This window comes from Urocitellus parryii, chromosome X (assembly GCF_045843805.1).
Source record: "Urocitellus parryii isolate mUroPar1 chromosome X, mUroPar1.hap1, whole genome shotgun sequence".
Taxonomy (NCBI): Eukaryota; Metazoa; Chordata; class Mammalia; order Rodentia; family Sciuridae; genus Urocitellus; species Urocitellus parryii.
In genome coordinates, this window is record NC_135547.1 from 34,826,659 (window position 1) to 34,970,837 (window position 144,179).

At 37.5% G+C, this 144,179-nt stretch overlaps 1 protein-coding gene and 1 pseudogene across 1 annotated transcript; both read left to right on the forward strand.

Annotated features, from left to right (window-relative positions):
* The first annotated feature begins 51,988 nt into the window (after positions 1 to 51,988).
* Il13ra2 (interleukin 13 receptor subunit alpha 2) lies at positions 51,989 to 98,880 on the forward strand. The gene is made up of 10 exons (XM_077793614.1): positions 51,989 to 52,056; positions 55,222 to 55,348; positions 57,670 to 57,821; positions 59,332 to 59,485; positions 60,178 to 60,298; positions 63,326 to 63,510; positions 64,414 to 64,559; positions 66,098 to 66,245; positions 72,457 to 72,572; positions 98,653 to 98,880. Exons 2-10 carry the CDS (start codon positions 55,255 to 55,257, stop codon positions 98,878 to 98,880), a joined length of 1,344 nt encoding a protein of 447 aa, XP_077649740.1. The 5' UTR covers positions 51,989 to 52,056; positions 55,222 to 55,254.
* On the forward strand, positions 69,869 to 70,648 carry LOC144250816 (peptidyl-prolyl cis-trans isomerase FKBP3 pseudogene; annotated as a pseudogene).
* Positions 98,881 to 144,179: the final 45,299 nt, after the last annotated feature.

Consider the following 144,179-nt stretch of genomic DNA (forward strand, 5'->3'; position numbering starts at 1 on the left):
TTTTAGTGTGATAGATCCTACAATCTGCTGGATCAACCCTGGATCTGGATTAGGAGTAATAGAACAGAGATCACCCAAATAGCAAGAATAGCATAGGAAGATGCAGAAAAAGAAAAACCAATAGGGAACCAGAAGACCTGGAGATGATCCAATCAAATTTCAGCAAACAAATTTTTCTATTTATACCTTATATTCTTGTTGAGCCTATTTCCACCTCCACCATCCTACCATTGCTCTTTCCTTCCCTTTATGCCAGCCTGATCTTTCTTCTTATAGGACCTTGCCCTTCGCTGGTTTTTGTTTGTTTGTACTGGGGATTGAATCCAGGGGTACTAAACCACAGAGCCACATCCCCAGCCCTTTTAATTTTTTATTTTGAGACAGTGTCTCACTAAGTTGCTCAGGGCCTCACCAACATGCTGAGGCTGGCTTTGAATTCAAAATCCTTCTGCCTCAGCCTCCCAAGCTGCTTGGATTACTGGCATGTACTATCAGCCTGGGTCCACAGGCATTTGTATTTTACTGCAAGCTTTGTAGGCCCAAAGAATGAATTCCTAATGGCTTAATGGAATTTGCATCATCATTTCTACAAGGGCGTTCTTTGTGCCCCACCTCAGTACTTCTTATTTTCATGTCTGCCTTCCTTCCAAACCTCCTCTGCCAGCTACCCCAGTCTGACCTGACTTTGTTGATGGTCGTTTCTCAGAAGATATTAGCACTTTCAGCAGGATAGTCAAAGTGAAGTGTGGTGGACATATGGGGAGAGGTATAATATCTAAGTGTACACCCACACATGTACAGATTCAGGGATAGGTGTGCAAAATTTTTTGAGAACTATAATTTCAATCTCAGAGGAATGAAGACTTCCAATCAATACAAACAACATAAGACCCTTCTCAGAAGGGACAGCTGCTTTACCACTGCATTCAGTAAAGGAGGATTTTAGTCTATTTAAGGAAATTCTTTTTGTATCCATGATCACCTAATTGCTAGCTTATTCTCAGATTCTTTTCCAGTGAAATATGATTATCAGATATGTGATACAGGCTTGAAAATTAGCTTTTTTAGTTACGCAAAAACTGACTGTTCAGCGAATGTCTTTATCTTACTCTATGTATATTCCCTTTGAATTGGCTTTTCTCTGCTATTGCAAGGGAACAGTGTTTATTTCAGGGGCAGATACTTCTGCTTTATTGCTTTTAAGAATTACAAGAAGCAGCCAAGATGCCTTTGGAAAATATGGGAGGAGAACACATCGAGGTTTAATTCTTTTTAAGGACACCCTCATCTTAAAGATGTTCTGGAGAAAAAGGAGAGTCTTAGAGAAAGTACAGACCTTGTCAGGCCATGAGAAAATCATCTGCTTTAGCATGAGGTTATTCTGTGATCCCTTTGGAAAAGAACAATTTGAATGAATGAAAATGCAGATGTGTCTATAATAAATTGGAAGATATGCAAGCACAATGATTTGTATTGTGAGACTTCTCTCCAACAGCAGAAGTATGAGTATATCCCCCAGCCTTTTTGTAAATTGGTTCAGTACACGCACAGACATTGTGGGCTCTCTGTGTTTCTTTTCCAAAAATCAACTGCAGACTGATGACTACCTACCAATCTCTGTTCTCCCCTTTTCCTTGGCATACAGTTAGACTACATTTCCCAGTTTCCCTTGTATTTAGGTTAGGCCATTTGACTAAGTTCTTTCCAATGATGTGATACCAGAAGTTACATGTGTTAATTCCAGGACGTGCCCATAGAACCTCTACACATAAACTTCCAGACTTCATTTGCTGCCCCATGGGAAGGAGTGCTGACAACCAAAGCAAGGTTGGAAACTACATGTTAAAAATAGAATGGTGGGGGGGGGGGCTGTGGCTGTGGCGGTGGCTCAGAGGTAGAGCACTTGCCTACCATGCGTGAGGCACTGGGTTTGATCCTCAGCACCACATAAATAAAATAAAGATATTGTGTCCACCTATAACTAAAAATAAATATTAAAAAATAAAATAAAAACAGAATGGTGGGGGCTGAGGTTGTGGCTCACTGGTAGAGTGTTTGCCTAGCACGTGTGAGGTGCAGGGTTCGATTCTCAGCACCACATAAAAATAAAATAAAGGTATTGTGTTCACTACAACTAAAAAAAAAAAAAATTAAAAAAAAAAAACCCGAGCAAGCAAGCAAGCAAGCAAACAAACAAACAAACAAAAAACCCCAACAGAATAGCAGGGCTAGGGCTGGGTCTAAAGGGCAGAGCATTTGTCTAGCACATGTGAGGCATCCTAAGCACTTCATACAAAAATAAGCAAATAAAATAAAGGCATGCTGTTCATTTGCAACTACAAAACTTTTTTAAAAAACCCAAAACCATAATGGTTATCAATGATCACAATACTCATGTGGACTGCTAATAGAACTAACCTTCTGTTTTATCTGAACTACTACATGTTGAGGTTTATGAGTTAAGGAAGTTTAGTCTATACTACCACATTCCTTGAAAGCACTATACCCCCAATAATATGTAGCAAAATGCTTAGCATAGAGTAGGTGCTCAAAAATAGTTAATTAATGAGCCATTCCACTTACTCATTCATGGAAGAGCTCCTAGAATGTAAAATTTCTGTGGAATGCTAAACTACAGAATGTTTCTATTTACACATATTTTTATTCATTTACTTTTTTGTGTGGTATTGGGGATTGAACCCAGGAGTCCTCTACCACTGAGCTACATCCCAGCCCTTTTTATTTTATTTTTAAAATTTTGAGACAGGGTCTTGCTGAGTTGAGGAGGCTGGCCTCAAACTTATAATCCTCCTGCCTCAGGCTCCTGGGTAACTGGGATTACAGGTGTAAGCTACCATTCTCTGCTTCATTTAAAATTTTAACTAATATTCATGTACCAAACATCTGCTGTGTTTTTACAAAAAGAAATTCTGATAAGGTAGATTATATTACTTCCATTTAACACATAAGAGAAACTGAAGCTCAGAGAGTTAAGCCACCTTCCTAAGACCACACAGTTTCTAAATAGCTAGATCAGGATTCAAATTCAAATAGGATTCAAATTCAAGCCTGTCTGACCTTAACACTTTCTTTTTTTTAATATTTATTTTTTAGTTATAGGTGGACACAATATTTTTATTTTATTTTTTAAATATTTTTTTAGTTGTTGATGGACTTTATTTTATTTATTTTCATATGGTGCTGAGAATCCAACCCAGTGCCTCATACATGCTAGGCAAATGCTCTACCACTGAGCCACAACCCCAGCCCTTTATTTTATTTTTATGTGGTGCTGAGGATCGAACCCAGTGCCTCATGCATGCAAGGCAAACATTCAACCACTAAGCCACAATCCCAGCCCCTTAACACCTTCTTTTCTTTTATTTTTTGTTGTAGATGCTCACAATTCCATTATTTTGTTCATTTAGTTTTTTTATGTGGTGTTGGGGATCGAACCCAGTGCCTCATGCATGCGAGGCAAGCGCTCTACCACTGAGCCACAACACCAGCCCCAACTTTAACATTTTCTGATACAGAATGCCTTTTTTCTTAATATTTATTTTTTATTTGTAGGTGGACACAATATCTTTTTCCCTAAAAACAATATCTTTTTTTTTATTTTTATGTGGTGTTGAGTATTGAACCCAGTGCCTCATGCATGCTAGGAGAGCATTCTACCACTGAGCCACAACCCCAGCCCCCCACCCCTGAATGCCTCTTTTAAGATATATTTGATTTAAGGTATCATGCTTGTTTACATTTGTAATCTTTTGTGATTCATAGTGAAGTGTAATTACTTGGAACTCAGTAAATCCCCCAGTAAAGTCACACATAAGCTAAACTTAGTCAACTATTAGAAGCATTTCATTCATCTAATCATCAACTTATGACCTTCTCTTATACTCTAAGTCATCTCTAAAAATGAGTAAATAGAGTAAAGCTTAGCTAGAAGTCTTGGGGATTGAATTTGAGACATCATATTAGATGATGTTCCAGTTAGGGATGAGAAAGCAATGGAAACAAGTTTTGTATTTTTTTTCTTTCCCCCCCTTCTTTTCTCCCTCCCTCCCTTCCTTCCTCCTTTCCTTCCATTCCTCTTCCTTCCTCTCCTCCACTTCTCCTCCTCCTCTTCTTGTTCTTCTTTTTCTTGTTTGTTTTGGTGCTAGGGATGGAAGCCAGGGCCTTACACCTGCTAAGCAGATACTCTACCACTAAGCTACACTCTCAGTCCAGTCCTTACTTTTTAGGGAAATCTTTCAAAATTTAGAAATTTATATTCTGACAAAAGAAGAGACTGGTGTAGTGATATTCAAAACTAGAAATATGTACTCTAGGGGTTGTTTTAGATTGGCATTGAGGTTGTGAGTAGAAATATAAGAATGCCTATTTATATTACTTTTATAAAAATAATTTATCTATGTTTTACTACACATAAAAACAAAAATTATATAAACAACTACACAGGCACAAACACATTTATATTATATATAAACAAAGTTACCATCACATGACCTGTTTGATGATACAGGGTCACCTGGAAAGTCATATAATTTTTCTGGAGTATCTCAGGGCAAAAGTCTAGAGGAAACTGTACACTACAGACTGTAATCTCAGCGATTCTGGAGGCTGAGGCTAGGAGGATCACAAGTTTGAGGTCAGCCTCAGCAATTTAGTGAGGACCTAAGCAACTTAGCAAGACTTCGCCTCAAAATTAAAATAAAATAAAATAAAATAAAAAGGGTTGAGGATATGGCTCAGTGGTAAATCTCCCCCCAAAATCTAGAGGAAAGTACAAGGACACATTTATTAGTTTATGTTCACCTTATTGCAAGATATTGCAGTTTACATGTTCCCAGTTCGATTTCCCTGTTGCATTATCTAGTTACAAATAAACTAACACTCAGAAAATGGTTCTAAAAAATTCATGCAAAGAATATTGAAGGTATTACTAGTAGTTAGCACAAGTGGACAACAAATTGACAGCATTCTTGGTCAGACACATCATTAGGATAAATACAAAACAAATCCAAACCATGATGATCCAATTATTCTTATAAAAACATCTTCAAATTTTAAAATTAAGGGCTGGGGTTGTGGCTCAGTGGCAGAGTGTATGCCTCGCACATGTGAGGCACTGGGTTCAATCTTCAGCACCATATGAAAATAAAATAAACAAAATAAAGATTTTGTGTCCATGTATAACTAAAACCAATTTTTTTAAATTTAAAAATTAACAAGAAGACCGTCACATATAAAATTTGTATCCTGTATAATAACAGTAAGCTTCACCCTAGATATTTTATGCCTTAAAATATTAGCTCATTATGAGCCTGCATGTATGTAATTTCTAAATCAACATACATCTATTGAGGGGAAATGTTCAAAATAAGAAAACACAGTGGGGTGTATCAATGATAAACTTTGGAGACCACTATCTTAACATAACCCTTTATCCTACAATATTATAATATATATTTATTTATATGTCCCTCCTCTGTAGTAGACACTAATTTCCTTGAGGGCAGAGAAACTGCCCTTATGTTTGTACCTAAAGAACATAGCTTTGGGGTTTGTAGTGGTTGTTACTCAGTTAATATATGCTAAGTGAAAATATAAATTCAAGTCAGCAAGGAATAAGATATCCTGAATTCTATTACAAAGGGGACAATTTTTGGTTATATGTTCTTGAAAAATGCACTTTTATTTTTCTCATCTAGAAAAAGCGGTGAACAGTTCCTGCTCTAGTTAATCCAGTGGCTTCTTGTGTAAAAAATAAAAAATAAATATAAAATTTAAAGCCATGTATAGCTCTGATTCATTTGTATTATTTTTCAAATGTAAACTACTCTTGAAGCTTAATATCATGAAAAACGAAGGAAAAAAAAGACAGTGATAGTTAGGAATTGGACATTAAAATAAATGTCTTTTGGCATGGTTACCTTTAGAATTGCTGACACTTTCCTCCAATTGTTTGAGCAAATAAATTGTTAGAATGAATATACCATAAAGGGTACAGAATTTTTTTTTGAAAGGGAGATGTAGAAATTTCCAAATGCCTCTGTGAGTTCAAGTGGTGTCAGCATTCTCTTTGTTCTTGTTTTAGTGCATTCTACTTTAAAAGAACTCATTTAAAGATAAGAATTAAAGTGGAAAACACAAAGGGGAAATCAGAGGGGCAGCTACCCTGTTCTGTGTGAGACCTCATTTCCTGAAAATGTGGAAGCATATGGTCACAGGGCAGTTCAAATCTAATACTTCATTTCTATTTTAAGTAAAGTAAATGACTACCTGTTTTTCCTTTTAGTTTCAGGAATGCACTCTAGCAGTTTAATCAAGCCAAACAAAGCCAGAAAGATGTGGTGCTGAGGGGAAAAGGGGATTGGTATTCAAACTTCAGGTTTTAGTAGATGGAGAATCTTAAGAACAGGAATGAGGTTTATGTGAAGAGAGGCTGACCTAGCCTACCTGATCAAATTTAGGGTTCATGAGAGACCCAGGTGAGATATTTTCTGATTATGCCCTAATATTACCTCTCATTTCTTTTCCTGAACATTTTGTATTGTCCCTTCAGTTCTCCATGAACCACCTGCTCTCCTACCACTTCACAAAACAGCCCATTTTATTCTCACTTTCTTTCTACTATACTCTTTTTTCACCCTCTATTGCTTTTTTTTTAAAAAAATTATGTATAGTTTTTTCAGACTTTGGTGGACCTTTATTTTTATTTACTTATTTTTATGTGGTGCTGAGGATTGAACCCAGTGCCTCACACATGCTAGGCAAGAGCTCTACCACTGAGCAACAACCCCAGCTCCCCTCCTGAGCTTCTTGCATGTGTACCCTTGTTTAAGTGTTTATAAATACATATGTGGACATCTATATCAATATATACAAATCCATGTAAATGATGATCAAGTATAGCTCATAAGCACTGAATCAATGTCTTGGCAACTTTTTTTTGTTGTTGTTACAGGAAATTGAACCCAGGTGTGCTTAACCACTAAGCCACATTCCCAGCCCTTTTTATTTTTTATTTAGAGACAGGGTCTCACTGAATTGCTTAGGTCCTCACTGAGTTGCTGAGCCTGGCTTTGAATTTATGATCCTCCTGCTTCAGCCTCCAGAGCTGCTGGGATTATAGGCATGTGCCACCCTGCCCGGCTGGGCAACATTTCTGAATAAATGAAAGCAACATCTGATAAGAACTTGTAATTAAATTAATTATACTTGCTATTTCTGTTTTCCACTTAATGATTTAATTGATGATTGCTGGCTTCACTAGTTTATCAAAATAGAACATGTCCAATGAAACTCACTATTCTGTGTAATTATTATGCACTAATTAAAAAAAAAGAACAAGGCAGGGTAGTGCACACCTTAATCCCAGTGACTTTCGAGGCTGATACAGGAGGATCACAAGTTTAAGGCCAGTCTCAGCAATTTAGCCAGACCCTAAGCAACTTAGTGATACCCTGTCTCAAAATAAAAAGAGCTGGTCACATCAATGTTTATAGCTGCACAATTCACAATAGCTAAACTGTGGAAGCAATCTAGATGCCCTTCAGTGGATGAATGGATAAAAAAAATTTGGTATATATACACAATGGAAGATTACTCAGCATTAAAAGAGAATAAAATCATGGCATTTGCAGGTAAATGGATGAGTTGGAGAATATCACATTAAACAAAGTAGCCAGTCCCAAAAAACAAAGGCCAAATGTTCTGTCTGATAAGTGGATGCTGATCCATAATTGGGATGGGGGAAGTGGGGAGAATGGAGGAAATTTGATTGGACAAAGGGTAGGGAAGGGGTGGGGAAGGGGAAATGGGGGTAGGAAAGATGGTGGAATGAGATGGACATCATTACCTTATGTATGACTGCACATATTGTGTGACTCTACATTGTGTACAACCAGAGAAATGAAAAGTTGTGTTCCATTTGTGTACAATAAATCAAAAAGCTTTTTGCTGTCATGTATGACTGATTAGAACTAAAAAATAAATTAAAAAAATTGGGAGTTCATAACCCACTTCAATCTAATGTATGAAACATGATATGTCAAGAGCTTTGTAATGTTGTGAACAACCAATAAAAAAAAATAAAAAAATTAAAACAAAACAAAACAAAAAAATAATCAAAAGGGCTGAGGATATGGCTCAGTGGCAAAATGCCCATTGGTTCAATCTCTAGTACAAAAAAAAAAAAAAAAAAAAAACATAAAAAAACAAGTATTCTTTCATAGTGATTGTTCAATTCATTCATTCATTTAGAACATATTTATTGAACACTTATATCTATGGCACTGTTTTAGGTACTGAAGATTCACCAGTGAACAAAATAACCCCAAATATCAGCCTCATAGAACTTAAAATCTAGAAGAGTGAGGTAATAAATGATAAACAAGCAAATAAATTAATATTGGATATTAGAAGGAAACATGTGCTTTGAAAAAATAGAAATAGTACATGTTTTTTTAAATGACTAGTAGCAAAAAGATGAAAGATAACAATTGCTGGTGAGGATGTGGAGAAAAGGGAACTCTCTGGCACAATGTTGGTAGAAAAGTAAATTAGGACGGCCATTATGGAAAACTACCATTTGATCTAGAATTTCCATTTGATCCAGCTATATCACTAATGGTCATATATTTAAAGGAAATTAAATCAGTATTTTGAAGAGGCATCTGCATGTCCATGTTTACTGCAGCGCTATTCACAGTAGTGAAGAAATAAAACAACCTAAGTAAGTGTCCATCAACTGATGAATGGATAAAGAGAATGTGGTACATAATATGCAATGGAAGACTGCTCAATATTAAAAAAGAAGGAACATCTGTCATTTGCAGCAACACGCATAGAACTAGAGGATATCATGCTGAGTGAAATAAGCCAGGCATAGAAAGAAGAGTACTACATGTTCTCACTTATATGTGAAACTTAAAAAATTTGAACTCTTAGAAGCAGAGTAAAATGGTGGTTATCAGAAGGTAGTGAGATGTTGGCCAGAGTATACAAATTTTCAGTTAGAAAATTGATAAGTATGTGAGATAGTGCATGTTAATTAGCTCAATTTAACCAATACATAATACATATGCATTCAGAAGAGTATATAAATATGCAATAATTTATACACAATAAATATTTACCATTTTGCTAGGCTCAGTGGTGCATGTCTGTAATCCCAGCAGCTTGGGAGGCTGAGAGAGCAGGATCATGAGTTCAAAGCCAGCCTTGGCAAAGGTGGGGTGCTAAGCAACTCAATGAGACCCTGTCTCTAAATAAAATAGAAAGTAAGGCTGGCGATGGGGCTCAGTGGTCAAGTGCCCCTGAATTCAATACCTGGAACTCTCCCTGCCAAAAATCTTACCATTTTATTGGTTAAATTAAATTAAAAAGAATAGCCAGGCACCATGATACAGGTCTGTAATTCCAGGGATTCAAGAGGCGAGGCTGGGATATCATAAGTTCAAAGCCAGCCTTAGCAACGTAGAGAGGCCCTAAGCAACTGAGCGAGACCCTGTCTCAAAATTTTAAAAATAAAAATAAATAGGGCTGAGGTGTATCCCAGTAGTAAAAGGCCCTGGGTTCAACCCCTAGTACCAAAATATAAAAATAAAAATTACGGGGCTGGGGATATAGCTCAGTTGGTAGAGTGCTTGCCTTGCATGCACAAGGCCCTGGGTTCAATCCCCAGCACCACACACAAAAATCCACTCACTCACTCACTCAATCAAAAAGAATAGTAGGTGTACTGCCGGGAATGGGGGTGGTACAGATTGCAATTCTAAATAGAGTGGCAACAAGGTAGATCTTTTGAAGAGACAATTGAGAACCTAAAGGAGCAAGTGAGATCCTGATTTAGATTAACTTCTTTCTTTCTTTTTTTTGTACTGGGGATTGAACCCAGGAGCGCTTTATGTAACACTGAGCTACATCCCCAACCCTATTTTGAGACAGTCTCACTAACTTGCTGAAGCTGGCCTTGAACTTAAAATCCTCCTGCCTCAGCCTTCCCAAATCACTGGGATTGCAGGTGTGTGTACCACTGAAACTGGCCTCTAAACTGATCTTTTACGGACCCTTCAAGCTCATTACAATAGTGATATCTATTCTGTCCATGTTATGGTTAGTCCCCATGTCAGCATTAAATCCAGCCAGCACCATTTCCTTTCCTTGTGAGAATGTCATTCAGCAATGGAAGACAGAAGCCCTAGAGAGTCATTAGATCTTGTGTTAGTGAGCAGTATGTTATAAAGACAGTCTTTGTACCTTCATAAATTCCAAAAGTTCAAATTTCAAATTTATAACATATGACAAGGAAGCCATAAAAATACACCTTGGAATGCCCTAGCAATTCTCCAAAGAACTTAACTTTACAAGCTGAAGTGGATTGGAAATTAGGACGAGGATCTAGTGCTGAGCCAAAATATTTCTCTGGTGACATAAGACTTGGAGAGCCAAGAACCGCATCACCCACTCCAGCTTTCTGGCTTCCTCCCAGGAGTCTAAACATTTGTTTCCTGAGAAATACCACTTGAATAATTTCTTGGCCTCCAGACAGGATACCACAAACTAAAACTGCATTGCCCTTGTTTTCTTTTGTGAGTGGGAGCCAGGACTTTTTAATTTGTATTGTTTTTACACTGTGGTAACGAACTATATTTTGGATAAATCTGAGCAATATTTCTTTATACTATTCTAAAAGATAATGTTAAGGAAGGAGCAGAAACTGTAGACTCCATCAAAATTATAAATACCAAGTTTAGAGTACAAAACACAGGAAGAGAAAATCAAATGCAGGCAGATCTCACCAGAATCCTGAAGTAAGACATTTATCTAAAGAAACAGACACAGAATATAAGAGATGCCCTCTGAGGGGAACATTGAAGGAACTGTATTCATTGACCCAGAAGAGAAGCCTGAGTTACACTTTAATTCTTGTCCTAAAATGTACCAATGACTCAGATGCAAGAGAGGGTCAATAAACATTTTCATTATTCTTAGATGATTAAATGGACTTAAGAAGGGCCATGAAAGATTTTGGTTACACTTGAAGAGGAATCTTGATTGCGAAATATTGGAAATGGTTCTTGAGGAAAGTTGTGGAATCTTTTCCTCTAGAGAGGTTCATAAATAGGCGAGTCTAATCTGTCCATGGTGATTTGAGTGTAGCAGCAAGACCTAGTGACCGTAAGGTTTCTTCTGTATGACTTTGTGCACCAGCACTTTTGGAACCACATTTTCCTTATTTAAACTGTAGTACAACTGGTCTTCTTTGCACTTCAAATATTGGTTAAGTGATATGTGTGTGTGTGTGTGTGTGTGTGTGTGTGTGTGTGTGTGTATATATATATATATATATATATATATATATATATATCACTTAACCAATATATAACCAGTATATACATATATAAGTGTGTGGGTGTGGGTGTGTGCGTATCTCTATATATTTGTTGTTTGTTTTTTGGTGGTGCTGGGGACTGAACCCAGGGCCTTGTGCATGCGAGGCAAGCACTCTACCAACTGAGCTGTATCGCTAGCCTGGTTAAGTGATATATTTTTTAAAAAGGATATCTTCTATAAAAACTATAATCTTTAGTTGTCTCCTCTCACTTCCAAACATAATATTATGGAAGTCTGAATAATATGATTAGTATATATTTTTATTGTCTGAGTAATTATCATCTCATCTATGATAATTAGTATCAATATTACCCAGTTTCTTTGAAAGGAAGGAATACAATGTGAGCTATGCCAGTCCACACAAGTTATATTACCTAAAATGTTTTACAAAACAGTATTTATTTGACTATTTTCTTTTCCACAGATACCATCGGAAATTTTACAGATTAAAGTTTCTTTGCCTGTAAGTCGATTTGCTTTTAACCCATATTGCTCTCTTTACATAGGGCTGGTAAAGATAATTCACAAGAAGTAGCTGGATCCCACGCACATTTGAAAAGGTAAGTTTTAATTTTTAAAAAATTTATAATAAATTGTATAAACTAAATGTACTTATAATAATAAAGTAAAATCTATCTAAAGGTATTTTGTGGAGCGTAATGAGAGTTGAATTTGACACTTAAGGTCATCTAGCTTACTTTACTGTTGATGAAAGTCATTGCCTAAGCTAATAGTAGCATTAAGGCCAGAACTCAGGTCCCTAATTCACAATATAGAGTTCTTTAAATGCGTATCATTATATCTTGCTCCATTTTCATGGTTATTTGTCTGGTAAAGTAGCATGAGTTTGTATATGTCTGTTAGAACTAAAAATCCAGTAGTCCACGGACAGTCATATGGAAGTGAGAGATGATTCAGAAGAGGGACACAAGAAGTGTACCATCTCCAAGGGAGACTAATGCGGGAGATATTTCCTATGACTTTAAAGAGGACCCTTTCCTTTTGGAATTCTAGAATATAAGCAGGGAGAAGGAGAAAGGAAAGATACTGATTTACCATGCATGGAAATAGAAACAAATGCTTGGTATAATGAGAATTTGCATCTTATTAAATATAATATCATAGACAATAGTTAGGAAATTATACGTGGCCTATATTGGCCATCAAACCATATTAAAAAGAATGTTCACGACTATTGAATTCTTTTCTAAAATGTTCATATTAAACAGCATCTATGCAGCTAGAGAACGGGTCTATGTGGTAAAGCATTTGGGCAACAAAGCAAATGAGATTTGTTAAGCAATGTGACAGCCTAAAGGGCTTATGATAATGTGAAAGGCTTATGTCATGGATACATTAGATGAAGAAAAAAGCAGATGACCCAAATTTACACATTATCATTGATTTTTTCCTGAAGAAAATCCATGTTTTCTGGGCCCATCTCAAATTCTGCTTCTTTTCTGATAACTCTAGCCCTCTCTACTTTCTTCTCTCATAGTTTTCCTCCCTCTGACCCATCCTTTCCACCAAATATGCACTAAAAGAACTCAAATACATATTTCTTATCCTCAAGAATCTCACAGTGCAGTTCCATTTCAGAAGGTAGAGAGATAAACAGACAATTATGATGCAGTCTACTAAATGGAAGAAAGCATTTTTTAAAAAAACTGGGCATTAAATGCAGGAGCACTCTACCATGGAGCTATGTTTATTTTTTTTTTTAAGTTTTGAGACAGGATTTGCTAAGTTGCCCAGCCTGGCCTCAGACTTGAGATCCTCCTGCCTCAGCCTACAAAATTGCTGGGATCACATGCATGATCCAGGTGAGGAAAGCATTTTTCCATGAGTCTTTAGAAACTCAGGGTATGGGTTTCAGAAAAGTGTTGAGTGGAGTTTTGAATGACAAATATGAAAATCTCTTTATCTTCTCCTTTGATTATTAAAAGTATTTTCTAACTAGACTTTTTGTCAACATGCTTGTCCTATATTTTGAGGGAGGTTCTACTTCAAAGGTAATGAAGCTTCATAAGAAATTCAAATAATATTTAGGGAAAGGCAAAGTGTTTAGTGTGACTTTATTGAGACATTAAAGGATCTGAGTAAAGATAAGCAGAGGCTTAATTATAAGGAATCTTGGATACCATGTAGAAATTGAAAAGTAGTTGAATATGTTTTAAGCAGAAGACTAACCCAGCCCAACTTGCATTTTGATCTTATGGTTGCTAAGTGGAGATTGCATTGGATTTGGAAAAAAAATGACAATGTAATACTAATTGAAGAGTGCAAAGAATATTTAAGTCTCTATAAACACCTTGACAGCAGGCAGAAGTCAAGTTAATATGTGTGACTAATTTTACTTAAAAGTTTTGTGGGATTTTCTCTACTACTCTGTTTTCCTAATTTGTTGTTTCAAACCTTCAGAAGAAAGTAGAAATGATCACTGTTTTTCTTCACTGGCTTCCTTAAACTTCTTTATTTCGTCTTCTGTATTCCTGAGTTTCTGCAACCCATTCTGGCATATGGAATTGATGAAGCAAGGAAGGGATCTGTTATTTGATGTTTGGGGACTTTGAATTATCTACGGATGTCTATCTTGAAATACTCCCTGCTTTGTTTTCTCCAGAGGAGGAACCTCATGTTTCAACGGTGGGACTTGAGGAATTTCTGTGAAGTATTTACAGAAAATGTTTCATTTGCTAAGGGGAAAAAAAAATCCAAGAGGCTTCTGCACAGTTGCCAAGTGTGGCCATGAGGTCTTGTGGTGATTTGGCAATTCCCTATCTCCCTCCCTTTTGATATTTCATCATTGTGTTTCATCTCTCTTCTGAGAATTATTATTTCACCCTAACATGCATTCCTGTGTTCATACAGTTATTCATTATACATCCCTAACATATACCAGTCCTAGTCACTGTGTTGTGCAAAATCCTTGAGATGAGAATTAGTCATGGTATGCAAATATGAAAGAATAACACAGACCTGCTTCTTCCCCACATAGCCCTCTTGAGTACTTTATGTGAGTATCAGTGGGGTTTTTTTTCAGAGCAAAAAATCCCTGCTTTGGGAGCTTGATACAAAGAAGGGATGCCAGTATTGGGATTTACCCCACCTATAAAGGGGTAAATCCTGGCAAATTAATGGACAGATCAATTTTATTTCATTCACCCTGCTGCTCACCCTTCCAATCAAAGCTTCCAATTACATAATTCACATATAGGCTTACTATGTTCCAGGCACATAGCAGGTGTTTTCACATATTATTTCACTTAATTCTTACTATAACCTTGTAAAGCAAGCGCTATATTGTCTATCCTTGTTTTAAAGATGAGGAAACTGAGGCATAGAAAACTTTCTCTGGGTTCATATTGTTAGTAAATGATGGAGCTGAGATTCAAGCCCAGGCAGATTGGCTCTAGATTTAAGGTACCATGGGATAAAACAGGTTGATTAATTTAGTGTGTACCTCTGTATTTCTGTCAGTTTTTCCATGTCTTCTAAATTTGGGCCACATGTGTGTGCTAGAAAGCAGCAAAGAACCAAGGAAAATAGTTTGCAGCTCTGCTCTCAACAGTTTGTTTAGTTTTTTTGTTTGTTTGTTTCTTTGGGGTGCTGGGGATGGAACTCAGTGCTTCACACATGCTACGCAAGCATGCTATGCAAGCACTCTACCACCCAGCCATAACCCCATCCCCCTAATATATTTTTGCTTGTTTATGTGTTTATGATCTATCTCCATTACGAAAATGTAGGCTCAATGAGTGCAGGAATGTGTTCATTGCTATTTCTCAATTATCTAGCACAGAATTCAATAACTATTTATTGAAAAAAAATAACTGACTGACCAACTCAATAAACGAATGAAGCACTAAATGGCAATAACTAGGGAGAGAGTAGATCTTAGTCTGAGCAAAGAACTAAAACATTTCTTCAAAGACACACTGCCAATGCAAAATAGTTCATGAGATCATCCTAATATTAACTGTAAGCAATTTTGCTGTTCTCTTTTCTGGTGATAATACCACTTCAATTCAGTGTTAATAGACAGTGAGTGTGATTCCTAAAATCTGTGATTTTGTTCTAAATTCCATGGAAAGATTTGTAGATGAAATGGTTTCAAAATGCTGTTTAGTAATCCATTAAAGCATTTTTAAAACACACATGCCATTATTCAAATGACAACTTGAAAAAATTAATATGCATTTTTGATTTTTATTTTTCCTGAAAATTATGGTGTGTGCTGGCTGTTAGGAATTTTCTGCTCGTTGTTCAGACTCCAGCTGAGTCTTTTTTTTTTTTTTAAGATACATCATTGCCATTTATTTATTTATTTAAAGAGAGAGAGAGATGAGATGAGAGAGAGACAGAGAGAGAATTTTTTAATATTTATTTTTTAGTTTTCAGCGGACACAACATCTTTGTTGGTATGTGGTGCTGAGGATCGAACCTGGACGGCACGCATGCCAGGCGAGAGCGCTACCGCTTGAGCCACATCCCCAGCCCTGCAGCTGAGTCTTAACTTCCTAATTTTATTAAGACTTAATCCAAGTATCCACATGAGTACACTCTGGTTTCCTGTTAATAGTTGATTAAAAAGTTCATCATGTGTTTGTTCCTGTCTCAGGATTACCAAAGAGAAACCAAGAAAGATCACTATTTGTTGGTAAAATTTTATACAATTTTTTCTCAGAACTCTTTTCATTGAAAATCTACTGCCATTTAGTGCCATTTAGACACTAGAGGGGATCAATGGTAAAAGGTGGTTTTGTAATTCTATATTCTTGGAAAAAAAATTTAGGTAACAAAGGCTTATCATATCTGGCAATATTGAAGGATAGCCTAGTCTATTTTAATGAATTTATATAGAAAAAGGTTCTATCATATTCTGTGGATTATTTTCAAATGGTTCAAATAAATTAAAGAATATTTAATACTAAAATGGCAGTGTGATATATGGAAATGGATTTTTATATAGACTTTGTCATTAACTAACTTGATTAGATCTCTCCTTTTAGGACCTTCAGTTCCTTGTCTGTCAAAGAGGGAGTTAAAGATTTTAGATTTGTTTCAGTCTTAACTAGTTTAAGACTCTGTGAAGATGAAAACTTCTTGATTTTTTTGAATGGAGGAATAGCAGTTCTCATTTCATGATAGATTAATAAATAAAATTTGTTATTTTAGTAATTTTGAATCTAGATAATGGATGTATGTAATTTTGTGGGAGAAGTTATACCCTTGTGTTTGAATTTTTGACAATAGCAAATTTAGAAATATGATTGATTAATAAATTCTCTGATAGATAATTTACTACATTCAAACTGATCTTCTGAAATCTATTTTATGTCTATAATGATTTCCTTCCTAAATGTGAGACCTTGGGAAAGTTATTTAACTTGGCCAACCCTGAGTTTTCTCGAGTGTAAAATAGGAATGTCAATACAGTAGTCCTTACATTGTCTGAGGTTTGTCTTTCCATGATTTAAGTTACCCATTATCAACTGTGGGTGAGAAGAAGGGTGAGAACAGCACAATAAGAATATATAACTTTAGGGCTGGGGATATAGCTCAGTTGGTAGAATGCTTGCCTCACATCCATAAGGCCCTGGGTTCAATCCCCATCACCACAAAACAAAAACAAAACATAGCTTTAATTATAACACATCACAGTAATTATTCAATTTTATTTAATTATTGTTAATCTCTTGGTATGCCTAATTTATAAATTAAACTTTATCATAGATATGTATATATAGACAAAAGCATATATACAGGGTTCAGTACTATCTATGATTTCAGGTATCGACTGGGGGTACTTGTATGTATCCCCTGCTGATAAGAGGAGACTACTATAGTAGTATTTACATAACAGGGTTGTTGTGAGGACTAAAACCTGAGTAATTATTGAACATACTGTCTGACATTAGTTTAGACTAACAGTATAGTCTATTATGTAATTTTTATTGTTTTCCTTTATTTACATTATTAGAATAAAAGTATGTGTATAAGAACTAAAAAAATGGAAATAGGGTTGTATTCAACGAATATCTTGCATTATTGAACATTTGTTGTACTCCAGGAACTAGATTTATAGAGACAAATAAGGCACTATTCCCTTAACTAATGGAATTAATACCAAGGTGAGAGACACATGAAAGTTTAGTCAGTGTTGAGCTTAAAGGAGTGATAGGCCAGGTGCGGTGGCACACACCTGTAATCCCAGTGTTTCAGGAGGCGGAGGGAGAAGGATTGTGAGTTCAAAACCAGCCTCAGCAAAGTGGGGGGTGGGTGCAAAGAAACTCAGTGAGACCCTGTCTCTAAATAAAATACAAATTGGGGCTGGGGATGTGGCTCAGTGGTTGAGTGCCCCTGAGTTCAATCCCTGTAACCTCCCCAAAAAATAGTGACAGTAAGCAATTACTGTTTGTTAGTATTTAAAGGAAAATCAAAGCAAAAAGTAGAAGACAAACCTCCGTGTTATGGTTTATATATAAAGTACACCCCAAAAGCTCATGTGATACAGTACTTGAATTTTCAGAGGTGAAATGATTTGATTATGAGAGATGTGACCTAATCAGTAGACTTATCCACTGATATGGATTAACTGGGTGGCAACTGTAAGCAGGTAGGGTATGGTTGGAGGAAGCAGATCACTGGGGGCATGCCTTTGGGGTTTATATTTTGTCCCTGGTGAGTGGAGCTTTTCTCTTTTTCTGGTTCTATGTTCCTGAGTTACTTTCCTCTGCCATGCCCTTCTGCCTCTCCTGGGACCCAGAGCTATGCAGTCTGCCCACCACAGACTAAGCCTCTGAAACCATGAGCCAAAATAAACTTTTTCTCCTCTATGTTGTTCTTAACAAGTATTTGGTCCTCAACAAAAAGCTAAGTGAAACACTCCCCTAACTATCACTGGGTTTGAAACATCATTAGCACATATTCCCCTTTAGGTTTAGTGTATCTTTTAATTTTTGGATTCTATGTGTTAATATCCTTGTGAAGAACACTTTGATATCCATTAGTGCTTTAATGAAGATTTTATTCTATATTGGGTACAGGGTAAGTTGCTATGATCATGAGACTTCAGACTGAAGCAACAGGCTAAAAGGCAGACAGGCAGCACTGGTGCAGGTCACCCAAGGCCCAGGATCCTTCTGCATTGTTTTTCTGCCCATCTCCTAGTATGTTGACCTGGTGGTCCAATAAGGTGCCCACTTTCACAGCTGGGTTATAGCTTGCTGATTGAGTAGGAGGAGGGAAAGAAAAGTACATGTCACTTTTTGCCTATCATTGTCCAAGTTTTAGTCTTATCTTCGAACCAAACTGCAGTGAAATCTGAAAAATGCAGTCTCAGGCTGGGGTTGTGGCTCAGCAGTAGAACGCTCGTCTAGCACATGCAAAGCCCTGGGTTCAAACCACAACACCACATAAAAATAAATAAATTAATTAAAGATATTGTATCCAACAACAACTAAAAATATTTAAAAATAGAAAAAGAAAAATGCAGTCTCTAACAGGGAGACTGTGCCCACAGCTAAAACTCATGAATTTCTATCTAAAAGAAAAAAAAAAATAGGAGAATAGATACTAGGAAATAATTAGCAGACTCAGCCACAGTTTTCCAGACAAATTTATCTTGATTAACTTCCTAAAAGATATAGGCCTTTGCAGAAGGTGAGCAATATGACTGATAAAGGCTGACTGCTCTAGGGTGTTTTCTGACACCCACCAATTCTCTAAATCTCAGATTCTCTGATATCAACTGGGTGTCCAACAACTCAATTCAATTTTGATGTTAGCTATACTTAGTTAATAAAAACCCCAGAGATAAGAGGCTCAATCCCACAAGACTGCACCTACCTCAGATGCCAATAGCAAGTCCCAGTGTTTCTGCCCAATTGGCTGTGATTTGGCTGTTCCCATACCCACCCCCCACCCCCAGGTTTAATAGTTTACTAGAATAACTCCAAGAACTCAGGAAAACACTTTACTTAGCACTACCAGTTTATCCTAAAGGATACAACAAATGAAAGAGTTGTGTAGGGCAAGGTATAGGATAGAGCAATATGGAGCTTCCACATCCTCTCTAGGCTCATGCCATTGTTCCAGCACTTAGATGTGTTTGCCAACCTGGAGCTCTCTGAGTGAACTCTCATTTAGTTTTTTGTTTTGGTTTGTTTTTAGGTTTAAAAAAATTTCCTAAAATAATATTTGTATACATTTATGGGGTACAGTATGATAATTCAGTGCATGTATTCAATACATAATGGTCAAATCAAGGTAATTAGGTTTTCCATCTTCTCTAATAATTATCATTTCTCTTTGTTGAGAAACTTTGAACTCTTAGTTGTTATTAATTATATCATAAATTATTTTTAACTATAGTTACTCTACTGTACTATATAGGACACAAGAACTAATTTCTTCCATTTTTTGGTTGTCTGTTATCTAACCTCTCTCTGTTCCCCCTCCCCACTCCCTTCACTAGGTTCTAGTGACCACTATTCTACTCTTTTCTATGAGATCAAGTTTTCAGCTTCCACAAATGAGTGAGAATATTCCAGACTTGTATTTCTATGCCTGGCTTTTTTCACTGAACATATCCTTCATCAGTTCCATCCAAGTAGCTACAAATGACAGGATTTCATTATTTTTATGGTGGAATAGTATTCCTTTAGGTAGATTTTCTTTATCCATTCATTAGTTCATGAGCACTTAGATTGTTTCCATTTATTGGCTATTGTGAATTAGTGCTACAATGAACATTGGAGTGCAGATGTCTCTTCAACATAATGACTTCATTTCTATTGGATATAGACCTAGTAATGGGATTGTTGAGTTATATCATCATTTTATTTTTAATTCCTTGAGGAACCTCCATACTGTTTTCCATAATGGCTATACTAATTTACACTCCCACTAATGGTATGCAACACTTCTCTTTCCTCCTCATCTTCATGTGAGAAATAGAAAGTCTGATGGTCTATTTTCAAAATATAGTATTTAGCATTAATTGGGATATACTATCCAATCATAGCCATTTTAACTATAGACCTTCTGTTTACCCTCCCCAATTTTCAAATTAGCTAGTCTTGTAGATTGTAGCCCTGAGCTCTTTCTATCAGAGCAAGGGGCAATGCTGTGTTACAGATAAAAAAAAGTGGACTGCCTACCCAAGTGTGTTTGCTTGCCAGGTTTGATAGTACACCCTCTGCAGAAGTAGTTTGCCTTACCGAGCTACTTCTGAGTTCATGTTTAATTCCTTGAAGCATCCCAGTATTTCATTCAGCAACATTCATCTTTCATTTTTTGGGGTGGGGGTGGCGGTACCAGGGATTGAACTCAGGGGTACTTGACCCCTGAGCCACATCCCCAACCCTATTTTGTACTTTATTTAGAGACAGGGTCTCACTGAGTTGCTTAGGACCTTGCTTTTGCTGAGGCTGGCTTTGAAATCACAATCTTTCCTGTCTTAGCCTCTGGAACCTCTGGGATTACAAGCATAGACCACCATCTTTCATCTTTTTTATAATAGTCATTCTAGCTGAAATGAGATGATATCTCATTGTATTTTTGATTTGCATTTTTCTGATGAATAGTGACATGGAGCATTTTTTCATATATTTATTGGCCATCTGTAGTTCTTTGAGAAATAAATGTTCGGATCACTTGCCCATTTTAAAATTGGATTATTATTATTTTTTTAATTGAGCTGTTTTAGTTCCTTATGTTTTCTGGATATTGATCCTTTGTTGGATGGTTAGTTTGTAAATATTTTCTTCCATTCCGAAGGTTGTCTTCACTCCCCATTGTTTCCTTTGCTGTGCAGAAGCTCCTCTATTTGATATCCCATTCATTTTTGCTTTTATTGCTGTGCTTTTAGGGTCTTATTCAAAAACAAATTTGTCTACACCAAAGTCTTGGAGTATTTCATTTAGGATTTTCATGGAGACTCCATGATGTAGACTTGATTGATTAAATCATTGGCTAATGTTGATGACCTCCATCTCCAGCCCCTGTCCTTCCCTGGAGGTCAGGGGTGAGGCTGAAAGTTCCAATCCTCTGGTTGAAACCTGTGGCTACTGGCCTCCAGCCTCCAAGAGTTGCCTCAGTATGTTCAAGGGACTCCTGATGAATAACAAAAAGCATTCCTATCACTCCAGAAATTTCAAGAGTTTTAGGCACTCTGTGCAGAGAGCCAAGGCAAACGCCAAATGTATTTTTTAGTATTATATAACTTGATATATCAGGAACAAGGGTAGTCCACCAAGCCCTCTCTGCCTGAAGATGCTTGCTCTTTTCACTATGTCACAGGAAAATAGGGAGCTGAAACTGCACACCTCGGTTCTTGTGTTCCTACAAAAGAAAATTTAAAGTCAGACACCAAAAGCCATGTATGAAGAAGACGGAGAGAAAAAAAAAAGGCATGCAAGAGAATTCTATTATAAATGAAAGTAAAGAGAAAGTAAAGAAAAAGCAAAGAGAGGCTTAAGCAGAGAGGGGGTCATCTCTGTGCAAAGAACAACAAAGGAGACAACACTGTCTCCAAGTTTATTACTGTTTGATGTTTACCAGGAAAACTGGGGACCACCTTCTGTACTCTTTGCCAATCAGGTGTTCAGCTCCTCCTTCATATAGGGTGGTAGAGTTTTTGACCTTAGTTGGTCTTCTCCAGAACTGTCATGGTGGCCATCCTATTTAGGAGGGCTTCATCTACAAGTCAATTCCATGGTACTGTGAGCACTGGGGTCAATGGCTGGTTAGAAATTACCTTAGTGTGCCTGCACTACTAAAGGAATTTTCCTTGCCAGAAAATGGAGACACCTAGAGCCATAGTTCTTAGCTTCACATCAACCTCAATGGACCCTGTCGAGAGTTAGTCCCATTAATTCTTTTCTCTAAATGTGATTTCCAGCTAGTTGGAATCCCTTGCTTTGTTTATTTTCTACAGATTAATTGGATTTCTCATCCACTCTGAGGATATTTTAAAGACCTTAAAGCTGGGCACTGTGGCGCATATTTGTAATCCCAGGGGCTTAGGAGGCTGAGGCAGGAAGATCATGAGTTCAAAGCCAGCCTCAGCAAAAATGAGGCACTAAGCAACTCAGTGAGACCCTGTCTCTAAATAAAATACAAAATAGGGCTGGGGATGTTGCTCAGTGGTTAAGTGTCCATGAGTTCAATCCCTGGTACCACCCACCCAAAAAAGAAGCCCCTAAAATAACTTAAGGAACACTTTGCAACCTTATCATGCATTTCACTGCTTATTGCTAGCCACTGCCTAACAACTGCACAGGTAGAATTGGTTATTCTCGCCTCTGAGCTCCCTTAGGTGCCAATGATTCCCTCTGTTATAGAGTATTCTTCTCAACTCTACTGTAAATATTCAATACCTTGTAGTTTCTATCCCTCTTCCTAGGGAACAACATGAGCAACATGAGACAACTTCTAATTCATCTTTGTACTCTGGCATCTCTCTTGGTGTTGACTTGTAAATGTCCACTGGAAAATAATCTGACTCTGCTGACCTCTGTGGACTGTATTCAAGCCTGTTTGATGCTAATTCCTTATTTATTTATTCATTTGCAGTACTAGTGATTGAACCCAGGGGCATCCTACCCCTGAACTATATCCCAAGCCCTTTCTGTGTTTTATTTTGTTTGTTTGTTTTAATTATAAGGTAGGGTTTCACTAAGTTGCCAAGCCTGGCCTTTAACTTGTGATTTTCCAGCTTCAGCCTCCCAAGTAGCTGGCAGGAGCCATTGTGCCTGGCTTTTAATAATGTTTGAATTTTTATTTACTTATGTGATGCTGGAGATAGAACCCAGGGCCTCTTGAAAGTTGAGCAAGTGCTTTACCACTGAGCTACACCCCTGGCCTGTTTGGTGTTAATTCATATTCCAGATAAGCATCTGGAGACTGTACCCTAATGTTGCTAACTGTATCTCCCTGGCTTCTGTGGGTTTCTTGGGAATCTCAGCTGTTGTCTCCAGATGTTGTCTGTGCTAGTCTGGAGAAGACTTTAGAAATTATAAATTGGCTTCAGCAAAAATAAAACTAGATTTGGGAGAAAGCAGGCAGCCTTTATGCCCTCCATCTCACAAGATATTTTTTTTTCAGGACTCTTCTGTATAATATATACCACTACCAAATAACTTTTCAAGTCAATTTTCCAGGGACATTATGATTTAAGGCTCTTGGAAGCTGGGTGCAGTGGTTCAAACCTGTAATTTCAGTTACTCGGGAGGCTGAAGCAAGAGGATTGCAAGTTGGAGGCCAGCCTCAGCAACTTAGCAGGAGGCTCTATGTAACTTAGTGAGACCCTGACTCAAAATAAAAAAATAAAAAGGGCTGGGGATGTAGCTCAGAGGTACAATGCCTCTGGATTTAATCTCCCGTACTACAAAACAAAACAAAACACCCTTGGAATCTTTAAAGTAGACATTTACATGAATGCTTCAAAACTCCTATCAAATTTAAAATTTTGTTAAAAATCATGTGTGTACATATATACATACATATACACTAAATAATCAATGGTTGTTTATTTTTCTTGTTTTTATCTATGTAATACTCTTTAATCCTACAAAGGAAATAATGATACCTGTAGGGTATCCAGTTGAAGTTCAGGTTCTGTGTTTCCCTAATGACATCAAGAACAAGAACCAGTCCTGAGGAACACACCTGTGATCCCAGAGGCTCAAGAGGCTGAGGCAGGTGGATCACAAGTTCAAAGCCAGCCTCAGCAACTTATTAAGGCCCTAAGCAACTTGGTGAGACCCTGTCTCTAAATAAAAAATAAAAAGGATTGGAATTATGGCTCGGTGGTTAAGTCCCTCTGGGTTCATTCCCTGGTACAGAAGAAGGAGAAGGAGAAGGAGAAGAACTGAGCAAGATAAGCACAACTAAGAGACAGAGCATAGATTTATTGAAAGTAAAAAAGACAGCAACACTCTGTAAAGCAGAGTGGGGAAAAGGAGGGGCCCTCAAGGGCCCAAGTATATCTTTTATATGCTGAGCTGTGATTGAAGACCTAGCTGCATTTGTTCCCATTGGTTAATTTATTTTCACCTAACTAGAATATAGTTTCCATTGGTTACTTAATTTTCATCTGATTAGAATACAAAATTTATGGCACACTTGTCATGGTGTTAAGCCAAGCCCTTGTGTGTGGGGGACTCTCATGGTAATAGGACTTATCTTTTTTGTGTGGTGCTGAGGATTGAACCCAGCCCAGGGCCGTGTTCATGGAAGGCAAACACTCAACCAACTGAGCTATATCCCTGGCCCATAGGGCTTATCTTAAACAGAAATATGATGACTCATCTACATTTTGTACTCCAGCTGGCCTTATTCTTGGATACTGCCTCCACCATCTTGCTATCCCTAAACTCCTACTTCAATAACAGTTTGAGGAATTACATACTGTGGTCCCCGCTCCCTTATCTTGGGTTCCACATCTATGGATTCAAACAAACATGGATAGAAAATATATTTTTTAAATTTAATTTTGGGTCTGTGCTGCACATATACAGACTTATTTTTCTTATCATTTTTCCTTATACAGCACAGTGTAAGAACTATTTGCATAGATTTATATTGCACTAGGAATTATAAGCAATCTAGAGATGATCTAAAGTATAAGGGAGGATATACATAGATTTTATACAAATATTATGCTATTTTATGTAAGGGATTTGAGCACCTTCGATTTTGGTATGAGGGATGTCCTAGAACCAGTCTCCATGGATACAAAGAAACAACTATATTGACTCTGCTGATTTCCTCATTTGAATAACAGTTCAGAAATACTTATTTCCTGTTCTGATGGTCAACAGAGTACTTAGTGTTACAGAGCTTTTACACAATGAAAGAGATATCATGACCCCTGATAGTCAATGATTTTAGCTATTGAGAGGTCAGAAAATTTTGGCAGTGGATTGACTTTGTAAAAAAAGCACAAAACTAGGTGTCAAATCTAGGTGACCTGGATTTTATGTCTTCTGAATTTTGACTTTTGGAGAATAACTTAACCTATGGAAACATTTTTTTGGTGGGTAGGGGTACCAGGGATTGAACTCAGAGGCACTTGGCTACTGAACCACATCCCCAGCCCTATTTTGTATTTTATTTAGAGACAGGGTCTCACTGAGTTGCTTAGTGCCTTGCTGTTGCTGAGGCTGACTTTGAACTTGCGATCCTCCTGCCTCAGCCTCCCTAGCCGCTGGGATTACAGGCATGCGCCAGCACCCAGCTTTTTTTTTCGAATGATACTAAGGTCTTGTACTTGGTAGGCAAGTGATCTACCACTTAGCTATTTTGAGACTTGAGTTATGCTCATTTGTAAAAATGAAATAGTATCTACTTGGTTATATGAGGGGGATAATGGATAAAATAGTTTAGATGTCCTTGCTAGAGAAGCCATGGAAGGTACTTATTTACCCCAGCCCTACCCTAGTTGCATTTAATGATGTCTGACTAGGAAGTATCAGTGCCAATCTGATCCATTCTTCGTAAACAGAAATCTGAAAATGGCCTAGTGTGTGCTCTGCCTTTGGATTTGATTTAAGCCCATGGGAACCTTCATGAGCATCACGCTTTAACTCTGATCCATTGACCCACCATTTTTTTTAATTGACTCTGATCTGAAATTGGGGCTTAGGTTTAAATCTTTTTGCCTAGTTTCTGCTGGCCCCTTTCCAGGAATTGCTGACTACTTTCAGAACAATTTGTATCATCTTGCCCAGTTTTCCCAAAAGAATGACTTGGCCCTAATTATCCTGGAGAATTTCCTTTCCCTGAGGCTTTTATATATCTCTTCACTGTGTCCCTTGGGTGACACTGACCCTGTTGTGCATCAAATTTAGGTTTATACTCTCTCCCAATTTTGCGGTAGACCAGCCTCCAGCTAAGGAGGGGCTTTCCCAACTAGTCTTGCCCAGCCTCTTTTCTCTGCCTCATTCATGTTTACTCCTAGAGCTTTTTCTTAGGAGTTACAACATGCCCATTGTCTCCAGCAGAGATTAAAGAATGACAAGGACCAAGTATAGAAGGATCATTGGCAATTCCAAAGCTAAGAGTTTATTTTTGTTGATTCCACTAGAAAGCATTCAAATAGGACTTTTAGGAAATCAAGATGAATTGTCTTTTTAGTGTATTTCTCTCACCAAGGAACAAAGTTTAGCTTATACTTTCACTGAGTTAACAAATCAATAAGAGACTATCTAGGGTTGGGATTGTGGCTCAGTGGTAGAGCGCTTGCCTAGCACGGGCCGGACTTGGGTTCGATCCTCAAGCACCACATAAAAAGAGAAAATAAAGGCATTGTGTTGTGTCCATCTACACCTAAACAATAAATATTTTTTAAAAAAGAGAAGAGACTATCTAATGAACTTTAACAACTGAGATATGGTGCATAATTAAATTGTATTTTATTAACTAAATTGAACTTACGGCTTGCATATCTACAAACAAAGGCACTGTATCTTTCCAAGATATTATGCTTGTATTATTTTGAATTGTAACTCTCTAATATTATGGATATAATAAGAATACCTTGAAACTGGATCCATAGCATTGAAAGTTAAGTTATAGTATGATAAAATATTTGCAAGTGATAGAAGATTCAGGGAAAACAAGAAGCTTGAAAAAAATTTCCTGGAGTTTTTCTTGTTTGTTTTTAATAAAGAAGACCAATGAGTTCATTGGAATTGCAATTTCAGGAAAAGGAAAAAACATTTTGAATCTAGATCTCCCTTTTCTTATTATGGTGTCAGCAAATTCTGATAATAAAATCCTCTATGTAGGTCTGATAAATACTTTCTGACAAAAAAAAATGATTACAAAAGAACCAAAGTAGCTGATATCTGAAAAGCAAATGCTAAATTCCCTAAACAATTAGTTTCTTCCTGTGTTTCCAAGTTCAATTCAGGGAGAAGCATTAACTATAGAAATGAATACAAATGAAAAGACAGGGTAAGAAATATTTTAGGGGTAAAACATAAAGTTCATAATGGAGAAAAGAATGTATACATTCCCCTTCTTCATTCAGACTTCTTTCTTTTTACTTGTTGTTTATGTATTTAATGTAAAATACATCTTTAGAATCTGAAAGACTCTGTTAGGTCTGAACCTGTGTTCTAAAGCAAAGGAGATGATTTTTATCCTTTGGAATATTAGGTGGTATGGAAACTGGATCTAATCTTGTCATTCTTATTTTGGAATGAATAACTGACATTTCATCTATTCTAGAAAAGCATCCAAAAGTTCTCTGAGAGCTGGGCACAGTGGCGCATGCCTGTATTCCCAGCAGCTCGAGAGGTTGAGACAGGAGGATAAAAGCCAGCCTCAGCAAAAGCGAGGTGCTAAGCAACTCAGTGAGACCCTGTCTCTAAATAAAATACAAAATAGGGTTGCAAATGTAGTTCAGTGGTTGAGTGCCCTGGAGATCAATTCCTTGTACCCCACCCCCAAAGTACTCTGAGTTCTTATGGCTCTGCATAGTTATTGGGCTTGGAGATTAAATTGGGGCAGGAAAAAAAAAATTTATGGAGACTTGAAGGATGAAGGACAATTTGGTGTTGGCTTGAGTCTCTTCATTTTATCAGGGCTGAAATAAAATCTTGTCAGGTTATGTAAAGAAAGATTTGATAAACTTTCAATGGAAAAAGGAATGTATATGTGACACTGAATTTTAACACCAAGGATTTGGGAAAATCAGAAGAAATTTAGACATTATCTAGTTCTTCTGGCTCATTTTACATATGAGAAAACTGACCATTTCTTTTTTTGGTTCCAGGAATTTATTTTATTTAGAGACAGGTTCTCACTGTGTTGCTTAGCACCTCGCCATTGCTGAGGCTGGCTTTGAACTCATGATCCTCCTGTCTCAGCTTCCCAAGCCACTGGGATTACAGGCATGCACCACTGCGCCCAGCAAAACTGACCATTTCTTAGGGAAAGTACAGAGGCAACTTTTGTTTGGGAACAGAAGGTTAGAATGGATGACTTCTGAGATTTCACTCAAAAATTTTTACGATTATAATTATTTTATGTGGTGGTGTTAGAGATTAGAACCCAGGTCCTTGAGCATGCTAAGTGTCCACTCTACCACTGAGCTACATTGCCCATCCCTACAATATAAATAAATAATTTTTCAAACAGAATCCGTGGGAGCCAGAGCCTAGAGGAGAATTTAGGTTTGGGAACTTGTCTATTTAGGACTCTTTTTGTACTTAAAGATATTTGAAACTTAAAATGATGATGCCTTTGGGTAGTATATTCTGAAGAAAACATAAATCTGCCACTCATATACTTACCTTTGGATTATCTTTTAGTTCCCAGTGTGGTGAGTCATATAGTAAAATAACATTGGCATACTAAGAGGCCATATCAGGAACTAATTAAAAGAGAAAGAAAGTCAGTCAGATGAACTTTATATTTTCCTCTGAATTTTTTGCAAATATAACCTTGAATGCTGATCTGCTTTAAATGCAAATTTTTTCATGACAGTTGCTACTTTTCCTGGATAAAGCAGAGCTCCTCCTACATAAAATCAAAGCTTAAGTTCTAGGGTCATTTAAAACCCATTCAGCAAAGAAGCTGTTTGTTGAGTTAGACTTTAGTGCTTGCTATTGCAGAAGAATTTGATTACAACAGGACACATTATTCACATAGAGTAAGTCTGAAACTTTAAATTGGGGGAGGAATTTTGGGGTGAGAGGTAATTTGTTTTGAATAATTATTTTGTTTTCTTTATCTTTGCTTTATAGGTTCATGAATCTTTTTTGTGACAAAAATTCTTTGATTTGATATAAAAATATTTTGGGGAAATATTGCCCTTTTGCATTAAGCTATTTTAATGGTTGCTAGATCATCATGTATAGACAGCATTATTGCTTTAATTTTTATTTTCTGATTAGTCTTTCTTTTCTATGAAAAGTATACTTTTTGTAAGCAAGTCTGGTCCATTTTAGATGGTAAGGTTAGTTGCATTTTACAGTTCTCTGATATTATTTTCTGTGTGATTTTTTCCCCCTATAAATGGGAATGTTCCACTTTGTAATAACTTTTCTCTCTTAAGCCTAGAGATAACCACAGAGCTCTTCTAAAATAAATGATTTCATTTATCTTTGCATGATGTTTTGATTTAACTTACAGAACATACATGTCCTCTATATGCATGATTTCATTTGTTTATATATTATGATTATGTATATAGTAGGGTTATTAAAGTAAGAGTTCCGATTTTCACTGCTTTTACTCTGAAATGTTCTAGCACCTTATACCTTTGATACTTGTTTCCCTCTGAAAGAACACATAGTTAACACTTGAATATGAACATCGCTTTTATACACTACACTCACTTTGGATGCTTCCAGATTAGTTTTCTTCTATTAATATGTAAGAAGGTACATGAAACAAAGACATCATCACCAAGGACTTACTGCCTATTTTTGATTGAAATATTATTTAACTATAGAATGTTATAAAGAGTTCCAGACAAGTAACATGGATGATTTATTATTATTATTTTTATTTTAAGTGGGAAAAGTACTAAACTCAGGACCAAGAGATCTGTTTGCCAGGTCTCCTCCATATAGCTCTGCTAGCTTGGAACAGACACCCCACTCTTCCCTATCTTACTTTCTTCAGCTGTAAAAGAAGCCTGAGTCCTGACTGTGCCTAATGTTATGAAAGACAATAAAACTGTTAGAAATGACTAAATAGTGGGAACAAACAAAGGAGAGGCGAAACACATACAGGATTGATTTATTTCTTTTTGATGCTAAAATCTTACCTTTTGACCAAAAGATGATTTGGGGGTTAGTTTTTGAAAAATCAGAGGAATATATCACCTGTTGCAACTTGGAGGAGCTGAGCGGGGATGGGTAGCTTGTTCCTCCTGATGTATTTTTCAGGGTCTTCAAGAAATTCATTAGGAGGTGGCTCCTGGCTATGGAAGCAGGAGGCACCTACCAAAGACATTCTATGTGCTTCTTTAGCTGTATGATGGCAAGTGTTACTGCTTTCATTCTATTGATAAGAAAATTGAGAGTTAGAAAGTATCTTGCCCAGATCTATGTGGCTCTTTCCATCATTCCATGCAGCTTCTACAGTCACTCTGAGGTAATCATGAGAAGATAAGCTCTGTGGAATTATGTTTCAAATCTGTGTGTGGGTTCAAGATTTATGCTGGAGAGAAGGCTTGGTCCTTGTCCCCATGCCAATCCACAGTTTTGAGAAAAAGGAAAAAGAAGTTTTATTGCTTTGCTAGCAAAGGAGAAACAAGTTTTATTGCTTTGCTAGCAAAGAAGAAACAACAGGGGACTCCTGTTTCAGAGGCTGGGATTCAGCCCATCCTGGAAAACAGAGGGCTTTTTAAAAAGCTATTCAAGGGCTACATTCCAGGTGTGCCTGGCAGGGGGTCCCAGGTGTGCCTGGATGGTGTGTTAGGATTCACTTGTTGTGGAGGACAGATTAGGTAATCTTGTTCCCCGCCCCCAGGTTAGGGAGGGGGAAAGGGAAGAGAGAAAAAGAAAAACAGGTCACTTGAAAATAAGCAGCAAGGGCTGTATTCAAAAGTGGACCTCTGTTAAAAAATTAAGAGTTGAATGGTACATAGTGAGCAAAATATATGATCCCTGAACTCATGGAGTATAGTCTATTGGAGCAGAACTTAATCAGATAATCTCATGGTAAGTCTCTAAAGGGAAGGTAGTCAGTGCTTTGAAAGCATGTGACAAGGCCTCACTACACAGGTGGCAGCTCATCTGAGGTCTGAAGAATGAGTCACTGTTAATCAAGTCATCCTTCTACATGCCCCTACTCAGATTCTTCTTTTTTGTTGTTGTTTTGTGCTGGTGGTGGGGTGTCTTTTGGCAGTGCTGGGGAATTGAACCTAGGGCCTTGTTAGGCATATTGACACTGAGCCACATGCCCAGCCCCCTCTGTTTTCTTTTTAAGCCGCCTACTTACTGCTCCCATTTATTCTCAGGAAGTGGGCTCATCTCCTATTTTGCATAGAAAATAAAAGCCACCAGGTGTGCCTGAACCTTTTGTTCTTCCACCTTGTGTTTTACAAATACCTCTGGATTTGCACCTTCACCCATGTTTTTGTCCTATCTCAGAGGAAAACGTATCCCTCCACCAGTCCAAGTTTAATCTCTGTTTCTGAACCCATGCCCTCTTCTGGTTTTCTCAAGTATCTTTTTCATAATTACTCCCTTACTCTTCAAAATATTGTACCTCTTCCTCTGAGTTCTTTTCTCAGCAAAGAAAGAGGGGGGGGAGAGAGAGAGAGAGAGAGAGAGAGAGAGAGAGAGAGAGAGAGAGACACCTTTTCTTGACCTTGACTGTACAACAAACTCCTTTACAACCCATATAACCAAGGTTCTATAGAAAAAGAGTCCAAGGAACCTCACAGAAGAAATATGAATGGTCAACAAATATATGAAAAAATGCTCAACATCACTAGCAATTAGAGCAATGCAAATTAAAACTACACTGAGATTTAATCTCACTCCAGTCAGAATGGCATTTATTAAGAATACAAGTAGCAATAAGTGTTGGTGAGGATGTGGGGGAAAAGGTACAATCATATATTGCTGCTGGGACTGCAAAGTAGTACAACCACTCCTTAGAAAACTTGTAATGGAACCGTCATTTGACCCAGTTATTCCACTCCTCAGCATAAACTTAAAGGACTTAAAATCAGCACACTATAGTGACACAGCCAATCAATGTTCAGAGCAGCTCAATTCACCGTAGTTAAGCTATGGAAGCAATGGAGGTGCTCTTCAATAGATGAACGGATAAAGAAAATGTGGTACCTATACACATGGAATTTTACTCAGCCATAAAGAAGAATGAGAATATGGCATTTGCCGGTAAATAGATGGAACTGGAGATTATCATGCTATGTGTGAAATAAGTCAATCCCAAAAGAAACCAAAGGTTGAATGTTCTCTCTGATATGTGAATGATAACATACAATAGATGTGTTGCAGGGTGAGAAGTGAAGATTCACTGCATTGAATAGGGGGAATGGAAATAGGAAAGACAGTAGAATGAATTGGACATAACTTTCCTATGTTCATATATGAATACACGACCAGTGAAACTCCACATCAGGCACAACCACAAGAATGGGAAGTTAGACTCTATATGTATGATGTGTCAAAATAGATTCTACTGTCATGTATATCTAAAAAGAACAAATAAAAAAAGGGGTCCATGGGGCTGGGGATGTGGTTCAGTGGTAGAGCACTTGCCTGGTATGCACGAGACCCTGGGTTTGATGCCAGTGCTGCCAAAGGAACAGAAAACTGGTCTATAATGCAACCAACGGCCTTTACTGAGGCCACCAATTACTTCTTATTTTCAAAGGCAACAGACACATTTCAATTTTTGTCTTACTTTCCCCCAGGCACTCTCCCCACTGTTTCACATTGCCAAGTACTCAGCTTTTTTTAAAATTTTCTAAAAATTTTTTCGTAGTTGTAGATGGACAGAATGGCTTTATTTTATTTATTTATTTATTTATTTTGATGTGGTGCTGAGGATCAAACCCAGGGCCTCATGCATGCTAGGCAAGCGCTCTACCACTGAGCCACAACCCCAGTCCAGTATTCAGCTATTTAATATTCTCTCCTTGAAATGTTTTGCTGTATTAGTCTTCATGATACCAGCCTGTCCTGCCTTTCTGCTTTTCTGGTCACTAGTTTCATTCCTGAGTAAATTCAACTGCCCAAACATCTCTGCAGCTCTCCAGTTGTCTTCTCCATTTTTTAAATTGATCACTAAGGCCTGTTTTACCTTCTTACAATGTATATGTACTTTTTATTTATTTATTTTTGATGGTACAGAAGACTGAGTCTAGGGGAGCTCTACCATTGAGCTACATCTCCAGCCATTTTTATTTTTTATTTTGAGAGAAGGCCTTGCCAAATTGTTGAGGCTAGCCTTAAACGTGCAATCCTCCTGGCTCAGAACTTGCTATCCTCTGCCTCAACCTCCTAAGTTGCTAGGATTTTGGGTGTGGTCCACTGCTCCCCACTGTGTTCCATCTTTTAAAAAAAGCATTATTGTTCTCATAGTATGGGCCTTCATCTTCTCTATCCTGAACTGTTGAAAAAGCCTCCTAATTTGTTTCTCTCTTTTTGCCCCTCTCAGATCTGTTCTCCTAAGGGTGGCAAAAGCCATATTCCTAAAATTTGCATGTTTTAAACTGAGCTATTAGACATAATCCTCAGATTTAAAACACCATCAGTATCTATTTTGTATTTTCTTTTATAAATTTTTTTGGTTGTCAATTGACCTTTGTTTTATTTGTTTGTTTGTTTATTTATTTATATGTGGTGCTGAGGATCAAACCCAGTGCCTCACACATGCTAGGCAAGCACTCTACCACTGAGCCACAACCCCAGCCCTTCAGTACCTTTTTATAACCCTCGTGATAAAGTCCAAAATCTTTTAACATGGCTCAGAAACCATTCCTTCCTATGTACATCTCACACTGTGGCCAAGACAAATGACTTGTAGATCCCTGAATGAGTTAAGCTTTATCAGTTCTCTGTATTTGCTCAGTTAATTCTCACTGAGGAAAAAAGCCTTCCCTCATCACCTTCTTTGACAAATACCACGTCCTCATCTTTGAGATAGCATAGGTCCTGCTTTTCATAAGGACTCTTAGTGACCACAACGCCCAAGACCAAGAGTACCTGTCCTCTGTGCTTCTAATTGCTTGCCTCCTTCCTGGAATTTAACCACATCTTATAATTGACATTAGTGTCAATCTAGTCCACAACTTGGGTCTGGCAGAAATTCCACACAATGTTCTTTAAACTATCTTCTATTCAATGTTCTTCCAGGAAAAGTAAGATATACAATTTTAGTCAACATTGGAGCAGCCTGTTGGGTTATACAAATATTTGAGGCCTTAGGCAACCCCAAAATACCAAGGAGTCCCTTTTGGTTTTGATCATTAATCTTCTGTCAACTTCCTAATATACTCTTTCATATGCCATTTTGTCTTAACCTACTAATGGTCCTTTCATATTTGCTGCTCCTCTTCCTGTGCTATGCTTGGGGGCACTGGATCATTACTAAGATGGGGTTCCCTGTGGCTAGGGCGCAGAACATCCACTGAGCTTTTGAAGCCTTTGAACTTCCTCTCCCTTTCCTATGTTCATATGTGAATACATGACCAGTGTAATTCCACATCATGCTCAAACACAAGAATAGGAAGTTACACTTCATGTATACATGACGTGTTAAAATACATTCTACTGTCATGTATAACTAAAAACAACAAATAAAAGAAGTGGGGAGATCCATTTGATTCAGTGGTAGAGTATTTGCCTGGCATGCATGAGACCCTGGGTTTGATCCCTAGTGCTGTCAAAGGAACAGAAAACTGGTCTACACATATAACTGCCTTTACTGGGGTCACCAATTACTTCTTATTTTCAAATGCAACCGACACATGTCAACTTTTGTCTTATAAACTCTTATTTTGGGTCATCAAACGTTGAGCTTTTCCCTATTTTCCCTGTCACCTCTAACCTTACCAGACCCCTCAATTCTTTTTGTCTGAAGTATGTGTCCCTTCCTTTCCTTTCAGTACTCTAGGAGGAATTTTATCTGTTCTCTTGAGACACTCACTGACATTCCTAAGCATCATCTCTCCCATGAGCTTGAGTTTGTGAATTTTTGCTTTTGGTCCTGGCAACAGGGGAGAAGGGATCCCATTATGTAAGGAATAATAAAATGGCTCAGCAATCTTTTTGAAATTAGGAGAAAAAGAGAAAAAACTTAGAGCAAAACACAAAGCTTAGCTCAAAATGTTTCCTTATACTTGTTTTTTGAGATTGTCCTCTTTACTAAGTGGTGAGTACCTTTTATTTTATTTATTTATTTGGTACTAGAAATTGAACCCAGGGTAGCTTCACTTCTGAGCCATATCCCTAGCCCTTTTTATTTTGAGACAGGGTCTCACTAAATTGCTTAAGGTCTCACTAAGTTGCTGATGCTGGCCTCAAACTCGTGATCCTCCTACCTCAGGCTCCCAAGCAGCTGGGATTACAGGTATGCACTATTGTACCGATTGATGAATGCCTTTTAAAATATTGGTTTGATTCCCTAAGATTTCAGTAGAGGGTACAGAGGAGACTCACACAATCCAGTCTGGAGGAGCTAGCACAGAGAATATGTAGAAGGAAACACCACCTGAACAAAATCTCAATGACCAGAAGTGACCTCAATGATTAGGCTGTGTAAAGCTTTGATTGGTATCAAGGCTTAGGACTTAAACAGGGTCCCACTTTTTGAGACTTATAAGGAAGAGATGAGTGTGAAAGTGTTAATGGGTACAGAGAGTGGGAAGCATTGAGTGCCATACAAAAGGGTTTGCATGATATTTTATAAGAGATAATACAGCATGGAGGTTAAAGTCACAGAGTCTTAAAAGACACCATTTGGCTTTGAATCTTGGCTTGCTCATTTGTAGTCTCTCTGTGCTTCAGTGACTTATAGGTAAAATGTGATACCAGTATATATATATATATATATATATATATATATATATATATATATATATATATATATAGAGAGAGAGAGAGAGAGAGAGAGAGAGAGAGAAAAGATTAAGTGATTTAATACCATGGGGTGTTAGAGAGTCACTGGCATTCTTTGAGCACATTTAATTGTGAGTTGTCATTATAAATTATTCTCTAGAGGAATGGGAAGCCAGTGACTACATTTGGACATATTTGAGTTTTTAAAGGTTATGCCAGCTACAGTGGATGAAATGGTTGGGCCCTGTTTATGGTAAGGTGGAAAATGCATCTGGAGGTTATTGTAGTTAATCCATCAAGAGATGTTGGTGAGTGGAGCACAGTGTAATCCCAGAGACCCTGGAGGCTGAGGCAGGAGAATCACAAGTTCAAAGCCAGCCTCAGCAAGTTAGTGAGACCCTAAACAACTTAGTGAGATACTGTCTCAAAATGAAAAAGCAAAAGGGTTGAGGATGTGGCTCAGTGGTTAAGTGCACCTGGGTTCAATCCCTGATACCCACCCACCTACCTCCCCCCCCCAAAAAAAAGAGGAAGAGATGGTGATGGCTAGGATAAAAGTAGTGGCAGTAAAGATGGAATGCTTAATCAAAAGGAATGGATGTTAGGCTAATAACTACAAGATTTAATAAATAATTGTCAACTCTACTATGAAGGAAAGTTTCCTGGTGGCAATATATTATAATGTTTAAAAACACAGGCTAGGGGCTGGGATTGTGGCTCAGCGGTAGAGCACTCGCCTAGCATGGGTGGGACCCGGGTTCGATCCTCATCCTCAGCACCACATAAAATTAAAGGCATTGTGTTGTGTCCATCTACACCTAAAAAATAAATATTAAAAAAACCACACAGGCTATAGAATCAGACTGTGTTTGAATCCTGTTTTTTTCCTTTCACTACTTGTGTCATCTTGGGCCAGTTACTTGTCTGTGTCTCAGTTTCTTGTGTAAAATGGAGATAATAACTTGAGTAGGTGTTAACTGTTCCAAAGGGAAAAACAAGAGATAAGAATACTCCAAGTAGCTGAAGAACAGCATGTACATGAGCCCTATGGTCAGAGTACAGAACAGAAACAGGACAGCTTCTAAGAAGCAGCTGAAGAATAGGTGCTATAATATTTATAGCCTTCAGGACCAAGCCAAGGATTTTGATCTTTATCCTATGATAAGGAAGCCATAATCGATTTTTACCATGGAAATTGCATAATTAGATTTGCACTTTAAACACCAAGATATACACTCTGCCTGCAGCGTGGAAATAGATGAAGTGGGGTTGGAGTAAATTCAGGGAGATGTATTAAGATGCTGTTGTAGGGGGCTGGGGTTGTGGCTCAGCAGTAGAGCGCTAGCCTAACATGTGCGAGACGCTGGGTTCAATCCTCAGCGCCACATAAAAATAAATTTTTTTAAAAAAAGCTACTGTAGTGCTGGGGCTGTAGCTCAGTGGAGGAGTGCTTGCCTAGCATGTGTGAGACACTGGGTTTCATCCTTAGCACCACGTAAAAATAAATAAATAAAATAAAAGCATGCTGTTCATCTACACCTACAAAAAACATTTTTTTTTTTGTTTTTAAAAAGAAGCTATTATAATAGTCCAGGCAATTATGAAATGATGGTGGAGACTCGGGTTAGAATTGAGGAGAAATTGGACATAAGTAGTTTCAAGGGATATTTGACAAATGGACAGGACTTTATTACGGATCGGATATGAAGGATGTAGATGTCGAGGGAGACTCTGGCTTTTGGCTTATACTGGTGCATGGATGCTGCAAGAGCACTTATTTTCCGATGGAAGGTCATAATTTTTAAAAAATTGTTCTTATTAATTATACATGATAGTAGAATGTATTTGGACATATTATATATATATGGTGTGTAACTTCTCATTCTTCTGGTTGTACATGATGTAGGATTATATTGGTCATGTAATCATATGCACATAGGATAGTAATGTCCTATTCATTCTACTGTCTTTCCTATTCCCATCTCCCCTCTCTTCCCTTCATTCCCCTTTGTCAAATCCAAAGTAGTTCTATTCTTCCTTACCCACTCCCTTATTGTGAGTTGGCATCTGCATAACAAAGAATACATTTGGCCTTTGATTTTGGGGGGATTGGTTTATTTCACTTAGCATGATAGTCTCTAGTTCCACCTATTTACCACAAATGCCATAATATCATTCTTTTTACGGCTGAGTAATATTCCATTGTGTATATATACCACATTTTCTTTATCCATTCATCTGTCAAAGGGTACCTAGGTTGGTTCCATAGTTTAGCTATTGTGAATTGAGCTGCTATGAACATTGATGTGGCTATATCACTGTAATATGCTGATTTAAAGTCCTTTGGGTATAAAATTAGGAGTGGGATAACTGGGTCAAATGGTGGTTCCATTCCAAGTTTTCTAAGGAATCTCCATACTGCTTTCCAGAGTGATTGCACCAATTTGCAGTCCCACCAGCAATATATGAGTGTACCTTTTCCCCCACATCTTCACCAACATTTATTGTTATTTATATTCTTAACAGTTTCCATTCTGACTGGAGTAAGATGAAATCTCAATATAGCTTTAATTTGCATTTCTCTAATTGCTAGATATGTTGAATATTTTTATATGCTTGTTGACCATTCTTGTTTCTTCTTCTGCGAAGTATCTGGTTCCTTTGCACATTTGATTGAGTTGTTTACTTTTTTTGTATTAAGTTTTTTGAGTTCTTTATATATTGTGTAGATTAATGCTCTATCTGAGGTGCAGGTGGCAAAGATTTCTCCTATTCTGTAGGCTCTCTCTTCACATTCTTGATTATTTACTTTGCTGTGAAGAAGCTTTTAAGTTTGATTCCATCACATTTGTTGATTCTTGATTTTACTTCTTGGGCTTTAGGAGTCTTGTTAAGGAAGTCAGGTCCTAAGCCAACATGATGAAGATTTGGGCCCACTTTTTCTTCTATTAGGCATAGGGTCTCTGGTCTAATTCCTAGGTCCTTGATCTACTTTGAGTTGAGTTTTGTGTAGGGTCAGAGTTAGGGGTTTCATTTCATTTTGCTACATACAGATTCCAGTTTTCTCAGCACCATTTGTTGAAGAGGCTCTCTTTTATCCAATGTATGTTTTTGGTGTCTTTGTCTAGTATGAGATAACTGTATTTATGTGGATTGGTCTCTGTGTCTTCTATTCTGTAGAAGGTCATGATTTTGGTATTTGGCATTTTGCATTTGAGGTATGATTGAGATTTCCAATTAAAATGTTGAGAAAACAAAGGAATATATAAGTCTGGCACTGAGGATAGTAGTTCAGGTGAGAGACAAACATTGGAAAGTCATTGGCACACAGATGATAGTGTAAACTATATGATGGATAAAATCACCTAGGGGGAATGTAGAATCAGAAGAGATGAACATCTTGGACCAAACTTCAGAAGAGTCTGTAATTCACTATTAGGTAAGTAAAGAATGAGTCTGAAAATTAAATGAAAAGAACGGCCAGAGAGGTAGAAGGAAAACCAAGGGAAGAGTGTTTCAAGAAGGGTAATAGAAAATAGGTGGGTGCTGTGAGAGATTACACAAGATTGGAATGGAAAATCTGATTGGATTCATCACTGTGGAGGTCATTAGTTATACTGGTGAGAACTGTTTCATGAGAGTCATGGATTCTGCTTAGATGAGGGAATGGAGTGATGAAGAACAAGAGGGAATCTTTAATAAAAATAGCAAGGACAACTCTTTCTGAAAATTTGGCTCTCAAGAAGATGGGAGCACTGGGACAATCGTTGAAGGTAAATATGTGGGTAAGGTAGTTTGTTTTTATTTTTAAGATTGGGGAGAAATGAGCACATTTCAATGTTAAGGGGAGGTCTCCTGAGATATGTATATTCATACATGCATTTTATGTATGTTGAAAATACAGAAAAGAAGAAGAAAAACAGTGTAAGATCCCTGCAAATGTGACCAGGGTTAGAATTCAAAATACATATGAGGATATAGATAATAGAAAATATACCTCCTTTATTATAGCAAGAGGGAAGAAAGAGTGGATGTGGGAAGTTTCTTGCTTCAAATCAGAAAGATAAGGGAATTTCCATCTATTAATTTCAGTTTGTTTTTAAAATGAGAGGCAAGGTCATGCACTGAGTTGGGGGAGAAGGAATGAGAAGTTAAAAGAGGGGGAGAGGTTTGTCATTTTCAGGAATGGGATGAATTTCCAGTCTCAACAACTTAGTGAGGCTCTACGCAACTTAACAAGACCCTGTCTCAAAATAAAAAAGGTCTGGGGATGTGGTTCAGTGGTTAAGCACCCCTGGGTTGAATCCCTGGTACCCCCCCCCCCGCCAAAAAAAAAGTTTGAAAAGTATATGAATTTAAGTAGAGCTATGTAATAGGGCTTTTGAGTAGTACTGTAGGCTTATTTAAAATGGAATGTTATGAATTTAGCACAGAATTAATGTCTTGTGATATTTATTTTTCTTTTATTTTTTGGTGGTGCTGGGGACTGAATCCCAAGCCTTGTGCATGCTAGGCAAGCACTCTACCAACTGAGACATATCCCTAGCCCTTGTGATAATTCTTTTACGAGCAATCACCTGGTGAGGTACTGGCATAAAGAAAGTCTAAGAGATTCATGCAGGGTGGGGATTTTTTTTTTAGGAAGTTATGATATAAAACAGGCAGAAGAGCTGGGTGTGATGGTGCATGCCTATAAACCCAGCAATTCTGGAGGCTGAGGCAGGAGGATTGCAAGTTTGAGGCCAGCCTCAGCAACTTATCGAGGCGCTATGTAACTTTGGGAGACCCTGTCTCAAACTAAAACATAAAAAGGGCTGGGAATGTGCCTCAGTGCTTAAGCATCTCTGAGTTCAATTCCCCGTACCAAAATACAAAACAAAACAAAACAAAAATAGGCAAAGAGGCAAATTCAGTAATGTAGTTTGGGTTGAATAGAGAAGGGAAGAAGGCAAAATCTGGTTGATGGGTTTTAAAAACAAGAGACAAGTCTGTGAATTGAAAGTTTCGCAAACCAGGAAGATGTTCATAATGGCAATATTTGCAAAACAGAAGCCAGGAGGAAAGGAAGTTGTGGGAACATCATTTACCTTCCTTGGCTCTGTGTCTGCATCTGCAAATAAGCCATGGCAATAGATGATGAAGGCCAAGTACATGTTTGGATTTGTAAATTTGTATATATATCTCATTATCTTTGGGTGGTAAGTATCAAGAAAACTAGTGGGGGTAAAATTGTGGAGTATGGGTCACTGTGGCGCACACCTGCAATCCCAGTAGCTTGGGAGGCTGAGGCAGGAGGATCATGAGTTCAAAGCCAGCCTCAGCAACTTAGTGAGGCTCTGTCTGTAAATAAAATACAAAAAAGACTGGGGATGTGGCTCAGTGGGGAAGTGCCCCTGAGTTCGATCTCTGGTACCAAAAAGGAAAAAAAAAAAAAAAAGAGTGGAGTGGTTCTAGATGGTAGGAGGTACTAGTCATTCTGAGAACCCTGTGGATACTCAGTCAAAGGGAGCCAAAGCCCTGCTTTATAGCTGTGATACTGCAAACACTTCTCTTCTCCCTTGGCATGATTATCTTGTTCATCCAGCAGAGGTCAAACTAATTCTGGAAGCTTCTTTAGCACTTTTGGAAGAACAGTGTTCACTGTTGACACAATTAGCATTGATTTAGTGCAAGAAAACTTGAACTCCAGGGCATTCTGATAATAACCAAAACATGTGGGGTGAGCTGTCAACCACTGGAAAAGGTGGATACAGCATAGGATTCAAACTGTTTCAGTATAATATCACAATGTCATTCAGAAAACTGTGGCAATAGCTGTTGATGGTAGAAGTGCTGCGATGCTGGTGAGCAGCTCATAGTAGCAGAACCACCAGAAGGTTCTCCAGGACAAAGATACCCTTTTTTTTTTTTTTTTTTTTTTAACAACAGTAAGCACTTTAAAGGCCTCAGAGGAGGATATTGAAGTGATATCACATTGTATTTTGTCCCCTTGGCCTTTTGTGGTTATAATATTTACAAATAGGGTGGTTCGATATGTTTTATTTCCCAGGTACTTGGTCAGAGCTTTAGCCAAGGAGGTGCTGTAGAGGCTATTAATGTGACCTTGTGCAGATAGGCTATAGGAGCTTTAGACTCAAAGGTTATGTAGATGCTGGGGGGGCGGGGGCTGAGGCAGAAGGACTGCAAGTTCAAAGTCGGCCTCAGCAAGTTAGCGAGGCCCTAAGCAACTTAGCAAGACCTTGTCTCTAAATAAAATATAAGAAGGGCTGGGGATGTGGCTCAGTGGTTAATCACCCCTGGGCTTAATCCCTGGTACTAAAAAGAGAGAGAGAAAAAAAAAGATCATGTAGAAAAAGACAAGTTGGACCACAGAAGTGTATTCTTGTATTAGAAACTGGGGGGCAAAAGGATAAGAACTTTTAAAAGATTTTGGCACACAATGCTAAATACTCCTCCAATTAGTTTTAAGTGACAGGTTCTGTTTTGATGAGAGAGCAGGTTATTTTTTTCTCACTTAACTGCCTGGGGACACGCTGCATGAAGAGCTTGCAGTTTACTGCACAAGGTCAACAGGGGCCATGTGCTGCTCTGAACTTGTTGTTCTGCCATGCCTAGGGTGTTTCCCTCATCTGCTTGATCAAAGGTGGCTCAGTACCAAGACTACATTCTAACAAGTAGGATGGAAAAAAGGGGAAAATGGGAAGGGGAGAAAAGATCCATTCTCTAGACCAAACTCACGAGATGAGTGATAACACTTTCATTTGTCTATCTTAGGCTAGAACTTATTCATATGCCATGTGTATCCAAAAGGACACTCAGAAACCTGGTGATCATTTTATGTGGCTATATGCCCAGCTAAAACCTGGCAGTTCTATTACTACTGGAGGAGAGGAGAATAAATACCAGGGGGCAGCTAGTAATTTTAGTTATGCCATCTCCCAAAGTGATTGCATCAGTTTACATTTCTACCAGTCACCTGACAGCAGACACACACTTTATAATATCTTTTTTTCGGTCTGCCCTGTCAGAGAACATTGGGTTTTGCCTGTTTTCCTATCTGCAGCATTGGATTCAAAATGCAAAGTTAGGAAATGCCTGAGAAATGAAGATCTGTACGAATGCCTGTGACCACATCGGCACTAATACAGTAAGCAAAGGTGAAGTTAGGCCCAGATTATAAAAATAGACTCTGAGGCTCCATTTTGCTAAGACTCTAAAGTCTCTTTAGGAAGCATTGTCTGACTAGACTCAAAAACAGCTATCAAAACCAGTGAGAAAAGAGCTGGGGCTGTAGCTCAGAGGTAGAGCAATTACCTTGCACATGTGAGGTGCTGGGTTCAATCCTCAGCACCACATAAAAATAAATAAATAAAGTTATTGTACCAACTGCAATTAATTTTTTTTAAACAAAACCAGTGAGAAAGTGGGTTGACGTTTTAAGAAGTTATAAAGCATCGAGCCTCTCCAAGCAGGAAATCCATTTCTATGACAGATGATAAGTCTGCTGAAAAACAGTGAAGCTCTGCCCACATATGAATAGAAAAGAACTTTTTCATAATCACTTTAAGAAAGTAAGCTTATGAGCCTGGGCGTGGTGGCACACACCTGTAATCCCAACTGCTCTGGAGGCTGAGGCAGGAAGATCATGAGTTCAAAGCCAGCCTCAGTAAAAGTGAGGTGCTAAGCAACTCAGTGAGACCCTGTCTCTAAATAAAATACCAAATAGGGCTGGGGATGTGGCTTGGTGGTCAAGTGCCCCTGAGTTCAATGTCCAATACACCCCCACCCCCTGCAAAAAAAAAAATGATGGGTTTAGTCTTCAAAGGATGTATGGAAAATATTGTTGGAAAACCAAGAAAAAATGAAAAACATTTTGAGAAGAGAAATTGCCTTGGTATTTAAAAAAATAAGAACACCTAGTAATCCAAAATATATTAATTTCTACGTAGTGGAAAAGAGAAGAATAGGTTAATTTTTTAAGGAAAAGAGAGAGAAAATGCAAAAAGAAATTAGAAAGAAGAAAAGATGAGAAATAGGCCTGGAGAAAGAGGGGCAGAAAGGAGAAGCAAAGAGCAAGATACTGAAATCATGCTACTCTCCATGGTCTCCATTCCAAACAGCCTGCCTCTCTAAACCAAAATAAAAAAAATCTTGCCTGCAGATAAGCACTTACTGAAACTCTTTAGGGGTATGTTCAGCCATATTGTTTGATCCCTCAAAGTTTTAAAAATACAATAAAGGTTATATGTTCCTATCCTGCATTTTGAAATCAGAATTAGACCCAGAATTTCTCAGAATATAGTTAAAGTTGTTTCTGATGACTTTTGCTGCAAAACACAAATTTAGAAAAAAAAAAAAGAAGTGAAACTTCATATTATAAGGAGAAAGGAATGGTAGAGTCTGGAGAAATGACAGGGTTTCAAAAGTAATATTTTGTTAGAAATGCAAGAAGTTGGAGATAGCTTTGCAAAACAATTTGAACAGATGGGAAGTATTTATTTAAATAATTATTGGTGAAAGTAAACTCTGGTAGTTTCTAATTTCCCCAGACAAATGCTTTCCTTGGCATGATACTCTTTTTATAAAGTACTCTGACATGTTTCCCTCAAATGAAAGAGGAATGGAAACAATCCAAGTATGGACAGAATTGGGCCTTCGTGTGAAACATTGTCCATATAGACATATATATTTTGTGGTGCAGGGGATGAAACCCAGGTTCTTGTACCTGCAGGAAAATTGCTCTACCACTGAGCTACCTCCCCAGCATATCATTCCTTCATTAAAGAGGGAAGAACCCAGAGATTCTTTTTTTCCCAAGCTATAGCTCCTTATGTCTCTTCCTAGAAAATTTCTCAAGGGAGATAGAGTATGGTTTGGAAGCCTGCAAACCTGAATGCCCTCCCCTGGGAGACATTTTCATATGATGTGATTTTGGACTGAACTCTATTAATGACTGAGTTGGGATTATAGTAATGTGCCAGTATCTTTTGATTTATGTAATCTTTTTTTTTTTTTTTTTTTTTTTTTTGCTATCTCTCAGGGATTGAACTCAGGGGCACAATCATTTTGATGTAAGATATCTGTGTTCAAAAATTGGTGGCTAATGCCTGTGATCCCAACAACTCAAGAGGCTGAGGCAGGAGGATGGCAAGTTTGAGGCCAGCCCCAGAAACTTAGCGAGGTCCTAAGCAACTTAGCAAGACCCTGTTTAAAAACAAAACAAAACACAATTAAAAAGGCATGGGGAATGTATTTCAGCAGTGAAGCATCCCTGGGTTCAATCCCCAGTACTAAAAAAACAAAAAAAAACAAAGATAGGGGTGAACTGTGATATTGTGATTTATAAGATTTTTATTTGTAAGTTTGACCTTTGTCCAGTTTCCTGGCACATAGCTCCTAAGACCCTTCGAATCTCTTGAACAATAAGTATCTATGTTTTTTTTTTATGTGTTTTAAAATACTTTAATGTTACACTATATATATTCAACAACCAGCAATGAATATATTCCAAGATTTATTTCTGCTAACTTAGTTCACATGTAAAATGACTTATTATTTTTTTAATAATGCATATCGGCATGATGTTTTCAAAGAAAACCCCATGATTTAATATTTTCTTTTCAAAAATAACTTTTTATTACCATTATTTATATTAGATACTGGAAGTAAAAATTTTTTTTTTTGTTTCTAGTTCTTTTTTATTTATTTATTTTTTTTTATTTTTTTTATTTTTTTTTTATTGGTCGTTCTATGTTAATGGTATGGCTACTGATGATTGGGGGCTTCTAATTAGCCTCAGGGTGGGGGCTATGGGAACCAAATATTCTATAGAAATCAAATATATGTTTAGAAATTTGGAACTTCCAGCCTTTCTCCCACAATGCCCCACCTCCAGGGAGGGGAAAGAAGCTAAGATTGAGTCGATTACCAATGGCCAATGATTTAATCAACCTTGCCTTCTTATTAAAGCCTCCATAAAATCCAAAGGTCTGGGTTTAGGAGCTTCTGGATAGCTGAACAGACGTAAGTGCCTGGAGAGGGCATGGAAACTCAGCTCTTCTTCTCACACGCCTTGCTCCCTTGTCTTTTCCATCTGGCTATTTGTTTGTATTCTTTGTAATATCATTTACATTAAATTAAGGAAAGTAAAGTGTTTTCCTGAGTTCTGTGAGCCATTCTAAAAAATGAATCAAACTCAAGGAGGGGATTGTGGCAACACTGGTTTATAGCAGTTCTGTCCTACACAGGTCATTACCAGGGGCTTGTGATTGGCATGTGAAGTGGAGGGGCAGTCTTGGGGACTGAGCCCTCAACCTGTAGTATCTGATGCTATCTTCAGTGCTATCTTCAGGTTGGTAATGCCAAAGTTAATTAGATTCAAGATACCTAGCTGGTATCTGCTGGAGAACTGAGTGGTTCCCACACGTTTTGATGACCAGAGATGAAGTAATATGTATTGTGCTGACTGTGTGGAAATAGGAAACATGTTTTGGCTTTTTTTTTTTCCCCTAATGGTTATGTATATTCACTCTCTTCAGTTTTTACCTCTTCATTCTTTTTTTTTTTTTTTTGTAGGGTGGTCCTGGGGATTGAATTCAGGGACACTTGACCACAGAGCCACATCCCCAGCTCTATATTTTATTTAGAGACAGGGTCTCACTGAGCTGCTTAGTACCTTGCCTTTGCTGAAACTGGCTTTGAACGTGAGATCCTTTTTCATTAACCTCCTGAACCACTGGGATTACAGGCATGCGCCATGGCGCCCAGCCTCCATTCTTGTTTTTAAATATATATATATACTTGTAGATGAATGTAATACATTTTATTCATTCATTCATTTATTCATTTATATGTGGTGCTGAGAATCTCAAACCCAGTGCCTCACACGTTCTAGGTAAGCGCTCTACCACTGAGACACAACCCCAGTCCCCATCCATTCTTTCTTGAACTCACTTGACTCTTAGTTTAACCCCTGATATCCACTGAATGGATTCCCTTACTAATGTCACCAATTATCTATATTTTGCTAAGCGCCATAGGCCATTCTCAGGCCTCATCATATTTTACCTATCAACAGCTTTTGACATTGTCTATTACTCTATACTTGAAACTTCCCCCACTTGTTTTCTGAGATACCTCAAACTCTGAAATTTCCTCTTAACTTCTTTGGCCTCTTCTTGGTCTCCCTTTCTCGCACCTCCTTATCTATTTAGCCTCTGGATATTTGAGGACACTAGTCTATGGCCCTCTTTTCGTTATCTCATCTACACTATACCATAGATGATTTCAGTTGATTCTATGGTTTTTAAATACTGTCTTTCTGCTGATGACTCCCCAGATTATATCTATATCTCTGATCTTTTCCCCAATCTCTGGAGTCAAGTATCCAACTGCCTACTTATCTTCTCCTCTTGGATATTAGTTAGGCAGCTCAAATTTAACCATCCAAAACTTAACTCTTAACTATCATCCCTAGACCCCTTAAACAATTATCTCATTGCCCATGGCAAAAATAGAGGCATCATTTTGTGATACTCCACACTCAATTCACCAGTAAATTCTGTGAGCATCTTCACTGCTATCATCCTGGTCTGAGTCACTATTTGCTCTAGTCTGGGTTATTCTGTCTATTTTTTTCTTCCATCCATATAATAGTTTTTTTTTAATTGCTTTTATTTTTAAAATACATACAATAGTTTTTAAAATGCAATTTTCATCATATCACTCTGCTCACAACTGTCTAATCACTTCCCATTTCACTAAAAATAGATGGTAAATTCATTACCACAGCCTACTCTCTGCCTATACTTGTGAAATTATCTCCTAACCTTTCCTATTTCCTATCATACTGGTCTTGCTATTCCAGGAACTACTAAAATGATTTCTGCTTTAGGATTTAAAAGTGTGCTTTTTCTTCTACCTGGAAGATTCTTTCCCTGATCCATTCCCTCATTGAGGTCTTTCATGTCACTCTCACAGAGAGGCATTCCCTACCCAGCCTTTCTAAAATTAACCTCCATCACCCTCTTCCTTGTTATCCTCTTATTTACCTTTACACAATTTATCTAATATGTTTATTGTCTGTCTCCCACACCAGAAATGAGGGTAGGTACTCTGTTTTGTTCACTGCTGTAGGCCCAGGACCTATGACAGGGCTTGGTATATAGTAGTGTCCCCAAAACAATTTTTGAATAATGATAGAAATATTTGTTTTTATTAACTGAAGGTCCTATATGTAATATAATACCACATTTCCATGTTCTTATAATCTATACTTTATGGACATAAAATAGCACATTTGTGGAATAATCTCAAAAGATTATAAAACCTGCTATTGCACATTTCATATTCTGTTTTTACTGAGTGTTAAGAGGGTGGAGCACATCCTACTACTTACTTTTGAAGAAATTACATGACGTGGATGTTTTGGGTACAGTACATGCTGTCTATTTGCAAGCAAGTATTTGGGAGCATGTGGGAGTGTGGAGGATTGTTGAAACAAAAGAGATTGTTTTGCTAATTCCAGAGCAGCAATGCAGGACAGTGAGTGCATTGGTCTTCAGCTGGGACTTCATTTGGATAGAAAGTAAGGTATATTAATAATAAGAATTTGACTTGTTTTAAGGAATATTTACTAAGTGATGACCTACAGTTTTTTTCCCCTCAGGGTCATAAAATTTTATTTTAATGCACTGTTTTTTTAAAGGCTTGTTGGTGATTTGTTGGGTGGGATTATAAAATAACAAATCTCTGACCTTCTTGGAATAAGAACAAATTCTGAACTGTGTAGAATGCTTCATGAATTAACACTGTAAACTTGGATGTTGCCATGGTAGCACAAAACTGAATTCTCTAGCTTTGACAGCACTTCAGGAAACTTGTTAGCTGGATGAATTCAGGATATCATACTGGAAAGCATCTAAATAATTATGGAGGACAATGACTACTTATGTTTTGCCAAGATTTATTGAACATATTCAATAAATATCAACATATATCAATGTTAGTATACAATCTTAGAAGGGATACAAATATAATCATGCTATGTAAAACTGGATATTAAATGATATTTGTTAAAAATAAACCCTATATGTATTTCATTTGTCTACACTTACTTTACCTTTCTGCATGTGCTTAAATGCCTTGTGTCTTTTGAAGGAAATTACTTATACTACTTGACTAATGGCAAACATGATAAATCTGTTTGAATGCCTTTTGTGTTTGAATGTACATAAAATCATCCTCAGCATTCTTTATAAGCTTCTATACTGCAGGATATGTTATTTTAAAAATGAAATTAGGTTTGACTCATCACTAGGTCATAGGCTGATGATCGCCATGTATCGATCTCAGCATGTTGTTAGATCTCAAGGCCTGGCAGGTTCCAGATTCTTTGATTATGAGGTTGAGTCATGGCCATACTCCAGAAGCTATGAGTAGACATTAAACGTGTTGGATGGTCTCCTTGAAGCAAGATTTGTTATCCAGGAAGCCAGTGCTCTTGAGTCACATCCTGAAATGGTAATTGGATACACAGCAGATTAGCTGATGAAATTGAGAATGTTATCCCAGGGATAACTTATATGAGAGAAAATTGATCATCTCAGAATGCGACTATTTGAAAGACAGTATTATATGTTAAAGGAGCATGGGCTTTAAAATCAGATAGAGACATTTTTTCTTGTTTAAGTTTTATGAACTTGAGAAGTTTACTTAAATTTTCTGAGCCTCAAATGCCTCATTTGTAAAATTGTAATATTAAGATAATAATATCAATGTTTGGGAGACTCAAATGAGCTAATCCATATCAAGCACCTGATGCAGAGGTGGACATTTAATAAGAACTAAATAAACTATGATTGCTGTTATAATTTTCCAAAGTTACCTGGCAAAGCTGATGCCAGAGCCCAGGTCTCCTGGTCAATGCTTTCTCATGTGAGAACCTATTGGTTGATCATTTCACCTGCAGATGTAGGTTAACTATTCAATCCTAGGGGCTGGAATGTAGGTCAGTGGTAGAGCACCTGCCTAGCACATGTGAAGTGGTGGGTTCTATCTCTAGTACAAAAAAACCAAAACAAAACAAAATATGTAATCGTGGTACTTTTCCATTTCTCTCTCCTCAAGTTCTCCTTCTCTATTATCCACATTTCTTTTCTCCCCAATCCCTATTCTAAATGTTTTAGCTGATATTTTTAGATACTTTAAAAAGTGTGAATGGAAAGTATCAAATTTTGTAACACTGATTATTTTTTTATTACTTAAAAGTAACAGAAAATCATGCCCATGTCATTTTTATTTTTATTCATTTGTGTGTGGTATTGGGGATGGAACTCAGGGGAGTTTTACCACTGAGTTACATTTCCAACCCTTTTATTTTTATTTTTGAGACAGGGTCTCATTGAATTACCCAGGCTGGCCTCAAACTTGTGATCCTTTTGCCTCAGCCCCCGAGAAGTTGGGGCTGGAGGTATATGCCGTTGCTCCTGGTTTATGTGCCCCCCCCCACCTTTTTAAAGAAATCACTTTAGTGACTTTGCAAAATTTCATTCATCATTTTCTAATAAATAATTATTTATTTCTGCCACTTAGTCATTTCCTTTAAAATAGAATAAATTCAAAAGCCTATGATTATTTCAGACACTTCAGAGAAAACAACTTCTCTTTCTCCTTCTCCTCCTCCCCCTTCTCCTCCTCCTTCTTCTCTTTTGACAATATAGAGAAGAAATTTTTCTTAAGGAAAAAAAAAAAGCATATTGCCAGGCATGGAGGTGCATGCCCGTAATCCCAGTGTGGTGAGAGGCTGAGGTAGGAGGATCGCAAGTTCAAAGCCAGCCTCAGCAAACTTAGTGAGGCCCTAAGCAACTTCACAAGACCCTGTCTCAAAATAAAAAATAAAAAGGTCTGGGCATGTGGCTCAGTTGTAGATTACTCCTGGGTTCAATCCTCGATACCAAAAAAAAAAAAAAAAAAAAAAGGTGTATTATACATTATTACCCTTAGGACATTTTTCTGTGCCTTATTTCTCTTTCCTTTCCTTTTTGTATGGATTTTACCAGCTGTGAGAACCTGTACTAGTCAGATAATCTCTCTAAGACCTAGTTTTACATTTTGTAAATATTCAATAACAATTTTATGCATGTTCAGATTTATTAAGAGAATTCAACAAGTTCTTTATAAATTATACAAAGCTCGACAAATGCAAGAAATTATTGTTATTAAGATAAAGATTGGGGCTGGGGATGTGGCTCAAGCGGTAGCGTGCTCGCCTGGGTTCGATCCTCAGCACCACATACAAACAAAGATGTTGTGTCCGCCGAAAACTAGAAAATAAATATTAAAAAGTTCTCTCTCTCTCTCTCTCTCTCTCTCTCTCTCTCTCTCTTTCTCTCTCTCTCTTTAAAAAAAGATAAAGATTAATAAATGCAGAATAATAGGTCAGAAAGGATGGTAGAAATTGGAGATTAATTGTAAGTGCCTAGTTGTCAACAGTAGAATATAAAACCTGAATTGTTAGGAACAAATATGTAGGTTGAAGCTTATTTTCAAGTTTTACTTAGTGACAAAGTTCTCAGAAGCAAACCCTTTAGTATATAGAGTAATCTACTGTTCTCAAAGCACTTTCACATACTTAATCTTTAAGACACCCCATGCCAGGCTTGTATCATTACCTCCATTTTATACATGCAAATTGAGATGTAATTTGCTTCGAAGCATAGCAGCTGAGGCAGTGTGCACCACTGTGCCTTTGATTATAAGAAGCTCCTCTGCCATAAATCTGTTACTTTATCCAAAGAATAATTAGTCCTGTCAACTTTTGCAACACCTTGCGGTGATTCTAAATTTGCTTTAGATGGCTTTTAGCACCACCCATAACCTCCTCATCTTGTAACTTGTGGTATCTATGTTCTGGCCCTCTGGCTATTTCAGGAACACCTATCTAATTTTTTCAATGTGCTTGGTTATCAAACAAGAAGAAAAATAGTAGAGATTCTAATGAATATCTCTGAAGTGGAGAGGAAAGAAAAGGAGAGCCTGTGATAACTGCTTATGATAATCCAATTCTTGAGAAACCATAGTATTGGTAAGTACCTGGAGTTTCTCCAACAATGCAAGGATTATCTAGCCAATTTTTTTTTTTTTTGGGGGGGGTACTGCTGGGAATGGAACTCAGGGCCTCTCACGTGCTAGGCAAACACTCTACTATGGAGCTATACCTCCCTGACCCAGCTAAGTCCTCTGTGAGGAGATTAATTTACGTGACTTTGAAGAGGTGGGAAAGCAAGGCTGAAAAGAGGAAATTGCTTTAGGTTTGCCATTCCAAAGGACATTGCCATTGGGAAGCTGTCAGCAATAGTGTTTTGTGAAACTGAGTATGTTGAAAATAGAAGTCTACTCTTCATATTTAGCCCCATTTAGTGATGGCCATCAAGGGCTCTGGCACTAGTCTAGATTCAGATCCAAACCTCCTCATTTATGGTGTGTGTGACTTGACAGAAGTTGTTTACCTTCTCTATGTCTCAATTCCTGATCTTTAAGATGAAACTAAAAATTGTGCCATAATGTCCAAGGCTGGCTGAACATTATATAGTGTTGTCTGAGTTAATATGTGTTTAGTGCTTAGCATTGAACAGTTCTTGGGATGCTGTGAATGCTGAATAAATGGCAGAAAGTATTATTATTATTATAGATATTTTGACTGTTGCCATTCAATCTCGTACCTTATGCAAGATTTATCTGGAATAGTATGTGGCAAAAAAAAATATTCAATCCATATATATTGAATTATTCCTGTGCCAGAAGTGTCACGATAATAAATCTGGATGGTCTGGTTGATGGTTTGTGTGGTGACAGCAGATTGAGGAAGGTTGGATGAAGGATGCTTTTGGTAAATTAGGACAGACTCAGGACAAGAAAATTTATTTATTCTTAGTGCAAAGGGATCAAGAGACCTGGTTTTCAGTCCTAGCTCTGCACCATAATTTATGTGAGTTTGGACATCTCTGGTTGTTATTTCCTCATTTTTTTATTAATATTTATTTTTTAGTTGTAGTTGGACACTATGCCTTTATTTTATTTATTTATTTTTATGTGGTGCTGAGGATCGAACCCAGGGCCTTGCACATGCTAGGCGAGCGCTCTACTGCTGAGCCACAACCCCAACTCTATTTCCTCATTTAAAAAAAATAAACAGTTAATACCAGATGAGTGGTTCTTAAGTGTGGACAGGGAGGTATGGAGTATACCAGAAACTTTTCAAATCTCAGATGTCTGCATTTCCTTCCCCATCTGCCCTTTGTCTTCAGGTCTACCTCCCTTGCTCCCTGAGAAGATTCAAGTTTTCCTGGAACCATACAATATATAAAGCCCCTCACTGTACTAGTGACAACCCTAGAACTCAGAAGCCAATGATATAATTTACATGAGCTCATTTGGGAAAGTCTAGGTTTGGACCCTAGATGTAACTCAGGAGCTCCTTTTGTGGATCTTTCTATGAAGGACTCCAGAAGCCATCTTTTCTGTTTCGTATGCTTTAATGTGTTGAGTCGATCCAGGAAATGCTTTTTAATAGTCGTAATCAGATTTCACTAGCCTCTATAAAACAGTAGCAAATGACTTTTTAACTCTCTACTTAGCGTTTATGCTATACATTATGCAGAGCTATGAAAATTTTAAGAACAGCTGGAGAGAGGAGAGAGAGCTTGGTTAGGCTCTCTTTGATAGCATTTTAAGGGAAACTTGACTATATTAGTCCTTACAGAACATGGAAACATTTCTTTGTCCAATTTAATGCCTTGAGCCCAACAGAAACCAGTGTGTTCATCTTAATCTCTGGGAGTAGCTCTGGGGAAGAGCTGTAATCTTTTGGTAACCAAATCTACCTAGTACTTACAGATGAATTAGTGGGCAGCTAGGGACTAGTGAATGGGGAAGGAGGAAATGAGGAGAGGAATATTTGTTGAATCTCAGTAAGAAAAATGGAATCCTCTTGTGCTTTTATGAGGCTTAGAATAAAAAAAAAAACAATAGCATAGTGTTGTTTCAGTCTGATTAGCTAATTGAAGGAAGACTTATTAAACACTGTGGTCCCAGAGGAAAGCTTTTATAACAGTGAGCCAAGCATTTGGGCCCAACATAATAAGGTGAAAGTATACCATGCTGGGAATCATAGATTCTCTGTTGTACATCCAACTCTATTACTAATTTGCTGTATAATCTTGGGCAAGTTTATTAAGTAAGTATTTGTAGGCATGAATCCTTTACATTTTGATCACAGAAACAGTATTCTTCAAGGATAAAAGAATGATTATCTTGTATTCTGTGGCAGTGAAATGTTATACTTTCTAAAAAGAGGTAATAAGGGCTGTGGATATAACTCAGTTGGTAGAGTGCTTGTCTCACATGCTCAAGGCCCTGGGTTCAATCCCCAGCGCCAAAAAAAAAAAAAAAAAAAAAAAAAAAAAAAGGCAATAAGCTTACATTTTCCCTTTAGAAAGCCCATCCTTTCTGTAGGTTGGGTGGACAAGGGGCTGGAGGCAGGAAAGACTGGACAAGGAGATCTTTGATGATAAGATACTCAAGTGAGAAAGTAATAGTGCTAATGGTGTGCAAGGATTTGAGGGAGACTTTCAAGTTACTGATTCAGAAAACTGGGAGGATGGTGATGCTATCTCCTGATCCAGGAGACAAAGGTAAAAGTGGGACAAGTGTGAGAGAAGAAGATGATGATTTAATAGTTATGAAGAAATACAGCAAAATTATCTAAGGCTTTCTCAGTAGTCAGCTTCCAATGGTTTTTTTTTTTTTTCTCAGAAGAGTGTCAGTATGTTTTCTATGTTGCTGGGCAGATGATTGTTATGGAGACTAATGTTGTAACTGCTCCCCTGCCCCATGCACCAATAAAAATGCTCTGGTGGGCCTGACTCCTTCATGATGAAGGCTATTTGAAGTCATCTTAAAATGTCCAAAGCATGTAGAAAGTGTGAATGTGTATGGGTGAGGGGTTGAAGGTCTTCTTGGGTTTGTTTTGCTTTGTTTTTACTCTTATTAGAAAGATGAGACCAGAATTCTCCCATTCTGATTCCACTTGTGACAGACTTGATTATTTCTATTTCCATAGCTCAAGTGGGGCAGATTTCCCAATTCTTGGTAGAAAGCAAACAGAGAGCTCCCAAAAGTATTGTTCATCACATTAATTCACTTTGTTATTTGGAGTAAAGTATTTCAGTTTTGTAATTTTCTTTCCTAGAGAGAAGATTTCAAGATACTAAATCTTAGAGAAATGGCTTTCATTTGTTTGGATCTCAGATGCCTATTTATCTTTTTAATTTGCACAGAATTTAGCTCTACTTTCTCTTCAAGCACAGAAATAAAAGGTAAAACAACAAGTGAAATTGATGTTAGTGGAGTAGTTTTAAAATTAGGAATATTAACTCTTTTCAGTCTACCTTATGGAAGTGCATAACTGGTAGGTGGATTGTTCTTAAAAATTATTTCAGGAAGCCAGGTTTGGTGGCCCACAGTAGTAATCCCAGCTACTCAGGAGGCTAAGACCAGAGGATTACAAATTCCAGGAATCCCTCAGCAACTTAGTGAGGCCCTAAGGAAAATAAGAAATAAACCAGGCATGGTGGTGTATACCTGTAATCCTAGTAGTTGGGAGACTGAGGCAGGAAGATTACCAGTTCAAAGCTAGCCTCGGCAATTTAGTGAGGCCCTGTCTCAAAATAAAAAATGGGCTGGGGTATAGCTCAGTTGGTAGAGTACTTGTCTCGCATGCACAAGGCCCTGGGTTCAATACCCAGCACAAAATAATAGATAAATAATAAATAAATAGATAGATAGATAAATAAAATGGGCTGGGGGTGAGGATCAGTGGTTAAGCACCCCTAGGTTCAATTTCTAGTACCCTCGAAAAATTATCTCGGGAATAACAAAATAAACCAAACAAACAACAACAACAACAAAAGCACTTTCCATACCTCTTGTATAGTCTTTCCTAAAAAAAAAAAAAAAAAAAAAGAAGGTTGGATATCTGAAAACTTATTGCCTGATATTTAACCAACTCAAATCTTTCCTTGATAATTCTCCTTACTTTTATGAAAATTAGATGAATAAGAATATAACAATTTAAAGTGAAATGTAGAAATAATTACAGAACTTTTCAATCATGTTTAATGACAAAGATAATTAGAATAATGCACTTGATGAAGATTTCTAGCCATAAGGATCGAAACAACAGGATTGTCATTTCATCCTCCATAGAGATCTTCTTTATAGGTGCCTGGGAGGGCGGGTCCCAGGTCACATCATAATCTGTGCAACAATTTCTTTCTGTGAATTCATTTCCTCACCTAGATATGGATTATACAGTGAGGAATTAAAATTATAATGTGGCAGAAATGAGAGGAAATAATTACCAAAAAGGCAACATGAGGGCACTATTATGGTGCTACTAGATTTTTTGGGACAACTCTGAAATTTCATTAGGTTGGAGGATTCAATTAACCGGAAAGTGGCAATAAGGTCTGTTCTCCAAATTCTAAGGCACTTATCCATAGAAGACATATTTTATATTTTTCCATTCCTCTTTTTTTGTGTTTGCCACAATATTTTATGTGTATACTAAACACTGAATTAATACTGATTAGTTATTGCTATTAGAGACATTTATGTAATAAAATTCTCCCATCCTAGACCAAGTTCTCATGTACATGACTGGGAAAACTCTATGTTGAATTTTTTTTAAGTTGTAGATGGACACAATATATTTATTTATTTATTTATTTTTACGTGGTGCTGCCGGATGGAACCAGGTGCCTCACATGTGCAAACCAGGTGCTCTACCACTGAGCTGAAGCCCCAGACCTCCACGTTGAATTTTTTATTTCTGTAAAAAAAGTTTCCAGAGAATCAAAGTTACATTTTGGAAAGCAGCTATGCTCATCAATATTCCACTAATGCCACCCACCAAGGTCACATTTTGCTTTTGTGATTTCTCTTTTTTTTAGGGGGGGGGAGGGTTCTGGGGATTGAATTTAGGGACGCTTGGCCACTGAGCCACATCCCCAGCCCTATTTTGTATTTAATTTACAGACAGGGTCTCACTGAGTTGCTTAGCACCTTTTTCTGAGGCTGGCTTTGAGTTCACGATCCTCCCATCTCAGTCTCCCAAGCCGCTGGGATTACAATCATGTGCCATTGCGCCTGGCACTTACGTGATTTGTTAAAAGAGAGAACAACGATGTAGCAGTAATCTAGATTGAGATATAAGTTATATAACATAAAACTCACCTTTTTCAAAAGTACTATTTAGTAGTTTTTAGTACATTCACAAAGTTATGAAACAACTACCACTATCAAATTATGTTCTCTGCTCCCTGTAGCCTCTGACAACCACTCATCTACTATGTCTATGGATTTTCCCATTCTAAATATTTTATATGAATAGAATTATAGAATATGTGGTCTTTTGTGACTGGCTTTTTTCGCTTAGCAAAATATAAATTCTTCCATGTTGCAGCATATGTTAGCACTTCACTCCTTTTTGTGGCTAAATAATATCCTCATTGCATAGATGTACTGTATTTTGTCTATCTATTTATCATTGATGGACATTTAGAGATAATCTGTATTTACTAATCTTTGTCATAAAATACAAAGAAAAAGTTAAAATATTTTATTGATTTTATTTTAGTTAATCCTCCTCAGGATTTTGTGATAGTGGATCCTGGATATTTAGGTTATCTTTATTTACAATGGCAACCTCCACTGGCTCTGGAAAATTCTAAGGAATGCACAATAGAATACAAATTACAGTACAGAAACATCAATAGCGAAAGATGGAAAGTAAGTAAAGCATGTACTTACAATATTAGAGTTATCATTAGATATTTACTTGTGATTCTTCTGACTACTGTGTCTACTCTAATTCTCATATTGCAATAGTTCTAATTAGTATAAAACAAACTACCATGTCTGTGTATATCTCCTATCTATCCTGCTAAATATGTTTTCACCCCATCTACTGTTAAGACTACCACTGGAGGTACAGGAAAAAAGATACTTGGTCCCATGGAATATGAACTGGAAAAGCACTTGTTTCACCATACTTTATAATTACTTATTATTTTAGTCCATTTTCCATTGCTATAATAAAATGCCTGAGGATGGGTGATATATAATGAAAAAAAAGGTTTATTTGGCTCATAGTGGTGGAGGCTGAAGGTCTAAGATTGTGTGGCCCATTTGTTCAGTCTCTGTTGAGGGACTGAAGGCTGATGGCATTACAGTGGAAGCATGTGTGAAAGGGAGGGATCACATGGTGAGATAGGAAGCCAGAGAGTGAGAAGGGACCAGTCTTAACGTTTTATAATATGACACTCTTATAGGAATTAATTGGCATCCTAAGAGAATTACATTATTTTCTTCTGAGGGCAGTGCCCCCAATAACCTAATCACCTTTTGCTACACTCTGCCTTTTAAAGGTTCCACCACCTCCCAACATTGTCACACTGAGGACCAAGCTTCAAACACATGAACCCCTGGGGGATACACTCAGACCATATTTATCCATAGTACTTATAGATTTAGACATGGGTTTTATATATGCTACTGTATTATGGGTTTTTTTCTCTGTAGGAGTCAAGCAACTTGACTCCAAGTTGTGCCCCACCAAACACAACTTGGTTCTTTGCATGTATTATAGTAAGTTCTTAATGAAAGTTGATTGAATTATGAACTATTTACTTCCTTGGCAATCACGTTCATTTGAAAATTCCTGTGGTAGAAAGCATCCTGTTACTTCCATAATTCAGCTAGGTAGTTTCAAGGGACAATTCAAATAAACACTTATTTAGCAATTTTTTGTACTAGCCACTCTGTAAGATATCAGGAATATAAGAATTAAATAATATATGATTCTCATCCTCCAAGAGCTTACAATTTGTCCATCTTTCTTCAGCTACCTCCAGGATTTTACTTTATGTGATTCCTGAAGGCTTCATATTATATTGGAAGGGTCAAGGGTCAAATCATTTGCCATGTAATGTACATATGGTATGTGAAAATCCTGAAATTGGTTCCAAGCTGGTTACATAGAACCTTTTTTCTCTTCCAGAAGTTTTTGTTTTTGTTTTGAATTAGATGCTAAGATTCAAATAATCTTATCAAACAATATGATATACAGAGGTGATTCCTGATGCAAATATTTCTGGAGCAACAGAGCAGATAATCACCAGGAGTATCTTAGATGTTGGGAACTTTCCAGGGTATCAATAACCTCTCAGTTTTATTAGTGTGGTTCACTATACCATGGCTGTTTCTAAGTTTGACTTTGTCTTGTCTTTTTATCAAACAGACCATCATTACTAAGAACCTGTATTATAAAGATGGGTTTGATCTTAACCAAGGGATTGAAGCAAAGATACGCACACTTTTGTCAAGGCAATGCACAAATGGATCAGAAGTTCAAAGTTCATGGTCAGAAGCTACTTACTGGACATCAGAACAAGGTTAAAACAAGGCTCCCTTTTTACATTTAATGTTAGCAAAACAATCTATGTAGGGAATATCTTCCTTAAATCTTGGGCACCAGAACGTATATACGATAGATCCAGTGACAGTGTGCCACAAAATAGAATCATTCTTAGTAGCGAGTGACATGCCTTTTTGAATTATTTAATTCAGTAAAGATGTTTGACAAAAACCTATATGTTGCTGGGTGTTGGTGGCACACGCCTGTAATCCCAGCAGCTCAGGAGGCTGAAGCAGGAGGATTGCGAGTTCAAAGTCAACCTCAGCAAAAGCGAGATGCTAAGCAACTCAATGAGACCCTGTCTCTAAATAAAATACAAAATAGGGCTGGGGATGAGGCTCAGTGGTTGAGTGCCCCTGAGTTCAATCCCTGGTACCCCCCCCAAAAAAAAACCCTAAATCTTAATACATTAATACAATCGCCAGTATAGGGGTCGTGTTAGTAAATGTGTATTTGCTCAACTCCTCACAGCATCATAGAATTAGCAATTTAATATTTTGGCATCTGTTAGTGTCAGTGAGTTCCAATAACTTCCTCTCAAAATATTCCCATTATGTTGATTGCTAAATGAAGTAGTGAGGCCAAAGGAAGTAAAATAAAATTTCACTTGAATTTGCAAATGATTCATTATCATGTCTTTGAAGTATTCATAGTTCATTCATTTCTTAGGAACTCTGGAAACTAAAATTCAGGACATGGTTTGTGTATATTACAACTGGCAATATTTAATCTGTTCTTGGAAACCTGGCGTAGGTGCACATTTGGATACCAATTACACCTTGTTTTATTGGTAAGTATTTTTATAGTTGGAATTCCATGTTAGGAAAATATCTACCAAATCAGTCCACAATATGTTTTACTATATTTCCACTAAATTAAGTTCACTGTATTTATCAGATTTGTATTTCTGATGGTGTTGATTATAATTACTTGGAATTTTTGCCTGGCGCGGTGGCACATACCTGTAATCCCTGTGGCTCAAGAGGATGAGGCAGGAGGATCGCGAGTTCAAAGCCAACCTCAGCAAAAGTGAGGTGCTGAGCAACACAGTGAGACCCTGTCTCTAAATAAAATACAAAATAATAGGGCTGGGGATGTGGCTCAGTGCAGTGCCCCTGAGTTCAATCCTCAGTACCTCCCCGCTAAAAAATTACTTGGGGTTTTCAATGGGAGTAAGTGGGTTTTGGCTGCAGATTCTATAAAGCATTCTATGAGTGAGATCATAGAATGTTGTTTTTATACTTGATTAAATTGTGTATCCTTTAGATAGATAGAGCTATAATCTAAAACATTTGGGTGTATTTTGTATTCTCGCCTTTTTATTTTACTCTTTTTTTTTGGAGGGGGGTACCAGGGATTGAACTTAACCATTGAGCTACATCCCCAGCCCTTTTTTATATTTAGAGACAGGGTCTTACTGAGGTTCTTAGTGCCTCACTAAGTTGCTGGCTTTGAACTCATGATCCTTCTGCCTCAGCCTCCTAAGACACTGGGTTTATAGGCATGCACCACCACTCCCTGTATTCTTACCCCTTTAAAAATTAGTTATTAAATAGTATCCATTTTCTGGCTCCTTACCTTTGTTAACTGTCACTGAGGCTTTTAAACTTAAAGCCATCTTAACTCATTCTGTTTCCTTCTTTCCTTGTTTCTTTCATAGTAGCACAATCCCAGGTACTGATATTCCTTTGCAAAGTTGCACATCTACTTTTCATTCCCCATCTCTATCATAAGAAGCTCACTTTAGTCTCCCCTAATTTTACATCTGGATGACTGTCATAGCCTCCCAAATGATGATGGCTCTGCTTCCAATCCCTCCCCTTCCAGTCTGACTCCTTGCTGTTCGTTCTGCACACTGTAGCAAGCTTTATCTTCTTACATGGCCATTTTTATATGCCACCCCTGTGTTCAAAAACCTCTGGGAGCTACAGATTGCCCCCACGGTGAATTCTAGCCTGCTCTTCAAGTCTCTGCTTCCTTTTGTCACTGCCTTTCCAATAGTACTTTCTATTATCACCAATGCGAATGTACCACTCCATTTAGATCCATCTCTACATTGTTTTCTCACCTGTGTTTATGCCCTTTTATGCCTATATATGTGTTGCCATCTGGGATGCCCTCTGGCTCTCTCTTTTACCAACTCCTATTCATCCTTCAAAACCTGTCTACTCTCCAATTTCATGGACCTTTTACTGATCATGTCAACTTCTGTTCAGGTTTTTTTTTCTCTGAAGTATTACTTTTTATAGCTCTCAATTATTTATTGTTTAGATGGTATTTAAAATTGTACATGTGTGCTTTGTCTCTTCAACTTTTTGGAGTTGGCGGGCATAAATTATTTCTTATATTTCTTTTGACCATTTCTGGAGTGCTAATAGCACTACATATTAAATAAATGAATGAAACAAATGATAGCATTGGTAAATTGGTAGGTAAGTACCAGAACTTATGCATTTACTAAATAAAATAAAAATTAAGAGAGGACACAGTGCTGCAGTTTGTGAGCTTTAGGTTCAAATTATCATGACATCTTTCTTTAGAAAACTGTATGCATGACTAGGTATAAATTATTAATACTCCTGAGAACTAGATTCTAATCTCTGCTCTGGCATCATTTAACTTGTTGGCCTTGGGTGCATAATTTCCCCCTTTGGGGGCCTCAGTTTCCTCACCTAGAAGTGGATGGGTAACTTTTGAAGGTCTAAATTATTTGTTCTTAATTCAACAAATATTAAGCATCTACTAAGTTCCAAGATAAAAGTATGAATAAGACAAAGGAACTACTCTCTTGAATGCAATGGATCATGTTCAATGCAAATTTAACCTCACTTAGTGGAATGGGGGGAATAAATACTAACATTTTAGAGAGTGGGGAAAAGTGGGTGGCCTGGGCTTCTCCACTGGCACAAAGTAAGTCTGTAAAAAGTCAAGTCTTCCAAACTCTAATCAGGTGAACTAACCATAAGACTACAATTTTGCAAACTCTGCCTGAAGTCAATATTTGGCATAAAATTAATTTAGTAGAGTCAAGCTCTTTTCACTATCATCAGCTTCTATCTTGGCCCAATTTCAAAACAGACTTTGACTGCTTTTAAAGCAAATGTTACATTTTGCATTGCAAGCTATTTTTTTAGGAAGATAAACCAGGCATTTATTGCTTTAGAAATCAGTATGGAACTGCCCACTCCTAATTCCCATTAACAGTATTACTGGAATGAGGTTAACTTAAAATGACATTTCTTGTTTAGGAGAATGGGAAAATTAGACATGTACTTGCCAAAAAACTTCTCCTTTTCTTCCCCCCACCCACAGTTGACTTTCTGAGATTTATATCTTAATGTGTTTTGTATACTCAGAGGATTTTCATTCATTTTATTAAAAAAACAATATTTTGTAAGTCTACTTTTTGATGTGCTTTCTTTCACAATAATTTTCCCAGTAAAATATTAAAAAGGCAGCATCATGCATGATGATTTATATAAACCTTAGGATTTCTTAGTAGGAATTTTATTCTTTGATTCTCAAATCCTGTTGGTGAGTCAACATGATGTAATTACATGAGTAAGAATCCTTGTTTCATCTTTGAGATTGTGTGCAGACTACTATCAGATTGTAAGCTCCATGAAATTATAGTCTATGTCTGCTTTCCCTACTATTGAATCCTTAGTACTTGTAGCATGCAGCATATACTAGGTGTTAAATATTTTGTTATTAAATTTTTTTTTATTCACACGATTTTTTAAGATAATTGAAAATGAAGCACCATGACACTAGCAGGTACTGTTAAACACAATTCTTGCAATACTTCTTTTTACAGGTATGAGGGCTTGGAACATACATCACAGTGTGTTGATTATATCAAGTCTAATGGAGTAAATGTTGGATGCACTTTTCCCTCTTTGGAGTCATCAGACTATAAAGATTTCTTTGTCTGTGTTAATGGATCATCAGAATCCAAGCCTATCAGATCCAGCTATTACATTTTCCAACTTCAAAATATAGGTGATATAAACAAACAACTTCAAATTCTTCTTCTTTGTTTTTTTTTTTTTTCCCAACCACTTGAGGGAGAGAGAGATAGAGGCAGACAGAGAATGAGAGAAAGAGAGATGAAGAGACTCATGGAAGTGCAAAGCCAGAAAAATCAAGGCAGTCTAGTGTATGAGGAAATATGGAAAACAGGAAATGGAATGAAGTATACAGCATCATTTTCATTTAGAAATCTTAATTTATTTCCCAGCATCAAAGAATTTGCATATGGTACTTTGTTCAGTGTGAGTGACAGAGTAATTATGGAATCTCTTATTCCCAGGCCATGATATGCAAATGGTTGGCTATTTTCTGTTCTAACAGTGAAAAGAGTGACAGGTTCTAGGGTCAGTAGGTTTGAATGTTGAATCAACCACTTTCTAGTTGTGCAACTTTGGGTAAGTTTCTTAACATGTGTTTCAATTCCCATATTAGTAAAATGAAAATAATAGGTGACTACCTCATAGATTTAATGTGAGACATGAATGAGATCATGTTGCAGCATCCCTGTTACACTGTCTGATTGTCATAAGCACAACATAAGGGGTTAGTATTTAGTACGAGTTGTGGTAGTAATGGTTGCGGTTATTGTTTTTTAAGCTACAAACTGGGAAAATTATCAGAATGGTTTGGATCTTCTAACTTTTCTCTTGGGTTTAAATATTTATCAGCATAAGATGTATTAAAAAATGAGTTCCAAAATAGCCAAGTTTCTCAATAAACTCATTTTGATTGGCAAGTGATTATGATTTTAATTCATATCATAGGCAATAAATAATCTTGAGCCACTTCCTTTAACCCTGGATGTCCCCACCTTTGGATAAGGTTCTAATTTTAACAACCTCCATGTTAAAATGGTTTCCTTCTGCTTTTCAGTTAAACCTTTGCCACCAGACTATCTTAATCTTACTGTGAAGAATATATTTGAAATTAACCTGAAATGGAGCACACCTAAAGGACCCATTCCAGCTAAGTGTTTCATTTATGAAGTTGTGCTCACAGGAGATGAAACTTCCTGGATGGTAAGAACATTGAATTTATTTAGGAAAGTCAAAACATAGCATTTTTTACATAAATTAGGACACTTGAGAACACAAATCATTTACTAGTCACAAAAAGAATGAAACATGACATGTATCTTAGTTTAATTTCCAGAAACTCAAATCTAGTGGACAAAAGAAAGATGTTTCCAGTCTGAAAGCATAATCAGTCATACTGATTTTAAAACAATATTGGATTTTGGAGATAATCTAGTCACTTGTTTCCAATTTTTATCAATAAATGAAAGTTACCAAGGGACTAAAATGGATTGTGAAGAGGCCTCAGGTAAAAATAAACAAACAAAAAAACCCAACACAGACCAAAAAAAAAACCAATTATTTTTGGGGGGACCAGGGATTGAACTCTGAGGAGCTTAACCAATGAGCCACATCCCCAGCCTTTTTAATATTTTGTTTAGAGATAATGTCTTGCCAAGTTGCTGAGGCTGGCTTTGAACTCATATCCTCCTGCCCCAGAGTGTGTCACCATGCCCAGCACAAAAACAATTCTTGAGGAAAAACCATGAGGTCAAAATTAGAATATGGCACTACTCCAAGGGACTGGTTTAACCAGGGAAGAGGGGCTTAGCACAGGGGAAGTAGGGAAGAGTTCTAAGACAAACTACCAAACAGCATCAACAATGTGGTATTTGTTGTTTAACCCCACATTGTTATATGCTAATTTTATTCATGGTTTCCAATTTAGAGAGTGGTGGGAAAAAGTAAGCCACTAATTCTAATTAATTCATTTCGTATACAGAGGAGAAAACTAGTTGTTGAATTGACTTACAGGTCCCAGAGAGGTGAATTGACTTCACAATCAAATTACACAGCTAGAACTGTAATCAAGATCTGATTCCCAGTTGACTTAATCTACACTACATTATGATAAGTTACAACAAATGAAAAACTGTTATTTTGGATGGGAAAAGCTTTCAGCTCTTAGAAATGCAAAATTGAAGTAATTACTTTAGTGGGTTTTTTTTCCCTATGAAATCACCCAATTTGAGATATTCTTGTATCTGCAATGATAGTTTCATGTCAATCCAAGTACTATTACACATGTCTTATGGAGTAACAACAAGAGGAAAAAAACCCACCTTTATGTATATGAACTCTATAGTTTCCATAGAAACCACATTTACATGATGGTTCTGTCTTTTGGAAACTCAGTGGATGTAGCATCTTCCAGTTTATAGGAACAGGAAGATTTCACACTAGTCTATTTTAATGGGCATTACAAACACCAAGGAATTTTGCCCTCTCATACATGCTGTCTTTATCATCACTTTAGCAAAAAATTAAAATATAGATAAGGAAGGGAAGAAAAAAAAAGATTGAAAAAACCCCCACCATACAGAGAGATAATCACTTCTAGGATTATACCTTTCTATTCTTTCGATGCATATATTTTCTTTAAAAATAAAAGCCAAACCCACATTGAAAATGACAGATGGAATTTCTTTAATTGAAATTAGATCAAATAATGACATCTCATTTTTTTTCCCCTTGGCTTTTAGACCACCACAATTGAAAATGAAATCCGCATCCCGAGAACATCAAATGAAAGCCAACAACTCTGCTTTTTAATAAGAAGCAAAGTGAATATTTATTGCTCAGAAGATGGACTTTGGAGTGAGTGGAGTGACGAAGAATGCTGGATAGTAGGTATGAGCTAAAATGACAGTAACTAATTAACTGTAGCTGTTTGCTAGCAAATTAATTTTCTCTCAATGTATTTTGCAATTATGGAGAGCAATGTCTCCTGCGTAGTCTATCAATGGAGAAGAAAAGTTAGCAAACACCTCAACCAAACACAGATTTCTTGAAAGTCTAATATTCATGTAGAAATAGAAGTCTTGTTATGCACGATCCTGTTATTTTTTGGTACTGGGGATTGAACTCAGAGGCATTCGACCACTGAGCCACATCCCCAACCCTATTTTGTATTTTATTTAGAGACAGGGTCTCATTGAGTTGCTTAGTGCCTTGCATTTGCTGAGGCTGGCTTTGAACTCAGGATCCTCCTGCCTTAGCCTCCCTAGCATCTGGGATTACAGGCATGTGCCACTGTGCCCAGCAACAATCTTGTTTTTTTGACTGTTGGTAAAGAGAATATATTTATCATCACTATAGCAAAAAAATTAAAATATACGTAAGGAAGGGAAGAAAAAATTATTTTTTGTCAGGGGAGGGCAGGAGACTATAGTAATCAGTATTTTCTTATGCTTTCAGATTTCAAGAGAACAGAAATCTTAAAGTAAGGCTAGGTCTATGCCTAAGAGATATTTTTCTAACAAGAAGTTATGATTGGGGCTGGGGATGTGGCTCAAGCGGTAGCACGCTTGCCTGGCATGCTTGTGGCCCGGGTTTGATCCTCAGCACCACATACCAACAAAGATGTTGTGTCTGCCGAAAACTAAAAAATAAATACTAAAATTCTCAAAAAAAAAAGAAGTTATGATTTGTAAAATACATATTCTAGTCATCTACAATACTAATTTAAAATGACACGAACATTCAAATTATATAGCAGTATAAAAGAAAAAGCCTAGAAAGTGAAGCAAAATATGGTAGTGCTTCAGAATATATTAGCTTTATTAGTAGAAATTGCTAATAATGATTCAAAATTGAAAGAGATCAACTCAGCATTGCTCTTCCAGGAACATAAATATTGATGCAGCTATAAATACATATACAGATATGCTGGCCTTTCTATATAAATCATACTTTTTGTTTGTTTTTGGTACTGAGATTGAACCCATGTGTGTTTAACCACTGAGCCGCATCCCTAGCCCCCCCCCCCTTTTTTTTTAAATTAGAGACAGGGTCTCACTGAGTTGCTGAGGGCCTCGATAAATTGCTGAATCTGGCTTTGAATTTGAGATCCTCCTGCCTCAGCCTCCGGAGACTCTGGGATTACAGGTGTGCACCACCACACTTGGCCCATGCATCTCCTTTCATGTGGTCCTTCTATAGTGGAATCTCTGACTATTGTCTCTCTGTGAATATAGTGATATTATTGTTCCTTTTCATTCGTCAAACTTATTAAGCAGTTATTGTGTGTCAGATTCTTTTCAACCATTTAATGTCCAGCCGTAAAGAAATCCGTACATTAATGGAATTTACATTTTATTCCCAAGTTGGGGAAACAGGCAATAAACAAAGAAGTCAAATACATAATCACTAAGGGTCATAGAGAAAAAATAAGCAGGACAGGGTAGAACTCAGTTAACCAAGAGTTATATACAGAATCCGAAAGAACATAGTTGTAGTTGGACACAATACCTTTATTTTATATTTTATTAGCTGTTGATGGACCTTTATTGATTTATATGTGGTGCTGAGAATCAAACCCAGTGCCTCACACATGCTAGGCAAGCACTCTGCCACTGAGCCACAACCCCAGCCCCTATTTATTTATTTTTAAATATTTATGTTTTAGTTATAGTTGGACACAATATATTTTATTTTTTTATGTGGTACTGAGGATCAAACCCAGGGCCTCACGCATGCTAGGCAAGTGCTCTACCTCTGAGCCACAACCCCAGCCCCGAATTTAATTTATTTATCTTTATGTGGTGCTGAGGATCAAATTCAGGGCCTTGCTCATACTAGATGAGTGCTCTACCGCTGAGCCACAGCCCCAACACCAGAAAGAACATTTTTGATCTTACATTTTTCATTTTTTGCCATGGCTGTTAGAAATCTGGAGACTCTGTAATGTTATGTTTGATGACATCTTGTCATTAGTCAGTGCATTGTATAAAGTGAATATGGCAAGTTTTTAACCAGATCCTTCAAATATACATCCTTTTGTGTGGTTTATACACAATCTTATCAGTGATATTTATTTATTTATTTTGGGGAGAATACCAGGGATTGGACCTAGGTGTACTCAGCCACTGAGCCATATCCCCAACCATTTTTTGTATTTTATTTTGAGACAGGGTCTTGTTAAATTACTAAGGGTCCCTCTAAATTGCCGAGGCTGGCTTTAAACCTGCGATCTTTTTGCCTCAGCCTCCCGAGCCGCTGGGATTACAGTCATGCACCAAGGAACCTGGCTTAGTAGAATTTCAATGAAATTAGCAACAAATAATTTGTTGAGTATCATGTTGTCTCAGTTGTTTTTTTTTAAGAGAGAGTGAGAGAGAGAGAGAGAGAGAGAATTTTTTAATATTTATTTTTTAGTTCTCGGCGGACACAACATCTTTGTTGGTATGTGGTGCTGAGGATCCAACCCGGGCCGCACGCATGCCAGACGAGCGCACTACCGCCTGAGCCACATCTCCAGCCCTGTCTTAGTTCTTTAGAATTTTGTTTGTTTGTTTGTTTTTGGTACTTGGGATTGAACTTAAGAACACTGTACCTCTAAGCTACATCCCCAGACATTTTTATATTTTATTTTGAGACAGGGTCACATCAAGTTGCCCAGACTGGCCTTGAACTTGATTTAACATGGTGTATATTACTCCAAAACAAGTGGGAGATTCTAGTTGGGAAAGGACAAACTGTTTCCTTTTGAGTTTGTCTAGTGATTTCTTGCTATTCAGAACCATTAAAACCTCATTTCTAAAATAATAAAACAGAAAAGAAAAACCTTGGCTTTCCCTGTAGTCTCTAAAATGTGAGATAATGTTAAAAAAAAAAGTACAAATGTAATCTTGAACCTGGCATTGTGGCCTGTGCTTGTAGCTTGTAAGAAGTTGGAGACTAGCCTCACTATATTGTGAGACACCTTCTCATTTAAAAAAGAAGGAGAAGGAGAAGGAGAAGAAGAAGAAGAAGAAGGAGAAAGATGACCTTGAAAGATTAGCTCCAAAAGCAGAGGCATGGGGAGGGAGGCTATTTGCAGGCAGTGCAGTAACCATCTGTACAAGAAGGACTTTAACAAGTTTTGGTAGAGCCACAGTTCACAGTCATTTCTTTTCTTTCTTTCTTTTTTTTTTTTTTAAGTTGTTGATGGACCTTTATTTTTATTTATTTATATGTGGTGCTGAAAATTGAATCCAGGGCCTCACACATGCTAGGCAAGTGCTCTACCCCTGGGCCACAACCCCAGCCCTCACAGTCATTTCTTTCTTTTTTTTTTACTTTTTTTGGTTCCAGGGATTGAACTCTGGGGCACTGAACCATTGAGCCACATCCCCAGCTCTATTTTGTATTTTTATTTAGAGACAAGGTCTCACGAAGTTGCTTAGCACCTCACTTTTGCTGAGACTGGTTTTGAACTTACGATCCTCCTGCCTCAGCCTCCCCAGCCCCTGGGATTACAGGCATGCACCACTATGTCTGGCTCACAGTCATTTCTTGAAGAGCATAATTTACTAGGAAACACTGAAATTGTAGCCAAACAGCTAATAAGGGCATTTAGTTACAGTCTATTACCATCTTTTTGAAAGTAAGCATTTTAGTGATGCCAAAAGTATAAGTGTTCCAGCGAGTGAAAAATGTGAAGCTTAACTCAAAAGAAAGCAAGTATGAAAGAGACTCCAGATGAGGGGCCACCCAAATTCACAGAATCTGTTCTAAAACAGGGAGATAGCCAGGTGTGGTGGCACAGGCCGATAATCCCAGTGACTCGGGAGGCTGGGTCAGAAGGATCTCAAGTTCCAGGCCAGCCTCAGTAAATTTGGAGAGACCCTGTGTCAAAAAGCTGGAGATGTGGCTTAATGGAATCATGGCCCTGGGTGCAATCTCTAGTATCTGCCCCTCTCCTCCACACACATACACATACACACAAGGGGTGGGGAATAAAACCAACTTTTCTGAAAAAGGGAGATGTTCATTGTTGGTACACTAGAACACTACAGGAAAGGACTGTTGTTGATACTAATATTCAAATCAGTCCAAAGAAAAAGAAAAATGTCAAGCCTTCAAGTTTTAAGGTTGGAATAGTCCAAGTTATCAGAGGATGAGATAAATTACTTCTGGCTATGAGTAAAGAACAAAAGGCTATACTGGAGATTGAATCAGAATGGGTTTATGAAAAGAAAGAACAGTCTGATGCCCAGATTCTACCAAATGCAAAACTAATTTCTAAAGTAGAATCACTGAATGATGATTGAAATAGCAGCATTTCAGATCTAAAGACAGCAACAGTGATAAAACTTGGCCCTAAAATTTATAAAGCTAATTAGAACTTGTTACTTTCATAAAGGAAGGGTCACCAGAAAATTTAAGGAGTTAAAATTTGTTTACTAGATCCCAACTTTTGAGAAATGTAATCCCTTATAAATTCCTGAAGTGTAAAATATTTTACTATAGCTTTGTAAAATATTGATTAAGAAGAACTGTTTTTCTTTTACCTCATGCTGTGAGCTAAGAGGCTGAATAAAAATTTATCTGCTGTTAAAAAAAGACTAGCTCCATTCCTCATGCACACATATATTTTTATTGAAGATGAGCTCCTGCTCCTTACAGCATCAGGTGATATAAGTAAACATTTGATTTGCTGAGAGTTAAAAGATTTAGAGAACATATTTGTTTAATCACTTGACTAATATTTTATCCTATTTACTTATTTAATACTGGAGATTGAACACCAGGGCATTCTACCACTGAGCTCAATTCCCATCCCTTATTATTTTTTATTTTAAATTTTGAGACAGGTTCTCACTAGGTTTCCTGGGCTGTCCTCAAACTTTCAATCCTTATGCTTCAGCTTTCTGGGTTGCTGGAATTATAGGCATGCACAACCATGCCCAGTGCTATTTTTAAATGAAAATTCACAAGGTCAAATTTTAAACAGAATCATATCAGGAAATGCACTTAGGGTAGTTATTTTTCTGATTGAAATTAAAAGAAGTCACAGTTCAGGGGCTAGGGGACGGTGCTCAGTGATAGAGTAACTGCCTAGCATGCCAAGGTTCCGGGTTCTATCTTCGATACTAGCCAGAAAAAAGTCACAGCTCAATAAAGTAATTGTTCTTTTTTTTTTAAATTATTATTTATTTATTTATTTATTTTTATTGTTGGTCGTTCAAAACATTACATAGTTCTTAATACATCATATTTCACAATTTGATTCAAGTGGGTTATGAACTCCCAATTATACCCCATATACAGATTGCTGAATCACATCAGTTACCCTTCCATTGATTGACAAATTACCTTTCTAGTGTCTGATGTATTCTGCTGTCTGTCCTATTCTCTACTATCCCCCCTCCCCTCCCCTCCCCTCCCCTTTTCTCTCTCTACCCCTTCTACTGTAAATCATTTCTTCGATTTGTATTATCTTGTCTTACCCCTCCTTTCCTCTTATATGTCCTTATGTATAACCCTGAGGATCGCCTTCCATTTCCATGCAATTTCCCTTCTCACTCCCTTTCCCTCCCACCTCTCATCCCTGTTTAATGTACATCTTCAGATTATGCTAAGTGAAGCTAGTCAATCTTTAAAAAACAAATACCAAATGACCCCTTTGATATAAGGGGAGTAAACAAGGACAGGGTAGGGACGAAGAGCTTGAGAAAGTAATTGTTCTGTATAAACAAGTAGTTCACAAATGAATGGAATGATATATACTGAAATACCACTGTGGCATCTACACACTGACAAACACAGCAGGGGCTGCCGGGTTGCAAGGTGTAATGCAGTTCTTCACCATTAACTAGAACTTTATTTATAAAATAATTTGATTTCAAAAATTAGTTATAAGGGGCTGGGGTTGTGGCTGGGGCTGGGGTTGTGGCTCAGAGGTAGAGCGCTCGCCTAGCACATGCGAGGCCCTGGGTTCCATCCTCAGCACCACATAAAAATAAGTAAATAAAATAAAGGTATTGTGTCCAACAACAACTAAAAAAAGAAAGGAATGTTAAAAAAAATTAGATATAAGCCTCTAACAGTCTCCCTTTTGTGTGATTTTTAATCCTAGATGGCGTATGGACAAAAACTATGGTATTTTTTGTGATACCATTTATTTTTGTTTCATTTTTTATTTTATTAATAACTTGTCTGCTCTTGTATAAACACAAAGCTGTACTGAAAAAGGTAAGTTGTGTAACATTATAATGTTTAGATTGAGACAGTAGATAACAAAAAAAAGTCCTTTGTTTTTAACTGGTGGGCCTACGTTTTATAACTTTGCCTCCTCACTGTGGGTATACAATTAATGCTGATTAGATTATGATGTCTTCAGAAAAATACAGTAATTCCAAAAATTGACCTAAAAGGCTACATTTTGGAATTTGGTGTGAGTGTTAGTTTTATCAAAATAAGAGAATCATGTTTAGAATATGAAATACTATTTACTTCTAGATTAGTGAACATTGAAAGAGTTACAGGGAAAACAAAGGATTGGGAGAAAGTAGAGTGATGGAAAATGGTCATAGAGTGAAGTACACTACTAGTGTGGGTCTAGGTAGGAGACGTGTCAAAATGATAAAACATGCAGCCTGCCCTTGGAACTCATGCACTAGTAGGGGGAGGCAAAATCCATGCAAAAACATAACCTGTGATACTACTTTTTTTTTTTTTTTTTTTGGTACTGAGGATTAAACCCAGGGGTACTTTACTAATGGGTTCTATCTTCAGTCCTTTTTGGCGGGGAGAGAGAGGGCACCAGGGATTGAACTCAGAGGCACTTGACCACTGAGTTTTTGTTTTTTTTTTTTTTTTAGTTGTAGATGGACACAATACCTTTATTTTGTTTATTTATTTTTTTATGTGGTGCTGAGGATAGAACCCAGTGCCTCACACGTTAGGCGAGTGCTCTACCACTGAGCCACAACCTCAGTCCCCTATTTTTTATTTTCTTTAGAGACAGAGTCTCATTGAGTTGCTTAGCCAGTCTTTAAATTGCTGAGGCTGGCTTTGAACTCACGAACCTCCTGCGTCAGCCTCCTGAGCCACTGGGATTACAGGCCACCACGCCTGTCTTCAGTCCTTTTTTTTTACTATTTTATTTTACTTTATTTTTTTATTTTGAGACAGGGTCTAAGTTGTAGAGGTTCTTTGCTAAATTGCTAAGAACTTGCAATCTTCTTGCCTCAGACTCCCTAGTTGCTGGGATTACAGGTGTGAGCCACCAGGCCCCGTCTCTGAGATGATTTTAAATAATTGCTATTTGAGTTGGACTGATAATGTTATAAAATTTCAGAAGAGGAGGGGATCACTATGGGTTAGTGGGCTTTAAGGAGAAGTTGTAAATTGAAGGGAAAAAATCTTAATACTATGAGTGTGCATGAAATGCTTCACTTTGCTGAATGCTTTGTTTTTTTTTCTCTGAATTATTGAGGATTGATTAATAACAGAGCTCTTTCTAAATTTCAGATTTTTCTCACAAAAAAAGAAGCTTTTTCTCGTCAAGAGACACTATGCTAACTTATCAATTTCTAGTTATATGGCTGAAGGTTAAAACGAGTTTTATTAAATGGAACTTCAAATGTTGATTACATCTTACTGTAAAACTTTGTTGCATCTAAATAAATTTTAAAGTACTGAAACCCTCAGCTAGTGGTAAATTTACTGGATTTTATGAAGTTTTTGTTTTCCTCATAAATCTGTAGTGATAGTGATGCACATAGAGAAGTCAAGGGATAGGCGAAATTTCTATTCAATGATGTATTAATAAAGTGATGTGATTTTCCAACTTGCCCAGAGTCTGGAGATATTACAGAGTTTTGAAAAATGAGGGTTTTTTTTTTGTTGTTGTTTGTTTGTTTTTGTTGTTTGTTTGTTGTTTTTTTTTTTTTTTTTACTTGTTGTTTTAAATTGCACTCTGGACAAAAGTATTCACCATTAATAAGATCATTTGGCTTTAAAAGTAACTTGAGAAGAGGACCAGTTGGAAGCAAAAAGTTTTAAATATATTCATAGTCCTAAGTATGTGCTTCATATTTCATGAAAGAAAAAAGTGGGAAGAATGCAGTGCTTTAAGGCTGAAAATAAAGAAATGACTAGGGATCATATTTGAGAAATTCAGAGGTCATAAACTACAAGGAAAAGCTTGGGAATTTCCCATACTAAGAGCAGACAGCCTTTCCTAATTTCAGACAGTGTGGGGGTTTTTTGTTTGTGTTTTATTTTGGTTTGGTTCAAGGACCAAAAGGCAAAAGCCTGTGAAATCGGTAAGAATCCTTTTAAAAGTATACACAAACTTCAAAGTCTACCTCAGTGTAGACTACTGAGGTGTAGACAGTTGCTTTAAAATTTAGGGAATAATGGACTACAGATTACAATCAAGAGCCAGGTTTGGGGGCTAGGATTGTAGCTCAGTGGTAAAGCACTTGCCTAGGATGTGTGAGGCACTGGGTTTGATCTTCAGTACCACATTAGAAAATAAATAAATAAATAAATAAATAAATAAATAAATAAATAAAATGAAGGTATTGTGTCCATCTACAACCAAAAAAAAAAAAAGAGACGGGTTTTAGTTTGGACTATTTTCTATTTAATATTATTCAGAGTAGAGTAGGCATCACCTGGGAGCTTATTAAAAACTCTCCAACCAAGATTTACTCAGCAATCTGCATTTTAACTACATCCTCCAGTGATTCATTTGCACATTCCACTTGAAAAACATGGATATATAATAGTATTTTAGAATGAAAATTGCTAAAATAATTTAATGGAGAGATAAGCTCGTAAGCAGGGCAACAATTGTGAATATCATTGCCATTGATCATCTCTAAAAGGGAAAAATAACTAAAATGGAAATGTAAACCACAATATTATTTTTTTAACTACTACTTGTAATCAATGATATAATGCACCACTCTTTCTGTAAGTAGACCTGTCATTATTAAACATTAAAACCCCTATGGTAATATGAATTAAGGTATGACAATTGCTGTTAAATCAGGGCTTGCCAAAATTGTTGTTAGTATGCTTAGGGAATATTGGGGAGGAGAAAGGGATGTGGAGGAGAGAGGTCAAGGTCAAGCAGGGAAATAGCAGGCAACTCCATTCTGGGGTGCTGAGTGGGTTTTCGAGAGCTAGTATTGTAATTCTCCTGTTTAGGGCATGCATAACAGGCCCTTCTCATCAAAGAATTTCTGGAGTGACCGCTATAATCCTGGAAGTCCCAAACAGCATTGCTCTCAACAAATTGGATGTGAGAATCAATATCCATTGAATCTTAGAAAAGGTTCCCTGGATTTCCTGACCTGCTATCCTGTGTAGGTTTACTAACCTTACAATAATGTGAACCCAAACTTAATGAAGTTGAATTTTGTGAACTGCCTTTTATATTGCATTATGATGGAATTTTAAGAAATTGAATTTTTCCCAAATGCTAGGTACACAGACAGTGCCCTAGGTCATAGTCCTAAGTCATCTGTCTTCTGCACCTGGGGCTGCTTCAGTCCTTCACTTGGTACCCTTCTCCTAGGACCTCCCAGATCCATCAACTAAAGTATAACACCTATCACAGCAGGAGGAGTCCATCAGAACCTTACTCCAGGGCTGAGGTGAGCAAGGATAGTTTCATGGGTTATGTGTCCTGTGTAATTACAAAGGACCCCATGGTTGGAATAGCCCCAAACATGGTTTAATGATTTGCCATGTTGAAATTCTTAATAATGTTTGAAGAGAAGGCCCCATTTTGCTTTCTCTACTCTGCCTTGCTAATTATGTAGCCACCCCTGAGAGCATCAGTTCTGATTAGACTGTTTAGACTATACCATTAAAATGTGAACATCACCCATAATTTTTATATTGATAAATTAGAGATTGTAAACTTAGAAATCACTCTGATCATTTCATTCATTCTTCCATTCATCAGTCCATCTTAAATCCTATTCAACATTTATTACAGATAGGCCATAATTCAGATATTCTGCTAGTGTAAACATATAGCTATCCAGACTGAGGGTCATCTGCATGAAGGGGAGAGAAGTGACATTTATCACATCTGCTATGAGTCAATTCTGTGTTAGGTGCTTTATATATGCTATTGTTATGCACCACATAATGACATTTCAGTCAATGATAGACCACGTATATGATTGTGCTACCATAAGATTATATCACCTAGTGATATTGAATCCATCTTAGTTTGTGTAAATGCACTCTATGATGATCCCACTACAAAACAAATCATCTGAGGATTAATTTCTCAGAAGGTATTATTCCCTTTGTTTACTGACACATGACTGTATTTTAATGATCTTTTGATTCTTACTATAAAGTGATGTTTAGTTCTCATTATAAATGAAGAAAAGTGCAGGTTAAAAATTTTGTCTTAGGCTGGGGATGTGGCTTAAGCGGTAGCGTGCTCACCAGGCATGTGCAGGGCACTGGGTTCGATCCTCAGCACCACATAAAAAAATAAAATAAAATAAAGATGTTGTGTCCACCAAAAACTAAAAAATAAATATTAAAAAAACTCTCTCCCTCTCTCTCTCTCTCTCTCTTTCTAAGAAAAAAAAATGTCTAAAGTGAAGCTGGAATGGGAATTCATTATTATTTTCATCCTTGTAATAGTCCTAAGACATTTTTTCTAAAAAGAAATTATTTGAAAAAGCACTTCAAGATTAGTGAACTGATGATCTCTGGATTCTATTTGCCATAAGAATAACCATATTAATTATTTTTTAATAAAAACAACCAAATAATTAAATTCTGTGGAAATTGTTCCAAAAGTTTCCATTAAATAGAGGAGAATTTATTCAAGAAAATCTATTGAATCTTAGTAAGAAAAGCTAGAGTTTATGACATTTGAGCCATGAACTATTCTCCCCACCTCATCCAGCTTAGTGAAATGGAACCTACTCTAGGTAACTGTAGCCAATAGCGCAGGGCCACCTTTTCCCATCTTGCAATATAAGGGTATGATTTCTCTCCAGAAGGATTGGTTACCAACTTTCCTTATACTTTCCAGCTCTATACTGCAGAAGCTCTATTCCAGGAAGAGAGGTCAGGCCTTTACCCACATACCACTTGTAGGACAGACAGTTTATCCCATGCATAGCAGGCCAAGAAAACTGAACCCCAATAACTGTCACCTCAGCTTGCTTGTAGGTAGAGGCTACACCCAGTGAAGAAAGGAGAAACTAAGAAAACCAGGGATGCATTCCATGTCCATAGTCCTGCCTGTAAGAGGTACCCCTATAGATTCCTGCCCCTATTCACAGAACAATAATACAGAGTTTCTGCCAATGTGGAGATGAAGCCATAAGAACAGAAAGCTTTGTAGCTCTCCTTAAGGGAACTGACATTTTTTTCAAATAGAGAATGGGAAAGTTCAAGTCTAAGGCCCATATTTAGAAAAAGCAGATCTTTCTAGTGAACAGTTAGGAGGAGATTGGTATTCTCATGACAGCAAATGAGAAAAAAAAAAAAAAAAAAAGGTAGATCAAGTTAAAAGACAATGCAGCTAAGAAAAGCCACCTTGATATTGGTAGTAAAGCTCAACAACAGGTCTCAAGGACTGTCCTAACAGTGGGACAGCATTTAATAGTACTACCCTGTGGAAGAATTTATGCTGCAGGTCATTGTGGAAAACAATGGAGTAAACAACTAGTAATTAGTGTAGGCTAACAACTGGGTATGAGGCAGGCAAACCAGAAACTTAACAGGGAGATCATAGAAAAAAGAGTGTTTTAGTCAGCTGTTTTGCCACTGTGACCAAAATACCTGATAAGAACAACATAGAGGAGGAAAAGTTTATTTGGGGCTCACAATTTCAGAGGTCCCAGTCCATAGATGGCTGATTCCATTGCTCTTGAGCCCAGAGGGAGGCAGAACATCATGGCAGAAAGGTGTGACAGAGGAAAGCAGCTCAGGACATGACAATCAAGAAGGGGAGAGAGAGTGGGGGGAGCGCTCTATTCACCAGGGACAAAATATAAACCCCAAAGGCACACCTCCAATGACCCACCTCCTCTAGCCATACCCCACCTGCCTTCAGTTACCACCCAGTTAATCCCTATCAGTGTATTAATCCATTGACCGGGTTACAACTCTCATTATCTAATTATTTTGCCTCTGAACCTTCTTTCACTGTCTCACACATGAGCTTTGGGGGGACACCTCAAGTCTAAACCATAATGGAGAGTAAAAGAGAGCTGAGGGTATAGCTTAGTGGTAAAGCACTTGTCTAGCATGTGCAAGGTCCTGGGTTCAATCCCCAGGGAGAGACAAAGAGAGAGATGGGGAAGGAGAGGTCAGAGCAAGCTCAAGGCTGTGCCCTCTGAAGAGCAACATTGGAGGCTATACTTGGGGGAAGGAATGTACTTTATTAAAAAACTAATCAAGTACCTAAACAAATAAACAACAAACATTGAGGGGAGCAGAGTAACTACAATATATTATCTAAAATGTCTGGTTTTTCAACAGAAAACTATAAGATATGCAAAGAAATGGGAAAATGTGACCCATACACAGAGAAAACAGGCAAAAGAAACCACAGCTGCCTTTGAAGGATTCTGATGTTGGATTTAATAGACACAGACTTCACTGCAGCCATTATAAATATGTTTAAAAAAATAGATGAAGCCTTCCTTAAAGTAAGAAAGGAAGATATGAGGATACTGTATCATCAAACAGAGAATATAATAACATTATTTTTTGATATACAAAATGAAAATTCTAGATTGAAAATGCAATAACCAAAATGAAAAATTTACTAAAGGGGCTAAAGAGTAGATTGGAATTTACAGAAAATTAAGTGAATTTAAAAAAAAATTGAAAATAAAAGAAAAAAAGTGAATTTGAATATAGAGCTTTTTTGTTGTTGTTGTTTTTGTTTTTTCTTTTAGTTGTAGATGGACACAATACCTTTATTTTGTTTATTTATTTATTATTTATTTTTATGTGGTGCTGAGGATCGAACCCAGTGCCTCACACCTGTTAGATGAGTGCTCTACCACTGAGCCCCAGCTCCAGCCCCTTTGTTTTTGTTTTTTAATACCAGAGATTGAACCCAGGGGTGCTTTACTGTGGAGCCACTTCCCTAGCCCACTTTTTATGTTTGTTTTGAGACAGGGTCTCACTAAATTGCTCAGGGCCTGGCTAAGTTGCTGAGGCTGGCTTTGAACTCATGATTCTCCAGCCTCAGCCTACTGAGCTACTGGGATTATAGGCATGTGCCACTGTGCCCAGCTGTAGAGTTGTTTTTTTTTTTTAATCTGAAGAACAGAGAGAAAAAAAGAAATAAAAGGAACAGAACTTTAGCAAAAAGTGGGAAGCCAATGAAAACATCAGTATTCATGTCATAGGAATACAACAAGGAGAGAAGAAAAAGAAAGACAAATATTGAAGAAATGATGACTGAAAACATACATAATTTGATGAAAAATGTTAATGCATCCAAAAAGCTCTCTAAATTCCAAGTAGGATAAATACAAAGACATTCATATATAAAGGGAACTCTAATAAGAATAATGTATGACTTTTTTTTTTTTTTTTTTTTTTTTTGGTACCGGGGATTGGACCCAGAGGCTCTCAACCACTGAGCCACATCCCCAACCCTTTTTTGTATTTTTATTTAGAGACAGAGTCTTGATGAGTTGCTTAGGGCCTTGCTAAATTGCTGAGGCTAGCTTTGAACTCGCAATCCTCCTATCTCAGCCTCCCAAGATGCTGGGATTACAGGTGTGCACAATCATGCCATATTAACAGTAATATTTTTATATGATTGGTCAACAAATATATGAAAAACTGTTCAATATCTCTAGCAATTAGAGAAAGCAAGTTAAAACAACACTGAGATTCCATTGCAATCTAGTCAGAATGGCAATTATCAAGAATACAAGTAACAATAAATGTTGGCAAGGATGTGGGGAAAAAGATTCACTCATACATTGCTGGTGGACCTACAAATTGGTGCAACCACTATAGACAGCAGTATGAAGATTCCTTAGAAAACTTGAAATGGAACCACCATTTGACTCAGTTATCCCACTCCTCTGTTTATATCCAAAGAACTTAAAATCAGCATACTACAATGGCACAATCACATCAATGTTTATAGTAGCTCAATTCATGGTAGTCAAGCTATGGAACCAACCTAGGTGCCCTTCAACAAATGATGGGATAAAGATACCATGGTATATATACACAATGGAACATTACTCAGCCACAAAGAAGAATGAGATTACAGCATTTGCCAGTAAATGGATGAACTGGAGCCCAACATGTTGAGTGAAATAAGCCAGTCCCCCCAAACCAAAGGCCAAATGTTCTCTCTGATAGGCAGATGGTAACACAAAATAAGCGGGTAGGGAGGGAAGAATAGAAGTTCATTGGATTAGACAAAGGGGAATGAAGGGAAGAGAGGGGAATGGGAATAGGAAAGACAGTAGAATTAATTTCCTATCATATATGAATACATAACCAGGGTAACTCCACATCATGTACAACCAAAAGAATAGGGTCCTAATTAGAATAAGTTATACTCCATGCATGTATATTATGTCAAAATACACTATACTGTCCTGTATATCTAAAAAGAACAAATTAATAAAATTACAAAAAGAAAGAAAATCTTTATTTTCTCAACTGCTTTGAAAGACAAACTTATATAAATTAATACTTACAGCAATGTATCATTGGGTTGGTAAAATATATAGATCTTGTAAATAGCAACATAACAGCACAAAAAAGGAACAGAACTACAAAGAAGTAATGTTTCTATCTTACTGTCATTTAGTTAATATAAATCTGAAGTAAATCTGATGTGATAGGTGTACTGAAAATTCTAGAGCGGCTATCAAGAAAATAAATTTTAAAAATAGAATCAAAAATGTTAAAGTAATTCAAATGTTACACTAAAAATATTTGCTTAACACAAATGAAGGTAAAAAAGAAGAAAAGAGCAAAATAACATGTCATTAGAAATCGAAAAAAAGTAAAATGGCTCCTTGTGAATCCAATCATAACAATAATATGAAACATGAAAAAATCAAGCTAATCAAAAAGCAGAAAATTTGAGACTGGATTAAAACCAAGATCCAATCATATAATATCCATAGAAGACATATTTATTTATTTATTTGTTTATTTTTAAACATTTTTTTTAGTTGCTGAAGGACCTTTATTTTATTCATTTATTTATATGCAGTACTGAGATTTGAATCCAGTGCCTCACACATGTGAGGCAAGTGCTTTACCACTGAGCCACAACCCTGGCCCCAGACATACTTCTTTAGATTCATGATATTTGTTTTAATTGAGAGGCATGAAAAAAAAAGATAGCATGCAAGTATCAACCATTACATCACTGAATGGGCTCTGTTAATGTCAAGCTAAAAAGATTTTAATTAAAAAATAACTGAGAATAAAGAAACATTTTATAAGGATAAAAGGATGAATCCATTAGGAAGATGTAACAAATATATATATATAACAAGTCAGTCCTAGAATTCAAGGAACAAAAGCTGAGAGAATGAAAGGGAGAAATGGCAATTTAACATATATAGTTGGATTTAAATAACCTACTTTCAATAATGGGTAGAACAACCAAAGAGAAGATCAATTATGAAACAGAATACTTGAACAATAATATGAACCAACTCGACCTAACACACATCTATAGAACAATTAACCTCTAACTAACTGATGGATCAAAGAAGAAAACACAAGGGGAAGTTGAAAATGTTTTGAGAAAAATTAAAACAAAAACACAATATATCTGAATTTATGGGGTGCAGTCAGAGTAGTGCTGAGCAGGAAAAGCATAACTATATATTTGTTCATTAAAAGTAAAAAAGGCTGGGTGTGTTGGTGCATACCTGTAATGCCAGTGGCTCAGGAGGCTGAGGCAGGAGGATCTTGAGTTCAAAACCAGCCTCAGCAATTTGGTGAGGCTCTAAGCAATTTAACAAGTCCCTGTCTCAAAATAAAATAAAATAAAATAAAAAGGGTTGAGGATGTTGCTCAGTGATAAAGCACCCTGGATTCAATCCCTGGGGCCAAAACCAAACAAACAAAAAACCCCCTCTAATTCAATAATCAAATCTTTCACTTAAAATATTGAAAAAAAGCAAACTAAACCTAAGTCAAGCAGAAGATATAAGTATTAAAGAATAGAGCAAAATAAGTAAAGAATAGCAAAACAGAGATAATCAACAGCTAAAAAGTTTTATTTGAAAATATCAATAAAATCAACAAATCTTTGGTTAGAATAACTAAAAAGGAAGTGAAAAAGAGGGGACTGGGGGAAGGAGGAAAGTTGGGAAGGGGAAACAACTCCAATTACTAAAATCAGGAGTGGAAAAAGGAGAAACTGCAACAAACTCAAGAGAAATAAAAATTATTATAAGGGAAGACTGTACCACAAATTATAAAACCTCACTGAAGTTGCCAAACTCCTAGAAAATACAAATGATTCAAACTGACTTATGAAGAAATAAAAAATCTGAATAGTAAAAAAAAAAAAAAGGAGAATTTATCATTTTAACTTTTTTCCCCTTTTTTCTCCCCACCAAAAGCCTAGGTCCAGATGAATTCACTTTGAATTCTAGCAAACATTTAAAGAATAATCTATACCATACTAGTCAGCTTTCTGTGGCTGGGACAAAATTTCTGGGCAACAAAGAAAAAAACAGAGGAGGAAAGATTTGATTTGGCTCATATTTTCAGAGTCTTTCAGTCCCTGGTTCTGTCCTTTTAACATGTCTGCATCATTCTTTGAGCACTTCCTTGCTTTTGGTTCAATAAGATATTCTGGGTCCATCTTGTACTTTTCCTGTCCTAATCATAGAATTAGTTTTTTCTCCAAGAATTCTTTCTTTCTTTTTTCTTTTTCTTTTCTTTTCTTTCTTTTCTTTTTTTTTTTTTTCCTTATAGCAGGGATGAATCCAGGGCAATTAACCACTGAGCCACATTCTCAGCCCTTTAATTTTTTTAGTTTTTTGTTTAGAGCTAGGGCCTCATGAAATTGCTGAGGCTGCCTTTGAACTCGCAATCCTCCTGTCTCAGCCTCCTTAGCTACTGGGTGTGCCACCGTACCCAACAAGAATTTTCAATTTCTTTCAGCATAAAATGGAATTTAAAAGCTGCTGTATGAACTCATTATTTTTCTAGGCCGTACCATTGGATAGTTTGGGAAATAGATATGTAGGTGTGTGTGTGCATGTGTGTGTGCGTGTGTGTGTGTGTGTGTGTGTGTGTGTGTGTGTTCTCCTCATTCTACTCAAGCTCTGATGTCACATAATGCTGGACTTCCTCCAACCCAAGTGAATGCCAACCTCAGCATACTCAGACTGTGACCGCCCATGCCAGTCCATTCTTTCACAAATATACCTCCCTGATCCTGCTAGCCTTTGACACCCAGCCTGCCTCCTTCTTGTAGATTTCCTCATCAAGCATACAGGTTCTGACTCTCTGTACCAGGGCAATTTCGAATTTGGATACTCCAGACTGAACTGAATCTTTGCATCAGGCTGCTCCTCTATGACGATGACCTCCTAATCCAACTTGGGCACTGACTGTTCATGCCAGGACAGGTTCTAGCATGGACACCCTATTTACCCTGATCAGGCCGTGACATCTCCTCATAACCTGCCTGCTCCCATCCACCTTTTGAGGATTTCATCTTGACCCCCTTGAGTTCTGATTCCCCTCACTAGGTTGCTCTGGCTACAGGAGTATTCACCTCGAACATCTCACTCCAGGCCACTATGGTTCCACTCTCCCACTCCCTTCATGGAGCCCTACCTTGATCTTTCCCATCTGATGGCTTTATAATGAGTTGTTGAGCAAGAGGAACAAGAGGAAAGGAGTGCTTGATTTGAATTTTGAAGTACAGGCACCAATCAAAGGTAGATGAAGGGGCTGGGGATGTGGCTCACTGGACGAGCACTTGCCTAACACATATGAGGCTCTGGGTTCAATCCTCAGCACCACATAAAAATAAATAAATAAAATAAAGGTATTGTGTTCATCTACAACTAATATATATATATATATATATATATATATATATATATATATATATATATATATTTTTTTTTTTTTTAAGTAGATGAAGGGAATTTGAGCCAGAGGATGATACATCTGAATTATGGGGCATAGAAACATAATTTCCTAAGTTTATATTTCTCACCAGATAGTTACCACACACATCACAATTTATTGAACTCTTTTTTCTCCCATTTGAAATACCTTCTACCTTTTATCATATGTTTCATTCATGTGTGTGTAGTTGGGTTTATCTAGACTTTCTTTTCTTTCCTTTTGAGCTACTCTAGTCATAGAGCAGTATCTCTCCATTTAATTGTGAAATCTAATAATACATTTCTTTAAGAGAGAGAAAAAACATTTTTTAATATTTATTTTTTTTTAGTTATAGGTGGACACAACATCTTTATTTTATTTGTATGTGGTGCTGAGGATAGAACCTAGTGGCCCGCGCATGCCAGGCAAGCACACTACCACTTGAGCCACATCCCCAGCCCCAATAATACATTTTAATATCCATAAGGATAGCCATCCCTCTTCTTTTTCGGTTCTCTCTCTCCCTCCCTCCCTCCGTGTGTCTCTCTCTCTCTCTCTCTCTCTCTCTCTCTCTCTCTCTCTCTCTCTCTCTCTCGTTTCTTTTTTTTTTTTTTGTGTGTGTGTGTGTGTGTGCAATACTGGGGTTTGAACGCAGGGGTGCACTCATTACATTTTTTTTCTGCATATATTTTAGAATTCGCTTGTTTCATTCTCTACCCCAGTTCTACTGGTATTTATTTATTGATATTCATTGTAATTATAGAACAATTTGGTCTAAGACTGTGTGCTTTCCTACCTAAGAAAATGGGGGCCTTTGCATTTTGTTAAGTCCTAGATTGTGTTTTTCAGTTGCATTTCAAAGTTGTTAAACAGACATTGCATGTTTCTTGTTAAACTTATTCCTAAGTAATTATCTGCTTGTAGCTTTTTTAAATGGTATCTTTTTTTTCCCCATTATAAATGTAACTGTCTGTTAATATATAAGAACTCTCTCTCTCTCTCTCTCTCTCTCTCTCTCTCTCTCTCTCTATATATATATATATATATATATATATATATATATATATATAGGCTATTTTAGATCTTTTATTCTTTCATATTATTTTAGGATTTTTTTTCTAGTTCTATGAAGAATGTTATTGGAATTTGGATGGGGATTGCCTTGAATCTGTAGATTACTTTTGGCAATATGGCCATTTTAACAATATTAATTCTGCCAATCCATGAACAAAGGCTGTTTTTCATTGTATAGTGTCTTCTGTTTCTTTCTTCAGTGTTGTATAATATTCATTGTAGAGGTCTTTCACTCCCTTGATTGATTTTATTCCTAAATATTTCTTTTGAAACTGTCGTGAATGGATCTTTTTCTAATTTCTTTCTCAGCAGGTTCCTTATCGGTGTATAGAAAAGCTATTGATTTTTGTATGTTGATTTTGTATCCTGTTACTGTGTTGAATTTATTTATAAGGGCTAAAAGTCATTTGGTGGAGTCTTTAAGATCTTTAAAGTACAGGATAATAAGGGATCATTTGACTTCTTCCATTCTTATTTGTATACTTTTTTTCCTTCTCTTTCCTAATAGCTCTGGCTAAATTCCAAGTACTATTATGAATAGGAGTGGTGAGAATGGACATCCTTGTCTTTTTCCTGATTATAGAGAAAATGCTTTCAGTTTTTCCCCATTCAATGTGATGTTGGCTATGGGTTTTTCATATATAGCCTTTATTATGTTGAAGTAAGATACTTCTATATCTAGTTTCTTTAGGGCTTTTTATCAGGAACAGGTGTTGAATTTTGTCGAGGCTTTTTCTGCACCTATTGAGATGATCATATGATTTTTATCCTTCATTCTGTTGATGTCATGCATTATGTTTATTGATTTGTATATGATGAACCATCCTTGTATCCATGGAATGAAATCAGCTTGATCAGATGTATGATCTTTTGTGTGCTGAAGAATTTGGTTTGCAAGTATTTTACTGGAGATTTTTACATCTATGTTCATCAAGGTTGTTGATCTGTAATTTTTTTTTTTCTTTTGCTGTTTTTCCGTCCCTATCTGGTTTGGTATAGGGTAACACTGGCTTCAGAGGATGAGTTTGGAAGCATTCCTTCTCTTTCCATTTCGTGAAATAGAGGAGTATTGAAGTTAATTTTTCTTTGAAGGTCTGGTAAAATTCAGCAGTGAATCCATCTGGTCCTGAGCTTTTGGTGGTTGAGAGACTTTTTATTAGTGTTTAAATCTTGTTGTTGGATATGTTTAGTTTTTTTTATATATCCTCTTGATTCAAATTTTGTAGATTTTTTGTGTCTAAAAATTTGTCTATTTCTTCTAGATATTCCAACTTATTGGAATGTAAATTTTCAAAGTAGTCCCTAATAATCCCTTGGGTTTTAGTGGTATCTATTATAATACCCCATTTTCATCTCTAATTTTATTTAATTTGGGTCTTCTCTCTTTCTTTTGATTAGATGAACTAAGAGCTTTTCAATCTTGTTTATTTTTTCAAAGAATAAACTCTTTGTTTCATTGATATTCCACACCATTCTTTTGGTTTCTATTTCATTATTTTCAGCTTTGATCTTTATTATTTCTTTCCTTCTACTGGTTTGGATTTGGTTTATTCTTGCCTCCTTAAGAACTTGAGATACTTCATTAGGTTATTTATTGGAAATGTAATTTTCAAACAAATAATTTATAGCTCTGAGTTTTTAGTACTTACAGCTATAAACTTCCCTCTTAGAACTTTCTTCACTGTTCCACAGATTCTGGTATGTTGTATTCACATTTTCATTTGGTTCTAGGAGGTTGTTTTATATATTTTTTAATCTCACCATCATATTCAATTTTCAAAGTATATAGTAATTGTTTTCTTGAATTCTCTAGATATAAACTTATCTTATAAGCAAATAATGCCTTCCATGACTGTATTTTTTTTTATTTTTTTCAGAACTGAAGATTGAGCTGAGGGGCCCTTTACTACTGAGCTCCATCCCTAGTCTTTTTGATTTTTAATTTTGAGACATGGTTTTCTTAAGTTGCCCAGGCAGGCCTCAAACTAATGATCCTCCTGCCTCAGCCTCTTAAGTAGAGTTCACTGGGATCACAGGAATGTACCACCAGGCCTGGCCATACCTTACTTTTTAAAACATAAACTTAAAATCTATAATAGTTTTAGATTTACAAAAAAAAATGCAAGGATGATATGCAGAGTTCCCATATATCTCACACATTATTGTTTACTAAAGTCCATACATTTAGACCTCCTTAGTTTTTACCTACTATTTCTCTGACCCAAGAACCCATGTAGAGTAAAATATTACATTGTTTAGTTGTGCTTCTTTAGGCTTCTCTTGATTCTTTCAATTTCTCAGACTTTCTTTGCTTTTGATGGCCTTGACAATGTTGGAGAGTACTGCTCAGGAATTTTATAGAATGTGCCTCAGTTAGGATTTGTCTTTTTTTTTTTTTCCCCCTCATGATCAGTCTGGTGATATGTTTTTTTGGGGGGAGGAAGACCATAAGGGTAAAGTGGCATTTCCATTACACCATATCAAAGCTCCACACGACCAGCATCACTAGATCACTAGTCACTGTTGATGATGATGATGATATATAAAGGTGAAATTCACTGTGGTATATTCAAATTTTTTTGGTGCTGGGGGCTGGGGCTGTAGCTCAGAGTTTGAACACTTCTTGCCTAGCATGCATGAGGTACTCTGTTCAATCCTCAGCACCACATAAAAATAAAATAAAGGTATTGTGTTCACCTAAACTAAAAAATAAATGTTAAAAAAATTTTAGGGGGGTGCTGGGAATCAAATCCAGGGCCTCATGCATGATAGACAAGCACTCTACCACTGAGCCACATTGCCAGCCCCAATTTGGTCAATTTCATTCAAAAGTTCCTTCCTTCTCCAATTCTTCCTCCCTCTCCTTCTGTCCCCTTCCTCTACTCCTCTTATCTCCCTTGTGGCTCTTATTGTTGCATTTTGACCATTTGGAATTCTTTTCTGTCTCCCTTTGACATATTCCCATTATTATAGGGCTTCCCTCCACCCACAGTATTTCCTCTTCCATGTTTCTTCCCTAAATCTTTGAAATAATCATTTCTCTGAGGAATCTGGTCCCTTTTATTAGAAAGGAGTATTAGAAACCAAGATCTGGCCACTAGATGTATTTGTTGCTACCTGCTCATTTCTTTTAGGTTTTTGAGGATGTCATTTATTTTGGGCCCTTTCAGATAATAGCACAAAGAAATAGATGCATGTATACTCATTAGTGTACATGCACAAATATTTCTATATTCAACCATCCATGTGTATAAAGGTCAAACACACATTCGTATTGATATATACCCAACAGTAACCTCTCACCCCATGGATCATTGTTACCTTTCCTTTTGTTTATCTGCTGCTTCCCATTTCAACCATGAGGAACCTGTCTTCCACCATTTGCCATCTACCTGATTGTTCAAATACAAACAGTGGTGTCAGCATTAAGAACCCATACCCCTATGAGAACAACATCATTGGCTAGAGTGCTCATGACAGTTTATTTTACAGACTCCACTCATTTCTAGTTACATAGGTCAGCCATGTTATTCACCACTCTCTTCAGTGAGATTGTTTCCTACATTTATAATACAGACATTGTGTTGTCACATTCTGCATTCCATTTGAGATTCCCCTGACCTAAATGATTTCTTTAAAGGTTCATACTTTGTGCTGTACAGTTCTATAAAATTTTGACAAATATATAGGGTCATGTATTTACCCAACAAACTCATACCAAATAGTTTCACTGTCTAAAAATTCTCCTGTCACCTATTGAATCCTCATCCCATTTCCCTCTGGATTCCTGGCTATTGCTGATATTTTTACTCCATGGTTTTACCTTTTCTAGAATGTCACATAAGTGAAATCATGTCATATGTATCATTTTTCAGACTAACTTATTTCACTTAACATGGTGCATTTAAGTTTTACTCATGTCTTTTTATGGTTTGATAGTTCTTTTTTTTTTTTTTTTACTGCTGAATAATGTTCCATTATGTTGATCCACAAGTGAATTTACCCATTCAGCTCATGAAGAATACTTGGTTGTTTCCAGGTAGAATTTTTCCCCCACATATGAATAATGTTGCTATGAAATTTGCATGCAGGTTTTTGTGTGAGCATAAGTTTTTGCATTAGTTGGGTAAACACCTGTGAACATCCTTGTTAGATCATATGTTAAGACTATGTTTAGTTTTATTAGGAATTGCTAAACTTATTTCCAGAGTAGCTGTACCATTTTGCATCCTCATCAGGAATGAATGAGTGTTCCTGATGATCTGCATCCTCACAAGCAGTTGGTATTGCCAGATTTTTGTATTTGGATAATTCTCATAAGTACGTAGTAGTGTTTCACTGTTTTAATTTCATTAGTGCACTTTTTAAATTGGGATACCATATTTATACATAATAACTAAATTAGTTGGTACGTATTTGTTCATGCACATGATATAATCATGTAATTTGGTCAATATCATTCCCCAGTATTTCTCCTTTCCCTCTCCTTTTCCCTCCCTCTGGTCTCTTCCCTTTACTCTACTGGTCTTCCTTTTCCTTCATGAGATAGCCCCATTCACTTTTTCATCACTATCAAGTTATCACTTCTATATTTCCATTTCTTGTAGCATTTATTTACATTATGTTTTATTACCATAATTTCCACAGCTGCCTTATACTTAATTCTATGTTTAATAGATTCAGTGCTTACCAGAACTTTTTGCTGCTCTTTATTGAATTAGTTCTTGGTTTGCTCAATTAATCCTCTAGTACTATTTTTCCCCCCATAAAGGACTCATTCCTTGATTTCATGTGTATTTGAAGATATTTGTCTAATTACTCTATTTTCCTTTTCTGTATCACTTAGTGCTTCAATGTAAAAATTTAAAGTTAGCATGATAAAGACCTCCTCTGTTAGGGAGAACTTAGGCAACACTATTTTGAAACATACCCTCCATCTTAGTACAACTGTCACAGCAGGGTCACTCTGACTCAGAATGATGGTCAGCCTGACCTAAAAGGCAGATAATACTCTGTAACAGGAATTGTTATCTGGGAGTGAAATCTTGAGAAACACCGTGTTCCACATGGAACAGTGACCACCACAAAGAGATGACCACAAGGACATTTTTTCTGACAATCAATCCTCTAGCAATGGCCAAACTACAAAAATTCCTGCACCCCTTCACTCCTCTGTAATTTTCCTAGGCTGTAAGCTCCAGTCCCACTGGGATCCTCTCTGCAATGTTACTGTTGAGTCCCTCTTCTCTTTTTATTTCCTTCATTCAGTTGTTTCCTTACATCCTCCTTCATGTTTGTTTGTTCCAGAGTGTTCAAAGGAGTATTCCTATATCTTTGAAAGCCAGGAACTTTACTAAGATATTCTTATTGTTTCTTTGAAATTTCAGAAAATTTTCTAATGTGGTTTTGAATAAGTTTTCTGTTCTAATTTCTTTCTTTTTTTTTTTTTTTTTTTGTGGTGCTGGGGATTGAACCCAGGGCCTTATGCATAGGAGACAAGCACTCTACCAACTGAGCTATCCCCAATCCTGTTCTAATTTCTTCTTGTCTCTTTTTGTGGGAAATCAATAATGTGCTGAAGCTCCTATTTATGTCTTAAAAAGTCAATTATTTCTTCCTAGTTCTTTCTTCAATATCGTGGATTACTTTTCTCAAGCCAATCTTCTTTATCCCTTACGGTGGTTTTGATGATGTCTCTTCACTCACTGCTTCCAGGGTAGTCTTAATTCTTGAAATAGCTTGATTTTTCTCTTTCAATTCTTTCCCGATCTCTTCCAACTCACATCAAACTTGTTTTTCTTTCTTAAGCACTTTTGTGTCGATTTCTTGTTTTGTATTGCTTTTTAAAGGGAAGACACTTTTCCCCATCAATTTTTTTGAATTCTTAGCAATATGTCTAATAAGGATTTGCCCCCATCCACAACAATATATTTTAGAGATTACTCTTCATCTGTTATTTCTTTACCTTTTTCTACTCTTTGATTTATTTTCTGGTAGTACATTTACATATACATCGGTTCCTTTAAAATTACTCCTCTTTAACTCAGGTTGTTCTTCCTAGACCAGCTGTTTGGGGGGATACACAATGGCTCCCAGAACTGGGAAGCACTTTAATCCAGCAGTGAACAAGAAAAGTCAGAGATGGATCCCAATTGAGGTCTTCTTGTTCATATGCAGAAGTCACACCAGGAGGCTAACCAGTAGACATATTAATGAGCACAAGCAAAGCCTATTTCAAATGTAAAAGACCTTAAAGCTCACCTCCAGCCAACTCTTTTGTCCCAGAGGTGGAGGAAAGGGGAAGATTGGGGTGAAGCCAGATGGAAGTTATAGAAAAGCTTAGCCTTGTTACTTTTTCAATGCCTGTTTTACATAAATTAAACCAGCACACCAAAAAAAAAATTTTTTTTTAACTTTTCTGCTATCAGGCCCCCACCTGCATGGTAGAAGTTCTCTCTTCTCTCGTCCAAGGTAGGGAAGCACTCCACCACTGAGCTACAATCCAGCCCCTATCCTCATTTTTTTTTTTTTTTTGGTACTGGGGATTGAACTCAGGGGCACTCAACCACTGAGCCACATCCCTAGCCCTATTTTATATTTTATTTAGAGACAGGGTCTTACTGAGTTGCTTAATGCCTCACTGTTGCTGAGACTGGCTTTCAATTCCTGATCCTCCTTCCTCAGCTTCCTGAGCCGCTGGAATTACAGGTGTGTGCCACCAGGCCCGGCTTCCAATTACCCTTGAAATACAAGGGTGCTTCTCTCTTTTTTTTTTTTTTAACCAAACTCTGTTTGGCATATTGTCATCTGGTTTACGCTTTCTTTCCCTTTAGCAGACAAAGATCAACAGCTGAAATGCTTTTTACCACTCAGAATTTCTTCCACCTTATATCACAATTGCAAATACTATATGTGTTACCATATTTTTTTATTTAGTGTTGTCTTCTTACTACTCTGTAGTGCTTATAGAGTTTAAGAAGTCTTTACTGACTGGACAGTATTGACACCCTGCATACTTCAGGCTGGTTACAAGCAAGGTGTACATGGTTTTACCTTCCTATGCTAATGACCCTAGAGACCTATTTGTTCTGTTGGCTCTGAATGTGATCTGCCACCAAGGATGTTTTCTGCATGTTATCTATTACCACCATCCAATTTCAGTGCTTTTAGAGACATTTATTTATATTCATTTATTAATTTAACAAATATAAAATAAGAACTTGGTATGCTTTCTGCAATTAATTTCTTTTTATATATGTGTGTATATATATAATATATATATATATATATATATATATATATATATATATATATATATATATTATTTTTTAGTCCAGGGATGCTTAACCACTGAGCTACATCCTCAGCCCTTTTTTATATTTTATTCAGAGACAGGGTTTAACTGAGTTGTTAAGTGCCTTGCTGATCTGCTGAGATTGGCGATCCTCTTGCCTTAGCTTCCTGAGTTGCTGAGATTACAGACGTGTGCCACCGCATCCTGCTTGGTAGTCTTTAATTTCTAAGAAATTGCATACTTTATTTGCTTAATCTTTATTCATATGTTCAAGTATCTCTTTGGTTTATTAAAGTATATTAAAGAATTTTATTTCATATTTCATATCTAATAATTTCAATGTATGATGTTCTAATTTTCTAATTCATCTGACTATTGTCTTTGGTATTTATTGATCATGGTGCTTTATTTTGTAGACTATTTAAGGCTTGTGTGGGTGTAATATGGTTATTTTTCTCAGAAAAAATTCTGTGGAAAAAATTTTTGAGGGCTGGGAGAAAGGACATTTCTTCAAAGGAAGTCTTTAATTTTGCCAGTCTGGAATCACTATAAATTAAATTCTTTCAAGTTTTGTGGGACAATGCGGTTAATGTGAATTGAAGCTACTGACTCTTATGTAAGCTGGTTAATGGTATGAATTCTCAGGGCGGTTTCTCTTTCTACTCACCATCAAAATTCAAAATCAATAGTCTGACTTGTAGTCCTCCAACTTTCTCTCTCCAGGAGTTGGGATATTGGGGTGAGTTTAATTCTACTTTATCCTTAAGTGCTTTTTAACCCCTCAGAATTTCAAACAAATAAACTATAAAATTTCTTGGAAATTAAAGAAGGCCTAAATAACCTTATCATCTTTAAAACTGTAGAATGCATACTAAGTACTTATTATATATTGGTTATCCTTATACTGGAGATAAAATTTGCTCTCCTTGTTTTATGCGAGGTCTTCTATTGGCTTATAGCACTTAGATGATCCCATGAGTCTGCAAGTAATCTTGATGTCATCAAATTCCTTTGAGACAAAAGTCAATTTCAGTGTTCTGGGGTTTTACCTTCATTTACTCCTTAACCTGAATATTATTTAATGTTTCTTTAAATATATGGATATTTGTGGAGACTTAACTAGATTTTTCCCCAATATGTTTACATTTTTCATTTGAAGAGCTAGCCAGGTCACCTATTTCTCTAAGTACCACAAATGACCTCCACTGGTGCCCAGCTCTACCTTGCTGCATTCTCTCAATCTCTCTTTCACTAATTTACATACAGTGAAATTCATGCACTTGAGCATCAATTTGCATTATTTTTAAAAGTACTCTTGAGACAGTTTCCTGAGCACCTTGCTTTTATCAACCTTTGGTATCTTAGTATTAACTAATAATTATTTTAGTTGTTTTCTTCTTTCATTAGTGGAGACTATGTAGAGAAAGAAAGAAAAATTCAATTGATGGATACTAAGTATAGGTTACAGTGGAGTGCCAGGCTGGATGTTTCTAGATATTTATCAAATAGTATGTAAACCTTATGCTTGTAAAGGGAGTTGTGTTTAGAAAGCAGTTGGGGGCTGGGATTGTGGCTCAGCTCACCTAGCAGGAGTGAGGCCCTTGGGTTCGATCCTCAGCACCACATAAAAATAAATAAATAAAGTAAACATATTGTGTCCAGTTGCAATTAAAAAATAAATATTAAAAAAAATAAAAACAAAAAAACAGTTGGAAGGCCAGGTGAAGTGGGGCACACCTGTAGTCCCAGTAATTTGGGAAGCTGAGGCAGAGGATCAGCAAATTCAAAGCCAGACTCAGAAACTTAATGAGTCCCTAAGCAATTTAGCAAGATCCTGTCTCAAAAGAGAAAAGTAAGGGCTGGGGATATTGCTCAGTGGTTAAATGCCCCTGGGTTCAATCCCTAGTACCAAAGCAACAAAACAGGTGGGGGTGGGGGTGGGGGTGGGGACATAGCTCTATGGCAGAACACTTGCCTAGCACTGAGAGGCCCTAGGTTCCATCCCCACCACCGGGAAAAAAAAAAAAAAAGGCAGTTAGGATAGTTTGTACATCTTGCTCACTGAGTGACTTAGAACAAAAAATTTTACTTTAGTGAGTCAATCCTCATGAAGATAACAGGAGCCTGATGGCAGTTTAAAGGACAACTCACAAGTAGCTCATCCAACTACATAAAAGTAGAAATCAATAGTTTCAATCCATAAATCTTCTTGAGTCTGAGTCTATAGACAGGGAACTTGCTGCACAGCAGATCATAGGAATTGATTGTCCTTAGGGAAACTAGGGTAAGGGCCAGAGAAACAAGAATTGGGGCAACTATGCTTGTCTTTCTATGAAATATAATAATTCAAGTTGGACAATTAAATTATTTATATTACCAGGGTAAAATTAAAACTGCTGGGTTTTATATACTTACAATATTTTGAAGTGAAATCAGATCTAGACTACGGCTATCCTTTTTAATCCATAAGTGAATGCTTAATTTTGGAGAGATATCATCAAAAAGTTCTTATATTTTAAGTTTAATATTTTCATATTTTAAATTTATACCTATGGTTCATTTTCAGTTAATTTTTGTCTAAGGTGTTTAGTTTGAGATTCATGGGGTTTGTTTGTATATTTAGGGGGATGTGTCTCTTTTCAAATTTGTGGAATTCCTGGCTGTATAGAAACCATGCTAGAAAGGAGTGAATTAGCAGAGTCAATTTCATAAGGATTATACTGTGAGAAGGGAAAAATTTGAACCCCATTTTTTCTTCATAAGAGAGAACCAATTTTTTGTGGATGGCCTAAGTATATTTTAGGCTTGATTGTCCTAACCTGTGCTCATTCTCAGAATTTAATAAGTGAGGTAGTTGGAAGAATGGACTGTAGGATTTAAGCTCTTCCTAGAAATTTATGGATAGCAAAGCAATTGAGAAGGAGTTTGGGACCCAGAAAGGTTAAGCAATTTCCAAGAATTATGTAGTAAATCAGTTGTGGGGAGGTACAGAAGCAACTCCTCTTTAGACCTTTATCCATTATATTACCCTAAAGGAAATGAATAGAGACTTAGTAAATGGCTAGAAGGTTAAAATTCTTGGAGTATAAAGGAAGACATAATGGCATAAGTGAAGTGCTTTTTCATTCATGCCCTTCACTTGATAGAAATTAACCTTTGCGGCTATGTGGTGGTGCCTGCCTGTAATCCCAGTGGCTAGGAAAACTGAGGCAGGAAGATCACAAGTTCACAACCAGCCTCAGCAACGGGGAAGGGCTAAGCAACTCAGTGAGACCCTGTCACTAAACAAAATACAAAATAGGGCTGGGGATGTAGCTCAGTGATTGAGTGCCCCTGAGTTCAATCCCTGGCACCCCCTGCCCCACCCTCCCAAAAAAGAAAAGAAAAGAAAAGAAATCAACCTTTGCAACTTTACATTCTTCAAGAAACATAGAAAGTGTTTATAGTTTGTTTTCTTAATGTGCTGCATTGAGCAATTGCCTAACATAATAATTTTAAAGGACCTTGGTCTGCAAATTGTTTACTGTGGGCAAATAAAATTCTGACCTAATAAAACACTTTTGAGGGAAAAATTTGTGCTGAAAATATGATAGCAGCTGTCTTAATCCTTTGAGGTTGCTATGACAAAATACTATTGACTGGGTAACTTATAAACTAGAGAATTTTTTTTCTCCTAATTCTGGAGGCTGGAAGTTCGGGATTAAGGTGATGGCACATTAGATGTCTGGAGAGGACCCATTTTCTGGTTCATAGTTGCTGCCTGCTTGCTACTTGGTAGAAGGGGCAAAGAATCTCTCTAGGACCTATTTATAAGGGCACTAAAGTGATTAGTGAAGGCTCTGCTCTTATTACCTGATCACTTTCAAAAGGCCCTACCTCCTTACACTATCACATTGGGGATAAGTGTACAACATTTGAATTTGTCGGGGAGATATAAACATCCAGACCATAGTGCCAGCTAAGAAAGAGGAACTGAAGTACAGATTTGTACTTTTTAAAGGTCTAATTTCAAAGATGTCTGCTAACTCTTTTCTGCAGCAGACATCATCAGTTTGCAAAGTAACTTTCCAAATTGACAAGAGTTGTTCTACTCAGTAATAATAACTCCAAAGTTTAAAGAGCAGAGGTCACTGGGGGATTGCATATTGCTGAGGGATGTGTTATTCTGTCTGAGGTTGGTTTGTTCAGCTGTTGAGAACATGCTATTAATGAGACCAAAAGCAAAAGTTATATTCTCATATGGGCCAGGGAACTTTGCTGTTTTCCATGAAAGAATCTCCCTCATCTTCCTCTACTGTCTGGCCAGTATGTGCCACTGGCCCTATTAGACAGCTGGACTTACTGCCTTGCAATCCTCATAGAAATGAGAACTATTTTAAGTGCAAGATTAGTTTCTCCAGTTATAACATGAATATTGTGGTAAGTGTGAGAAAGGGGTCTTCAGATTAATACATATACATGTGCTCTGTACATTTTTTTTTGGGGGGGTGTTGGGTGCTGGATATTGAACTCAGGGGTAGTCAATCACTGGGCCACATCCCCAGCCCTATTTTATATTTTATTTAGTGACAGAATCTCATTGAGTTGCTTAGTGCCTTGCTGTTGCTGAGGCAAACTTCGTATGGCTTAGTAACTATTCCATGGAAAAAGGATTCTAGGATCAAATAAGTGGAATAATTATAGGTTAAGTGAAGTCAAATCTTCTATTTTTTAACCAAGGAATTGGCCAAGCCTTTATTATACTAATATATGAAGTAGCACTCGGAAAATAGCTGCCAGCATTTTCCAAAATTATTTGACTGGGAAACAACTCTTTCGTTTATTTTATTTTATTTTTTCTTTTACCACAGCTAACTACATCTCCCAAGAGAGTATTCCAGGGACAACTCAGTTCAAGATATATTAATGGCTCCAAAGCCCTTTCACCTTTCACCTCAAAAATGAAGTGACACTAACTTGAGGATGATGTCTTTATGTCCTGGGCTTAGATTTGTCTACTGCTTATTTATTCAAAAATCTGTGACAGAGCTGATGATGAATGAGAAACAAGATATTCTTTTTTTATTTTTATTTTTTATTAATTCTAATCAGTTATAGATGACAATAGAAAGTTCTTTGATTTATTGTATACAAATGGAGCAGAATTTTTCACTTCTCAGGTTGTACATGAAGTAGGGTCACACCATTTGTGCAATCATACATGTACCTAGGGTAATGTTATCCATCTCATTCCACTATCTTTCCTACCCCCTTACCCCCCACCCTTTACCCCATAATTCTATTCTCTTTTAATACTGAGTAATATTCTATTGTGTATATATATCACAGGAGAAACAAGCTATTCTTTATAATCCTCAAGCATGAAAAAAAATATTTAGAAGTGAGAAGGCAGTCATTATATGAGGCAATAAAAAAGAGACCATTGGGCTGGGCATTTAGCCCCTTGTTTAGGGGACAGTTTTGATCCTACTCTCTGATAACCCAGTAGGCTGACACAGTCCATGGTCAAGAAGAAGCAAGCCAGGGGTTAGGGACATAGCTCAGTGGCAGAGTGCTTACATCACATTTGTGAAGTCCTAGATTTAGTTCCCGGCACCAAAAACAAAACAAAACAACGATGGTGAAATTCATATTTCTAGTTCCTCAAGTGCTGCTCAGTCAATTGCTGATGGCAGTATGGACAGAGAGTGAAGGAGCTAAGATTAAAGGCCTATAACACCCCAATTCTATGATTATTAAAATAGACTACATTTCTGAATGTTAGTTTTAAATGTTTTATCACTTTATAATCCCAGACTATAACTGTATTCTTCCTGGTCCCAGGAACACTATAATGTGTCCTCGTTGGCTCGGGTGAAGGGGTACCTTTTGACTTCCCCCTTCCAGAGAAACTTTGGGAAAAGAAACAAGAGTGTGACCCTCTTTGGAATAAATTTTGGAGTCCTGGCTGTCAAGAGCATAGCGCCTGACTTTGAACTGAAGAGCCGAACAGGACAAAATGATCATTGTGGAATGGATAATATAGTGTCAAAGCATGTGGCAGGACACTAACCCATTAGTTTGTTTCCTTACTTTAAAGAGTTTAAAATTATTCTTTTCCCCCCTGAATAGAAAATATGGGAAAATTTCCCATGTTTTCCTCCCAAGTAATTTTCTTCCTTTCATACCTCTTAATTACCACTCTGTTATATCCTCAGACCTTTTTTTTTTTTTTTTTTTTTTTTTTTTTTTTTTTTGTGTGTGTGTGTGTGTGTGTGTGGAGGGGGGATAATGGGGATTGAACTCTGGAGCATTCCACCACTGAGCCACATCCCCAGCCCTTTTTATTTTTTGAGACAGGGTCTCACCAGGCTGCTTACAACTTTGCTAAGTTGCTGAGGCTGGTTTTGAACCTGTGATCCTCCTGCCTCAGCCTCCTGAGCCACTGGGATTACAGGCATGCACCACCATGCCCAGCTCAAATTCCCATTTAAGTCTGACCCCTCTCCAAAAAATTTTGTGGCATTTTTGAGCTAACTTAATCTAGACTAATCAAAAGCTATCTGAGAATCAGGTCTCAATTCAATGGCAAGGATCTCTGGAAGGGAGTATTTGCTGTTGCCTATGGTAAATCCAGTGCCTGGAGATACAGCACCTTATGTCTTCCAAATGTTTCCACATTTAAGTGATTGGAATTGCTGGTCAAGACCTGAACCAGTTGACAGGTAGCTTGGAAATAATGCCAAGAATTCCAATGGCTATACTATAGTTTATTTGCCACAATATGCTTTATAACTAAATGACTTCTAAACCCTTTTTTATAAGTTATGTATGATATATAAATATAAATATATATTAAATTATATATATTTGGTACTAGAGATTGAACCCAGGGATTGAACCTCTGATCTAAATTCCCAGTCCTTTTTATTTTATGACAGTGTCCCGCTAAATTGCTTAGGGCCTTGCTAAGTTGCTGAGGCTGGCTTTGAACTTGCAATCCTCAGCCCCCTGAGTCTCTGGGATTACAGGCATGCACCACCACCGTGCCCAGTTGACAGTTGGCTTTTTGTAACCGCATTCAAATGAGGGGTGTGACAGCAAATTAAATGCTGATTCTAAGGCCCAGGCTTTATATATTGTTCTTTGAGTCCATGGCACCCTAGACTTTCAGGCCAATGGGTTCATATATGCCTACTTGAAGCCAGCAGAAGAGCTTGTCCCTCCTGTCCCATCTCCTCAGTGTTCCTATACCTTCAGAATATCCTGGAAGGAAAGATAACAGTGTTTCATGCTTGGCTTGCCCAAATTGCAGAGATTCTAGCTGTCTCTACACTGGCTTCTATGGCAAAAAAAAAAAAAAAAAAAAACAAAAACAAAACAAAACAAAACAAAAACCAAAAAACTCCTTGAAATACAGTTTTGGAAATCATTATGCTCAGTTAGGAAGTTTTCTGAAAATAGTTATAATAGTCCAAGACAAATGAAGAGGAATTTTGAGGTCAGGTAATTCATCCCTCTGTCCCCTCCCTTTTCTGCTCCCTTCCCAGGCTTGGGGCCAGGAGATGTAGATGTGGAAAGAATATGACCTTTACCTTCCTCTCTCCATCCCCCTCAGTTGGAATGTAGGTCAGTTATTAAGCTGCTGTGTCCACATTCCTGGAGATGCTGGGCCTCGGATCTACAAACCACATGTCACCTTTGCTTGTTTTCTATGAGGTGCTGCCAAAAAGAGGGAACTAGAGAAGGCTGGGAAAGGGGACAAAGAAATTGTTCCTTCCTGTTTTGCTTGCTGCCCTTGTCAGCATTACCCCAGGAAGAGCTCTTCCAGTCTGTAACTATCTTTTTTCATACCAGAGATGGAACCCAGGTGTGCCTAACCACTGAGCCACATCCCCAGCCCTTTTTAGATTATATTTTGAGTCAGGGCCTTGCTAAGTTGCTCAGGGCACCACCAAGTTGCTGAGGCTGGCTTTGAACTTTTGATCCTCCTGCCTCAGCCTTCTGAGTCACTGGGATTATAGGTGTGTGCCACCATTCCTGGCTAGTCTTCAGTTTCTTTTAGCACTCCAGAGCCCCTTCCATGAGCCAGAATCATGTGGGCAGCATGTCCTCTTCAGAGGTCTGAGCCCAGCTCAGCCAGGCCTCTCCATTACCTTCATGTTCCCCTTCTTGCTTCTTCAACCTTCCACTGCCTATTTAACCAATTCCTTGTATCAGAATCTATGTTAAATACCTGAGCCAGGCTTGGGGGTGCAGGCCTGTAATCCTAGCAGCTCAGGAGGTTGAGGCAGGAGGATCATAAGTCAAAGCCAGGCTCAGCAAAAAACGAGGCACTAAGCAACTCAGTGAGACCCTGTCTCTAAATAAAAGACAAAAAATAGGGCTGGGGATGTCACTCAGAGGGCAAGTGCCCCTGAGTTCAAGCACTAGTACCCCCGCCAAAGAAAAATACCTAACATGATTTCTGTTTTTCTATGAAACCATGTGTGTGTGTGTGTGTGTGTGTGTGTGTGTGTGTGATTTATTTATTTATTTATTGCCATGGTGGTGACTGGATTCAGGGCCTTGTACATGCTAGGCATGTGCTCTACCATTGAGCTATACCCCTGGCCCTTTTCATCAGTATCTTCATGTTAGAAATAAATTATTATTATCTGATCAGTTAGAAGAATTGTTATTTTTCATCATTTTTTTTCAAGATCTTTGACACTGATTCAAATCCTGGGATCAAAAGAGGCCAAGAAATGGCTAAAAAGGAGGAGTAAAAAAAAACAGAACAAAACAAAAAAAACTCTAAGTCCTCCCTTGCCTTCATTTAACTTCATCATCTGCAGTTGGTCTTCAAGGAACAGAAAAACATGGAGGCCATTTGTGGGTGTATTTTGGTCTATTCACAACTTTTTGACCAAAATATGTCTCAGAGGACTGCAGGAGTGCTGAGCTAGTGACTCAGCGAATACCCATTCCCATGGCCAATTCTTTGTGGCTACTTGGAGCCTCATCCATTTACCTCCCTGTGCCTCAAAAACTATCAGGAGTTCTGTCCTCTGAATACACTGACAGGAAATGATTGAGAAGCATTGGTCTATTACATATCATGCAGATTGTCCTAAGACTTCACAGTTTAGGGCTGGGGATATAGCTCAGTTGGTAGAGCGCTTGCCTCACATGCATAAGGCCCTGGGTTCGAGCCCAGCATCACAATAAATAAACAAATAAGAGAATCCACCATGCGACCAGCGCACTGGTTTCATTAAAGAGGTTCTTGGCATAAAGGCTAACTAATGAGATCGAAATAAACACACAGACTCAGTTACTTTTTTCTATGACCAGGTCCCAGATGGCTCTCCCTCTGAACTCACACCTTGAACTACCCACCACCCGGTAGGGCAGCAGGGATTACTCAGGGCTAGCAGGAGAGAGAGAGAGAGAGAGCGAGCACATGCCAGGGAGTAGCCTTTTATTGGGGAACAAGAAATTCAGGGGAGAATTCCATCCAATGAAGGTTGAGGGGGGCAGCACTCCAAGGTCAGGGTCAGTGATTGGCCCCCGGGGTCAGTGGTCAAGTCACACCCCCACAGGGACAGGCTCTGGCACCAGAAGAGGGTCTGGAAAGCTCCGACCCAGTTTAGCCAGAGCGCCTCACACCCAAACCAGGAGTTGCCCAGTCACATGTGAGAATGGCTCCCCACAAAAGAACTTAAATACCTCATTTCTTTAAAAAAAATGACTTCTAAGTTTAAAGTCCCCCAAAGTATATTCTGAATATTGGATTCTCACGATGTTAGCAGGTATTATAAGGAGAAAAAATTGGGTTGGCTGAATCAATTTGGAAAGTTGTGGGCTGAACAGCAGTTTAAATCTAGGTCCAAATTTGCCCTGGACATTTCTGGTATATGTTTATTGCCCTAGTGTAATTATTCATAAAATCCCTGTTGACACTCAGAAATGGTTCAGTTTGGATGATTAATTATAGATCTATCTTTGAGCCACATAGCTTAGGAAGCAATTCCAACACTAACTTGTCCAGGGAACTATTTTTTCAAGGAGTTTTCTTAATAGGCTCCATGGAAGATATTTAGGAAATATTGTTTTTGGATCTACTTGATTTCTATGATGTAGGCATCTTGAGGTAGAGTCAATGACATTTAATTTTCATAAAGCCCATTCCCCTGTTTCTGGGCAGAACAGGGAAGTGTGACCTAACTATTCACCAGATGGGCTTTTATTACTTGGAGTCTGAAGTTGAGTGATAGACATTAGGGGGCAGGAAACTTGGCATTGTAACTGTGAGCCAAGGATGCTTCTTTTTGACTCATGGAATCAAACTGTAATGATCACATAGGAGAGAGAAAAAAAGGGATCTGTGCATCATATAAAATCCCCAGTCCCTAGATTTCCCTGACAGATTCTGTACCAGGTCTTCAGAGCTGTGCTGTTCTCAGTGTCATTCTGAATTCTTATTCCCTAGTCTTGTGAGGAAATAATTGTCAACTAATCTGTGTTAAGGTGCTGGTGGATAAACATGTGCAGCAATGAATTTATAACTTGTTAAAAAAAATGGTGAAAAAAACTGGGTGGTGTGGTGCATGCCTCTAATCCCAGCAACTGGGAAGGCTGAGGCCAGCCTCTGCAAGATCCTCAACAATTTAGCAAAACCTTGTCTCAAAAACTGAAAAGGACTGGGTATGTACCTCAGTGATAAAGCACCCCTGGGTTCAATTCCCAGTACAAAAAAAAAAAAAAAGTGCTTTTTTCCTTTGAAATCTTAAACACTAACATGTAAAACAGATAAAAGTAAAGTCGTACCAGTTGAAGTATAAAAGGAGTGGGAAAAGAAAGGCATGCCTTCTTAGCCTCCCTTCTGTTTGCCTTGCCAACCCATCTGTCTACCTTTGTGATCTTTGATCCACATCCTCAGAGCCTTGGAGTTCTATAGGGAATTGCTAGAAACTACTGGAAACTACCAACTGCTAAACACACAGATTTAGAATCAGGCAAATCTGGATCTGAATCCTCCCTCTGCTTTTTTTATTTACATTACCACTGGCAATGTAAATAAAAAATTTGAGCTTCAGTTTCTTCATCTATAAAATATGGATAATGTTACCTTTTTAAAATTTAGTTGTAGACAGATACAATGCCTTTATTTTGTGTATTTATTTTTATGTGGTGCTGAGAATTGAACCCAGTGCCTCACACAGACTAGGCAAGTGCTCTACCACTGAGCCACAATCCAGTCCCCTAATGTTACCTTTTTGATAGGTTAGTTTGAAGGTTAAATGATATAGTGCACCAGGAGAGGTGGCCCATTCCATGTAATCCCAGCAGCTCCAGAGGCTGAGGCTGGAGGATCAGGAGTTCAAAGCCAGCCTCAGCAACATCAAGGTGCTAAGCAACTCAGTGAGACAGGATCTCTAAATAAAATACAAAATATGGCTGGGGATGTGGTTCAGTGATTGAGTGTCCCTGAGTTCAACCCCAGTAGCAAGAAAAAAAAAAAAGATACAGTGCTTATAAATTGAGTGTACAATTCCCAGCACATAGTAAGTGCTATATGTGACAGCTGTGTGACCATGGTTAATTTACTATGGGTTAACTTCCTCATCTATCAAACTGGGATAATAGCAGCATCTAACTCATGGAATTTTGTAGAGGATTTTGTGCATACATGAGATAACACATGTGATGTCTAGCACATAGAAACTACTATATTATTATTTTCTAGTGTAATTATTAATTATGTTTCTATAGGGAGTTCATAACAGAGAATTTAAGGCACCAAAGAATGGTCAGATGGCATTGCAGTTATGTCAGTTCCTTGGCAATTAAGTGAGACAAGGCCTTAGTATTGTTGAGTGTTTTCATTGAAATAATTTCTTATGAAACAAATGCTGTTCAGGTAGATTGACCATGAGGATCACTACAATGCAGTTATTACAGGATCTTCAAAAAAGTTGTGGTAATGAACTTCCGCAATGAACTTCCTAGAGTTGAGATGATTTTTTGGTGGACAGTTGATTCCAAGACAATGATGAGTTGGGGTAAATTATGAAAGAAAAATTTAAATGTTTCATTTATACAATAAGAATACTACAAATGTAAACACAGTTTTAAAAATAAAATGTCTCCCTGAATCTACTGTCTTACAGAAATGACAGGCACATAATTCCTTAGGAACTATACTCTTGGTGACCCGACTGAAATACTTATTGATTTCAGCAATTTATGCTATTGCTTATGAGTCACTGCACCATCCCTGGTGTATTAACTTTAGCACTTTAATTTCTGACTGATTTAGATTGTCAAAATCTCTCTTTAGCCAGAGGCTGAGGCAGGAGGATCACGAGTTCAAAGCCAGCCTCAGCAAAAGCAAGGCAATGAAGCAGCTCAGTGAGACCCTGTCTCTAAATAAAATACAAAATAGGGCTGGGGATGTGGCTCAGTAGTCCAGTGCCCCTGAGTTCAATCCCTGGTACCCACCCCTCTAAAAAAAATACCTCTTTAGACCCTATTCGACATGTGTAGCAGAGATCACATTGTTTAAGACAGTAGAAATTAAGGAACATAGAAATTTGAGCATAATAAAAAATTCCTTTTGTGAGAAAGTGTGGATTTTTTCCCCTGAGGATTTTTTTTTTTTTTTTTTTTGGTACCAGGGATTGAACCCAGGGGCTCTTAACTACTGAGCCACATCCCTAGCCCTTTTTTTTTTTAATATATATTTTATTTTGAGACAGGTTTTCGCCAAGTTGCAGAGGGCCTCACTAAGTTGCTGAGGCTGGCTTTGAATTTCTGATCCTCCTGCATTTGTCTCTGCCTCCTGAGTTGCTGGGATTACAGGCTACAGCACCCAGCTCCCCTATAATATAAATCTCATTATATGACTTATATATAATTTATATAACTTCCCAGCTTAAACTTTCTAATTGCATGGAACTTTCCATTGCATGGAAGACAATGTTCCACCATCTGACCCTTCATTAGTTTTTCACTATGTTGCTTGTTTCTGAATGTATATGCTTCACCCTACTCCCTTGTCTCTCTTTGTATCTGTCTCTCTTTCTCTGTCTTCCCTAATCCCCTCTTTGCCACACTGGACTACTTGTAGTTTCATAGTTGTAACATGATCTCTGTTGCCTTTAATCTTTGAAATGCACCACTGTCTTTGCCTGGAACATCCTTCCTGCACTCTTGCTTTGGCTTGGCTGGCTATTGTTTGTTCTTTTTAGGTCTAATGCTATTTCCTTCAGAAAGCCTTGTATAAGGATAACCTATGTTCCCTTCATATATTGTATTTTCCAACCTTTTAAAATCTATACATGTATTAGGCAAAGGATGTCATTTTTTTCTCTTCTTATTTAAAATTGGAAATAATTTTAGTTGTTTTTCCTTTCCAAATAAAAAAGTATATTTTAAGCTAGATGTGGTGCTGCATGCCTGTAATCCAAGCAATTTGGAAGGCTAAGGCAGGATCACAAGTTCCAGGCCAGCCTCAGCAACTTAGCCAGACCCTGCCTCAAAATAATAAACAAATGGGCTGGGGATGTAGCTCACTGGCAGAGTATCCTTGGGTTCAGTCTCCAATACAGCAACATATAAATTAATTAACTAGTTAATTAATTTTAAAGTATATTTTGACAGTTAATGTGCTTTATGATATACCCCTGCTAACCCTAGAGACTCCATCAACATCTATCTGGTTGCAAATCACTGATATAAGAAGGTCAATTTTCCTTAAAGAGGGAATGAAACCAGGCATGGTGGAGCATGCCTGTAATCTCAGTGACTCAGGAGGCTGATATAGGAGGATCACAAGTTCCAGGCCAGCCTCAGCAACTTAACAAGGCCCTAGGTAATTTACCCAGACACTCTCTCAAAAATTAAAAAGGGCTGAGGATATGACTCAGTGGTTAAGTGCCTCTGGGTTCAATCCCTGGTACCCAAACAAAACAAACAACAAACAACAAGAATAACAACAGCAACAAAACAAAGAGGGAGTGAAGGAGAGTTTCAAGAAGCTAATTTGTGGCCACATCCCCTTCACAAATCTTTTCTCACAGATTTGGAAACATAAAAGGCAGGAAAAAAAAGAAAGCTCTAGACTTATAACCTGGTGTAATATCTGAGTTGTAATCCTAGCTCTGCTGCTAAGTTTTGTTGATTTAGGCATTTCACAAATACTTTTTTAAAAATATTTTTTAGTTGTAGTTGGACATAATACCTTTATTTTTATTTATTTATTTTATGTGGTGCTAAAGATCAAACCCAGCTCCTTGTGTTACCGCTGTTGACCGGTGCCGAGTTCTTGCTTCCCCAATGTTGAAGAATAACACCAGAAAAGCACGCCGAGGCAAGGTCAGAGTAGAAATTAGAAGTTTATTAAAGGACAGCAGAAAAGACTTCTCCCAGAGGAAGAAGGGGACCCAAGAGGTGGAATCTGTGAAGTGCGGTTGTCTCCCCTTTTTATGGTGATGGAATGCAAGGGGGAAGGGTTAGGACACAGGTGGACCTAATTATCACCTTTTGGGATGGGATTATCACTTCTCTGGGATGGGCTATCTCCAAATCTGTTGGGGCTGTTGGTTAACACTTCTTTGAGGTGGATTTTGGCCTAGGGCCTTTTCAGGACTTCATTAACATTCCATGAATTGTCCTGTGTTTTCCCTGAGTCATTCCCAGCATGGCCTCCATTTTAGATTTCACTCGATATTAGACCCGATTTACCTAACTACATTGGCTACCTAACTTTAAATCTGGCTTTGTAAGGGTCCGGCGGAGCGTCGGAGCGAGAGACCACACAAGAGACCAGCCTCATGCAATTGCAGGGGGGGAAGTTTTATTGAACCAGCATGCTGGGGCTCAAGGCTCACTCAGGAAGGGAGAGCAGCCCAGAGCCCAGAGCAGAGGTCAAGCAGAGCTGAAGTACACTTTTTGGAGAGGGTGGGGGGCTTTGCATACATCAGAACAAATCATCTTTAGGCGCGGGAAAATTGAACAACAACCCTGAGCCACCATTAGTGCATACATTGGCGGGAACAGATTGGACAGGGGTGATTGGTGCTCCTAAGTGGGGTACACATTCAAACTGATTGGTTTAGGTCCTGCAATGCCTACGTCTGAGCTATTTGGAGCCCTTAGCTAATAAACAACCAGGGAATCAATGGAAATATTTACTGGGCAGTTCAGGTATTGTTCTAACAGCTACAGAGGTTACAGGTTCCGGGGGTAGCAGAGGAATTTTAACAATACCTGGCCTATTATTATTATTTTTAGCCCAAGCCTTTCAATTTAGAAACTTTACAATGCCCAATCTTTTACACTTTAACTCAGACTCTTGCAGCTTAGAATCAGCTTAGAAATTTTACCTTTACATTCCCCACTCCTTTTTCTGACTACTTTTAATCTTAAAAGTACTGAATCATAATTATTGAAGGGTATTACATTACATGAGTTGTCCTGTGTTTCCTAGAATCATTTTCAGCATGGCCTCTATTTTAGATTTTACTCGATATTAGACCCTGATTTATCTAAGTACCCTGACTACCTAACTTTAAATCCAGCTTTATTTTTCCCTCTAATTTGGGAACTCCTTACTGCTGTGAGGAAGGGGGACGAAGAGAATCTTTCTGGCTTCTTCAGGCTGAGAAGGGACGGCGTGGGGCAAGCAGTTTGGAGTCCCCCTTAAAAATATCGGGTCTATCAAGTGATCCATGATAAAAGTCCAATTGAGGAGTAATAGGCTGGAGGGCCATTCGAGTGATGGGTGGTCTATAAGAGAAACAAGAACTCATTAGTACTGGAACCAGATTGATGCAGCAATAAATGCCACAGCACAGGAATATGCCAATGAGTATAATGGCCTAGACAAAGACTAACAATGTTTTTTACCAGGAAATACCAAGAACCAGGAGCTAAGATATTGTCTCCACGACAAGGTTGCTGAGGACATGGCTTAAATCTTTAAGGATATTTGCCACATTGTCAGAAATGTCAGGGATGTTAACACAACAACTAACATTTAGGGTTACAGATGTCCTTTTTCTTAAGATATAGTCTAATAATTTAATGTCATCTGATCCTGTAAAATCCTTTTATTAGTGTGACCTCTATGTCTAATAGAGAAATCTTTAATTCTGTTACTTAGGGCTGGATAACCATACTGGCAAACATCAAGCCTACCTGCGTTGGTTAGAAATAAAGGCCTTAGATTAACATTACTCTAGCAGTCCCTTTGACAATTATCAGGCATTTTTACCTAAGAATTTTTTTTTTTTTTTGCAACCTCTAGTTTACCTATTTATGGAAGTTATATTTAATTATTATTATCATTTAAGATGTCCAGGAACAGCTGTGCTTTGGCTCTTCAACTGTCTTTGCTAAGTGTTTAAGATGAAGTAAGTCAAACTGACTTCTGTTACTACCTATTTAACAGTCAGCTGAATCTCTCCTGGGAGTCCTCGGGAACTTCACAGCAGCTTCTCAGTTCTGCTAGTGCCATTTGCGCAAGGATGGGTCCAGGCCTTGCTTGACCACGTGGCTTCCCTCGGAAGCATCAGGGATGTCTCCCTTTTCTGATGACCCTCCTCGTTACAGCAAATGCACTGATTGGCTTCTGTCCTCCACTGGTCTCATTAATCTCCCTGATCAGGAGGTCATGTGGCCTAGAGTTGCAGAGCTCTTTAAAGAAGTCCCCTATCCCTTGATTCAGACTGACTCAGAGGGCAAGAGCCAAATATTGGTTTTCTTGGCCCTTTTTAATTTAACTTTAATTTTAAAACTTAATCTTAAACATCCAGCAAATAAACTTTAACAGCCTTGTATTAAGAGTACTGGGCCTTAATGTTTATCTCTTTCCTGTAGGTGCTAACTCATTATCTTAAATTAACCCAAGTTGTGAGTTCTTAAAGCAGTACCTCTTTAAAACATTAACAGGCAATCCTTAGACCATCTAAAAGCAAACTACAAAACAAAACTAACTAGGATAAAAACATATTTAGTTTATGTAATAGCTACCCTGAATTCTGGCAGAGTTATACATTATAATCCCCTGTTTGAGGTCCTGGCAATCATGACAAAAACCAACTTTTGGACACAACCTTAAATGCACTGAAATCTGGCCTACTTCTTTCATAGTCACTTATGAGATGGGACATAGAGCCTTATCTCAAGTAAGGTGGGGCTCTTTATAAATCTTAAATACTATAGTTCTGAAGCTAATCTCTGCTTTTTAGACATCATTTTATAAAGCCTACATAAATTGTTGCTCAAATTTACATGAACATTAGCTAACACAACATAGTATCACATCTAAAACATGAATTAAAGAAAGGCTGAAAGCTTTTAACTTTTTGTAGAGAAGTAGCAAAGTACTTTTGTGTTTTGCAATAAAACCTTTACATAGATTAAGCTCTCATTAACTTAAAAATACATTTAAACTGTATCTCAGTGTAAAAAGTAACATAGAACTTTACATATTTTACTGATATCAAGTCTAGTTATAGAACACAAATAATAAAGCTTTTACCTCACAAACTTGTGTACCTGGAAGACATGAACACATTAAATTTACCATAATTACGTTGATGATTTTATGTTAACCATGTTTGGCTTTTAAAGAAATGACTAAGGGGGATATGGCAGGGCTTAGATAAATGGCAGGCAACCTGTCTATTGGCAAGTTCTTTCAGATATCATCACCAGCACCTGAAGAAGATCAGAGCGAATAAAAAACAGAATAAAGATAAAAATTAGAGCAAAAATCAATTTCTGGCAGAAGTTCATGCCTGGTAGTGAGCTTCAGCACTGAGTGAACTGTTCTCTTGAAGATGTTGGGGGTCCATCGGTCATCAGAGGCTAGTGCCTAAGCAGAAGCTGGTTGGAAGTTTAATTTGAGACTTTCTGCAATCGGATTTGAAGGAACTTCATTATGCAGAGCAAAAGAGTACAAGAAAAGTATTGAAAAATAACAGTTGTTGTTTAACCATAGTTGTGTAACTTAAATTTACATAAACCTCCTTTATTTTTTTCCACTTAAACCTTTTTGATTACTTAGTCACATAGACTTTCCTATCTAGAAACACAATTTTTAGAACCTTTCAGTTTTTCAGTTTTTTTCCATCTGTTATCCTCCTTTTGTTCACATTTTGAAACAATACCTGTAAATTTTTATATTTAAGCAGATTATTTCATAGACATCAACATTTTATTAGAACCTTTTTGAACATCTAGAAAAACTTATAAGCTTAATTTTAAAAACATCTTTACTTTCATTTGTTTACCCAATTTAAATTGAACCATTTGAATCACGTGAATCAAAGATATTTGGATTTATTTTTAAATTTTTCATGAGCGCTCCTCATCTGTCAATTTGTCATATCACTGCAGGATATATGGACATACACACATACAGACATACCGACATACAACACATAACAAGAGTGTGCACACATAATAGTGAAGGCCTTGTAGCTTTTTTTGCAGATGAAATCTCCATTGCAATGTTTCAAAAACTCCAGTTGATCAAAAATAGAACTTATCAGAAAAACATTAACTTGTCTGTAGGAACAAAATCATGAGCTCAAAAAATATAGAATCTAAGAAAAGGCAAAAAAGTCCTAGAAAAATTGACCGGCCAGTAATTAGTAAATGCCATACAATTTACTTTTTGGTTTAATCTAGTTTGAGTTCGGGTAAAAGGACACCTTTACTCTTTTTTTTTTCTTTGGGCCTGAGCTCCAAGCTGTTTCTGTTTGCATATCAGCTTAAGCCCTGGCTGAGGTCTGGAAGGTACTGGGAAAACCGGAATTCTGAGCAGAAACTTTATGCCTAAGGTATTTTAACCATAAGTCACAATTTATCTTCCTACACTAGAAAAATTTGCTCCCACAAAACTGAAAATAGGATCTTTCTTGATAATATAAAAGCCACCATCAGAAGGAGTTTCTTCAGGATCATTAAGCTACTTTCTTTGTTCTGAAGTTTCTAAAGTAATATTAAGTTACATTAAATCGCCTGAAAAATTTTAAAAGAGAACCACACACCACCATGTATATCAAAATTAAGCTTTGAAAATTTCCAAGACTGTTGCTAATTAATGTCATTTCAATAAGCCAGACCAACGTTTTAATTTAACACTTTTTTAAAATTTTACACAGAGAGAGAAACAGATACCAAATCATAATTTACTATCTTTACCCAAATCAATGCACTGTATACCTAGTGAAATCTCCTTAGGCTACTCAATTCAAAAACTGATAAAAAATATAAAACTGAATGATTGGGAGTTACTTGCCAACTTGGAAGTAGAGTTCTTTTAATTTTTTTATCCTAAGTATTTAAGTTCTCTGGTATGAGCTATCTGAAATCTTAAACTAAACAATTACTTAAACCCAACTTTTAACTGCAAGATAGTGCAATACTTTAGAAACCCAGGTACACATTCAGCCCAGATCATTCCCAAGAAACAATCCATAACATCAACACATTATTGCATCCATTGTTCCCTCTTTTTTTTTTTTTAACTTCTTAGCAGTAAGCTCCCAAAAAGTTCATCCTCTGCTTGTAATTGTTTTGAGTGCCAGGCTTCCCCAAGAAAGCAGAGTGGGGACAGGAGTCCCCTAGGGAGTGTCAAAATTTGTGACTGGAAATTTGGTTCCCATCCCCCAAAGCCAATTAACATCAATTTAATCATGAGAACAGGGCTTTGAGAAAGGTCAAGAGCTGTCAAAGTTGTTAAATATTGTTTTTCTAATTTTACTTAACAAAGGAGAGCAAAGTTTTCCACCTGCTTTGGGCTGCATTCCCAAGCAACCCGACTCCAGGAAGACCTGTTTGCTTCTTTGGCCCCGGGATTTGGTGATCACTGCTGGGGAGGGCTGTAACACTCGGGGGGTTTGGGGACCTGGTTCCCTCTGCCCCCACGGGGGGGGGGGAAGAGGGCCGGGTGCCCCCAGCCGCTTTTTCTGCTCACCGGGTGGACGGAGGGGGGGGGCAGTCCCCTGCTGACTCCTCCCCCAACCCCGCCCGCCCTGCTGTGGTGGAAATATGCCCTGTGGCAGCCGGTTGACGGCAGAGGAGGGGGAGGAGGGGCGGTCCTCCGCCGACCTCCCCCCAGATTCCCTCCGCCCGTCCACCGTGCCTGCTGGAGCATCCCCCCATCCTGGGAGGGGAGAGGACAGGTGGGCGGAGGGGCCGGGAGGAACAGGGACAGGGCAAATATGCCATACCACCGGGTGGAATCCTCCGGGCAGACTACGCAGACCCCACCCATGCAGGAGGAAATTCGCAGAGGTCCTGAAAGGTTAAAAGCCATGATCTGGATGGCCATACGGCCCCGGCTGAAAGACAATATCTCTGACTTTGCGGATTAGAGAGATGGAGGGACCCTCCTGGGGGCCATTCTGAAGCGCAGAGAGACAATACAAACGTGACACAAACACGGACACACAGTAAACGTTTAACACAAGTTTAGAAGCAAAGATTAAAGACAGGCAGTAAACTCAACCTGAGAGAAAACAGAATTGCCGGCAAAACCAGACGGGTTGGCAGCACCGATGGGGGCGTTTTCGCCCCCCCAGATGAGGGACCTTTGTCCCTCCCCCGAGTTCCCCAGGGCGTCCCTCTGGGGAACGTGGCTGGCTAAAGACACGTCTGTCCGCCACAGCCAGCCACAGCCAGGGAAAACTCACGTTTTCCACTGGGAACCACACGCTACCAACCCAAACCCAGAAAGGCTCTGAGAGCTCACGCCCTCTGGGGGCTCACGCCCGCCATTGAGCCAAAAACCAAACACCTGGAGAGGCTCCGAGAGCTCACACTCTCCACTGAGCCCAAAACCAAGCCCTGAGCGATCGCAAAAAAGACAAGAGAAGAAGGAGGAGAAAGGAAGAGAGAGAGAGAGAAAGGAAGGAAGGCGCCTTACTACTTACCCCCGAAGCAGTCCATTGGGGTCTCCCTGTCCGGCGATGCGCAGTTCCCGGCCAACGCACCAAATGTAAGGGTCCGGCGGAGCGTCGGAGCGAGAGACCACACAAGAGACCAGCCTCATGCAATTGCAGGGGGGGAAGTTTTATTGAACCAGCATGCTGGGGCTCAAGGCTCACTCAGGAAGGGAGAGCAGCCCAGAGCCCAGAGCAGAGGTCAAGCAGAGCTTAAGTACACTTTTTGGAGAGGGTGGGGGGCTTTGCATACATCAGAACAAATCATCTTTAGGCGCGGGAAAATTGAACAACAACCCTGAGCCACCATTAGTGCATACATTGGCGGGAACAGATTGGACAGGGGTGATTGGTGCTCCTAAGTGGGGTACACATTCAAACTGATTGGTTTAGGTCCTGCAATGCCTACGTCTGAGCTATTTGGAGCCCTTAGCTAATAAACAACCAGGGAATCAATGGAAATATTTACTGGGCAGTTCAGGTATTGTTCTAACAGCTACAGAGGTTACAGGTTCCGGGGGTAGCAGAGGAATTTTAACAATACCTGGCCTATTATTATTATTTTTAGCCCAAGCCTTTCAATTTAGAAACTTTACAATGCCCAATCTTTTACACTTTAACTCAGACTCTTGCAGCTTAGAATCAGCTTAGAAATTTTACCTTTACAGCTTCACTTGCATGTGCTAGGTGAGCGCCCTATCACTGAGCCCCAGCCTCAGCCCCTTTGCAAATACTTTTGAGTCTTTTTGACCCCTCATCTTTAACATGGGAGAATTCAATTAAGTGCTTCTTGAGTATTTCTTGGAATATGTTTGAGTTTATTAATTAATATCTTTCTAGATGTTACTAAAAAAGATTGGTTATGGCTAGATGTGTTTGGGATACACTAAGTGAAGCAATGTTGAACAGATTTCTTTCACCCATCCTGTAACATATTAATGTCATCTGGAGTCTTTTAAAGTGGAATTTAGTATGAGATGTCTTTTTACTTGTATTAACTATGACTTTCTGTAACAGTGGTCCCTTCACCTTCTAAATGTAGCCCTCATTACTCTAAGGTTTACTTTAAAAAAACGGGAGAATTTACGTGTATAGGCAAATATATATATATTTTCTCTACTCTCTTCTCCCCTTTCCCTATCCTAACAGTATCTTTTGTTCCCCTAACGAATTGCCCTTGAACACACCCACTACAGGCAGGAGATGCCTGCTGAGGATCTGGGAAGTAAATATCTCCCAAATTAACATGTGAATCCTAACAGGCAGTCAGGTGCCCCCTACCAGAGCACACCTGGAATGGAACCCATCAAGTTCCTTTAAAAGCCCCCATCCCTCCTGAAAGTCACAGCCTTTGGGACAGGAGTTCCCTGTGTTTCTTCTTTGCTAGCAAAGCAATAAAACTTCTTTTTTCTTTTTCTCAAAACTATGTCCTCATTATTAAATTGGCAATGATTGGCATTGGGGAAGGGACAGAGCTTCTGGTTACATTCCCTCTGATTAAAAATCTCTTGTAAGACTAGTATTTTTCTGTTTAATTTTTTTTTTTCTTTTCTTCCTCTGCTGGGGATTAAACCCAGGGCCTCACTCTCTATCTCTGAGCTACACCCGCAGTTCTTGCATTCTGCTTAATACAGTTGAACTATATGATCTCTGGAGAAAGTTTCTGACATATTTTGATTCTTTTAATGAAATGAGTGACACTCAGTCCCTATGTCTTGTTTATACTCTTTTCCAAAGCAGCCTTAAGCATTTGTCTCTGATTCATTGATAATTCCACTATTGACACACCCTATAAAGCTGTTGATATAAAATTTTCATAATTCAACTTCTTACGTCTTTTTCAATGACTCTACTTTTTTGGAATGCAGAATTTAGAGGAGGGTAACTAGCTTCGACTAGTTGCTTGTCCTTATATAAGAGGCTTTAGGGCATTCTGAGTTTATAATTTGTTATGCAATCGAGGGGGTCACGTTGTCAAAAACTTTCTGGAGAAAATACTTTGGGAAACCCCCTACAGAAGTGTGGAAAAGTTCTATTGCCTAAAGGCCATGTGTTCCATTTCCTAGTTTTAGAAAAATTAGCTAGAACAAAACAAAATAGAACAGACTTCCCTGTCACACAGTGAAGTGCCTTGTCATCAGGAATACTATGTTCGAAGGATTAGAGTTGAGCAGATTTATTACATGTCCTGATATGACCAAAGAAATTGTCATGTTGGAAGGAGAATTAGGCCAGATTACCTTCTCCTTGAGATCTAAGAATGGTCTGTAGTGATGTTGTTCTCTCATTCAGAACTGTAATTGAAACTTTCAAGTCTATCTTGTAGATTAGTCTCTAGAGATCCAATTTAGAAAATGAACAAATAACACTGGGAAATGTGTCCTATGGATTTTCCTTTAGTTTTTCATAGAACTCTATTTTTTTTCTTAATCACTCCATTTCAAAGCCTAGAAATTCAGGCCATGAAAGAATGGGATATGGGATTGTTTATAAATGGGAGAAGATGTTCAAGAGTGGTTTATGAGGGGCTGGGGTTGTGGCTCAGTGGTAGAGCACTTGCCTAGCATGTACGAGGCGCTGGGTTCCATCCTTAGCACCACATAAAAATAAATAAGTAAAATAAAGGTATTGTTTCCAAGTACAACTAATAAAATATATTTTTTTTAAAAAAGAGTGGTTTATGAAAAACCCGGCACGGATGAGGAAGATGGTGTTATAGATGGGTAAATGTCACTTCACTTAATAACAGGGGAAGAAAACAGGTAGCTGTCAGGAAAGAACTCTAGAGAGCCTAATCTAGGGGTAAGCAAAACTTGCTCACTCCTTCCTGAGACTCTCTCCTCTCCTGTGTGATTTTCAGTTATCATGTGCCTGGGAGGGTGAAGATGAAATTAATAAGATATATCCACCAATAATTAACAATACAGTAAACAACAAGTCAGGAAGTTACAATTATGTAAAATAAGATGCAGAAGTTTGGAAATAAGAAATAGGTGCTATGGCCAGGTGTGGTGGTGCATGTCTGTAATCGCAGTGGAGGCCTAGACAGGAGGGAGGATCAAAAGTTCAAAGCCAGCCTCAGCAACTTACAGAGGCCCTCAGCAACTCAGTGAGATCCTGTCTCTAAATAAAATATAAAAATAAGGCTGGGGATGTGGCTCAGTGGTTGAGTGCCTCTGAGTTCAATCCCTGGCACCAAAAAAGAAAGAAAAAGAAATAGGTGCTATGGTTACTTTTTTTTTTTTTTTTTTTTTAAGAAACCATTCCCTATGCTAAGGTCTTAAGAGCATTCTTTTTATAGTTCTTTCTAGAAATTTTATAAATTTTGGCTTTCATATTTAATTCTTTCCTACATCTTGAATGAAGTGTTGGACATCGTGTGTGATAGCATTCCAAATTTATTTTTCTCTGAAAAGGCTACAGATTTATCCCAATATATCATATTCAATCATTTCTCCTTACCCCACTGATTTAAAAGGAGCTCTGCCATATATTATTTCCAGTATGAATCAGTATATGTCCGGGCTTCCTGTTCTGTTCCATTGATCCATTTGTTTGTGTCTCTGGTTAAACCACACTGTCTTCATTTCTATGGCTTTATAATCAGTCTTAAGATCGGGTAGGGTGCATTTTCATACCATATGGTACTCTGGTTGTCCTCCTCCTCTTTGTTCTTCTTCAGGAATGTCTTAGCTATTCTGGACCTTTGTTGTCACATATAAATTTTAGAATCAGCTTTCTTTTAAAAATAAACCCTGTTGGGAATTTTATTAAAATATCATGACCCAGGCATAGTGGTTCACACCTGTCATCCTAGCAACCCAGGAGGCTGAGGCAGGAGGATTGCAAGTTAGAGGCCAGCCTTAGCAACTTAGTGAGACCCTAAGCAACTTAGCAAGACCCTGTCTCAAAAATAAAAAATAAAAAGGGCCAAGAATGTGGATCAGTGGTAAAGTACCCCTGGGTTCAATCCCTGATACCAAAAGGAAAAAAAAATGTTGAAACTATATGCACATTTTGGTAAAATTGATATATGTATAATTACAGACTTCTGTCCATAAACGGAAATATTTCTCCTGGGCTGGGGATGTGGCTCAAGCGGTAGCGCGCTCGCCTGGCATGCATGCGGCCCGGGTTCGACCCTCAGCACCACATACAAATAAAGATGCTGTGTCTGCCGAAAACTGGAGGATGAATGTTGAAAAATTCTCTTTCTCTCTCTCTCTTTAAAAAAAAAAAAAGAAATATTTCTCCAGATTTCCATCTTCTCTCAATAAAGTTTCAAATTTTTCTATATAAAAATCTTACACAACTTTATTAGTTTTATGACAATATATCTTAATATTTTGTCAATATTCAAATGATTTTTTAAAAAGTATGTTTTCTATTTGCTTTTGGTATGAAAATTCATTTTTTAGAAAATACATTCACTTGTTTTTCTAAATAGGTATTATTTCTATTGATTTGTAAATTTTTTGCATTTTGTATATCCTTGCATTTTCTCTGTAGATGATTATGAATGTATTAATTAGGAGTTGCTCTTCTGAAAAGTACACCCTTAAATTTCAGTGTCCCAACATGAGATTTGTCATTAACGTAAACTAGAATGTGCATATTCAGGGATGAGTCAAGAACAAATACCTTTTTGTCTTAAAGGTTTGTCATCTCTTAGGCCTCTGGAATCCTTTGTTTCTAGGTAAAAGTGTATGCAGGAAGCATACCTAGTATCTTGATGAAGAAATGACACACATCATGTACACGTACATTCTATTAGTCAGAATTAGTCTCTTGGTCCCACCTAATTGCAAGGGGACTGGGAAAATTCTTCACTATGGAAAAGAAGCATAGAACTTTGTCCAACAATGTTGTAGTGAGTTAACCTCATACGTTTGATTTGTTTCTCTTGCTTTATTGCTCTGGCTAATTTACTGCATTATTGAATGGAAGCAATAATAAGAGTATCATTGTTTTCTATTTGATTTTAAAGGGAGTGTTTAAGTTGGGTGCAGTGGCACAGGCCTGGAGTCCCAGTGGCTCTCAAGGCTAAGGCAGGAGGATCACAAATTCAATGTCAGCCTCAGCAATTTAGCAAGGCCCTTAGCAATTTAGCAAGACCCTGAGTCAAAATAAAATAGGGCTGGGGATGTGGTTTGGTGTTTGAGCACCCCTGATCCATCCCCAGTACCTCCTCCACCAAAAAGGAGTCTTTTAACCTTTTAATCATTAAGAATATTAAGAATGATATTTATTGCTGGGCATAGTGGCATACTCCTATAGTCCCAGCTACTCAGGAGGCTAAGGCAGGAGGATCACAAGTTTGAGGGGTGCTTAACCACTCAGTCCTTTTTATTTATTTATTTATTTATTTTGAGACAGGGTCTCACTAAGTTTCTTAGGGCCTCTCTAAGTTGCTGAGGCTGGCCATGAACTTGTGATCCTCCTGCCTCAGCCTCCTTGGCCACGGGTATTAAAAGTGTGTGCCACCATGCCCAGCCCTAGATTTTATCTAGCTTTAAAAACATGATATCTTTTAATTCTTTCATCATATTTAAAAGAGTGGACTTATCATTTTTGTCTAATATATTCAACATCTGGCTTCCTTGTGAATCGTTTCTATGCTTTCTTTTTTTCCTGTGTATGGACTGTATTTTCTTTTTTTGTGTGTCTCATAAGTTATGTATTTAAAACTGGACATTTTAATGAATATAACGTATCAGTCCTGGAAATCAGACTCTTGCCCTGCTCCAATATTTGTTTTTGTTTTTATTTTTAACATTGTTGGGCTGGGGATGTGGCTCAAGCGGTAGCGCACTCGCCTGGCATGCGTGCGGCCCGGGTTCGATCCCCAGCACCACATACCAACAAAGATGTTGTGTCCGCCGAGAACTAAAAAATAAACATTAATAAATAAATAAAACATTTAAAAAAAAAAACATTGTTGCTGATTATTTCTTAACTGTTTCATTCAACAAATTCTGTAAAGTCTCTATTCCTCTTTGTGCCTATTTACTGGTCTCTGCTCATGTAACTAATTTAGAAACTGATGATTTGACAGAAATTTCCTTACATACCTGGAACCAATTAGTCTTGCAGTAGAGGCTTTGTTTGCATTTCAGGATACACTAGGACACTCAGCCAGGTAACTGACAACACTGCTTAAGCCTTCACTTCTTTGTTCAGGGTTTAAGATCAGCCAGATGTGACAGCTTAGGGCCATTGCAGATCTTTCCTGAGCATGTGCATGTCTCTGGATATGTGCTTGGCCCAACATATGCTTGTGGTTTTCTGAATTCCCAGGAATATGTTAGAGATTTTTAAATCCCCTATGGATATATCATTCCCCAGCTTTTCCTTTTTAGGTTTTTAGTTAGCCTAACATTTGCCCCAACTCTTACTAACCCTCTTAGGCAGCCTCAAATTCAAATTCAAACTTACAACCTCTAAATGCTTCCATCAAACCTGGTGCAGTAATACATGCCTGTTCATCTGTAATCCCAGCTACTTGGGAGGCTGAGGCAGGAGGATTGCAAGTTGGAGGCCAGCCTCAGCAATTTAATGAGACCCTGTCTCAAAATAAAAAAATAAAAAGGACTGGGGATGGAGCTCTGTGGTAGAGCACCCCTGGGTTCAATCCCCAGTACTTCAAAAACAAATAAACAAAAAGCTTTCATCAAATTTTCCCAAGGAAAAGGCTTTCAGCATTTGGCAAGCTCTGAATCAGGTCCAGTGAAGACAGTCTCCAATTAGATTGTTCTAGGGAATTACCAGTTATGTAAAGTAATGACATTTCTCTGGGAATGAGGCTTTAAAGGACTTCACATCCTGTTCTACCCCTCCAGTGTTTGCCAGGCTGCTGATTTTCCCCATAACAGCTAGCTATTAATTTTCAAGGTTATTCCAGAGCTAGAGAGAAGGAAATAGGTATATTGCAAGTTAAAATACCCTAAAGCGCTCACTTTCTCAAGACAGCTTAAATAAATAAATAAATAAATAAATAAACAAACAAACAAATAAATAAATAAAATTTCCCTGGATTGCTTCAAACTTTTAAAAAAATATTTTTTAGTTATAGGTAATCGCAATATCTTTATTTTACTTTATGTGGTGCTGAGAATCGAACGAACCCAGTGCCTCACACATGTTAGGCGAGCACTCTACCTCTGAGCCACAACCCCAGCCCTGCTTCAAACTTTTGATTGGTTTGCTGAGTTCTGGAAATGCTGATTCTGACTGTAAGGGTCCGGCGGAGCGTCGGAGAAAGAGACCACAAGAGACCAACTTCATGCAATAAGCAGGGGGGAATTTTATTGAACCAGCATGCTGGGGCTCTGTGCCCACTCAAGAAAGGAGAGCAGCCCAGAGCCCAGAGCAGAGGTCAAGCAGAGCTTAAGTACACTTTTTGGGGAGGGCGGGGGGGCTTTGCATACATCAGAACAAATCATCATGAAACGCGGGAAAATTGAACAACAACTCTGAGACATGATTAGTCCATTCATTGGCGGGAACAGTCTGGGCAGGGGTGATTGGTCACTCCTAAGCCGGGTACACATTTAAACTGATTGGTTTTGGGGCCTGGATGCTTACATGCCGAGCTACTTGGAGCCCTTAGCTATTAAACAACCAGGGAATCAATGGAAATATTTACCGGGCAGTTCCAGTATTGTCCTAACAGCTACAGAGATTACAGGTTCTGGGGGTAGCAGAGGAATTTTAACAATACCTGGTCTTTTACTTTTTAGCCCAGGCCTTGCAATTTAGAAGCTTTACAATGCCCAGTCTTTTACACTTTAACTCAGGCTTTTGCAGCTTAGAATCAGCTTAGAAATTTTACCTTTACATGACCAATTTTGTCAGTTTTCTCATTGTTGTTATAAAGGAGAGAATTTTTTTTTAAATCACATCCCCTGCCAGTTTTGTTTTACAATTATTTTCTCCTACAATGTGCCCCTTGTCTTTTTAGCCTATTATTTTGATTGTGTCATTGTTTGCTTCTTTGTTTAAACAGATAGGAGCTCCCTGTATTGCCCAGGCTCCTCCTAGCTTCCTGGGGCTCAAGGGATCCTCTTGCCTCAGCCTCCGGAGTAGCTGGGGAAGGGGAGACAGGCATATATCACTGTTCTTGTGTCTTGATGAACAGTTATTATATTTTCTCTTTTGCATTATAATTTTGTTAATTTAAACTGATTGTTTCATTTCTGATTAAATAGCATTTAAAATAAGGACTTCATTCGTTATTAACTTCTTTCGCACTTTTAAATTTAGCTTTAAAGATTGATTTCATTATAGTTTAATTCACATTCAATAAAATGCTCCCATTTACAATGCACACTAAGATGAGGCTTAAAATATTCCCACTTATGTAAATGCCATCATAATTAAGATTCAGAACATTTCATCATCGCCAAATTTTTCTTGTGATCCTTTGCATTCAAACTAATTTCCCTGCCACTAATTTTTAACATCCACTAATCTATGTACCATCCTTATACTTTTTCCTTTTCCAGAATGTTGTTTTAATGGAACCATTGAACATGCAGGCTTTTAAGTCTGTTATCTTTGAGTTTGCTTAATGGTTTAGAGATTCATCTCTTTTGTCATATGTGTAAGTATTTTTTTTTCTATTTTTAAGTGGTCTTCAGTTTTTCGAATGCTGTGTTTGACAACTTTCCATTACTATAACAAAATAACTGAGATGATCAACATAAAAAGAGAAAAGGTTTATTTTGGCTCACCATTATGGAGTTTTCAGTTCATGACTGATTGGCCCTGTTGCTTTGGACTGTCATGGCAGATCATGATAGAAGCCTGTGTCAGAGGAAGCCCACTCACTTCATGGCTAGGTGCAGAGAAAGAAAGAAAGAAAGAAAGAAAGAAAGAAAGAAAGAAAGAAAGAAAGAAAGAAAGAAAGAAAGAAAGAAAGAAGAAGGAGGAGGAGGAGGAGGAGGAGGAGGAGGAGGAGGAGGAGGAGGAGGGAGGAAGGAAGGAAGGAAGGAAGGGAAAAAGAAAGTGAAGAGACCAGGATCTTATAATCCCTTTCAACAGCATATCGTCAATGACTTAAAACCTTCCACTAAGTCCCACCTCCTAAATTTTCCACCATGTTCCAATCACCATCCTGAGGACCAAGCCTAAACACAGAGGCCTTTGGGGGACATTCCAGGTTCAAACTATCACAGATGTGCAACGTATTAATCCATTCATTGACTAATGACTATTCAGGTTGTTTTTGCATCTGGCTATTATAGATAAAGCTGCAATGAATATTAATATCCAATCATTTATATGCAGACATGTTTTTGTTTCCCTTAGGTAAAGATCTTAAAATGAATTTTTAGGTCTTATTGTGAATATATGCTTAAAAATACAAAGTCTCTTGCTGGGCACCATGACACATGCCTGCAGTCCCAGCAACTCAGGAGGCTGAGGCAGAATGATCCCCAGTTGGAGGCTAGCCTCAGCAATTTAGTGAAACCCTGGGTCAAAATTTAAAAAATAAAAATAAAAATGGCTGAGTATGTAGCTCAGTGGTAAAGCACCCCTGACATCAATACCCAGTACCCCAAAAACAAAGACAAAAACAAATCAAAACCCAAACCCAAAGACCAAAACCAATCTCTTTTCCCAAGTGTTTGTAACATTTAACATTCCCACCAGCAACTTATAAGAGTTATAGTTATTCTACATAGTCACTCACACTTGGCATTATTAGTCTTTTTAATTTTTCCTATTCTCATGTTTTTGTGATTACATTTCATCATGCCTTTCTCTTGCAATTCTTTTATTGGTAGTGGGAATGAAGATTTGTTATGTTTATTGGCCATATTCTTTTGCAAAATACTTGTTCAAGTCTTCTGCTTAATTTTTTATTGGGTCATCTGTCACTTTTATTTATTTTTTTTAAGAGGGAGAGAGAGAGATTTTTTTTAATATTTATTTTTTAGTTTTTGGTGGACACAACATCTTTATTTTATTTTTATGTGGTGCTGAAGATCGAACCCAGCACCCTGCACATACCAGGCAAGCGCGCTACTGCTTGAGCCACATCCCCAGCCCACTTTTATTGATTTTTATGAGCTCTTTATCCCTATGGATATAACTTGTTGGCTAGTTACAAGTCCTATTTTTATGTGGTGCTGTGGATTGAACCCAGTGCCTCACACATGCTAGGCAAGCACTCTACCACTGAGCCCTAGCCCCAGCCAGTTATGTGTTTTGAAAACATCTTTCACAGTGGCTGAGTTTTAGTTTCTTTGTTGTAACATCAATGAACAGATATCCTTAATTTTAACATGGTTCACAATCATTTCCTTTTTGTTTAATATTTTACAATCCTATTTAACAGTTATTACCCCAAGGTCATGAAGACATATTTAATATTAACTCCTCTATAAACTTTATTGTTTTACTACTTACATTTAGACCTACAGTCCACTTAGAACTGACTTGTGTTTCTAGTAAAGCCAAAATGCTTTTTTGTTTGTCGTATAGATATTCAATTGATCCAATACTACTTATTTTTTAAAAAAAGTCCTTTTTCCACTTCTCTTCATTGCTAACATTGTCATAATCCAAGTGATTGAATAAGTGTGAATCTACTTCGGACTTTTCATTTAGTTGCAGTGGTTTACTGTGCCATCTTTATGGCAGTGTGTTAATTACTATAATTTTATGACTTTTGATGTCTGATTATATAAGTCCTCCAGCTTTCTTCTATTTCATCCAAAAATTTGAATCTTCTTGGACCTTTGCATTTCCAAATATGCTACAGCACTAGTTTCCTGGCTTCCACAAAAAAAATTGCTGGAATTTTTTTGAGATTGCACTGAATATATAGATTACTTTGTGGTGGAATGTTATCTTTATAATATTGTGTTGTAATTCATTAACATAATGTGACACTCCTGTTTTCTTTCATTTCTTTCCAAAATGTTTTATTGTTTTCTGTGTAAAATTCTTACATTTTCTTCATGAGATATATTAGTAGGTATTTGTTATTTATTTATTTATTTTTTTGTGGTTGTTTTGGTGGTACTGGGGATTGAACACAGAACATGCTAGACAAACAGCTCCACTGCTGAGTTACATTTGCAGCCATTAATACATTGCAAATTGTATGCATTTTAAACCTTCATATTGTTTGTTCCTGATGTATGGAATAGATTTTTTAAAAAAAGATTGATCATGTGCTTAGCTATGGTTGAAGGCCTGAAATTAAGGCCCAAGATTATTTGCTGCCTTGATTTACGGTAAAACCAGAGGGACTCTAATGGCCTAATTGCAAGTTCTCTCCCCGTTCTGCTCTGTTTTGTATAAGGATGAGTTCCCTTGGATAAGATCCCCTAGCCAAACAACACTCTCCATCAAATGGACCAGGCACAGTTCCTGCTCATCCATGGGAGTGTATTTTAGTTCCCTGCACATCTGCAGAATAATTGAAACAAAACAACCATTTCCTCTTAAGAAATCAAGGGTCACCTCTTTCTTTTGATATTCTACAGCCTGCCTTGCTTAACAGCCCTGCTATTCATTCCATTCCTGAGTACAAGCCCATTGGCCTCGTGTGATATGCAGTGTTCTTTCCCTTCAGGCTGTGGCTACAAGGGACCAACAACCTGCTGCGGATCTCATCTGTCCAGTGTGGATATCACCTCTTGAGCAAACCCCATAACCCTAGGTTGGGAATGCCTCCCTCCCCAACAGAGTGAAAAGGAAGCAATAAAAAAAAAGAAAAAAAAAAGAATTGTGTCACCTTAGATTGGGTAGAGAGAAGTGATGGGAGGGAAAGGGAAGGGTTGGGGGAATAGGAAAGATAGTAGAATGAAATAGACATTATTATTGCGTGACTTCATGACCAATGTGATTCTGCAACCTGTACACTCAGAATAATGAGAAATTATATCCCATGTGATTCAAATGATATGTCAAGGTCATTGTACTGTCATATGTAACTAATTAAAACAAACAAACAAAAAAAAAAAACCAGCTGCATGCTTGCTAAACTCACTTGCCTAGTACTTTATCTGAATGTTCTTTGGATTTTCTGCATATACAATTATGTCTTTGAAAATAAGGTCAATTTTATTTCTCTCTTTTCAAATACCTATTATCTATTTTTCTTGCTTTACTGAAGGCCAGGACCTCCAGTGTACTGCTGAGTATAAATGATAGACCTTCAGACACTTTTTTTTTGTCTTTCTCAACCTTACAGAGAAAGCTTTCAACATTCTACATTTAAGCCTTGGGTTTGTTATGTATATGTGTGCATATATGTACTGTGTATCTATATGTATGGGTTTTTTGGGTGGATACCATTTACTAGACTAAGTATTTTCCCTTCTATTTCTAGTTTTTCTAAGAGTCTTCACTAGAAATGTGAATTGAATCTTAGGTATTTTTTAGCCTCTGTTGAGATGATCACATTTTTCTTCCTTTGTTCTGTAAGGGTCCGGCGAAGCGTTGGAGAAAGAGACCACACAAGAGACTGGCTTCATGCAATTGGCAGGAGGGAGTTTATTGAACCAGCATGCTGGGGCTCAAGGCTCACTCAGGAAGGGAGAGCAGCCCAGAGCCCAGAGCAGAGTTCAAGCAGAGCTTAAGTACACTTTTTGGGGAGGACGGGGGGAGGGGGGGGCTTTGCATACATCAGAACAAATCATCATGAGGCATGGGAAAATTGAACAACAACTCTGAGACATGATTAGTACATTCATTGGCGGGAACAGTCTGGGCAGGGGTGATTGGTCACTCCTAAGCGGGGTACACATTCAAACTGATTGGTTTTAGGGCCTAAAGGACTTCGTGACATACTACACAGAGTCCCAGGTTATTAGACAACCAGTGGAAATAGTGGAAATATTTACTGGGCAGTTCCAGTATTGTCCTAACAGCTACAGGGATTACAGGTTCTGGGGGTAGCAGAGGAATTTTAACAATACCTAGTCTTTTAATTTTTAACCGAGGCCTTGCAGTTTAGAAACTTTACAATGCCCGGTCTTCTACACTTTAACTCAGGCTTTACGGCTTAGAAACAGCTTAGAAATTTTACCTTTACAGTTCTGTTAATATGATAAATTGTAGTAATTTCTTCTTAAGCTGGAAGTGATGAGTGAAAAATGAGAAGAATCTTTTTTTTAAAAAATTGTTGTAGACAGGAACAGTGGCACATGCTTGTAATCCCAGTGATGCAGGAAGCTGAGGCAGGAGGATAACAAGTTCAAGGCCAGCCTCAGCAAAATAGTGAGATCCTTTCTCAAAATAAAAAAAAATAATAATAATTAAAAGAACTAGGGATGTAGCTCAGTGGTAAGGGGCCCCTGAATTTAATCACCAATACCAACAAAACAATTAATTTATCAGATAAAACAGTTATTGTGTTATATTGAAAGGCAGTTTCAGATTAAGAGACTGAGTTTGAATTCTAGGATTCGTTATTTATTAACCATGTGACCCTGGTCAAGCCATTGAGGCACAGGAAATTGTGCCTCAGTTTCCTGACCCATTAAATGGGGATAGTAATAGCACCTGCCTTATAGAACTTGGGGTGTTGAGCAGCAATTGTGTGCCAGATTCAGCTAAGCAAGCACTGGAAGAATATGTAGGTTCTTGTATACTTTCCACTTGGGCACTAGGATATGCACCTAAATCTGTGTCACAGAGAATCTAAATTCAGACTCACATTTCAACTGGTTAGCATATAGCTCCTCTAGACCTACCCAACTCATATTGGCTGAAAAGTTTGCTTTCTGGCTCATTCTTTGAAGAATGATAGACCTCTGGGGCCAAAGGATTCCAGTTACATGTAAGGAGTACAAACAATTTTCATCTGGGAGGTTATTTCTCCAGGATTATATAGGCTGTATTGACAACGTAATATTTTGGAGACCAAACAGCCCTATCATTTATCTATTGTGCAATCTAATCAGTTCAACAGCTATGTCATTAGTTTATTGTTATTTATCTCTATAAATAAGCTGGCTCTTGCTAGTTATTAAACAGGACTTTCTCTAAGTGGGTCATCACTTGGGGGCTGGCCTTAGTGTCTGTTTATCCTGGCCTGGACTCCCTTTAAGGCGTGAATTATCCAGAGATAGAAAACTTCTTGGGTGAAGCAAGTACTGCACCAGGATCAGATTACCTGGGTCCTGGTCATGATCTTGACATTCCTGAGCTATTTATTTACCTTGGTAATATTTTTTTTTAAAAATCTCAGTTTTGTTCATCTTTGTTGATATTCTTATGAATTTGTCATCTTAAAATACCTAGACTATTAAGTGAAGAAAAGCTACAGTTCAAGTTATATATCCATTGTCATCTGTCAAGAATAAAGACAGGAGAAGATATTCCCAATGCCAAGGGTGATTATCTCTGGGAGACGTGATTATTGGTGACTTTAATTTTCTTGATATTTCCTCACTTTTTTCAGACTTTCGACAATGAAACTGTATTACATCATGACCAGGAAAAGAGTCATTGTAATTAATTAACATAAAGGCCACCAGCAATAGTTCCCTTATTTGTAAAACGAAAAGACTGGACCAGATTTCAAACCCTTGCTCTGTGCTAGAATCCCCAGCAGGACTTGTCACATATATAGATGACAGGGCCCCTTCCCAGTGAGTCTGATCCTATAGTCTGGGTTTGAGCCCAGGAATCAGTATTTTGGCAAGTATTCCTGGAGGATCAAATGTGTATCTGAGGTTTATATCCCTGGATGAGATCTCTTGAGCCCTTACTGCTGTGATTATTTCATATGGATGTGTCATTTTTACTTTACTGCTAGTTGAGCTCAAGGGTACTGTGACTGGCTTTCAGAGTTTGTTTGTTTATTTTTGTGGCACTGGAGATTGAACCCAAGGGCATTTTGCCACTGAATACACAACCCTTTATGATTTTTTGAGAGGCACTAAGCAACTCAGTGAGAGTCTCTCTAGGCTGCTGAGGCTGGCCTTGCTTGCAATCCACTTGCCTTAGCTTCCAGAGTTGCTGGATTACTATCATAACCAATTTTTTAATTTAAAGTTTTTGTTACTGTGCTCATGAGCAATTTAAACATTTTCATTATGAAATATTTACTATTTATGTCTAATGATGATTTTTGCCTTAAAATCTAGTTTTTGTGATATTAATTTTGCTATAGTAGCTTTCCTTTGATTAGTGTTTACATTCTATAACTTGTTCTGTTCTCTTGCATTTGTCCATCTCTACATTTAAAATGGTTCTTTATAAAAAAATATAAAATGGTTCTTTATAAAAACTGGTTCTTTATAAAGCAATATATATATATATATATATATATATATATATATATATATAAATAACTAGCTTTTAATTGTAGCATTTGGTATGTTCTTGTTGAACATACTTACGGATATGGTTTAGTTTGAATCAAACACTTTGCAGCTTGCTTTCTATTTATGCCACTGTTTTATGTCCCAGTCTCTATATTTATCTCCATCATGCTTTAGTAGCGACATTTCACTTTGGGCAAGCTGAACTAATTATCATTTTCTATGCATGTTCTATGTGTTCCTTTCTTGGTGTCTTTTGGGGATTTTTACCCTCCTTCCCAAATGCATCAGCAGTAAATAGCATCTCCTACATTATATTAATAGGATAATAACTCTCCTTAAGTATATGCAATATATCCTGGTTCTAAGGCAGAGCCCCTCTTTTATACTCTTTTCTTTCACCCACCAAATTGTTTATCCTTAAGATCAGGTCAAAATGAATAGTGCCATTTCTTTGAAAGAGAAGTCACCTAACAATGAGTTGAAATTTGGCAGAGAAACGTAATAGAAAGGAGGGACAGTTATGCTGAGAGTCATAAAAATTTTTTAATAACCTCCAGGTGAGAAAACCTTGCCTTCAGAGTTGGGAAAACTTCCAAAAAGAACTTGTAACCAAGGCTGAATTATAAATCAGTGTTCAGACTGGTTAATAGCAAAATTGAAGTGTAGTTCTTAGGAAGAATCCCTTTTATTGTGTTTTTGGCTAACAGACTCTAAAGAAAATCCTAGAAGATTAGTTCCAATCATGCCTCGAGCAACAAGGTCATGGATGAAATTATGGTGTGCACCCTCGGGGTATCTACTTTGAAAAACAGCTTTACTTTGACTCCAAACTTATGTTGGTTCTGTTGAACTTTGTCCTCTCACTTATGTTTTCTCTCCTCTCCCCCAGCATCACACTCTAATTTTGGCACCTGAAATCTTACCACTCTTTTAAGAATAATTATAGTTATCTTATTTTGAGCAATTAATATGTGTCTAATGTGTGCAAAGCAGTTTAATTATATCAATTAGTGCTCACAACACTCCTATACGTACTTTTGTCTTTAATTTTTTTGGGGGGACAGGGTACTGGGGATTGAACCCAGGGTCACCTAACCACTGAGCCACATCCCCAGCTCTTCTTATTTTTTATTTACAGAAAGGTTATCGCTAAATTGCTTAAGGCCTTGCTAAATTGCTGAGGCTGGCCTCCAACTCACAATCCTCCTGCCTCAGCCTCCTGAGCTTCTGGGATTACAGGTGTGCACCACCATGCCCAGACTTATCTTTAAATTTTTAAATATAAGAAGCTTAAATCTTGGAAAGTTTAAATGACCTGCTCCTGGTCATTCTACTTAGTAAGAGGTTGCAGGCTCCAAGTTCTTGATCCCCAATGGCCTTAAAGTCTAAAACACAGTTTGTTTAAGCTATTCAGTCTTCCTTTCTCTTGGACCCATCCTTGATGGTCTTAGGTTTCTTGAGAGTGGGCTTCTTCCAATGGTCCAACATGTTGCACAGATTTTTGAGAAAGAAAAACCCCAAGAACAGGAATTTAAATGGATCTTCCACATGGAAACAAGAGCTCTTAACCTCAGTGCTCTTCATATTGAAAATCCCTCTTGGTAACACTATTGAACAATAATAGCTTCTTTTGGTGGGGTGGTGGGGGGTACCAGGGATGGAACTCAGGGGCACTCAACCACTGAGCCACGTCCCCAGCCCTATTTGTCTTTTATTTAAAGGCAGGGTCTCACTGAGTTGCTTAGTGCCTTGCTTTTGCTGAGGCTGGCTTTGAACTCATGATCCTCCTAACTCAGCCTCCTGAGCTGCTGGGATTACAGGTGTATGGCACTGCACGTGGCTCCATTAATAGCTTCTTGACTCTAGAGGCTTTATGAAATTTGCAATGTGCAAATACCACACCATATGTTTGTGCATGCTGCTTATTTAATCACATCATTAGCAAATTGATTATGAATATTAAAAGTCATAAAACAAGTAGAAATAATATATTAAATGTTTTGCTCTCTTTAACTAAAAAGTCTTTCTAAGGAGATAATAAATTTATAAATGATATAAGCAGACAAGAACGCTTGGAACCCACAGTTTATTCTCTACATCTATATTTGTTGAAAGCAGAGACCAGATAGCATTTACTTCTTTATATTGTCCAAAATTAAAACCCAGTGCTTGCACACAGCAACGCAGTGCTTACTGAGCAAAGTAGTTGTTTATTTATGGTTCCACTATGGAGGATTGGTTGGTTCAAAATGAGAGATAAAGAAACCTCATGCTGGGGAGGTGGCTCAAGAGGTAACACGCTAGCCTGGCATGTGTGGGCCTGGCATGTGCAGGGTGCTAGGTTCGATCCTCAGCACCATATAAAAATAAAATAAAGATGTTGTGTCCCCTGAAAACTAAAAAATAAATATTAAAAAAAAAGAAACCTCATGCTTTGAGTTGCTGCTGCTCTGCCACTGAGGCCTATTTTCAAATGGACAAGTTTTCTTTTTCTCTTCTTCCTCTCTCTCTCCTTAACCTGGGGGCAGGAAACAGGATTAATTTTTTTTCCCATTCTAGGCTGAGTTATCTGTCTTTGATCACACACCCACCACAGGAACCAAGTAATTCAGAATTCAGAGATGCTGCCAGAAGATCTAAGAAAGGGCTAGCTCCCAAATTAACAAGTGAATCACAAGCCCCCCCCCCCGCCCCCCCCATTGAACACCTGGAATGAATCACTTCTTTAAAAGGAAATGTTCTCCCTGATGGGCAGAATCACAGTTTCTGCAGTCCCTTGTGTTTCTCCTTTGTTGGCAAAGCAATAAAACTTCTTTATCCTTTTTCTCAAAACTGTGTTCTCATTATTGGATTGGTGTGGGCGTGGGGTTGGGGGGGGCGGAGGGCAAGGACTGAGATTTTGGTAACAATAACTTTTTGCTGTAACATGGTAATAACTTAATTTGTATCATATATTCTCCTCTAAATGAAGGAGAAACAAGGCAACCAACTCCTCTATTCCTACTCCCTTGAAAGGAATTGTAAGGTCTCCAGAGATGTGGAAGTATATGCTCTTTGCTGATGTCAAAATGCAAATGTAGCCAACTTGTGTAACAGTGGCCCACTACCCTTGCTGCTTTGCCACTGCAACTTACTCTTAAAATGGACATGTTTCTTTCTCTTCCTCTCTCCCTGCTCCTCCCTAATCTCTCCCCCTTTTCTAATCTCAGGGGAAACAGGATTACCTTTCTTCCCCATCCTAGGCACAGTTATCTGTCCCTGAGTACCCACTCACCATAGGAATGAAGTAATCCAGACTTTGGGGATGGCACCAGAAGGTCTCAGAAATGACTGACTCCCAAATTAACAAGTGAATTGCAACTCCAGACAGAGAACACATGGAATATATCCTTTGAGTCACCTCTTTCAAAGCCTCCAGGTTCCTGCTGATGGGCAAAATCACAGCCCCTTGGACAGGAGTCCCCTGTGTTTCTCCTTTGCTAGAAAAGCAATAAGACTTCTTTTTCCTTTTTCTTAAAACTGTGTCCTTGTTATTGGATTGACATCAGGGACAAGGACCGAGATTTTGGTGACATTTTACCTATGAAAGCAAAGCAATTGAAATATTGAGATCCAGAATTATAGTTTGATTAACACTGAAGACTCTGGTTTCAAATTCCTTGTCTTCAAATATTTTCTTGGTCCTTTGCCAATCTTGAAACCTTAGGTAACTTACTTAACCTCTTGGTGCTTCAGCTTCAGTTTTCTCTACTACAGTATTGGGGCTAATGTTAGTTCCTACTTATAGAATGGTTGTGAGAATTAAATGAAGTAGTGAACATAATGCACTTAAACAGTTTTTTTTTTCAAATAAGTTGTGATGACTTTTAATTTGCATATCTTTTTTATTTTTATTTATTTATTTTTTGGTACCAGGGATTGAACTCAGGGGCACTCGAACACTGAGCCACATCCCCAGCCCTATTTTGTATTTTATTTAGAGACAGGGTCTCACTGAGTTGCTTCATTGCCTTACTTTTGCTGAGGCTGCCTTTGAACTCCTCCTGTATCCTCCTGTATCAGCCTCCTGAGCTGCTGGGATTTCACGCATGCACGGCTTTATTTGCATATCTTTTGTAACCAATGAAGAATTTTCTACATAATTCTCAATTTCCATATAATTCTGATCCCATTCCTTAAGATATACACTTTGGTAAATTAAACAACCTCTCATAGAAGCCACATTTCCTACAAAGTGACACCAAGATTTGACAAAGTATTGTTGAGTAGAGGTTTCAAATTACTGGTACTTGACTATGTTTTCACTAGACTGTGAAAAGTGGGGCAAACAAAATGGTATGATTGACAATTGTCATTTTGTTACCAAAAGCTCAGTCCTTTTTCCTGATGCCAATCCAATAATGAGAACACAGTTTTGAGAAAACAGAAAAAGAGGTTTCATTGTTTTGCTAACAAAGGAAGTAGCACAGGGGATTCCTGTCCAGAAGCTGTGATTCTGCCCACCCAGAATAACAAAGGGCCTTAGCTTTATTTTTAAAACAGTATTGAGAATTAGAACCCAGAACCTTGAGTGTGCTAGGTAAGCACTCTACCACTAACTTACATACCAGCACCCAGGAAGGTTTTTAAGAAAGCTATGCAAAGACTACATTTCAGGTGTTCTCTGCGGTGGGGATTGTGATTCAGTTGTTAATTTGGAAAAGGGACAAGAAGAAAAAATATTCTTTTAAGACAAGCCTCAATGGCCACAACAGCAAGGGTTATATTCAGAGCATGAAGTGGACCACTCTTACAATTTCTTGAGAAGGATTGCCCTTTAGACAGATTATTTCATTCTGTGAGTAATAGAAGTTCCGTGGTCCATTTTCAGGATATAGTATTTAGCCTTAATTGGGATGTTAAGATCCAGTCATAGCCAATTTGAGATCCAATTGTATTCATTTTAATTAGTCCTTTCCTTCACCCACCCCAATTTTTAAATTAGCCAATTGTGTAAATGGTAACTCCAAATTCCTCCTATCAGAGCAAGGGGACAGTGTTGCATTAGGGATAAAAGCAGGCAGACTGCCTGCCCAAGTGTGTTTGATCTGTACCACTCTTTTGTCATGCCAAGCTACCAAACACTTGTTTGATTCCTTGCAGCACCCTGGTATTTCTAACAATTCCTACATTTGTGGGACTTAAGGAAATGACATAATGGCTTGATATATGATTTTTAAAAATCCCTATAAAGATGCTTCTTGACCTAAAAGGGGTGGGGGTCCCATCCCAAGAAAGCTATTATAAATTGAAAATATCTTAAATTGAGAATACATTAACACACCTCATCTACCAAACATCATATCTTAGCCTGGCCTACGTTAAATGTATTCAAAACACTTACATTAGCCTATGGTTGGGCGAAATCACCTAATGCAAAATGTATTTCATAATAAAGTTTAAGTAGATCAAGTCATTTATTGAAGACAATACTGAAAGTGAAATGGTTCTTACTGCATGTATATTGCTTTTGCAACATTGCAAAGTTGAAAATTATAAAAGTCAGGGATCCTCTGCATTTAGAAATTTTAAATGTGTTAAATCTATATTAGAACTCTGAGGTTTTGAAATTTTACTGCTCTGTGAAACACAATAGTTTAAGAACCACCATGCTAGAGGCCTATCTATGATCACTGTGCGATTCACCTAAAGCCAAAACATCAAAGCCAACGTTCTTATTTCCTTTGGCTTCCCTACGAGTGCAAATACACATTTCTTCTAGCTGTCTTGTGAATGTGGTTTTGGTTTTCAGTTGACAGATTTCTTGAAACAGCTGCTCTCTTGACATTAAACAGAACAAAAGACTTTGCTCAGACCTTTGACAAGAGGCAAGATTTACAACAATGGTGACAGTGATCTCTAGTTGTCATGGTTTTCTTTTCTCTTTTTCTTTTTTTGTACTGGGAATTGGACCCAGGGGCACTTAATCATTAAGTCACATTCCCACCCCCCTTTTTATTTTTTTATTTTGAGACAGGGTCTTGTTAATTTGCTTAGGGCCTTGTTAAGTTGCTGAGGCTGGCTTTGAACTTGCCATCCTTCTACCTCAGCCTCCTGAGCCTCTGGGATTATAGGCATGTACCATTGTACCTGGCTTTTTTTAGGAGTTTTTATGTACTTCATGAGCAACAAAAGGATTCACTGTACTTTTAGTAGTTAAAAAAGGGATGAAAATAATAGAGTGGACTTTTGATTCTTTATTTAATGTTTGCATTTTAATTCTATCCCAAAAAAGGAGACACCTTGTATTGCATTGAAGTTTCATGTAAGGCACTTAAAATTTTGTGGGTTGGGGATATGACTTAGTGGAAGAGTGTTTGCCTAGTATGTGTAAAGTCCCAGCACACATACACACACACACACACACACACACAGCCTCCAAAATGATTAAAGAACTAGATAAATGCAAAATATTATTAGATAGTACCCACATGAAAATGACTACCTCTACTTTTCCATTTGCCTCTTTTATGGTTTTAATATTACATGGATATACCTTTCCATGTGCAAGACAAAAAACCTAGCAGTTTATTTGGATTCCAAAACACTGTTGTTATGACATCATGCTTAATTATGACAATTATGCTTAAAATTGCACTAAAATATTGGAGCTAGTGCTCCCCCACCCTATCCCCACCCAGTGTTAGGGATTGAGCCTTATTTCATTTTCTTTCCTCTCTTCTTTCTTTTTTTTCTATTTATTTATTTATTTTTTTGTGTGTGGTATGGGGATGGAACCCAGGGGAGCTCTACCTCTGAGCTCCAACCCTATCCCTTTTTATTCTTTATTTTGCGATAGACTCTCCCTAAGTGGTCACACTGATCTCAAACTTGTGATCCTTCAGCACAGCCTCCAGACTCTGGGATTATAGGCATGTGCCACTATGCTCAGCTTGTTTCTTTCTTTCTTCTTTTTTTTTTTTAAATATTTATTTTTTAGTTGTAGTTGGACGCATACCTTTATTTTATTTATTTATTTTTATGTGGTGCTGAGGATTGAACCCAGGGCCTTGCATGTGCTAGGTGAGTGCTCTGCTGCTGAGCCACAACCCCAACCTCCCTAGCTTGTTTCTTAATGATAGGTTAATAAACAACATTTTCTTAGAAATTTATGGACTTTCCCCTAAAATCAGTAAATGAGTATAATGTATATAAAATATAAAAGAAAACAAATGTGCCAAAGACAGTAAAATCACTCACTATATTTGAAAATGAAAAATCATTATATAAACCAAGCTTGCTTTTTATCTGATTTCCACTGGGTGTCAGCAATGTATGATTTTCTACCCACTATCTCTAAGAGTAGAGTAATAGTCCTAGAGCTTATTTTTTGTTAGCATTTAATTTTTTTATTAGTGATTGTTATTATTGAACTACTCTTTAGTTCAATCCCCCATACACCCCTGCCCCCCGCAAAAAATTAAATAAGATAAAATGAAGTAAAAATGAAAACTCTGGGGATGTAGTCAGTTGTAGACCCTGGGTTTGACCCCCTAATACCACCGCCCCAAAGAGAAGCCATTCATTGATTCAACCACACATTTAATAAATGTTTGTTGAGTGTATGAGTGTTGGGAATCATTCATGTGCAGGGAATAAAGTAGTAAACAAGAGAGTCATCATCCCTTCAATTTGTTCAGATTTTACATAAGTAAAATCACAATTATTGGGAATGTTTTGATTTTTTGAGATGGGTTCTCGCTCTTTTGCCCAGACTAGTCTCAAACCTCACTTTGTGTATCAAAAAGTGCCATAGAAAAGCACAAGGCATACTGCCCATGGATCTTAAAAAAGCTCTCCCTGACTTGCTTCTTAGCTTTTGGTTAAATTCCCAGTTATCTCGGGACTTCCTGTCCTCACTACAAACCTCTCTGGAACCTATAAATAATAAATTTCATTTGCTTCATGCATTTTGAATTTATCTTCTCATTGTGTCTTACCTAATTAATATACCTGAAATTAACCTTCTCCTGGTCAAGGATCTCCTAGAGAGTGGCTATATTGGCTTATGGCCACTCTCAACATACAGAATGCAAAACCAAAATTAAAGAAACCAGCACCACCAAAGAATAAAAATAAAAAAGAAGGAAACTCACAACACTTGGGAATACTGAGTCTGAGTAATAGAGAAGATGAGGAGGAGGTGGAGGAAGGGCAGGGATAGGAGGAGGAGGAGGAGGAGGAGGAGGAGCGGGGGGTGGGGGGGAACTATGACTATTAGAGGACATGGCCTTAGACACTTGCATGACCCAATGAAGTCTATCAACATATGCTTAAGGGCAGTACTAGAGGACAAGAAGAGAGAGAGAAAAAAACAAATTACTCAAGAAATCATGGGTGCAGTGGTGCAGGTCTATAATCCCAGTGTCTGGAGAGGCAGAGGCAGCCTCAGAAATACATAGAGGTGCTAAGCAACTCAATGAGACTCTGTCTCTAAATAAAATACAGAAAAGAGCTGGGGACGTGGCTCAGTGGTTAAGTACCCCTGAGTTCAATCCCCAGTACCTTCCCCCAAAAGAAAGTGATGAAACACATTTTGTACCAATGCAAAAGGCTCAACAAACTCCAAAGAGGATAAACTCAAAGAAATTCATACCTAAAACTTAACTGAACTGTTGAAAAACCAAAGATAATGAATCTGGAAAGTGACAAGAGAAAAGTGGCATAGAAGAGATTCTTGTTAATATTAACAATGGATTTCTCTTAAGAAACGATGGAGGCTAGCAGGAAGTCAGATGACACAGAGTGCTGAAAGAAGAAACTGTCCACTAAGAATTCTATAACTGACAAAACTGTCCTTCAAAAATTAAGACGTTCTCACATAAGGAAAAAACAGTATTAGCTCCTTAGACTTGATCTATAGGAAATAGAAGGGTAGTCTTTCTGGTGGAAGTTAGGGGACACTAGACAGTAACTCAAATCTGTGCAAAGAAATAAAGAGACCCACAAAGGTAACTATAAAGATAAATATTAATAATAGAGTAAATGTCATTTTTTGTTGTTTGTAGCTTTTTTTTAATCTTTTCTGATTTAAGACAACTATAAAATCAATAATTATATAACTATGGGGGGCAAAAAACTCTTGTAGATGTGGTTTATATGACAATAACAGCACAAAATAGGGGGAAAATGAATCTCTATTAGGGCAACATATTGTATTCTGTTGAAGTTAATATGGTATTTATATTACTATTATAATTAATAATATATAATTATATGTGTATAATTATAATTAAGATTATAAATTAAGTTGTTAATTATAATATCCAGGGCACCCACTAAAAGTATAACTAAAATAAATTATAATAAAATAAACAAGGGAATTAAAATGGTATTCTACAAGCACAGTGGCACATGGCTGTAATTCCAGCGGCTCAGGAGGCTGAGACAGGAGGATCACAAGTTCAAAGCCAGCCTCAGCAACAGTGAGGTGCTGAGCAACTCAGTGAGACCCTGTCTCTAAATAAAATACAAAATAGGGCTGGGGGTGTGGCTCAGTGGTCAAGTGCTCTTGAGTTCAATCCCTGGTAGCAGCACCCCACCCCACCCAAAAGAAAATGGTACTCTAGAAACTGTCTATTTAACATATGAAAAAGTTAGTAATGGAGGAATAGAGAGAGGTAAAATGACATAAGACAGAAAAAAAATGGCAAATGGCACCTATATATTTCACCTCATCAATAATTACATTAAATGCACATAGATAAGAACAATTTACACATTGACTGAGATTGACAGAATGGATTAAAAATGATCTAAGTCTATGTCTGTAAAAGACATTTTTAAGATTCACAAATGTAAGTAGGTTAAAAAGCAATTGAGTGGGAAAAGATATATTATTTAAACTGTCAGACAGTGGGAGTCGCTATGTTAATGTCAGACAGAATAGACTTGGGGTAAACATTATCCCTCCAAAATTCACATCCAAGCAAAATTTTTGAGTGTGGTCTTATTTGGAAATTGCAACTTTGGAGATAATAATCATACCAAATGCACCAACATGATGACCAAATGTACTGTGGTGTTTTGAGTGAGATTCTGGAACAGAAAAATAACATTAGATAAAAACTGAGGAAATCAGAATAAAAACATGGATGTAAGTAAAAATCTATATTGTTTCGTTAGTTGTAACAAATATCCCACACTAACTTAAGGTTGTAGAATAGCCTTATATTTACAGAAAATTTGCAAATAGGGTCAAATGTTGCCATATACCCATACCCAGTTTCCACTATTATTAACATCTCAAGTCATGATGATACATTTATTACACTTAATGAACATACATTATTATTAAAGAAAAGTCATACTTTATTCAAACTTCTTATTTTTACTTAATGTCCCTTTTCTGTTCCAGGATCCCATTCAGAACACCACATTATGAACTGCATATTATCATTTAGTCATCATGTCTGCTTAAGTTCCTCCAGGCTATTGACAATTTCAATGTGGTTTTGAGAAATTTTTATGTATTAAAGCCAGCCTCAGCAACAGTGAGGTGCTGAGCAACTCAGTGAAACCCTGTCTCTAAATAAAATACAAAATAGGGCTGACAATTTAGTCATCATGTCTGCTTAAGTTCCTCTAGGCTATTGACAATTTCAATGTGGTTTTGAGAAATTTTTATGTATGTGGAAATTTACTTTTCTTTTAACACTGGTGATGTCTTTGAAATGAATCAACACAATCTGATTACCCTTTGCTGCATTGTTTCCCAAGTTTGACTGATTATCAGAAATATGAAAAGAGTTTATTGAAACACAAATTCCTGAGCCCCACCCAATCCTAGTAAGTGAATATGTCCTGGGCTGAGTGATTAGTGTAGAAATCTTTTTGTTGTTGTTGTTGTTGTTCTTTTTAAAACAAATTTCCCTGTGTTTATGAGGACATTGATTCTGCACAGGGTGTAGACAGGTCTTTGAGATTCATCTCTCTGGATGAAGCATTTCAGTTGTTCTTCTCATAATAGCCAGGAGAGTTCTGTAGATGCTTGCAGCTTGCTTACAATGATATAAGATTCTTGCTGGATAAAAGGGACAACTACTTTAATTCCTTCAATACCTATGAATGGAACCTCCATCAATTCCTACATAATAGTGTATCTGTCCATAGAGGAAAGAAATAATTCAGTCTTTCAACTAAAAGTTGTGATCAGTGTTGTCAGACAGAGAAGTGTTTTCCTGTCATTCAGCAATAGTGAGAAATGGTAGATGAGCCATGGGGGAGAAATTGACTTATGTAGTGAGCAATGTCGAAGGTGCAGAACCTTGAAAATAAAGTATTGTTCAGGCAAGTTTCTAACAAACTTAATGCTTGAAAAGAAACACGCATGAGCTGTCTATCCAAACAGTTCTTCAGACAAAATAAGATGTGTGTCAAACAGCTTTGGCAAGTACAAACACATAAGATAAGCCAATTTAAACTAAGGCCTCCAGGATCTTCCTTCTCTGTTCAGTCACAACCATTCCTTTTAGGGAGGGGAAGTTAGTTTACATTTGGAAATATAGTAATTTGAGGACCAGAATAATTCCCCCAAAGAATTAAACCAAGAAAATAAATTCTTCTCTAATGACAGATTATACTATAATAATTTCTCTTCTTCATTTTCCTTTTTCAGTCTCTGTTTTTCAATTGAAAAGTTGAAAGACAATTTTAAAGTCATAATTGTTAGAACTTGCCAGGATTGTAATATCTGTATTTCCTCCTTTAAGACTTTGTCTTCCCCCGTATCAAGAATTTAAAAAGTCAGGGCTGGGGCTGTAGCTTAGTGGCAGAGTGCTTGCATGACATGTGTGAGGCACTGAGTTTGATCCTTAGCATCACATAAAAAATAAACAAATAAAATAAAGCCATTAAAATAATTTTAAAAATCAAAGCATGAAATAGAATATTGACCTATAAATGTAAACCAAGAACTAATCAAGTTATGAGAATGTTGGAAAATTCTCCATTCTCCATATTTGTGTACAACTCTCCCTTAATTGAACTGTATACCTTGATCTCTGCTCTGAACAATTATTTGTTTGTTCTAGAATCTATTTCCTTGCTCTATTTTATATCAAAACAAGTTGTCTGTCCTTGATATCTTTGCCCTTTCCTTTCAGAGAAGGTTAGGTAAATTTGAGGCACTAGAATATTGAAGGGTGTGAGAAAGAAACAAATAGAATTTCTTTTTCTCTGCTTCCTCGAACACCCCCATCAATGGCTGATTGCCTCCTGTGGCTTCATCTCCCATTGAATGGTCTCCTCTTCTATGTTACTAGCTCTGGCCTTGATTCTAGGCCCTGCAATATTGTCCCAGCTTCTGGGCTCTGGTAATAATAGTTCCTCACTCCATAGGAGTGAGCATGGCTTCCGGTCATCTCTGAGTTGCCTCACTTTCCCCTCTTTGACTTCTTAGCACATACATATCCCAACAAAGCTTGGTATTAAATTGCTTTAATTTGGAAGACCAGGAGGGGTCCCTTATTCCTGGTTGAGCTGTGATATAATCAGATACACTGTCTCTTGGTTAATGTTAGAAAAACAGTGAAAAATTCTTTCCCTCAGAATAATTATTGCCAGGTGCTGTGGCTCAAGCCTGTAATCCTAGCCGCTCAGGAGATTGAGGCAGGAGGATTGCAAGTTCAAAGCCAGCCTCAGCAAAAAGCAAGGCGCTAAGCAATTCAGTGAGACCCTGTTTCTAAATAAAATACAAATAGGGCTAGGGATGTGGCTCAGTGGTCAAGTGCCCCTGAGTTCAATCCTTGCTACCCACCCCCCGAAAAAATGATTATTAATAATAAGGAGAATCCTGACTAAATGGTTGTGGAAACCACACAAAATACATCCTCAAATTATGAGGATACAGTAGAAGTATGTGCATTGAAACATTATTTTAACAACAACAACAAAATAGTAACAAACTTGAATGATGTTCAATTGGGGAAATGCTTACATTGTGGCTTATTCATACTATGGAATATTATGAGGACATTATAGAGAATGGGATTTATATTTATATACTGAAGTGAAGAGCTTTTTAAAACTTTGTGAAGAGCAAAACACAAAAGCAGAGATTCAGCTATGTTTTAAAACATCTATATGTGTGTTTGTGTGTGTTTGTGTATTTGTATGTATACAGATGTTGTATAGTTGTATACACATGTTCATTAAAAATGTTTAAATCAAATTTTTTTAAAAATTTGTTAGAGCTTTATACTTATATATGGAAGTTGGGTTCATCCTAACATAAGCATGCATAAATGGAATTCCATGTCCCTTCCTGATCCCTCCCTTTTTTCTCTCCTTTTCCCTCCTGTCCTCCCTCCCCTCCCCCATTCTCCTTCCTTACTCTTCTAGACTTCCTTTCACTCTTCTATTTATTCGTATTTGATTGGTTCTTTTTACTTATTCATAAAGGTGAAATTCCCTATGGTATATTTATATATGCATATAACAATTTTTTAAGAATTCATTCCACATCACCTCCCCTTTCCGGTCTCTTCGCTCTGCCTCTTGATCTCCTTCTTCTACACTACTGATCTTCCCTATATCTTTATGATATCCTATCCTTCCCTCCCCCTTTCCTTTATTTTATTCTGGCTTCTACATATGAGAGAAAACATTCAACCTTTGATTTTCTGAGTCTGGCTTATTTCACTCAGCATGATGTTCTCCATTTCATCCATCAAATCAAATTATTCTCTTATCTCTAACCTGAGATAAGTGTTCGTCATCTCAATATAATATAGCAATATTCACTCAGTTAATCAAATGTAGAATTATCTCACCCACACCCTGCATGGGTGATGGAAATGGGGATCCCCTTGGTGGAATGGGCTGCTCATAAATAAAAGCTAGAAAAAACAGAATTATGAAAAAAACCACAGACACAAAAAGTAGTTTCAAGAGGAGGGGCAGGATGGGCAAGCTGAGCAGATAGATAGAGCTTCTAGACTATGGCCAATGGAGCTTGTGTCTGCTTTATTTATAACAGGAAACATCAAAGGCCTTCCATAGAATGTTCTTCATCAGATAAGGTTAAAAGCGGGCTGTCCAATTCCCAAAGGGTTATGCCCATCTCCAGAGAGACTATGAGGGATCTTCCTAGTAGAACAGAGATAAAGGTCATGTGCATTGGGCAATCTATCAAGAGAACCACACATAGTTTGCAATGCCAAACCTAAATCTCCCTGGCTACCATACCGAGAGAAGATCCTCATGTATTTCATAGGTGGCTTTCCGCAGAATTATTCTCTTGTCTCCTGTATTTCCCATATTCAATCCATTAACAGATCTTGTTGGATCCACCTTGCAAAATATATTCTGAATCCAACCGCTTCTCACTATTATTAAATTGTTTCCCTCTGGAAATGGCCTGCATTCTCCCTTGAGTATGTATTTCTTACTTTACCCCCCTAAATTTCTCTTCCCTAAGATAGTTCACATTCTCCCTGAAGTGTGTATCTATTCTCCTAAATAAATCTGTTTCTTAAAAACAAAACAAACAAACAAAAAAAAAAAAAACCCAGCAAAACAATTACACTAACCCCTAACTGGTGTCCTTGCCTCCTCACATTCTATTCGACACAGAAACTAAAATCATGTTTTAAAATCAGTTCTTATCATTCTCTTGTTCAAAAACCTTCAAATCCAGAGACCTTATATGATCTTGTCACTTATTACTTCTCCAACTTTTTCTCCTGACACTCTCTGGCTGAAATACTGTTCCCCAAATATATTTATATCGTTGCCTCTCTCTCTCATTGTTTAGGTCTTTGCTAAAATATGACTTGTCAGGGAGAGAACTTCTTGACCACTCCATTTAAAATCCAAAATATACACCAGGGCAGTCATTTGTTTTGTTCCTCTTTTTTCTCCACTAGAATGAAATGAGAGCAGGGGCTTTCTTTTATTCCCTTACATATCCTATGTATTTAACATATTTGTAGATCAATGGGAATGATTAGACAGACATATTTTGCATGCACTTTGGCAATGTCTTAAACATTTTTATTAGAGCTTTATAGTTATACATAGAAGTTGGGTTCATCAGAAAGAACTTGCATCACAGGGTTAATAGGTTGTCTTGAATGGAGTGGTAGGGATGGCTTGAGAA

Coding starts and splice junctions, on each gene's coding strand:
- Il13ra2 (XM_077793614.1), top strand. CDS start 55,255: ATGGCTTTCATTTGTTTGGATCTCAGATGCCTATTTATCTTTTTAATT. Junction 57,822..59,331: donor TCAATAGCGAAAGATGGAAA/GTAAGTAAAGCA, acceptor TTTATCAAACAG/ACCATCATTACTAAGAACCT. Junction 64,560..66,097: donor GAGATGAAACTTCCTGGATG/GTAAGAACATTG, acceptor CTTGGCTTTTAG/ACCACCACAATTGAAAATGA.